The sequence below is a fragment of the Trematomus bernacchii genome, unplaced genomic scaffold (assembly GCF_902827165.1).
Source record: "Trematomus bernacchii unplaced genomic scaffold, fTreBer1.1, whole genome shotgun sequence".
In the NCBI taxonomy this organism is placed as follows: Eukaryota; Metazoa; Chordata; class Actinopteri; order Perciformes; family Nototheniidae; genus Trematomus; species Trematomus bernacchii.
Genome location: NW_022987409.1, coordinates 2,317,480 through 2,425,183, shown reverse-complemented (window position 1 = coordinate 2,425,183; position 107,704 = coordinate 2,317,480). Strand labels below are relative to the sequence as shown.

Sequence of the window (107,704 nt, the reverse complement as noted above, 5' to 3'; positions counted from 1 at the left end):
GTGGAGCCTTCTCAGTGGCGTGGGCACATCTTAACCAAATGTTACCCTGTAGACTTGGCTGCACCAACACTACTTCATATTGTCATTTTCCTTAGTGAATTAGGTCAGGGAACCAGACAAACAGTGTTGGTAAATGCATTCATAGCTGCCTATGAAGCCAGTGGGCCATGATACATATGGAGAGTGAAGCATGCCGTGTAGATATAATGCTGGATCACACTGTGTCTGCTGTTTGATTGGGAAAAATATGATTTAAAGGCAGTTCAAAAGTGCATTGTCAGATAGCCTACTGTCTCTGCATGAGGTTATTTTGAGTGTCTTCATGGCCATTTTGCGTCTCTTTATTGTTATTTTAAGTGTTGTTGTGGTTGTTTTGGGTCCCTTAGCGGTCATTTTGAATGTCTTTGTTGTCTTTTTGCGTCCTTCTAGGGTCATTTTGAATGTCTTTATGGTTGTTTTAAACATCATTGTGGCCAGTTTGCGTCTCTTTATGCCCCCCTGACCCATTTTACGCCTAGGCAGTGACCCCTTCTATTACAGTGTAATCCAGTGTTGGGTACGTTTTCTTTCTATCCAGCAGGAAATGTGAGGGGATCACTACTCACCCTTAATATGAACACACACACGCACACACACACCTCTACACACCCCACCCCCCTACCCTACTGCCCTCTGTATCACCCTCACCAAGCCCTGTCATGTTTGTTTTTCATCACCACAAGATGCCAAGTTATGCAAGGAACGGTCTGTGCTGCTACAGCATATTTCAGAGCTGGGACACTATTTACACGCTGTAGTCGCTGTATGGAGATATTCTCTGTATACAGTTCCTGTTTTACTGACCCACCCACTGACACTCCTGTATCATCCATGACTCTTTAACAGATGTGGATCACATACAGGTCCAGTGTTTTGGATTTAGTGGCATCAAAGAGGTCGCAATTTGCAACCAACTGAATACCTCACCGCTCCCTTTCTATGTGTGTCAGCGGTGTCCTTCAGGTAACATAAATAAAGAGCCTTTCTAGAAGCAGAATTTGCTTTTCTTTTCTGAGCCACTATAGAAATATATTAATGAATTACCTTTTTTATCCACTTGCTCAATAGAAGATGGAAAAGTGACTGATACATCTTTCTTTTATAGCATGTTAGAATAATCTAAATGTCCCAGATTGCTCATGGTTACATTGTCAAGAAGATTCCTCCTCGCCCCCCAAATGGCATTGTAATAATGTTCACTGGGACACAGAGGAAAAGGTATATCGTTTTATTTGGGTTCAAATCTTAGACAAAAACAAACACGATCAGCATTGTGACAAACCTACAGAAGGCAGTGATGGAGAGCTGGAACATATAGGAATGAACAGTGGAGGGTGAAGGAGGATCTGAGGTCTGATCTGAGTGGTTACTGAATCACGTCTGTCAACAGGAAACAGGGCTGACGAGAATAAAGTGACAAACGGAGCAAAACCAAAGATAAGCATGTAAACGGGTGAAAACAGAATCATCTAGTGACGCTGGGCGTGAATCACTCCAGCTGAAGGCAGGCGGAAAATATGTCACACAGAGTAGTTAACACCCTGAACAGATGTGAAGAACATAAAATCCCTTTTCAAACTTGTCACCACAGAGTGATGCTGTCAGATAGTGTTAAATAAAAAAAGACAGAAAACATAACATCATAAGACACAAGGGGACAGGTTTGACTGAGTGAATTACTTTAAGGCTGCAGGATATTACTGCTACATCGTAGTTGTATGCTGTTGTCAATGAATATGGGAATTGTGTGGCTCTCTTTGAAAGTACAAAAAGCGAAAGAGTGTAACATCACAGTGACTGGTTGAACTGCGTCGACCACTTTTGTTTTACAGCTTCATTTTCCTTTTATTGCATCTGTGTTTCTCTCCATCTCTCTCTCTCTCTCTCCATCTTACTCTGTGTCCCTCCACTCGTCTTCTTCTTCTTTAAAAGGTGTACGGCCCGACGTAGATGGAGAGTCTGAGGGCGGAGCTGGTCTGGTAGTTGCCCTGGTAACTGTTCAGGGGGTTAACGGACACCATCTCCAGGTCCAACGTGTACTCTCTGGGCCCCGACACAGCGCGGGCCAGCACCAGCATGGCACTGATATTATTGATTTGCTGGAGAAGAGAACAAATATATATAAGTGAGCACATTTCTACATTAACGGGGGTTAACACAACAAACCAGTTTAGTTTTCTTTACACAACATCAACTCTGTGCTCATTTAAAATCAGCCGGTGAATCAAAATGGATTTTTTTTCACTGTTCCTGTCAATCAAAATTGATCAAACCTCAAATGATGAAGCATTAAAATGCCATTTGTAAGCGAGTACATTTCTACATTATTTCTACTTAAAAGAGTACTTTTTGTAAATGTGTTTTTTGCTTTGGTGCACAAAGAAGTTTGGAGTTGGATGAGAAGATTGATATCACTCTCATTTGTGAATATTGAAGTGGGGTTATAAAACATCCTTAGTTGGAAAGGGAGAGACTCCCTTTGGAGGCAACATTGGGATTGTAACTCCTGCAGACGACTTGCATGCATTCTGCGTCATATTCAGAGTCCACCACTATCTGGCAAATGGTTCATAGAAAGTCCATGCTGTTCACTAAAGAGCTTTTTCCTCACAGTCGTTGCTTCTAAACTCAAAAGTCTTCACTCTGATCACAGGTTCATCAGCAGTTGCATAATTAACTTAATAACCATTAACAAATAACCATCAGTCATCCTCTCTCTTTCTCCAGCCCTGTAGCAGTTCTCACCCTGATGTAGAAGTCTCCGTTTTCGTCTCCGGATCGGATGCGGAAGGTGTTGTAGGCCCCCGGGGAGACGCTGGTGGCCTGAATCTGGAAGACGTCTGAGGGGACGGAGCGCTCCGAGGTGATGCTCATGTAGCGATGAACAATGGAGAAGGGCAGATCTCGACAGGCCGGCTTACTGACAGGACACACACAGCGGCTGGAAACACACAAGAGAGTCAGTAAGTTCACTTTGAGATCAACATCTGTAATAATTGGTGTTAAAAAATATTATACATATATCAGCCAGCAGAGGGAGTGATATGACTGAAAGAAAAAGGTCTCCTTAAATCAAAACAAACATTGAACAGTAGCCATTTTTCCCCTCATGTTTTTCTAAAGTACTTTTTATACTTTCAAATAATCTGGGATATGTTAATATGACCCACACCTGTTAGCAATCCAACAGTGTAACAGTGTAATGGTTTTCTTATTGCACTGGACCATGTTCAGAAGAAAAGGTTGAAAGTTGGACTCATATGTGGAAAATGTAATTGTGCTAATCTTGCAGTGTGAGCTACACTCAATAAAGGGTCTGATTATATTATGAGCTGATGGCCAGCACATAGTTTAATAATTGGGAAAAGGTGTGTGAACGTGTGTTTGTGTTTGTTTAAGCTTTCACGAGGTGTCACTCACTTCTCAGACACCTGCACGTAAGGCTCTTGGCAGCGGTTTTCCTCCACACACTGGTACCGTCCGTGGATGTTTACACAGGTCTGTGCTTCGGTACACTGATGTTCACCTGTTTCACACTCATTTATATCTGCAGGAGAAACACAGCTGATGAGATTTAACTTCAACTAAAATAAGTATTCAAATCCTTTACTGAAGTTAAAGTATTAATACAGCGATGTCAAACCCGTGTGTATGTGTTACAAGTAAAAGTTCTGCATGAAAAAGCTAACTTAAGTAAAAGAGCATAAGTATTGGAAGAAAATCTACTTTATGTTTCGGTGTCTGACTGATTTTAAATGTCATAATTAGATCAAGTTGTCAGACTTTTACTAAATCTTTGATGTTGTTTTTGGATATAGTATCATTATTGATATTAAATCATTTGAGAAGTTTAGAGGGAAAACCTATATTTGGTTGAGCTTAACCTCTCTCTGAAAGCACTGCTTTTTGTAAGACAACAGAGGCCTAGAAAGGTTGAAAAACACTGGTTTTGTATTTAACAATGTGTTGTATCTTAAAAGCTTGTTATATTGTCCACTAAGGTAACTAAAACTGTTGAATAAATGTAGTGGAGTAGAAGGTACAATATTTCCCTCGGAGATGTAGAGGGCTGGAAATAATAAAGTACAATTACCTAAAAATTGTACTAAGTATTTAGTAACTTTCCCCACTGGACGAGAATAGAGCTGCTGTTAGAGAATGAATAAGAGGTGACATTTGTGAGTGAAAGCACAGAGGAAGGTGTGAGGAGGCGAGGCTCACCCTGGCAGAGTCTGGTGCCCTGCAGCTGGTACCCCTCAGGACAAACACAGGAGAACTTCCCGGGCTCGTTGACACACTGAAACTGGCACAGGAAGCTGGAGAAGCCGCACTCATTGATGTCTGTCGAAATCAAAAAATCAGGTTTTATTAATGGTTCACAATTAAACAGAATACCGAGCAGGTTAGGATCACTGAAACTAGGAAGTCTGTATTCTAACTTATATTAATCCTTACTACAGTAAACTGACCCTTTACTTACCCAATACTCAAATGAAAAAAGTACGTGTTGAACATGTCACTTAAGTTAAAGTATATAAAGTATAATAAGTTGAACCAGGAAGATGTAGTAGTATTCGGGGCAGAAAAATGTCCCCCGTCATTGTTATTACTTAAGTATTATCACTAGATTTGTATTGCTTGATTCAATATATAACTAAAAGTAAGGTTTTATTGTTGTACTTGGTTGGGATGGAGCTAAATAAATCCACAAATCTTCTCGTTTGAGAAGTTATAATAAAAATGTAATTAAACAATTGTCCTAAACATGCTCCTGTAGTCAAACTCTACGTTTCCTGTTTAAAAAGAATCATGTTTTTTTTTTTCAAACTAAAGCTGAAATGTAGTGGAGTAGAAGAAGTAGTGAGAGGCATGAAAATAAAACGCTCATTAAAACCTTCAAAATGTTCAGTACAGTACTTCAGTAAATGTTTTAGTGACATTCTGCTTGTGTGTCTCTTACCTTTACAAGTCAGGGCCGTCGGCGTCCAGCTCGTAGCCCTGGTCGCAGCGACACAGGAAGGTGCCGTACGTGTTGTAACACCTCTGAGAGCAGGGCGCTCCCATCTCACATTCATTCACATCTGAAGGGAGGGAACATAGATGTGATTGATACACTTAAAAGTCAAATAGTACAACCACACACGCTTTAAATCTTTTACAGGTGCTGGATCCAAAACCAGAACACTCCAGATAAAATAATTGAGCTGAAAACATATATTCTCAGCTGTTTACTGTGAGTAACGGGGTCCAAAATAAACACAACAAACCTGTTTAGTTTTCTTTACACAACATTAACTCTGTGCTCATGTATAATGAGACGGGCTCCGGTGAATACAAATAACAGTTTAGGATATGTTCACTGTTCATGTAAATCAGAATTAATCAAACCTCAAACGATGAAGCAGATTTACTGATTTTTAAGAGTTAAACCCTTAATAATGTTTTCTTTTATCTTAACCTAAAATGGAGTCATGGACATGTAATGTTACAGATAAATGCTTTAAAGTGTACTCAATTGATTCAGCATTAAACTACTGCAACATTATCAGACTTTTTTGTAAAGAAACTAAGTAGAGGGAGAAGATCCAGACACATCCTCTTTATCTATCCCACACATTCTTCGTTCTTAGCGCCAACATTACCCATAATACAACTCGACCACAGACAGAAATGTGGTTGTATTTTGCTAGTAGTGGCTAATGTAGCAGGAGAGGGCAACAGAGGTCTCACTCTCTAACTCCACACAACTCCATGAGTTTGTTTTCTCAGCCTTGTCGTCCATCTGACACTGACTCATTTGAGTTATCAGATTTCACACAGCTCCCTCTGTAGCCACTACATGCAAGTATTTTCACATTTTCACAGTATCACTCCCTAAGACCTGTAAACAGACTTCGATATGTACAAATCTGTGAAGTTGCTCTTTAAGATTTAATAATTTATTTTCCAAGGCTACATTTTTGTGTTATAAGTAGGATCATCTTACTAAGGTCATAATAGATGGGGGCTATCAGGACACCGTAGAGTCATTGTGCCTGACTTCAGAGACATTAGCTGTGTGATCACTCACCGATGCAGGAGCGGTTGTTTCCTGCCAGCTGGAAGCCCGGTTCACACTGACAGGAGAAGGATCCGGGGACATTAACACAGCGATGTTGGCAGTACCTGTACCTGCACTCATCGATGTCTGAGAGAGAAACAGAGACAGAAGAGATCATTCAGATAAAGTAGGTTATTAATGTCACTCTTTTAGATGTAACTAACTTCCCCCAGGCCAAATGTAAACATGCATGGGCTACACTATTTTAAATGTAAATGTAATAAAAAATGTTGATTATCTCACCAATGCACTCTATTCCAACCTTGCGGTAGCCATCGGGGCACTGACAGGTGAAGGCGCCCAGTGTGTTGATACACTGCTGGCTGGGCTGGCAGTCATGTTCGTCTCGCTCACACTCATTGATATCTGAAACAGGGACACACAGAGCTGTGACTTTAGCGATTGGTCGGTCAACAGAAAAATAATTGGCAACCATTTTGATAATCGATTAATCGTTTGAGTAATGTTTCATGCAAAAATGGCAGAACCGCTAATTCAGCCACTTGAATATGGAGTTGTCCTGCTTTACTTTGTATAAAAACAACTGTAAATGAGTATCTTTAGGTTTTGAATGGAAAAAACAAAGACCTTGGACAGTTTTAATTTGCTGATATTTCATCGACCAAACACTTCATCAATTAATCTAGAAGATGGATTCATCTGTAGACAAAATAACCTAATTTGCAGCCTTGGACACACATGTAGAAATAGATGTGTTATTATGAGCAAACACAGCATCATTGATCATGACTGAGAGACACTGTCACTGTAGGAAGGCCGAACATGGCGACTCTGTTCTCCTCATTTGCACCCGACAGCTGAGAATATCACATCATGCTGAATCATGTTTGCGGTCCCAGCTGAACAGCTCGCCGTCCTCCAGCCTGAGTAGCTGTCTCACTGCCAGTCCGGTTCTTAAAACACAGCAGCTGTCCTCGTGTGAAATCCTCCAAATTCCTACAGTCTGTCTGCCTGCCCCCCTGTGGACTCACACTCACACACACCCACACAGTTTGCACCTACATGCAGCCCCCCGTCCCAACACCTGCTCAGCCACCTGTCCCTCGCAGTCTGTGACCACTGACAATAAACGTACACAATCACACACACAAACATGCTTAATGGTCATCCTGTGGCCACCTGTCCACCTCCAACCCCCCCCCCCCACCTCACAGCGGACACCCACCCACACAGCTGTCATCCTGCGCCTCGTAACCCAGGGGGCAGGGGTTGCTCTCGGTGGGCGTGATGGCGGGCTCCGGGGCCGGGATGACGGAGGCAGAGCGGGGGAGGCACAGGTAGCCCCCGTAGTGGTTGAAGCACTTCATCCCCCCTTTGCAGGCATCTGGGATGGTGTCACACTCATTTATGTCTGATGGGAGACACAGAGACAAAAGTTTAGGCTCTAACCAAAGTTGATAGGAACAAATCAAAGATAGGAGAGGGCAGGAAGAGCAACAGGATGATCACATCTGGTGCTGTACATAAGAATTAGGTGATATATGAAATGGAATAAATAATGTTCTTTGTTCTAATCCAAGTTTTAAAGCGATTCTCAAAAACAACAAAGCAATATAAATAGAAACAGACAAGTCATGCATCATCGTGTTTAAAAGAAATACAGTATAGTTTACACCAAAAAAAAGAAGTATAGTGAAATGCCATTTTAAAGGAAATCAAAAACACTTAAAATGGAAATTAGACTAAAATAAAATCAGAAAATGTACTCCAATTAATAATATATAAAAAAAACGTTATATTAAGAAAGAATTTTGACATTTTAAAGGGAAGTTAAATTCAGGAAAATTCAATACAATCTATAACAAAAAACCATGTTTTCAAAAAAGAATAAATAATGAATGCAGGTTAAAAAGTGCTTTACCTTTGCAGTGCTCCGTCTGAAGGTCCCAGTGATACCCATCTGTGCACTCCTGAAAGAGAGCACCAGAGAAAAGAGAGTATGAGAAAATGATGGAAAGAAATATGTGAACAGAGCCAAGTACTTCCATAGTATATTTATAATACATAATTAATCCCCAGTAGTGGGACTTAACAGAAAAAAACAACAGAAGAAGGAAAAACTTGTTTCCTGTGTATTTGTGTAGCTGGGCCAAAAACACACGGAGGCTGCCACAGTTTAAGGATTTTTGACATTTAAAACTACTTTAATAAAGCCAAACGTCACCTCAAAAACAAAGATCTTAAGGCCAATGTTTGGAAAAAGGGTCATTATCATTCTGGAAAAAATATGTTGCAGTGAGCTGCATGAAAGGAAACAGTGAGGCCTGAAGAACACATGGAATTAAAGCTAAATTTACCCCCAGCTAAGACTACTATAAAATGTTGGAAAACTGCTGTGGAATATTAAACAAGAAGAAGATGGGGGAATCAGAAATTGAGCTCAGAGAGAATAAAGAGGACTTGAGGCCAACATTTCCACATAAAATAACATGTGATGTATCATATAAAGCAAGGAATATGAGATGAAAAGAGAAGCATGAGAAAGATGTATCCATCCTTACTGTGTAGGTGTCACTTTCTGTAGGTGGCTGTGAAATAGCACTGTGGAGGAGCACTGACACACATATGCACACGCACAAGATTGACACACAAGCACCCTGCATACTAATGCACTAATTTGGGGGGGAGACGGGATGGGAACACACGTAACACATGCACACAAACACACACACACACACACACACACTGCTATCCCACAGGCAGCGCTGCTTCAGAGATGAGAGCGGCAGCCCAGAGGTTGTTCCTGTATTTCAGAGGGAGACAGAAGGAAAGACAAACAAAATATACATTAGAAACTCAGAAATCACACAAATGTTTCAGTCTCAAAACTCACTGGTGCTTTGAGTTGCTCCCACAGCTGAAATGACTAAATCAACTCGAAGCAAAAAGCAAACTGCAGCCAGATTTTAAGAAATCAGTCAAAGCAAATAGTAGGCGTCTTGGGTCACTGCGTTCCGACCAAACAGTTCCCCCTTGATCGCAGCAGGAATAAATGGCGTGAATCACTCTGCCAGTTTAAAACATAAACATTGTGACGTACCCCATGCTTCTGCTGAAAATAACAAAATCAACATTACAAAAATACTTTAATTTTAGCTGCTCACAGAAGACACTGTGTCTGCAGACTGAGACGCTGGAATGATCGTCTCGCCGAGCGCTGCCTCCAGGGCTCAGATCACTGTGTGTCAGCAAATAAATCCTGCATATTAGTCGCATATTTTATAACAGCATCTCCTGCCCAGCTGCTTCCGTCTGCTGAACTGAACGTTTATTTATTTTTGTGTCCGTGACAAAGAATCTCCTCTGTTAATAATACTGGGTTTTGTCTCTGCAATGTGAGAGGGCCTCTGTCTGGAAAGTATGGACAAATGATGATGCCTTGGGGCCCTGGTAGTCATAGACAAGTAAAGGGACTTTTGGCATTTTAAAGTTTTTGCATCTTTATTTTGGCTTTTTAGTTGGCTTTATTTAATTTTGGGGGCAATTTAGAGTCTCTTATTGGACTATTTGCATCTCTTGGAGGCAGTGAGCGTCTCTTGGTAGTCTTTTTGTGTCTCTTTTGAGGTTTTATCTTCTCAGATTATTTTGTCTCTTTTTGGCCCTTTTGTATCTCCGTGGTAGTTTTTTTGTTTTTTTTGTAGCGACCGCAAAGGTTGTTTGTTTCTTTTTTAAGTAGTTCTCAGTCACTTTTGAAAATGTTGTGCCTCAACAAGAGATCTTAGCAGTAACTTTAAACAGAAGCACTCAACCAGGGGCCTCCTGACCTGTTGAGCCCCTGGGCCGGTGCACAGTAGGCCAGCTCAGTAATCAGTCCATAGTGAAAAGTATACTTACTACATTATTTTAGTCACGTTATTTACGTCTACTCCACTACATTTCAGAGAGTTAACAACAGAAAGAGAGGATGACATGCAGTATAGGGCCCTGAGCATCACCAATAAGAATAATAGGGTATTTTGTCCTGCAACTAACTGACATAAGAGCCCATGAAGTTTAGTATTTTTGATCTTGTTTTACAAGATTATAACTTTACTTATAACATAATATCATCATGTGTGTGTAATTTTTAAGGACCCCACAATAAAAATGTCTGTTACACATAATGTGTACTCTGACCTTGCTGGTAGAAATGTACCTTTACTCAATTCGAATTTTTAATACAGACCTTATTGAAATAGAGTTTTGTTACTTTTACTTAGGTGTAAGATCGGAGTATTTTACTACAGGTTATGTACAGTGCTGTGTATTTTCGAGGTTGATTTATAGTGTATTATCTTTGCTGAGTATTCCAAGTATTCAGATGGACTGGGCTTTCCTCCCAGCAGAGACACAAACACCCTTCAGTTTGAGTTCCTGGACAGAGGTTATACGTGTTTTAACAGACTTTAAACATAAACAAATCACCTATTCCAGCTCCCGCAGACCAAAAAGAAGTTTGAGAAAAACAGGATTTTTGAAGGATTGAAAAAAAGATTCTGAGAAAGTGCCAGTGAGCTCCAGCAGGTTATAATCACTGGCTGTCTATGTGCACAGACGCACGCTCTTGTGTAAACTCACATTTACAGGCATAGCTTATTGTCTCATTTCATGTTGAGACAAACAAAAGGCCGCAGGGTGAGGATGACATCACAGGCCATGTGACCTTTGCGTGGTGAAAATAACCACCGGGCAATCACACGCCCGCAGGACGTGACCTCTCTGAATTGGCCAGGCGGACACCTACAACCAGCAAGAATGTGACCCAAAACCAGCCAAAAACAAACTGACCATCAGTCTGGGGTCCAGTCACCCACTGGCTACTGAGAGTGGGCAGCAGGGATGCATGGGAGTGGCCCTGGTGGCGCTGGAGATCAAGTGGCGGTGGACCTCTGGAATGCCAGTGGCGAGGATGTGGGCTCCTGGTCCCAGCTGGGATGCCCTGCCTCAGCCGGGCTTCCCAGAGTATCGGGTTCTGGGAAACCCCCCATGGCTCACATAGAGGATAGCTGCTGCCAAACCTCCGGCCACTGCTTCCCTAACCGCTCATCTCTCCTCTGTGTAGGAGGATGGCAGAATGTGAAAAGTGCAGCAATTTATCGTCTAGGATTTGACTGACGTAGAGAGAAACAGGTTGACTGTGATACCATGTAATCACTACAGACTGTATACGGTCATCAGTAGGAAAATAATCAGCATCTATTTTGTTTCTGTCATTTTGCAAAAGATAAACGTTTGTTTGTTCCAGTTAGGACTAACACTATCAATTGTTTTCATTATCGATTATCACCAATGATTCTTTCTGGATAAATTAATTAATCGTTGAGACAACACATTTCGAGGAAATAGGTTCAAATGTCCATCCTCGTTTCTCAAAGTCCAAGCTTATGTTTTTTAATGTCTTGTTTTGTCACTCCGAAACCCAAGATATTCAGTTATATGATATCAAACAGTGAATTGGGTGATCTCAATACTTGAGAGGCTGGTAACAGCATTTTCTGCCATGTTTGCATGGAAAATATCTCACAATTTATCCATTGGCAAATTAATTTGTGAATATTTTTCTGAACATGAATTAATCAATCAGTTGACTCACGGGCGGCTCTGGATCCAGCTTCACATATACTGTAGGAGCATTTTCTGTTCTTTCTTGTTCTATATATCAAATGATATGTCTTTGTGTTTTGGATTGCTGGCCATGCAAAACAAGACTTTTAAAGACATTGCCTAGACTTTAAGAAACTGGACATTTGTAAATATTTGTTGACATTTTAAAGACCAAACTATTGATCCATTACTCTCAAAACTAACTATCAAAGTAATGGATACAAATTAAATTAAGTATTTGTTGTAGCCCTAGAAGACACTTTAAAACATTACTGCTCTAACACCTGTTGTGTATACTTTTAACAACACGTCTATTATAACTACCATTTGGGGCTCAAACAGCAGGATGAACCATTTCGAAATTCACACAGTCAGCACAATTTAACAGGCAAGATGTCCGGAGGCCTATAAAGTGACCACATGGGGACAAGAAAAAATACACACACACATCATGTGTTGTAGTGTATACATGGCTAGCTTTGTGTTGTTCTGCTCGGTTGTGCGTGGAGCTGCTGGAAACACGGTGGCCAACACGCTCCGTTGCCACTGTGGCAGTGAACCTGCAAATCCACACCCAGGGGGTTAATCACACACACACACACACACACACACACACACACACACACACACACACACACACACACACACACACACACACACACACACACACACACACACACACACACACACACACACACACACACACACACACACACACACACACACACACACACACACACACACACACACACACACACACACACACACACACACACACACACACACACACACACACACACACACACACACACACACACACACACACACACACACACACACTTTCAGAAAGACACTTTTCTGCTACCGCTACAGGTATTTGACAACATTAGTTACTTTGGAGATTCAGATTATTAAAACAAAATATAAATCAACAAATGATGATGTATTATTATTGATTAACCTATCCAGCAGTATACAAAGTATTTAAAATAAACTCCACTTGTCCCAGCTGCAACAATAAAGTCTTCAACAAATGAATGCTTCAGTAATCATAATCCGATCATTTAAAATACATCCTTATGAAATGAGTCATTCTTCATAATGGACACTTTTAGTTTTGGCACTTTAAGTATACCTTGATGCTAATAATGTTTTACATTTACTTGTGTAAGATTTTGAATTCAGGACTTATTTGTAACAGGAGTGTAACACTTTAGTATTGCTGCTTTTACTCAAGTGAAAGATCTGAGTATTTCACCTTTACACACACACACACACACACACACACACACACACACACACACACACACACACACACACACACACACACACACACACACACACACACACACACACACACACACACACACACACACACACACACACACACACACACACACACACACACACACACACACACACACACACACACACACACACACACACACACACACACACACACACACACACACACACACACACACACACACACACACAGAAACACAGTCTAACTCTTATTCTGGGAAAGTCGACTGTCAGTGATGGATAGTGGCCTGTAGGAGAGGCTCACACACTGTAGCTGTAATGAATCCCTCTGGGCCGGTCCTGTTCTCCCACTGGTGATTCTGCTCTGTCTGCCTGTGTAAAGAGCTTTAAACGTCTGTGATGTATTTGTGTGTGCATACAGTGTGGCACGAGATGATGGCCGCTCTCAGGGGAACTCTGCTCTCTTTCCTGTTGCCTCTATAATCCAACCTGAGTCATTACAATGACAGTAGAGCTGTCACATGTTAGCTATTAGGAGTGGACAGATGTTAAATACACTGTGCAACATTAGTGAGGCAGCATCCCACACTGTCTTAGATTTCTGAGTTGTTATGTCTTGTGTTTTCTTTGTATCTCGTTCCTGTAGCTGCCACCTGTTTCTTCTTCTTCTTGTTCATTAGAAGCTTCTCTCATTCACTCAAATAGTGTGCTGTACTTTCCCCCCCTGAGTCATTAAGAGGAGATTGTGACACCGGCTTGTATATGAGGGATGAGGTGAAATCACTTTTGCAACATAATGTCCAACAACACATGCCCTGTGAGTCATTACCTCTCTTCCTGTCTACCCCCCTATTACAGTCTGAAACCCAGAGCCAAGAGGCAGACTGCGAGCCACATTATCTTGGCTGAGTGTAGCTGTGAGAGCAGAGCAGCGGTGCAGCTGTGACGTGTTTGGCCTCTACCAGAAAAGTGGAGTTACATGTCACCTCCGATACTTCTCCTTAAAACTCTCGCAAAATATGGTCCACCGGCTCTCTTTAGACACAAATGTCTTCTAGTCGGACGTTAAAGAAACACAGGGAAACTCACAGATGATAGTTTTCCGATGGGTCGTCTGCCTCTGCCCTCTGGTGATTGTCCTGCTGCTGGCTGCGGTCGTCCCGATGAGTTGCCGTGGAGAAGTGGTCCCTTAAACTCCTGCCTGCATGACCCTGAGAGAGTGAGTGGGGAGACCGACAGCTGGAGCAGCTGAACACATGCAGAGGGAGGGAGAGAGAGAGAAAGAGGGAGGAGAGAGGGACAGCCCAGTCCAACCCCCCCCCCCCTCTCCCTCCCTCTGGCCCCCTGCACAGCCACCCTCCACTCTCCAAACCCCCTCTCTCTGACCCCCCAGGATGCAAATTCCTGGTCTGCGGCCCAAATACCAAATGCCAAAATCCGTCGAAATCGCAGGCGGAACAACAACTCACAGATTCACACACTTGCCCCCCCATCTTCTTACCCAATGCCCCCTCTGACTGGTCCCACAACACACCTGGTTTCATTTAAACTGAACCCCCGCAAAAGCCCCAAGCTCTCCCAACCTTTTTGCCTTTTACCCCCCCATCTATCTATACTTACCTCCCCCATGTTTCACTTTTCTTTTCTTTTTTCCATAAAGCAACTAAAGCCCTCTCTCTCGTCCAATCTGACATGCAGGATATTTATAGCCGGGGAGAGAGAAGTTAATGGAATGTGGACAAAAAATTAGAGAGTGGAAGAGTAAGAGAGGGGAGACTTATTCGGAAAATGTGTCAGCTTATTTCTCAGAATAAACTGGAGCCGCTTTCTGGGATAACATGCAGAAAATAGAATATGATGATTATTTGCGACCAACTCTTCTGCTCTGTTTGTAGATGACTTGTGCATTACTGAACCGTTTCGAGCAGTATTTTCTTTGGCAGAACAGAACAGTCTGTTACGGTGCAAACTGGTTAAACTGCGGCTTAATCCACTTGAGTTTTTATGAGTTTCAGTCTGACTCAACTTAAAGTCAGACTTTAAGGTCACACTCGGATTTCCCCAGGAGCTTTCCTAAAGCCTATTGAAATTAAAATGAGCAGCAGTCATATTACTCTAATTGCAGTTCTAGGAAACATTGAGATGAATATGACACGGATTACAAATTGACAGCATGCACTTAAGCTCACAACTATATATCTTCACTCTTTGTATATTTAGAGTGCACAGTCATGCTATTTTTAACATTATAGTAGTCATTTTTTATGTTTCTCCTGTTTTAAAAGTAAATATTTAGTTAAAAACCATTACTGACATCTGATTGTTTATCTGTCCTGTATTTCTGGGTGGTGGCACTGATGGCAGCTGTCATTACAGGGGGATGTTGACAAAGTCACGCTGAAGACCCCCTAGCTGGACCAACTGTGCCCCCCTGGTTAGTCCCTTACCTCCATGACCACACACAGACACGGGAAGAGGTCTCAATCCATGACACGTGTACTCTACTAGTCGTATTTAAAAAATAAAACATTAATACAGCTTAGACTAAAAAGGCAGGGCTTTACAAATCTGCCATCTTTACTTTAACGATATGATTTCCCGTTCTCTGTTAGTCTCTAATCTCCATCCAACACTCACAAGATCAGATCATGTTGTCCCTGGAACATTCAATTATAACAAATCAGTATGACATTTTGATGTATATATGTTATGTTTATTTACAAACCAAATGTACAGACACTCTTTGGGGATAATGGGGCATGAGAAGTAGGATTCATCACCGCTGACAAACGACGGCTTTGTCGAGGGGGAAGAGCAGGGAGAAGTGGCGTGGCGAGCCGCTAAGAAAACGCTTCAGTCGTGATACATTTTGAAGATACAGCTTTTGATGACGCCCATGTATCTGTCCCACACAACCTGGTGTCTAAGGGCAGAAAAGAGAGAGGCACAAATAGAGCAAACTGTAAGTAAATGGAGCAAATAGCTACTGTAAGTCTCATGGCAAACTGTAATTGTGAAATCTGGGTGAAGTAAATGAAGCAATCTTTGTCCACTCCAGTGTAATAGTGTTGGGCGGGGGGTCTATGTCTCTTTTTATGAATATCTCTTTGTTAAGCTTGTAGTGGTGCAGGGCTGTGTAAACCCTTAACTACATTCCAGAGTGTTTGCAGGAGAAACAAGGTAACTACAGTTTGAGAAGTCAGGGGCGAGATAGGGTGACACCCACTGGTAGAACAGAGACGAACAAGCTTTAAGCTTTAAGCTTGGTCGGCTTTAAAGACTGCCTGAGTGTGTATAATATGCAGTTACTGGGGAGGTTTCTCCAAGAGGTTTTAAAAAAACGCTGACTGTATTTATAGCATGGGTCGCCCCTATGGGAATTAGAACCTCGGCAGAGTTGGAGCTCTACTTGATAAGAGCAACAGAATCAAAACACATGAACTCACTTGAATGTGTCGAGTATGTGTGCAGAGTTGTTGTAGTGAGTGAGGTAGAGTCTGACGTCCGCAGCTGTCCATCGGTCTGAGCGACACGGCTCAATAAACTGTGGGGGGGGGGGGAAGGGGTGGAGGCGTTACATCACACCGTCTCAAAGGCAGACTGGCCTCAGAAATATGGGTTGAATGATCACACAGAAAAAATAAAGAAACTACATGTTTTAGAAGTACACACCTTCTCCACAAGATCAAGAAAGAAATCTCTGACATCCTTTGTGTTTGTTAACTTGGCGGCGATGTTGACAAGTCCCCTGGAAATATTCTATAAAAGAAGAAAATAGTGACTTTCAAAAACCTACTTTTATCGTAGGAGTTACTGACTGATTACATTTCAGATGTTTCTCACCTTGAAATTAGCCTCCATCTCAGTAAAAGCTTTAGTCTTCCCTCTGAGAGCTGTACACACCAAACTGACCAGAGAGGAGGGAAAGCAAAAAGAGAAATCGTCAATTGGAGTGTGGACATTTTTTTAATTAAAAGCCAGTAAGAAAATGTAGTGCTCAGTTTTTGCTGTTACCTTTTGTGTTGATCCAGCAGATCTTTGTCAGTGATTAAAACCTTCAGTTCTTTCAGATCTTGTAAGAACTCTTTATCCAGATCCACGTCCATGTCTTCCACCATGTTATCTACAGAGGAAACTCGAGTCAAACACTGCAAAATCAGTTCAAAGGATGCCTATTCTTACAACTTTTATCGCTTCTTTTTCTCACAATTATTATCAGACTGTGCCCCACACAATTAAAATGTTTTATTGTACTAATTGGTAACTACAAAATGTAAATGCCTCTTCATCCTAACGAGGATCTCTAAAACCTGAAGGACCTCTGGTGGTCAGTGCGTCTCATTGGAGGAAGTTCTGCTCTAAATGTCTCATATTCATAACAACAACATAAACAGTATACCTCTTATTCATATGCAATTTATATACATTTCTTATACAAACTGTTTTAAATGTTGGCTCAATTTACAGTTGTTATTTTTCCTTGCATTAACCACTTATATTAATCCTCTTAATGTGTCACAGTTTGAGGCTTACACATCAGTAAATATATGTTACATAACTGATTTTAATGTTATACACGTCCCTTACATTCCAGATAAAAATGACAGCAAACGGCCAAAGGAAACAAGACAAAGGGCTCACCAACTGCCCCAACGGTCCAGTTGCTGATAAGCTGCCCAGCACAGAAAGCTAAGTCCTGGAACGTGAGATAATGCAGTTTTCTTTTCCCCGTCTCAAAGCGATTGTTAGCGAAGAAAACGATGGCAGCATAATCCCTGAAATAGATGACGAAAGCGTTAAAAGAGCTAACAAATAAAACAAGACTATCAGTCAGAACCTTGTTTAACTAAACCATAATGCATTTTCAGGTGCTTTTTTGTAAGAGTTAGCCTAAATACTCATACAGTAATTTATTATAAACACTACAACAGAATGATTTTGAAGCAATACTTTGAAGAATAAATCTGAGGCAGGGAGATTTGTGCTCCGTTCTTAGTCATTTTTTACCTTGCAAGCTTGTCAGAAAGAAGAAAGTGCTGACGTATGTTCTCCACCAGGGGTCCCTTCAGCTCTTCCACAACTTTGAAAACACGTTTGAAGTTGTCAAACTAAAATGAAACACATGACACAGGAGATTTTATAAAATCAGAACCTGACTTGTATAAAGCACAGTAAAAAAAAGAATAGTACAGTAGAAAGTGCAAAGAACTGGGAACAACACTCATTATTCCAAATGTTTCCAACAATTTTCAATCCTAGTAATTTGAATCAAGGTGATCAAGGTCTGTTACATTTGGTTTGGTTTTATGCCAACTTTTAACAACCGTGGTTTTTGGTATTTATTTTAACCAGATGGATCCTTAGAAAGAAGCCAGATCTGCAAATGTTCCCAGCAGCCAAATAACATCTGAGAAACAGTTTATTTGAACGTAAATCACAGTTCATCTGTTTTAATATCCAGGTATTTTAGTTTTGGAGGACAGGAGACCTCTTTTTCAGTCAATAAACATGTTTGTAATCAATTTTACCAAAAGCTTCAGAAAATGACATATGGTGCTTTTAAAGTGCTGAAAATCTGAAAAAGTGGGCACTCGTATGATACAGATGAACAGATGAACAGTCATTGTGATGTTGTGATGCTCTTACCTGTCGTCTGCAGCTCTTCAGTGTCACACTTGTCTTGGCACTGATATCATCCAAGTCTTTCTTGGTTCCTTTGGAGAGTTTCTTTCCCAGGACCTCACGGACAAATGCATCATCGAAGGTATAGTATCTATTCAAGGAAACCAGAGTCATAAGAGGAAACTTCAAAAATGACATTTTCATTTATTATGTTAAGAAGAAGGGATAAATGAGTTGTGTTTAATAACAAATACACATATGCCTTGAGAAGTTAAAATACCTGGCTAAAAGAAGGGATAGAAAAAGACACTGAACACATTTGATGATTGAAGAAGAAATGAATGAGAAATTATTACTGCACCTCTCGATGAGCATGGCTTGTCGATGGGGGGGGATCTGAAACAGCAGCTGGTTGCCTAGTTTAGATGGACTGTGCAGCAGACGCTCACACATCTGGAAAGTTCTGTACTGGTCCATGGTGTCACTCAGCAGAACATCTGCACTCGCCTCACACTCCTCCATCACTCCTCCGTCTATTCGTACCTTCACCGCATCGAACACTGTTGGATAGATCAGACAGCTCTCATGATCCCACTGAAGCTGTAGTCATGTACAATAACCTCTGCTAACAACGCTACTGGTGGTTTGAATATACAGCAACACATGGAATTGTTTTTCCATCATTATGGTTAACATTGGCTACTAGTAAATAGCACAAGATGATGATCTCAATTACAAAATACATCACAATCATTATAGGTTTAATTCTCTTAATGTTTCCCCATTTTTCAGCTAACTCTACAAAGGAACACGATGTCTATTAACAGATATTGTGAAACATATTGAGATATCTGAGAGTATCCAAATAGCAGAAAAAGAATATTGATGCAAAAATGACTATTCCCACCAAGAGTGCGAGTCATATTCCAATTTCAATATCATAACATAATTTGAGTAGCAGTTATATGTTGTATTCTTTATTACCAATATTTGTTATAATCTTATGACCCCTCAGATGTATCTTGTGACCTTTGGGTGGTCCTGGCCCCTGATTTGGAAATAACTGCATTTGAATTATGTGCTTAACTGCAGAAAAAAATACATTGTGTGCCTCTTTGTAAGATAACACCCCAACAAACCTGGACCCTGTTTAAGTACAGCTACTCAACAGTGTGTGTCACAGTCTACTGAAGAACACTGTGACCCATAGTCTGTGTTATCACTCATACCTGTGTATCCATCCAACCAGAGCTGGTAAACCTCTTCATCCATGATAGTGGTGTTACCCACGAAGACATCCAGCTCCATAGTCATCTGTGTGGAGGCAAAATAGAGAAAGCAAGTAGATCAGGAGATGACCATTATTCTTTTTTAGATTAAGTAGCCATCAACAACCAGATTAGCTCATAATAACACACACTTTACCTTGTTTGAGTGTTGTTCCGACCAGTTCGCGGCGCAAAAGCAACAATAAAAGCCGACAGGCGAAGTATACCGTTGAATGTTATTGGATGAACTTAAATGTTGTTTCCATGGCGTCTTAATGAGCTAACTTCCTGCCTTAAAGGTTAGCCACTGATGCTAGCTATGACGCTAAGCTACAAGTGTTAGCGCTGACTAAACTGACAACCAGACAACGAAAGGGTAAATTAAGACCAACTTAACTTGACGATTTAAACAGTTAATTAGCGTAGGGGGTCTAAAACACGAACATCAACCAAATGATATAGCTATGGGTGCTCAGTGTCAACAACAGCAGGCAGGCTAAACAGACTTCCGGTTTTGTTACGTCACAGGAAAGGCTCTACATTTCTCAAACGTTTATTAATACTCTGTTTTCAATTATGGTTGTTGTTGTTTCCTTCAAACACTTTAAAATGACAATTGTATGCGCAAACACACACACAATTGTCCAATTGAAAAAACTGAAAAAGTAGAAGTACCTGAGTATGAATATGTTAGAAGTAAAAGTACTGCAATCAAAATGTTACTCAAGTAAAAGTATTAGCATCAACATGTAATTAAAGTACCAAAAGTAAAAGTACTTATTATGCAGATTGGCCCAATCGAGAATATATATTATATGTTTTGATTTCTGATTTTGTATGCATTCATTCGTTTATCACAGCTTGTAAAGGTGCAGCTAGTTTGAATTACTTTGTATGCTGCAGGGTTGTCTTTGAATGTTACTTCAGGTGTAACTAAAGTCTTATTTAAGTGTTTTTTATATTTCACATGATTAATCCAAATCTGCAAAGTAACTAAAGGTACATTTAGTTTAGTAAACATACACGATTTACCTCTGAATTGTAGTGGAGTAGAAGTACAAAGTAGCATAAAATGGAAAAACTCAAGTAAAGTACAAGTATCTCAAAATTGTACTTAGGTACTGTAGTTCCCACCTCTGCGTAAAGTACACGTCCCCCAAAAGTGTACTTAAGTACAGCACTTGAGTAATGTACTTAGCTACCACTTCCCTTTGTTGAATCAGTAATATTCTTTTTTTTTGTATCAAGTCACCTTTCTGTAAAAAGGGTATGCTTTTATTCTGAAACGATCATGTTGGTACAGTTGTTGCTCTAGCAGCATCCGGTTATAGCCGAACCTCCCCTGTCAGAGCATGTGTCAGAGCCGTTAGCTGAAATTGGCTTCAACGTTCTAATGTATCTGCGTTTCCCGCTTTTTGTCGCTTCTTACTCGTTACCATGACACAATGAACTATTAATTGCTAATGTTCTATTATAGCAACAGTGTAGCAACGGTTCTGTACGTTCCAGTGCTTTACAGAGCCAACGCAGACCTCTGTAATTATGAATAGGTAAAATGTGGCTCAATCCACTAATAACTCCTAAACTATGCGTAGTAATAATAATTGTTATTAAAAAAAAAATCCAATAATATTAGGCAATTTCTTTTTTTTGTCTTTGTCGTTTTGGTTTAAACCATGAGTAAAATATTTAACCGTATAAATTCAGGTGAAGGCGTCTTTTCTGACCAATGAACATTGCACAGGCGCAGACCAAATAGCAGCAGGGAAAATTGAGGATTAATCATCAATAAAAACAGTTATAAACAGGGCTGTAGTGTGTATGCTTCGATTAAATTAAATCGATTTTGGGAAGAGGGCAGTGCATGGAAAAATACGCCACATGAATTTGTCTGAACACCAATAGGATGAAAGCATGATCTTTTTATATTTGTATTCATTTTTATATATATTTTTTTTTTGTTTTGTTACATGCAGGCTATGATGAATGCATATAGGGATAATAAACGATATAGGCTAGTGGCTCAATGATTGGGACCTATCACTTTACAGCACCCAAGAACCTCACTCAACACAAAAATGCTATTGATTTAAAAAAAAGAAAAAGGAAAGCCATCAATGGCTTGAAGAAACAATGGACGATTGAAGACTCATATATTACCATGTCTGTCCTTTCTATTTGTGCTCTTGTTTTAAATGTGTCAGGTCAGAGAAAGGACTCTGTGTGACCATCTCTGTGGTTTGCTTGCTACGTGTACACAATCTGCTCTCTTTTCCTCCGGCGATTAATCTAAATAAATCCTTGCAAATCCCTATCCTCACCCTCCCTGTCTGTGTTTCTGCATGTGTCCTTCAAAAATCACAACAGAAGGGAAAACGACTCACTCAACATGTCTTTTTGTCGGATCCCTCGCTGCACATCAACACTCTCATTTCTAACCTCACATGACACCCTGATTCCATCCCCAGCTCCCCCTTGCACGGCTAACACCCTACATTGTTATGGCCTCAGTGAAACAATGGAGGTGGGACAGAGGGCGGAAGGATGTGGCTGAATGCCTCAGCATAAACCCATGGAAAAAAGCCTGAAGTCACACTTTCCGCATGTGTTCTTTGAAAAGAAACGAGCCTACAGCCAGAGTCACCCTTGATACAACTGCACTGTACAGTACATCTTCCATTGTAGTGAACTTCAAAGGGGTGTAGGGCATATTTATGTATAGGCCTTTATCATGTGCATAGGTTTTGGGATAGTAAGTTACAATAGTCAGATGTCTAAGGTGTTTTTAAGGAGGAGTCTATTCAAATAAACAGAAAACAGATGTGGAATTACAAATTCCTTTATACTTATTTTCTTTGTGATGTGCTAATCCGTCTTGTTTTGGTTTCATTGAATAAACAAGGGGAAAGTATGTTTTTAAATCCAAATGGGGGCGCACAAGTTCCTCACTGAGAGAGCACATGGAGCACATCTTCCCCTTCATATATTGAGGTTTTCTATAATGTTGCTGAGAGGGTCAGATTCAGTTCATCTAAATCACTGAGACGATCAATTCTACACGTTGCCATTTACTACCATGTCAAAAAGGAAGGTATGCGAATAGCCACTGCAAACCTCAGAGGAAACCACAAATAGGTCTGATACTGTCTAAACTACGTGTCAAAGCAGCAGTCGTCATGAAACGTTAAGCTTCCGGCAAAATCACTCTAAATAAATTAATGTTACTGAGGAACCTTATTCCATAGGACTCCAAGTAAGACACCATCAACAAAAAATGACAACAAACAATACAACTCAATTGCAGTTTATTCAAAAAAAATTCACTTAGGCTACTTCATTACCATTTAAAATGCGCGTGCTTTTATTTTGAAGGCGCTAAAGACGGACTTCCGGTAATGTTTGAGCTTGACACGCTGCTTAGCGGAATCAGAGCTGTGAAAGTGGCGGAGGCGGACATTGTTGTGGTAACAGTCCAGCCCCAGAGGATGAGCAGCGATGATGCACATACGGTGATCGGATAAACGATGAGATTGGATTTTGGTTTATTTTGTTTTCGCTTGTTTTTTTTATCTAAAGAATGAATTGTTTTTGAAAAAGCTGCTGCACCGACACCACCACCTGGGAACGGAGTTCATTCAGCCGTGGTGAACAGAGCCCAGCCTGCTGAGACGATGCCAGCGACGTAAAATCACAACATCTGCAGCAGGGTGTGCATCCGAGGCTGCTGGATTAAGCCTCCGTGGATCAACCGGGCCTTTTTTACATTCAGCAGGCCCACACAAGAGCCCATCGGACGGCTATTGCCTTCAAAGTAGCCTACTGCGAAAGGAGGTAAAATCGGGACAGTTGTGTTCCTGGAGGCCTTTGGAGCACACAGCTTGCTGTTGCGAGGATGACAGATTGACATTAATGGGGGTTTCATCCACGACCTCATTAAGACATCATCCACGAAAAACAGCCACCGGGTTCAGCACACACGAGTCACAGCGCCTTGAAGGAATCCATCTAAGTAAAGAAATCACATGTTTGTGCCATGATTTGGCCTCCGGTGCTCTAGTAATTGCATAGCCTACATATATATCTTGAAAATATGCAGAGGAGGAGGATGTGATGGCTCTGTGTTGAGCATTGAAGCATCCAGCTACATCTCTCTTTCTACAGATTCTCAGGTAGCCTACAATTTAGGTGTAGATTTTTTTAATAGAAAATGGGTAGCGAAGGGGAGATAATAAACAGAGAACTGTCAAAGATGTCTGACGACGATTTGCTGGCGTGCTCCAAAGAGGAGCTGGTGAGCCGGCTGCGTAAAGAGGAGACGGAGAAAATATCAGCCCTCATTCAGCGTGGACGGCTGATAAAAGAGGTAAATAAACAGCTGCAGGGACACCTCATTGAAATCAGGGAACTGAAAGTCATCAATCAGCGCCTGCAGGAGGAAAACGTGGAGCTGCGGGACCTGTGCTGCTTCCTGGACGACGACCGGCTCAAAGTGAAGAAGCTGTCCAGGGAATGGCAGCTGTTCGGGCATCACGCAGCCAAAGTGATGCGGGAGGATCTGGGCGGTTACTTGAAAAAGCTCGCCGACCTGGAGCGTATGCAGGACGGGCTGGTGAAGGAGAATTTGGACCTGAAGGAGCTGTGCCTGGTTCTGGAGGAGGAGTGTGTCAGCAGGAGTGACTCCAGCCCCGGGGGGTCCAGTGAGCTCAACCTGCCCTGCATGGTGGTCCGGGACCTGGGGGACGGGTCCTCCAGCACCGGCAGCGTGGGGAGCCCGGACCAGCTGCACCTGGTGTGCTCTCCTGATGACTGACGCCAGGTTCATGTCAAATAAGGAAATCGTAGGGGTGTTGTGATTAATGGAGACACAGACGCTTTGTCAGACAATACAAATCAATTTGGTGCAAATCAAGCATTAGGGCTTTCTGAATGCTGCAACGATGTGTGTGCCACTAGGTTTTCACTTGACAAAGAATCTACCACTATGAACAATTTCAGGACTTTACAAAGACAATGACTAGATGTTTTCCAGATGATAGTGTATCTACATTTTACAGTATTTTTTTTCTAATGACTCCTCTGTTTTGGGGAAATTCTCCTTTTTCAGTGGTCTGTTGTCTAAAAAAAGAAAAAAAGAAATGGGACCAAAAAAGTGGGTCACATAAAATTATCTCATGCACTGGAATAGCCTACACTGGTAGAAGCCTTTTTTCTATTGCACTGGACAGCGTTACAATGGATCTTTAAATCACTGATCTAAAGAGACATTTCAATCCAGTTTTGAGCCATATTTAGTCCACTGAATTCCAATAGCACTGAAAAAGATGAGTTGTGATAAAAGAAAAAAAAAGAAACTATTTGATATTTGCTTTTGCTAGATGCCCAATAATGTGTAATATTTGATGCACTCTCTTCCTCAGGACAGGATTGGAGTGCCATATGTGCATGATGATTGTCACAATGTGTACAGGCCTGTTAACCAGTCTGATGTGAAGGCCCTTCAGGTTTCATGTGGGTGGGGCTGCTGTGCATAAGGATCGAGAGCCTGGGCAGAGCCAGCACACGGGTCATAACGTTTAGGATCAGACATGATAGATGTCCTTGGACCTCACTCAGAGCTGAAGCGAACAAGTTCTGTCACTTTTTTAAAAATCCAACTGGAAACTCTTTGTATCAAACTGGAAGGTCTACGACTTTTAAGGATTTGTATTCTATTCAAGCTGTTTAAATCCACTTGTATTACATTTTTTATTACATTTTTTTCGATGTTCAATTAGCATATCACAGAGTTTGTTTAAGTTGGCGACAGTCAGCTTTGTCTTCTGTATCTCATGCTTTGTATTTACCCTGTAACATTAGGGATAGTCTTAACTTTGACCCTTCTTTATCTTGATTTATCTGTATTAACTTGCATAACTAACCGATTTCAGTTAAATCATAGATAATGCTCATGGATTAGAAAAGATTTATTTTGTCGTTAGCTGTTTTATTGGTGGGCTATGCTCGTAGTGCATTGAAGAGCTTTAAATACAGTGGGTATGATGACACTTCGGCTGTTCTGACCTTTCTTTGTGTGTTTGACTTTGCAGAAACAAGCATTTATACATTTACACATGACACAGAAACAAAGGATTGATTTCTGCACTTGTTTTGACCTTCATGTCTAAATGACTGCGCGTGATTGATGTTCCAGCCATGTCACACATACTGACTTTATGGATGTTCATCAGTTTTATTTTTGGATCCCTATTTGCACAGTCTGGAGGGCTGAAGAGGGCAGTAATGCTTTCTGCCACTTAGTGATGCACGAAAGTCCTTTGACGGCAGCGCACATGCTGATTTCTTCATGCTTTATAGTGCTCTCACTCTGACTCTCGTTCCATCCCGGTTTTCTCTCTAACCCCATTTTAGTAGAGCAATCCAATGCCCTCTGAGCCATGTATGTATTAGCATGAGATTCACTTCATTTTGGGAAACAGAACACAGTGTTCACATTTTCAGTGTAATTTGCAGCCATCAAATGCTTTTATCAAGTGTCAGTAAAAGAGTTGTGATTGTTTTCATTATATATTATTTCCCTCATTAGCATTTTCATATGTAAAATGTAAAACACAGTCAAAAAAAGAGAAAGAAAAATTGCAATTATAATTGTTATTCTGACAAGCAGTCCTTAACCCAAGACAGCTGCAAAACCTCACGTTTGAAAAGCTTCAACCAACGAACATTACTAATTCATTTCAAATTAAATGCAGAAGGATCTTCTTTCAATTGACTATAAAGGAATGAAATACTCATAAGTCCAAAAGTGTTGATGTTCCTGTTTAGGTTGAACTGTGTCTTGGTGTTCACTATACAAAGTGTACAAATGTTCTTTACACTTTAAATGTTTCATTCTTAATTTAATTTGATGAATTGGTTGTTTTTAAAATCTCAGGATATTCACATTCTTCGTTTGGTTGTAAATAATAACACCATCACAAATTGTACACATGCTAGCTCTTTATTGTCTGTGCAGTATTACTACTTTGACAAAAATAAAAGTAAGGCACTGCCAAACCAAACAGATCAGAGACAACAAAAACATTACAAAATATATATATTACACTCTGGAAATATAAATATGTGATTATAAAATCTATATTAACTCCTACGGCCCAGCCTTAGTGGTCAATCGTTTGCATAGACAATATTAGGATTTATTAGAGGACTCGTACAAAAATAACGAACTTTGTTTATAAGTAGTCTATTTCCCTAGCTGAGGACGTTTATAAAGTGTTACAAAACATGATGTAACAATGTAAAAAAGGCATTAAATTCAACATTTACTGTAATATCACAATTATTAAATTACTAGTTTGAGTTATAGTTATTTCTCTAGAAAAGCTTGTATTATAAATTCTGCATGCTAATAAACTTCAAACATGTTCATTCTACATAATAGCTTTTAAAATGAAAGGTAAAAGACTCTATATTTGTATCAATACAAAAAAATAGTAACATTTGTATCAAAATCGGGCCTCTAATTGGCATATCATCCAAGTAAAGATCTACTTTCTGAAATAAGACATGAAGCTCATTTTGAAATGCTGAACACAATCATCGTTTTCATTTCACACCCCCAGAGATCCCTCCTCTCACACATTAGTGTTTTGTCAGGGTGATGCGGGCTTTGATCACAGCGTGAGGATGGTCGGGGAGTGCAGGGAGTGATCCGATTGGTCTCCACTGCTGCTGCTGCGGCGGTGGGCTATCCCGCAGGGCTGTGGGACCTGAGAGTGGTGGATGTTTCCGTGATGGGAGGAAGCATGGGACGTGGTGGAGGCGCTGGTGTCCAAAGAGGCAGAGGGGTAGGTGAAAATCATACCAGCTGTGAAGGGCGTGAGGGAGGGAGTGGATGTGAGAACTGGAGTGTGGAGAGACTCTGATTCAGAGGCAGCAGACGAGGCAGCCGCTGTTTCACGTTTGGTTGGGATGGTTATCTTCGGTTTAGGCTTCTCCACTTTTGTTGGCTGTCTGGTTGAGGGTCCGGGTCTGCTGAAGTCATGTGGCTCCAGTTTGATGCCTCCCAAAGAGGAAATAGATGGATTTGGGTCCGAATCTGAATCCGATCCCTCTATCTTACAAATGGGACGGTGAGCTTCCAGGACCAGCTCAAGCTTGTCCTTCTCCTTTTCTAATTCTGCTATTTCCTTCTGTAACTTTGACTTTTCATCTTCCAGTATGTCAGTCTCCTACACCAGGGGGAAAGCAGAAAAAGAGAAACACATAAGTAATTTCTCTCATGTGTCTTTGAGACAATACATTATATTTAAAGCATTAATGTCATAACATTTTTACAATGTGCACTCACATTTTGCAGTGTGTCTGTTAGCTCCCGACGGCGATTGCGACATTTTGCTGCTGCCATCTTATTCCGCTCCCTTCTTATTGTACGTCTCTCCATCTCTTCTTGGGATAGCTTTAATGAGAAAGACAACAATAAAGTTTAAGACAAGATACCCCAGACAAAAACATTGTTTTAATGCACAACTCAGTGGCTAAAGTTATTTTGCTTCCATAACTAGTCTATGTTCAGACTAGTTTAGACACTACTTGGGACACGTTCTCTATCTGCATCTGTAGATGTATTTTAAATTCACCAAAACTAAACATTAGATAAGGTCTCATTTGCATTGCAGAAACGTTGTAATACAAAACAATTGTGTTGATGTAGGTTATGAAATTGGGAATATTTATGGTGAAATCCATGAGTTCAAATGTTTCACCATTTGCAAAAGGGGTGTCTTTCCTAAAAATACAGAAAATAAGTTAACCTAACGCAGTAGCGATATTTTCTAAATCCCTTTAATGTCTAACATTTGATTGTGAAACCTTCTTGCTGTGGGCAACATACACAACATTTGAAGTGTAAAGCCAGACATGTTAAAGTACATGACACAGGAGAAATACTACCACCATGTGCGTGCTCTGAGTCATCACAGCTATGGCAGCTAAATGATTTTGAAATGTCTGAGCTTTTGTGCCTTTTGTAACACCCAAACTCTGACTACATCCAGCGCCCTCATGAATAATTGCTGTTGATCCAATATTTCCCGGGCTTTCATTGGTGATGAGTCATGCTCAGTCTCGAGCGGTGACTCAGGTGTGAGTCACTGAACATGACTTGCCCCTGTGAGTCACATGACAAGTCTACTTCCTGTACCATATCATTACAACTCCAGGAAAAAAACTGTGATGTGTGCCAACATGTGCCTGAGGAAACTACAGAAACTACACTTTGCGGAACAGGATGATGGCTCTAAAGGTTAAAACTGGGTCACTTTAACATCTATGGTATCTTGTTTTTTTATATACTTGACATTGCTCTCCTGCCAAAAAACAAATCTTTGCAAACAGTGTGTCACAGGTGATCATTTTACTGAATCAACATTGAGTCAAAGTAAACACCATCAAAGAACATAAACAGTGTGTTTTCCTCCTGGGAGCAAATTATCATTTTTTTTTATATATTAAGTAACCTCTCTACATAATCTTGTCCTTACTCTATTGCTAAATGTATTTATTGGATGTGTAAGTCAAAAGGAAATGACACATAGAGGGTATTACACACTAGTTACACAAATGATTCTGCTCCTCCACACCCCTTACGAACTTAGGGAAAATATGACTCCCAAGAGATCAGGTTAATACCTCTCAGGATGACAAATATCACTATTTCTCAACAGCAGAAACACACACAATCCACACTAACCAGTGTCTGTATCAGTGTTTGTATGTTCATAAAGTTTCAGATTCATTAAGAACTACTTTCTTACATGCTGGTCATTCCTGTGCCTTGTCGAAGCAGTAATGTGTGCAGCAGCTCTTATGACCCCTGGTCGGAGAAAATGGGGTGGTGGAGCCAAAGGCCGTGCCCCGGAGAGGGTTGGGTAGGGAGGAACTGGAGATCTTGAAGGGCCCGGCGGATGCAGGATTGAGGGCTGGACCAACCACTGGAGGTCCTGGTTGGTTGTGATGGCATTGAGGCTTGGTACAAATTGACTGCTGCCGGCCATTGTATACTTCTGGGTAAAATAGGTTGAAAAGACAAACACAAAATAGGTTGAAAAGACAAACATTAATAAAGTTAATTTAAGATGGGATCAATTACAAAACACAGAGTTTCTGAAGTCTTAACGCAAAACAATTAAAGTAAACCATTATTGTTGAAAATAATTAAGATCCTTAATATTGAGTTTGACTAATTCCAATAAGCGGTGGAAGAAGTTTTCACATCCTTTACCTACTTTAAAGTAGAAATATCTCACAAATAACATTTCTGAATTTAAATGATTACATAAGTAAAAATCTTCTAAAAAGTAACAACAAAAAAATCCTATGGTAGCCTATCAAAAGTAAATGGTGTTATCCAAAGTGTTATTGTACTAATGGCTATTATTCAGTTTTAATCACATTGAATGAGTATATATTTAAAGTATCTATCTATCTATCTATTTTTAACTTGTAGATTGTCAATGTCGAGTCAACTTAGTTTGTATACTGGGTTAGTAGTGTAGTACTGAATCATATCATTTGTTATCATATGTCCAAAGTACAACATTTCCCCTCTGAGATACAGTGGAATAGATGTAAACTACAATAAAGAATACAATTTAAATGCTCAAGCAAAATAAAAATGAAAAATCAGGAGTGTTACATTCCTATTCCTACTGGGTATAATGCCTGTATTCTACTGCACAAAACATATATATATATATATATATATATATATATATATATATATATATATATAGGGTAGTTTGGTATTTACAATTTAAACAACTTTTTGTTACTTTTACAAGAAAGTTAATATTGTGTTTTACCGATTTGACCCCTGACTCTCTGTGATAACCTATGGTCTAGTTAATTGAAAGTTCACCAACCTGCTCCTGCTGTGTGTTGCTGGTGCTTCCCTGGGAGTGAGACCCAGAGGAGCTGCCAGTGTACGCCGGGTTGCCTCTCCCTTGATTCCCAAAGTTTTGATACATCCTTTCTGTTTAACTGAAAAGAAACTAGCACCCGGCTGTGGATATAAAGCCTTTACCTCTCACGAAAAGTAGTTTCGGGATGATTCTCGTGTGTCAATTCAAACTCTGGGCAAGCCCACCTTATTGCGGTAAATCGGTAGAGTCCAAACAGGCACGTCTTCAAGGGGGGAACAAGGAAGAAAATATCGCCTTGCTTTTTTTCAAATCGCCTTAAAACCTCTGAAAACGACTTTCAGTACGTCCTCCCGGGGTTAGTCATATATTTTTAACCAAAAGTCTGGGAATGATTGTGAGGTTGTAAACTCTTAAAGCGGCACTGTATGTTCACCACGCCCCTCCGTAGTTACGGGAAATAGTGCTGTCTGGAACCTCGCACGAATCAAACCACGTGCCGTGACGTAATTGACCATATATGGTGAGAGTTTCCTCCACGCGGGATTCCTCACAGAAACCACTTCTGATGCATTGGTTGAAATACTACTGCAATTTCCTACAGCAGTGGAAGTAGTGTCGATTACGTAATAATTAATTTACTCTAACGTTAAATATTTGAATAAAAGGTGATACAAAAAAGTATTGTTATATAGAAAATTGAACACTGTCACTTTATTATTACATCTATACATTTAAGTACAGATCTGCCAGAAATTGTACATTTAGGAATATTATTATGTTCCAGAGAGAGGTGTATATTTACCTTTATGATTGTTACTGAGGTTGCAGTAAGTGTTCTGAATTATACTGAAATAACATTCTTCCCTCCATCATGTCATTCTGAAAATATTGTCGTCTATCACATTACCAATAAAAACTACAACCTCAATAATTAAAATATAATAAACTGTATTGCTTTCCGGCCATGTCAACCCAAACGTATCACTAGTATCTGTGTAAAGGCAGTGACTGACTAAGTTTTCATTTTCAAATAGTTTTCAGAAATTATAAATATCTTGATTATGATGGGCTACAATACATGAATTAAATAACCAATTAGTTAATAGCAGACTTTACCAATTACTTATGTAAGCATGAAATTGTGGACTTTAATATGTTATACCAGTACAAACACTTTTACATAACAAAGAGCTAATTCCACTATTTGTCGACTGTATAACTGTCAGGTCTGATAATAGTTAAAACTCTTATTATGAGACAGCAGAAAGAAAAAAAAATTCTAACATTTTATCTTAAATATGAACTTTAAGATGACATATCTGCTCCAGGATCAGTTATGAAGCAGATCATAAAGTAGGGATAAAGCTAGAAGCATGAGCCTAATGGCGGTGAGGTCTTAGGTCTTTGGTAGTCACTTTCACTACAAAAACCACATCAACACACAAGCATGCCTGTGGAGATGAGTCAGTGCATCGCCACAGTGCTTCTTAATTATTTCACCATCCGTTTCAACAACTGATTTTTTACTAACAAGCACAAAATAGACCAGATTCAAAAGCTGCATGCTGTATATTCAGTAAGCTTAGGCTGTCACAGCAGCTGCTGACCTTGCAGTCCCTAAGGACAGCGTTCCCGGAAAAGGCTGATTTCTCCTCACTGCTGACACACCAGTGTCTCACATTACTCCTAATTCTACTCATATACTGTAGGAATAAGAAGTGTGGAATATTAATGTTTTTTTTAAAGAGTCACTAAAGATAATTGCAAAGACGGTTTGTGATAAATGTTTTAGGTGGGAAAAGGAGAAAAATGTTGTATATTACTAATCCTCATCTACAGAGAAGTTAAGACGTTGCATCGTGGCCTTCTGTCTCTTCATAACTTATGAATGAGGATAGATACAATGGAGTTAAACTGAAACTGCCGCAAGCATGACATTGAATAAAGCATGCCTGTTGCTCATTGGTCCATTTCACTGCCAAGTTTTAAATTTCACATATCAACAATATTTCACCCTGTGATAATGAGGACAAATAGACAGGATGTTTTATTGTCAATGTGGTTGATGGTATCATCAGAAGAGATATGGGGTAAAGGTGAGAGTCTGATGACTAAAGCTTCAGGAATGCTATGAGGCCAAACAGGCTGTGTCTCTAATTGTGACAAGTCCCAACATGTCGGTCAACTTTTTTCTCCTGATTGCAGCGTCATTCATCCACCAGCTGTTCCTTTATCTCTTTTTTATTAGATAATGTCTGCGCATCAGACATGCCCACTTTAGTGAGTAAAGTACTGAATTGAATATTTTGAATTTTGTATATTACATGTTGGCATATGAGTGTTTTATTTTGGTTTCACTCCATGTTTTCCCTACAAAAGTTAACCATTTTCTGGAGGGGAAAAATAAAGTTTAGATTCCAATACCATTTACTCATCCTAAAAAACTCCCCCACACCTACCCACACATCCCACACACAAACATGCCTCACAAAGCATTAAACATCCTCATGCCACACACTTCATTTATTTGGTTTAGTCGTGGGTGTTAAATTCACACCTTAATTGTTTTGCTGTGACTGTACAGTGCAGATTGTTACATGCCTAAACAAAGTATGTAAAGTTTACTGGTAGTAAAATAAATGTCGATTCAAATCTATAAAAGTGGTAATTGTATTTAAATAATGTAATTAAAATACTGTAAAAGGGTATGGGAAATGTTATAACATATTATATATTGTCAGCTTGGCATTGAAATAGTATTGTATAGAAAAAAAGTATAGATGCACAGTAAAATGTACTAAGGTTATGTTAGTAAAATACTTTTGAAGTAATAGCAACAACTTGTTCTTAAGTGGCCAACATGAAAGTAGTGGAATTGTGGCTGGTCCAGATGGAGTTAATTTAACTGCATTATTTGACTACTGTTTAGTATTTTTACGTTTAATTAACTTGTTTTAAATGTTCATATAATGAAGCATAGGTACTGTATAAAGGTGCTAAAAATGAAAATAATCAAACTACAAGTATCTCAAAATTGGACATACGGACATTATTTTAGTAAATGTACTTTTAAACCTTTCAACAGTTACTTTTTTAAATCTATCTTTACTTGATGCATAAACCTGCGATGAGTATAACAATGTTGTAGATTACAACAATCTGTTTTTATTGTAACCAAATGAGTATGTCTTAATGCTGACCTTTACATCATGCCTGTTGTGATGGTCTTGCTCAGGGGTGTACAGTAGGGTCTATCAGTGGATTAAACATACTTGTACAGTCTCACAGCTAGAAATACTTTGTTACAATTCAAAATGTTACCTAAGTAAGAGTATTACAATCAAAAGATCTCTGCATTTGACCCATCCTAGTGTTAGGAGCAGTGAGCAGCCATTAGGTCGGCGCTCGGGGAGCAGTGTAGGGACAGCACCTCGCTCAGGGGCACCTCGGTAGTTACTTGGTCGTTCCGAGATTCGAACCGGTAACCTTCCGATTCCCAGGCCGAGTCCCTACGGACTGAGCCACCACCGCCCTACGACAGATGGTAAGATGTAAGTTGCATATTCAACTCAGAATTATAGTGTACTGAAAGTATACATTTGCAGGAATACTGACTCAATGCCACCTTAAATAGTACTTAAGTAGCCTACAGTTAATTAAGAACAAGTTATTTGCCACTACTGAGAATGTAATAAATGAGTTGCCCTCTAAAGTTCTAAATGCAACCAACAAACAGATGATAATGGGAAAGAAAATAGTAAGATAAAAAATGATTTACACAAGGAAGTCTTAGCAGTACCTGCTGTGTGTATTTGAACAGCTGTGTACTTGTATACTTACATGGTTGTCTGCCACGCAGGCACACTGAATTCAACCAACCGCAGTGGATGGGTGGGATCAGTCCGGTTGTAGCCACGTAGCTAGCTAACAACGTTAGCTGTGCAGGTAAGCTGGGCTCTTCTGCTCCTTATTTACTTAATAATCGTAAACATTATCCATCAGTCACGCAGTGTGTACCTTTAAAATACTGATGTTATATGTGTATTCCAACTGGGCGGCTTCATCGAGTGTTGGTTGAAAATATGATGTTGTTAACTTAGCTTGCCTGGCTATGTAGCTAGCAGTAACTGTTAGCATTAACTGTTAGCTACCGTTGAATAAGTTTACACGTACTGTTAGGTTAGCTGTTGGTATTAGCGTGAGCAAAGCTAACATCTTACTTGTATCATGTATTGAATTAAATGTGTTTAATGTAAGCTGTGGTATAACATCACAGTGCTTCTCTAAGATGGCAAAAATGACTTAAATTAGCTGAGATGTAGCTAATGTGTGAATGTTTTTATTTTAAGCTAACGTCAGCAAACGTCAACATGGACTTGCCACAACAGGGGTACCGAGCAAGTAAGTGGAACCTTCATGAATCACCGTATTACTAAGAGTTAACGTTTTTGTGAAAAATTTGACAAATATCCGTCCATGGTTTCTACTTCCTATTTTCTTACCAACTACAGCTAGACACACTGAGCTTAAGTTAATCTCTTCCTGCTTTAGGTGTATTATAGTCCACCTTAATTGATCTACGTGGTTTGGAAAATATATTAGAAAGACCAGTCCAATGCATTACAATTCAAGTATCACAATGACAGCCTCTAAAACTGTACATTTAGTTGAATGACCAATAGGATAAAACAATAGGTACACAAACCACAACTTTTTGAATAGGATTTGTTGCAGGAGCTTCTCTCATTATCTTGCTCATCACTCATATTCATCTATTGATATATATGACAAATTAAATGATTTAAGTTCAGGTTATAGTTGATATTGTGGATAATAAGCTGGTAAATACATGAATATCACCAAGGTTTGATGCTTATTAAATACCCTCTTTGTAATCCGTTGTGTTTTTCCTTTCCACAGCTAAACCGAGAGCTCGTGCAGCCCCCCCCACAGCAGACTCTGTGCTGTTTGATGACACCAGCTCTGCAGCACCAGCAATGAACAGTCAAGGATACTACACTCCTGGGTACAATATGGCAGGACCCCAAAATGACATGCAAGGGGGCGCTGGGCCGAACAACATGTTTGCTGACCCAATGGCCAACGCTGCAATGATGTACGGCTCCTCTTTAGCAAACACAGGAAAAGATATGGTGAACAAGGAGGTGAGGAAAACAAGGATATTCATTTCTACTTTTATGGGGGTTTTAACCCAGTAACCTATAAATAAGGTAAAGTCCTAGATTTGATAAATAATAGACTTCGACCACAAAAATATATCTTGGGTGATTCAATCTCAAGTTGACAGTTTTAATACAGGTGTAGATGAACCACAAATACACAATGTGATAAAATAATAGGTCTAAACGGGTGCAAAGTCAACGTTTTCCTCCATAAAGGTGTTCTTGTGCCATTTTATTTAATTTATGTCCAAAAAGGTAACAAGTTGGTCAATTAAAGTTATTCAACATAGAATCACATTGATGTGTACTTTCATTTACACGGTTGAACCGCTCGAATCAATTGTCCAAAAATGACAACACTATTAATATAAGTGCAGCCTCGTCTTTATTTGCAGCTGTGCAGAAATACTGGGTTTAAACATAATTACTAAGGGGAGTCATTGTAAGTGGACAGGTCTTTCAATAAAGCAGACACATTTCTGGTTTGCCTTTTAATAAAGAGAAACCGTCTGTGAATTAACTCACCGAAGAAAAAGGGTAGGTCCTCACAAAGTAAATGTATTGCATGTGGAAAGCAGTTTCATTAAACTGATGTGGATCTGCCGGATTAGTAACTCTACATAGACTGGGTGTTGCACAGTGCTAAGGGCGGTCAAAGGCTCCTTTTTAAAGAATACCATGACTCAACTGTATTTATTAACTTTGGCAGACTTTCACTCTTCATCTGCTAAGTTAATGTTTGCCCTTCCTTTGCCTTTCAGATCAGCAAGTTCATGTCTGTGAACAAGCTGAAATACTTCTTTGCCGTTGACACCAGATATGTGTTGAAGAAACTTATGATCCTCATGTTCCCCTACACACATCAGGTAATCACAGCCATTCAGACTTTGTCCTACAGCATTCAGGACAACACAAAACATTTAATATTGTACATAACTGCTTGATAATTTTGCCTGGTATCATATTTACACCCACATATCTCATTGAAACCATGCAAACAAGATAATCAGCCACTTAATCACCACTCCAGCTTCATTTATACATCATGATGGCGTGATTGTCAGGGTGGGAAAGTGCACGAAGCTCAGTTAGTTCCCACACACTTGAACTTATTGAGATTGTTAATCAAGTCCCAGGCCCAAACAATCTGTGCCCTGATAATGACCGAACTACACAGACCTCGTAAGGCAAGGGTGACAAAAGGCCATACATATACGTACACATATGTACAGACAAGAATAATTACCATAATCATTTAAAATATAACAGACAAAGATGGCTCAAGTCAAATTATATCTAAAAATGGCCATAACACATACTTGTGTATCATGTGAACTGTTAATATAAAATAAAAAATGTGACATATCTATTTCCAGTTTCCCTTCTTATCTTCTTCTTCATTATTTGGTTTTAGATGTCTATTCTTTTTAAGATGCCATATTTTCTTTCAAGAGCATATTTTAAGTGCTATGTAATAGTCTGTATTAACTTAATGTGTGCTTTTATCGATCTTCTAGGACTGCTGTTAGCCCTAATTTATCATTGAGCTTTAATCTTGTTTGAATTAACTTCCATAAAGTTATTCTCTAGTTTCCATTTGATTGTTTAATACAAACAAAGTTTTTCCATCTTGTAGACCCTTCAGATTAAAGAGCTTTACTGACGACAGCCTCTTCTGTATTTGTGTTCTTGTTAGGATTGGGAAGTGCGTTACCATCGGGACACGCCACTGCCTCCACGACAGGATGTGAACGCACCAGATCTCTACATACCAAGTACGTTTTCTATAAATACAAAAAATATCAGTGACAGAGGATTTTCTGATGCCTGTATAGTGCATTAACTGTACTTTTTGTCTTTTAGCGATGGCTTTCATTACCTACATTTTACTTGCTGGAATGGCCCTCGGCATTCAAAAACGGTAAGTTATTTTTCCATATTTCATTTTCTTTATGACTTGCAGTAAATATGTATTTAAAGTTTAATAAGGATTGTCTCTGTGTGAAGGTTCAGTCCCGAGGTTCTTGGTCTGTGTGCCAGCACCGCCCTCGTGTGGGTCATCATCGAGGTGTTGGTGATGCTGTTGAGTTTGTACCTGCTGACGGTGCACAGCGACCTGTCAACATTTGATCTCATCGCCTACAGTGGATACAAATATGTCGGGTAAATATTGTGTTATATTTAAGATGCTTATGATTATATTTTACAAAGCAAGTAAGTGTAAGGGTTAGATTTTTACCAAAGCTCCAACTTATTGTGTAATAAAACCAAACTGCTTAACTGCTACATTAAAGATGAGTTTATTCAAAGTCAGCTCAGTTGTTAAAAATGTACCTTTGTAAATAACGCATTCAAAATGCTTCATGAATTCATATTAAATAACTTTTGTTATGCTTCTCCTCTAGGATGATCTTCACAGTGTTGTGTGGCTTACTGTTTGGCAGCGATGGTTACTATGTGGCCCTTGCCTGGTCCTCTTGTGCCCTTATGTTCTTCCTTGTAAGTATTAACTATATTTACAAATCTTAAATGAAGAAGGTTTTTTTCCTAATCAGAAAACAAAATACATTTGAATACTTTCAGCTTATTACTTTAAACTGAACATGCATGTTAAAGCGTTTACCAAATCCTGTGTATCTGGTTTTGATGATCAAAATATTAAATATACTAATGTGTTAAAGATACACTGTGATGACTCATTGTTTAGCATTTTTATAAAATCATAATCTTTTTGATGCCTAACAGTGTAAGTTAGCTTGTTACAGCAGCTCAGGAATAAAAAAAACAAAGGGAAAAAAGTTTAAAATAACAATAAAACAAGATAAGAAACAAGACAAAAATACGAATACAATATATAAAACATTAACACAGCTTTATACATATTCAAACTGTAAACAACTTTAAACCTTTACAGATATGACATATACCTGTTTACAGTAGACCTGGTCCATGGTTAATAATGGATGATACCTGAAGTGTAGCCTTAAATATTTTTCTGTCTTCGCAGGTTCGATCTCTGAAAATGAAGATCATTCCCTCCACGGACTCCATGGGAACCGGATCAAGTGCCAAACCTCAATTCCGTCTTTACATCACTGTAGTGATTGCAGTGTTTCAGCCCATCATTATATATTGGTTAACCTCTCACTTGGTCAGGTGACCGTGAAGCATTTCTTCACCTGAAATCCAAGTGTATTGGACCCAAAACATTTGGTTGTTGAGTGTTTGTACTCCTGCCTTTATACACTCTTTTGTTGGTAAACTCAAAACAAATGTAGATGGTGTTGAACTGCAGTGTGTGTTGAGCTTGTCAGATAAACATGTTGATTAATGAAAAGGCTTCATTGATTTAACCACAAAGTGTGACACAGAAAATGTCTCAGTGAAAGTTGTTTTTCTCCATGAGTGTACAGTAACTCTGACAAATGCTTATTTTTGGCCATCTAACTTTGAAAACAAGGGCTTTCATTGTGAGATGTGTTTAATCTCAACTCAAATTCAGTTCTAATTCCCTTTTATAAAATGTCCCATGACATGATTTACAGTATTTTCATGCAACAATAAACTCACCCCACAGACATAAAACTCACATTGCACACATGAGTCAAGTACCATTTTCTGGTATGGTAATGTTGCTGCTTTATCTCTCTTGTAAGTCCTGAATTTTATTTAAATACATTTGAAAAAGCATGACAATGTTTGGATTTTTGTAGAAAAAAATAAATATATTAAGCTTTGTGTATTCGATTTGAAAAGTTTCTAAAGCTAGTTCTGTATTTGTTGCATCTGTTGTATTCATGTTCAAATGAATGTCTTTGGGTTTTGTGCTGACAAAACAAAGACATCTAAAAACATCCCATTGGACTTTGAGGAACTGGAATGAACAGATTAGGGCAACATGTGAATTATTTCTGTTGTGAGAAGAACTTCGGACTTCATCTACAAATGTACATTTTCACTGTTTTCTGACATTGTATAGACCAAACCGTTTATGTAAAAAACAATAATCGGAAGAATGTAAACGATCAATAGGTGTTGCTCCTGCTGCATTATGACCACTTGATGGTGGTGGACGTGAGTTGCGGGAGCGCGCACGGCAACGCGCACAGTGCAAAGCGTCCTTTCGGTTTCCATGGAGACCCCAGACGGCAACAGAACAAGGAGGGAGAGTGTCCGACTCCGAGTCCAGTTTTAAACACCACGACTTCACCTTTAACTCTTCAAAGGCTTTCTTTTTTTAAACATTCAAGGAGAAGTGTTCTGCCAGGGTCATCGTTATTGAAAATTGGTGAGTAACTAGTTAATAATATGCATTTTGAACCAGGTAACATCACCTGAGGGGGAAAAGGCGGCTTTCTTGTCTATATGAAACTTTATATTGTTCCGCCATTTGCCTCCTGAACTGCATTGTAGAGCCATGTGGCTGGCATCACATACAACCCTTCAGAGCATTATAATTTAGATTGTACATGCCAACAATGGTATAATTATTGTGTTAAACACACTAAATCAACGTTAGCGTACTTTGAATTAGAGTAACAATTACTTTCTAATAGACTTGCACCTGTTCACCGGACAGGTTTTGTGCCTATAAGACAAAGGTACCTGACCGTGAGAGTGTTAGAAGATTATGCACTAAGTGGACTTTGCACGTTTAGAGGATGCTCATCAGAGGGGAACCGATAGCTAACATTTAACTGAAACATTTTTCCAGCATTTTTCCATCAGTTTTGTTGGACCTTGCTGAATTATTGTTTTTGTTTTGAAAGGTCATTTTTTGGGTTTGGTGAAAGTCAAATGCTTTGTAAAGCCTTAATGATTTGTAATGTTGGCTTTATTAATAAATTGGGCTGGAGTTGACGTGAATCCTTAATGCAAAGTTGCTTACTTTTAGATAAATAATGAATGGATTTAAGTACATATCAGAGTACAACTAGTAGGACTAATAGTAGTCCTAGTAGTAGTAGTAGTCGTGGTCATAGGAAGCAAATATTCATTTAGTTTGGTCCTTATTGACTATTTAACAGTTTGTACAAACTGTGAAGTCCACTGAGACAAATGTAACATTTGTGATATTGGGCTATATAAATAAACATTGATTGATTGATTGATTACCCGAAAGGCAAAAGGCAAGAGATGTTTATAGAAAAAACATTAGGGATACTGAATAAGATACAAGTGCAGCTATTAGAGCCAACTTTTCATGAAAACAATTTTCCAGCAGTAACTGGGATTCATTTCTCTCGTTTCTTCCAGCAGCTGAATGATTCTGGATGTTTTCTCCTGGGAGAGAGATGGAGAATAGCTCTCACTTGCTGTCGCCCTCGTCACCATGTACTTCTACTTTTGGAGGGTCCCTGCTTTTCTCGTCCTCACCGCAGCAGACCGGCTGCTCTAATGGTCGTCTTTCCCTCCCACTTTCACCGATTTCTTTCCCCCCGTCCCCTTCCTCACTTTCTCCAGCAACAGCAGAGTCTTTCCACTCTTTCTCGCCTCTTTCACACTGCACAGCGTCTCAGGGCCTTGAAGGACAAAACATACAGTGCTTCAGCACAGCGACTGTCCCTGACCAGGACGACCTGACCTGCCTCAACTGGCTGCATCAGAGGGGCAACCTGCTCCCACTGCAGCCCCTTCCCAAAATCACAACGCTGCCTCAGCTTGAGTCCTTCACACCTACCCAACCTCTTTCTCCTGCCATGTCCAAACCACCATACTCCTTCAGTAGTCTGATTTTCATGGCGATAGAAGACTCACTTGACAAGAGGCTTCCAGTTAAGGACATTTACGATTGGATAGTGAACAATTTCCCCTACTACAGGACGGCCACCGGAGGCTGGAGGAACTCTGTCAGACACAACCTGTCGCTGAGCAAGAGCTTCCGTCGCATTCAGAGGGACAAGAGCCAGGTGGGGATATGAAGCAGGATACTATGCAATATATACAGTGAGGGCAAACAAAAGTAATTCAAACTAAGTTCAACTTACCACACAAAAACAAGGGGGCGTATACAATACTAGAGAAAAATTATGACAGATAACATTACATTTCATTTAGTGTGTCAGTGATGTACAATAAGTGCAATCAACAATGAGGATACAAAACAGCAAAAATCCTGGAAGTACATTAGCTTAAAATAAGCCAAACCGTTTTAGTAAAACAGTACAAGGATCCAAACAATAAAGACATGTAAATACAATGGATGCAAAGAACAAAAGCATGTCTACAGGTTTTAAGAATGAATTCAATAGTGATTACTGGTTCTGCGAGCCTAATCTCTTTAGGCAGGGGACCTGATCAAAAAAGCAGGTCACCATTAGATTCAGGTCAGAGGATCTAAGACTGAAAACGGGTTCATATGAGGTCAACATTTACAGTATGTAGCCATTGGGTTAGATCAGTAAATTCTTACAATTCCCAAACCATCAGGGAGTCAATATTGAGAAGCCAGGATTGGCATGCTGAGCTGCTGCATCCTGAACCAGCTGGAGGCATAAGAGTGACTTTTGTTTAAGGCCAGAAAGGAGGGAGTTACAGTAGTCAAGTCTTGAGAGGATAACATCATGAATGACTTTATTCAGATATGTCTTATGAGGTCTTGTGTTTACAGCATTAGGAGCAACCAAAATGTCCTTGAACAACACTTTGAAGCCAGATGTGCTGATCTGTAGTCGAGTCAGCAACTAAACTGCCCTTTTCTATCATTTCTATGATGTTCTCCACATGTGTTGAGGTTGTTTTGGTCAGCGTCTTTGCATGGGCTGCAGCAGTTTGAATGTTTCAAATGTGTTTTTCTATGTTTGATTCAGTCAGTGGGGAAGGGGTCGCTGTGGTGTGTGTGTCCAGAGTACCGGCCGGCGCTCCTCGAGGTGCTGAGGAAGACCCACAGTTATCACAGCACCAACATCAATCTGTTAAACAAGCCTGCATTGTGAGTACATAATCACAGAGTTTGTACAACAATCATTATTTTTCATTCTGAGTTTTAAAAAAAACATCTTTAGTTCCACAAATTCAAAGCTAATAAAACTCTATTAAAGGTGGGGTAGGTAAGTTTGAGAAACCGGCTCCAGATACACTTTTTGTTATATTCCATGGAATGCTCTTAACATCCCGATAGCAATGAATATCTTAAGTGCTTTGACAAAAAATACATAAAAAAATGTCATCTGTGGAAGCCGTAATACTGTAAAAAGCACGACCAATCATTTTAGCCGGCCCGGCTAAAATAACTGGATGGCCTACCTGCCTGTCAGCCTTCCATCTGTGCACAAACTTATCTCGTGCCCTCATTGGTCATGTGCGCGTTCGTGTGTGTTGGAGGAGGGAGGAAGTGGCAGATTTTTTCCGGCTGTGTATTTTCAAATTCTAGCGATCTCGAGCTGGTTTCTCCAAAATTACCTACCCCACCTTTAAGTATAGTATATAGTATTCAATACATCAAATGCAACCAGCTTCATGCACCTGTGGTACATTTAGGTAAGCGTCGTAACTTTACTAAGTATTGGATTTGTTCAGTTTTTTGTTTTTTTTAAATTATTTGATGAAAAAATATATTCTTCGATTTCGCAAATCTACGAATTGTTCTGTTCTCACATTTATTAATTTTTTTATAGAATATCTTGAGATTTTTTGGGCTATACAATTGACGAAAAATTGAATTTCGAGACTTAAAAGTTGCAATCTTTCACTCTTTTTTGTTTTAAAGATATTTTGTTAGATTTAACAATTGGAGGGAAAATCATAAGATAAGAACCCCAAAACATTACTTCAGTGATATTGTTTTTAATGACATGACTCGAGATGTTTCATCTTAATTTCACATTTGAATGACTCTTTACTGCAAACAAACAAAAACAAACACATGTAGTTGTCTAACTTTCTCTCCGTGTTGTGTGCAGGCTGGAGGGAGCAGAGTTTGGGGTTCCTGCAGTGTGCGACTCTATGGAAATGTCAGGTCAGTGGAGAGGACACTCACAGCAGGCTCATGTCTCTTAATTAGCCCTAAACTTACATATTTAACCTTCTATGAATTTGTATTCTTCTGCAATGTTTCTTGAATGCAGGAACATCTCTCTGAGACACTTTTATTACATGCAGCTTTTCTCCCTCTCTGAAGAATTCACAGCATGCAACATTGTTCCTGTGTTTGTGTTACGTTGTCATGGCAACAACCTTTTATTACCTTAGCAACCCATCAATAGCTTAGTTTCCTTTATGTGCCCCCCGTTTTTATTTCCTAGCCTATGTGCTATATGGGCCAACGTACCCACTGAAGAGTCTGACTAGTGTTTGTTTGACCAGGAAAAGGATTTTTCTAATGAATGGACAGTTCACCAAAAATTTGAAATACATATTTTTCCTCTTAACTACAGCATAGCCGTCCTAAAAGTAAAGATAGTTTTTATAGCGTTAGTTGATTTTAGCTTCACATTTTGACACAGTTTGACTAGCGGTAATGTTCTGAGTTGCCAGATCTCACAAGAGTGTGTTACTGAGGCAGACTAACAGACAAGTATGTCTCGAACAAATGTAATTTCTTCTGATTTGTTCATCTGAAAATGTAATTTTATTGGGTTCAAAATTTACTTTGATTTTGTGGCGAAAAGGTTGTTTATAATCTGTTAAATATTTTCCATTGGAGGTAATGGACTCCACCAGATCAGTCTCCTAAAGGGTGTGCGGCCGATACAAAAAGTGACACAGAAACAGGAAATGTATTCTCTGTGTGGCTTCTGTTTTCTATAACGTCTGGCTGTAGTGCTTCTTTCTGACTCATATTCTGCTTCATGCATTGTTTTTCATTCATGCAGATCCTCTCTCTCACGCCCTTCTCCTCTCCTCGCCATCAACCCAAATCATGGCCGCTGATAACACACCTTTCTCTGAAAACCCACCGTGCCCTTTGACCCCGGATCACGAGGAGCTCGTCACCATGGAGTCGGTTGAATACCATCAGCAGGGCGATGTCAGCGAGGACATGGAGAAGGACCCCCTGTCAGACAGCGGTTACATCGAGTTACATTACTACGAGTCTCACCAGTACCAGTACCTGGTGCTGCCCGGCGACACAGAGCTGGACCTGGAGACCGTGGAGATCCTCCAGCTGGACGCAGAGGCCCAGGAGGCTGCTGGGTCGCTGCTGGACCTGGCAGGCGGGGTTTATTAATCAAAAATCCCTTTTAACAGTCAGAGCTGATGCTTAAATCCATCGTAAACTCCAACAAAGCAACATAAATTGAGATTAATGTTTTAGAATCTTAATCGATAATGGATGGAGTGATGATGTTAGGAATATCACTTCTTCTTCCTGAGACGTTGACACTGCCCTTATTCTTGATTTTTAGTTAGATACAAAATATAGATCCACCTTTTGTTGGACTAACAAGACTAATGAATCACATGACTTTAGTTCAGGCACTTATGATGCAAAAGCTAAATTGACCACCATACAATGAAAACCTGGACAAATACTTGAGAGTGTAATCCTCAATGGAAAAGGCCGGACAAAGATATACTCAGAGGTTTTAAAACTGAGGGGCAAGTATTAATAGAGTTGGATCTTCGTTACAAAAAGATTTTAGCTTTTCAGCTGTGTTTCCACATTATGTTCATTCTCAGGGGTGTAATGGAAAAACTGTTTCTGGATTAAGATGTTTTCCATGTTAGGGTACAATTTTTATAGCCTTAAAACCTGAAGAAGAAAATACTAAAATAGCTATTGACTCACATCCACACTGTTGCCTTTTCAATATGAATAAGTCTTTCCAACCAGTTTTTCTCCAAATCATTCAAATAGTGGCCATCTTTTCTTTATTATGTCTTTATAGAGGTTACTTTTTGAGGGAAAAACATTTAGACAAATGTATTTGAAATATCTTTTACTTTAACTCTGTTACTGTATTGTATTCTGAAAATACTGCCTTTTACTAGTTGAGTGAAACACTTAATTTATAATGTAGCTGCAATTGTAGATTGAGCTCCAAAAATGGGAAAGCACTACTCAATTACAATTATAAGTACTTCCAATTTTCTTTCTATGTATTTCTTTACACCTATTGTCATTTTTCATATCATTTGTGCTTGAGTTTTATTTACATTATGTAATGTTACAGAATGACTTTTAATTTTCTGTGAATTTTAAAAACTAGATATGATCTTGTATGTTAAGCAAAATGTTCTTCAATCAGGAATTCTTTGATTGGAAATTTGAGTTATGAATGCAAAACGAACCCACTGCCATTTAAAATGCTTTACATTTCAGTGTACACGGAAATTCTGTTTGTTAATGTTCAAAAGTTTCAGATTTTGTAATCTAACAAATACAATCTATCCTGCTGTTAAGTGAATCAAAACGGCCTATTTTTCTGTTCATTTAGGTGCCTTTACAGTGTGTAACCATCAGTGCTGTAATGTAACTGTACATTTACTCAACACTCTACTTAAGTAAAACGGTAGGTACTTGTTCTTTAATTGAGTATTTTCACATCATGTCACTTTATGCTTTTACTCCACTACATTTTGTGGACAAATGTAATTTTTAGTCCACTACATTTGTTTTACATATTTAGTTACTAGTTACTTTGCAAATGTAATATATGATATACATTATAATATAGTATTATAGGTTAAGCTAGTGCATCAAGTATTTCAAATAAACTCCACCAAGTGCAAAATGTAAGTGATGAACACATAAATGCACCAATAATTGTAATAAAATGATTAAAAAATATATGTTGCCTAAATGGCCATTTTGCATAACGAGGAATTTTGCGTTTGGACTTTAAAGCATGTGTTAATGCTTATACTGTTTAACACTGTAGTAGTGCTACTTTTAAATAATCTGAGTACTTACAGTAGTTGATAGACGTGTGGGTGCTGCATCTTAGTGGTGTTATTGTCTATTGTCGTGTTCTTTTATTCCAGGAAAGACAAACAACTTCTAAATTCAACTATTTATTAAAAGAGAGCAAAATATATATCACTTGGCCAAGGACTCATCTCATAAGCACAATAAGCAAATAATGTAATAATAAGAATCAGTCTTGAAATGTTATATAAAAATAGACTCCACACTATAAAAATTAAACCATTAGAGGGCGTAACAATCCCACACACTGGACACAGTTTGCTAAACATGAACATGTTATGCCCATCCCTCAAACAAAATCATGTTGCTAAGCTACAATGTCAATATTTTAGATATGATTTGTATACACGCAAAACACTCGTGGGCAACGACGCTGAAGTTGGCTTCCGATTCAGAGCTTCCGATTCGGCAGTTAAGGGGAAAGTTAAGGGACATTTCTTAACGGAAAAATCTCCCTTTTTTGTATTTTCACAAATAGAATAAAGGTTTCACAAATCTCAAACTGTGTTATAAAGAATCTTTAGACCCTCTGGGATAATCCAGTCCAGATTTGATGAGTCTAGGTATAGTGGTTTTAGATCAGGACCTGGTCTAATGTGGTCTAGATGCGAAAGAAGCACTGAAATCTCCCTTTTTTTAATTTTCACAAATATAATTAAGGTTTCACAAATCTAAAACTGTGTTATAAAGAATGTTTAGACTCTCTGGGATAATCCAGTCCAAATAAATCGGCTATGCAGCGATTTAAGAGGTTCAAACACGGAGGATTGTTCGCTCAGCGCTGTAAATTATATTTCCCTTAACTTTCCCCTTAACTGCCGAATCGGAAGCCAACTTCAGCGTCGTGGTAGTTACGTATTCCGCATCTAACAGTAGGGCCGGGCACATTGGGTAACGTAGTTCTTAGACAAACGTAAGCAGAAGCAGGAAATCCCATAAAGACTTCATTTCCCAGACGACGTTGCGCAGGCTGAACGCGGAAGTGTGTGAGTTCACGGTGGAAAAAAGTTATCATAGTTGTTTTCATGCCATACAGTTTTAAAAGTCACGCTTCTGCCGTTCCTCGACTCTTGATATTGTGTTGAAGCCGTTTGAAGACACCAAAGGTAACATTACAACATAAACCTGCAGCTAAAGCGAGTAGATACGTTTTATATAAACTAACTTACACCTTTAAAATGTGCTACAACGCTTGTTTTTGGAACACTCGTTTCTTCCAACAGCTTACAACGGATACGCATTAGCATTTTAATGTTTTTATCTGAGTACACACTGACACACAGACTATTAGCCACAGCCGATAAGTAGGGAAAAGATTGTCTACAGGCATGTGCTTCAACTAGTTAGCTAGTTGTTGAGCTATAATAAATTCATAAACGGTTAATAGTTGTTAATAGCCTAGCCACATTGACAATTGAAGTCCTGCCAGGTTAGTTAGCCAACATCGATGTAACCCTTAAGTAGCAGTTGCTAAGATTATGCACGGGTAATTATAGACAGTACTGTACAGTTAAGCTTGTTTAATGTGGTGTTTGCTCACAAGACAGAGCAGGCAAGAGGTATTATCTGTCCATGACCAAGAGTAGAAATCTTTCAAAAGTAAGCTGTTCACACAAAAACGAATGTGGAAAAAAACAATACATTAATCAATGATGGCAGCATCCATTACTAAAAGGCATTAAGGGCCTATTCCTTATAGGTCCCTTTCCTGACACTGTCCAACTTCACTTAAATATGCAATTTGGATGAAAACCCCACCCAAAGGTGTTTACTCATAAATAAGGTTTACCTGTGCCTTTTGAAAAATCTGACTTGCACTATTCCTCCCATCAGACACAATATACAAAATATTACAAAATATGGTTTGGTGTTATTAAGGCTGCAGACTTTTCTTTCTGCATTGCAACACAATCCCCACTGAGAAATTCCTGGCATGCTGCTGCCGACTGCCACACCTTTTTGGGGCGTTTAGTGAAGAGAGGAGAGAACTCAAAGATATTGTGTATTTTTATTGTAACCGCAGAGAACTCCTATAAAAGCACCTCCCTTTCTTAGTCATCATGGGAGAGAGGACGTCCTCTTCACAGAGCAACAACAATGCAGTCCATTGAAGCAGATAACATGAGCAGTCAGTGTGCTGTGCAGCATGGTGAATCCACTGGCTGGAGGCAAAGCAGCATGACACCCATAAGAGCATCCCACAGTCGCCTTCACACAGAGCTAAATATTGTGTCTGCTGGAAGGATTAGTGCATGTCTGATTTTTCAAAAGGCACAGGCAAATGTTATTTATGAGTAAACAGCTTTGGGTGGGGTTAGGGTTGCAAAATTCCGGGAATTTTCAAAGATGGAAACTTTCCACGGGAATAAACGGGAATTTATGGGAATAAACTGGGAATTTTCTAAATTGAAGGTTGGCTCTTCATAGGGAACTGAAATATAGTTGGGGAAAGTATATTTTAGCATAATCTTGACTAAAACAAACAGATGCCATTCAAGTACACATGAATATCAATGCCATAGCACACTGCTTACTGCATGGCTATTGAGACCACACCCCCTACAGGCACTGTGCATTCCTCCATCACATGCACAGATGATTTCGAGAAGACTGGATCACACTTTTGAGCCCAAAGCACAAGACAAATGAAGCCACATCTTTCATTTAACATTTTGAATGGGACTTTGTGGGGATTTTTGGATGGGTGGTGCATTTTTGTTCATTTTTTAATGAGTGGGGTTAGGGGGGATGAGTCATATTTAACTCAACATTCCTGTTTTCGTTCTTCAATTAAACAAATAATTGTTCAATAAAATAATTAAAACTTGTTCTGTTCTACTTAAAATTGAAGCTCATATTTGAGTGATGCTGGAAAGACAGTCAGCAAAGTGACCTTAAAGCAATGCATGTTGTCAGTGTTTTCTTTATCTATCCCAATTAATATCATGATCACGATATTCAACTATGTTATTGTTTATTGCATTCTTTCTTCATAAGCTTGCAAAATATAAATAACTAAGGCCCCATTTACACGGGAACGCAAACGAAACGCAAACGAACCGAATTCGATATCAAAAAAGTCTTCCGTTCACATGGATACGGCTCAATAAACGTGTCCCTTCACATGAGACCGCTCGACCCGCTCGCTGGTGACGCTGTAGTACATATGCCGGGCCAGTAAGTGGCGCTGTACTTCCGCCACAAAATACACCAAAAGCAGCGAAGAAGACCCCCGAGCATGGTTGCCATGGTTGCCTGGTTGCCCTTCTGTTTATTCTCCGCGGTGGATTTAGCAACATGTAGTTCATGTAGTTCTCCATGTCCACTTGTTGCTGATGGTTGTGGTAGAGGAGCTGTAGATGTTGCACTAACATCTGTAGCATGGTCAGTAGCAGTAGCTACTGACCATGCTACAGCAGTGAGCAGCAGAGGTGGGGCTATGGCTTCATCGCTATCAGGAAAATGATCGTATAGGACGTACACACGGAGCCGGTTGGCACCCCAGAGCGTTCCCTCCGCAGATCTACCCACCTTGGGACCCGTTATCGTTTTAGGGGTCCGTTTCCGCGGTTCCGTTACGGCCTCGTGTGAACGAACGGGCTATACGAAAGAGAAAAGTAGCAGATACAACCCGTTTCGTTCCCGTGTAAACAGCACATCAGTCAACTGGCAGAAAATGTATCAGCAACTTCTTTTATTTTTTCATTTATCAAAATATGGCAACATTTGCTGTCCTCTCGAACCGAGTGTGAGGATTAGCTTTTGTATGCTTTATGTCATTGTACATTTAAATACTTTTGCTTTTTAAGACAAGATGATCACAATTCATAAAAAACAGACATTTAAATCAATAATAAAAATAGTCTTTAATTGCAGCCCTGAATTCTGTACTAATATCAACCTGCTGTTTCTGTGTGTGATATTCACAGGAACCAGTACCTCTGAAAGATGGGAACTAAAGCAGGCCCAGTTCAGGTCGTCACCGTGTGTAAGGAGGAGCACTCCTTCGCTCTGGACACCGAGGCTTTGGCTCGGATTCTGCTGGCTCCGGAGGTCCGAGACAAGAATGTGGTGGTGCTGTCTGTGGCCGGAGCCTTCAGGAAGGGAAAGAGCTTCCTGCTGGACTTCATGCTCCGCTATATGTACAGAAGTGTGAGTTACACTGTAAAATTATTGTCTCACTTCTCCAGATTTAATATCTTACTACTCATTCTGCTGGCAGTACTCAGAAATCATAATCAATTCCTAATCCCATTTGTGCCAGCAACTCAAACGTGTTTCCATTAGAGGTGTTCTCTGTGCCCAAGCACACATTTGCAGAAATGTTCAAACTGTTCAGCTCAGTTTTCCTATCATACTTTAGTCATTGGGCACACGTGACTACTGATTGTTTCTACATATATTTTTAGAAACTTACACCTTATGAAAAACATTTAATAAATACAAACATAGCACTTGACTTACTTTGAATGTTTTTAAAAGTAGAATTTTTCAACTGATCTTTACATTTTCAAATGTGTATCTTGCCTATGGCTTTTACAGAATTCCTGACTTAATACCAATAACACCAAATGTGTAATTTCTACTTCATATAGTCTTATGTGAACTAATGAGCGCTGATGATACTGACAGGTTCGTCCTCTTGTGTTGAGGGTGTGATACCATAAGGTTGGATTGTCATATTTAAAGCCCAGCCCTGCTGTAACATGTGAACTAACTAGTTTACTGAGCAGGATCTTTGGAGAATTTACTCATCACCAGGAGTGGAGTCTGTGTGAATGCCTTCAGCTTTCTTTTGGTACATTTTTAATAAACGTACCCAATGCCTGACGTTACAAAATGATGTGCTCATAGATTATGTAACTTTATTACCGTTGCTGTGGTGCCCCCATCAGGCCAACGTTATGATCTGTACCCAGCGCAAATTCAAAAGAAAGCCTAACTGGGGAGATGACTATCATTTGTTAAATATGAGCAGAGTAAGGTCTAGTACTTTTTAATGTTCTAAATTTATGCAGAACATCGGACATTTCTATTAACAGTTCAGGGTAAAATGCCTGTAGCAGCAGCTGCTGCATTCCTCAGGAAAATTGCTACTTCATTACTAATATATATTACAGGCTGGTTTAATAAATGGTTTCATATATTTTGAATAAGCCCGAAAGTTTATGCACAGACAGAGAAGCACAAGTTCCCCCCTGCCTGATCTTAAAAGTGTAAACTCCAAGATGTCAACCTGTCTTTATGACAAAATATCTTGCTGCAAAAAACACCAGATTTGCCGGGAATTCTAATATTGTGGTCTCCTGCCCAAGGACTAATTCATTGAAAAAACTTTTATTTACAGAACCATAACAAAAAGGGATCATTACATCGTTAATATCTGACTAAGTAAAAAATCAGAGGCAATTATTGGCTGGCAAGTGACAGGCTGCATGGTAGCAGGTATCATTCTTGATAGTTTTTAATATCCATGATTTGCTTGATATAAGTTGTATTATGTTCATTCTTTTTAAACATCACCTTCATATAGATCTTGCATAGTATTTAAGGTCTTTATTTGTGCAGTGTTGATCGGCTTTCAATTGCAGAATAATTTATTTCGATGGATGAAAAAAGCAATAAATAAATGGGTGTGTAAATCAGCGGTGGACGCTAGGAGAATTAGTTGATTGCTGAGCTTCAGGTGATCAGGAAATGTGTCATTTGTATTTCTGCAGGCTGAGGCAAACTGGCTGGGAGATGATGATGAGACGCTGACTGGATTTTCTTGGAGAGGAGGTTCAGAGCCAGAGACAACAGGCATCCAGATGTGGAGCGAGGTTTTCCCCATCACAAAGAGCGATGGAACAGAGGTACCTTTCACTTTTTAAATATATAAACCCTACGTGTTTTGGGATGGGATACATGGAACTGTAAGCTACAGTCAAATCAAGAAATTTAGTTTTGACAATTTAGGTAATTTCTATAAAAGGTCTTCTACTTTCATTATTACATTTTTCTTTTTAAGTTTCCTCAACATTCATCCAATATTATTCTTTTTTTCACCCTTTCATCCCTTATTTCTTTAACCACCCTTTCTGAATTGTTAGTCTGACTTGCATGTTTGTTAAGCAGAAAAAAAAAGATATCTGAACTACAGAAAATAAGTTAACAACGAAAAACAAAAACATATTATTTGCTATTTCCCCCTCCGGGTTTGTGATTTTTGAATAATAAAAATAATAGTTATATTAAACTGCTTATTTTTTAATTTGTTTTTAATATAAAGAAAATAATACACTTAACAACATTTCAAAGGCTAGATTTCAAACAGTTTCTTCAGTATTTTTTATATTTAAGTGTAGGGTGTTTAAACTCCATCTCAGTGTTAATGCTGCGTTGTGTCTCCTGTAGGTGGCGGTAGTGCTGATGGACACTCAAGGAGCCTTCGATAACCAGTCCACTGTGAAGGACTGTGCCACCATCTTTGCCCTCAGCACCATGACCAGCTCCGTACAGGTGGTGGATTCAATCGGATTAACTCTGATTTTATATTTTCTCATTGCTCCTGTGGTGTCTGCTCACACAGTCTCTCTTTGCAGATCTACAACCTGTCCCAGAACATACAGGAGGACGATCTGCAGCAGCTACAGGTCCGTTTATATGGGAGCTGGAAATCGTTGAAAACATTTGGTTGTGCTTGAAATTGTAATTGTTACCGTTGTGTGTCTGTCATAACTTTAGTTAGGGTTGTATAAAACATCAAATGTAATGTGATAATAATCAGTATACCGTATATACAGAATGTACATTATATACAAATGTAGTGAACCTCCTTGCTTGCTTGAAAGTGTTTTGAAAAAAATAGTAAAATTAAGGAATTAAATACAACATACCTGCTTTGATGTGGATTGTTAACTTTTAACACACAGGCTAGGAATATATCAGTATTAACTCTGCTTAATTCATGCCCCCCCCCCCCCCCCCATCACAGCTGTTCACAGAGTATGGTCGTCTGGCCATGGATGAGTCCTTCCTGAAGCCCTTCCAGGTACAGAACCACAGGATGTGTGGATTTTGTTGCTCATGTAACCACTTCAAATGTTTTTTTCTTAAATGGAACTGCTTTGGTTTTATTCCTACAGTCTTTGATGTTCCTAATCAGGGACTGGAGCTTTCCATATGAATATATCTACGGGTTCAAAGGAGGCAAGCAGTTCCTGGATAAACGGTTACAGGTACCAATACTGTCCTGTGGATTCGTTAATAACAGTATACCAAAGACAATGTCTGATCTTAAATACTGATTTTGGGATTTCACCTTTCTTTTGATTTCTACAGGTGAATGAGACCCAGCACGAGGAGCTGCAGACAGTGAGGGATCACATCCATTCGTGCTTCACCAACATCTCCTGCTTCTTGTTACCCCACCCTGGACTGAAGGTGGCCACCAGCCCTGTTTTCGAAGGACAACTTAACGGTAAGAGCTGTCGTTGTTCACGCTAATCTACCTTTGGGGTTCATACGAAATCATTTCAGTTTGAAAATGTGTCATCTTAGCTGTTGTGTCCTTGAGGAATGCTTAATTCTTTATCATAATCTGGTGTTGTGTTCTCCTTGTGTTCACTCATCATTCACAGCTAGATAAATGCCTTTTTCTAGACATTAGCAAGAATTCAATAATCATGATTGTTTAATATGGACAGCTAGCAAAATCAACAAAGTGCCATTATACATTGAGGGTTTTATAAGTGTATTGTAAATGCCCTGAGAGTCTGGAAATCTTTAGTGAGGGTACTTTTAAAAGGGCTTGAAATGTACTCTTGAAAAGCGGTATGAAACATCTACTTGTTTAGGTTTTTAGCAGAATGCCCAATATACTGAATGCTGTCCTGAATTTTGGTTCATTTTATTTTTCAGCTGTGGCCCCGGAGTTCAAAGACGAGCTGAGGAGTTTGATCCCTAAACTGCTGCATCCTGACCGCCTGGCTGAGAAGGAAATAAATGGAAACAAAGTCACCTGCCGGGGCCTGCTGGAGTACTTTAAGGTAACATTTCCTCCATCTGAGTTTTCCTGCTAAACACAAATATGTTTTTTCATTTTAAAATGTTGTGTTTTCTGTCTTACCAGGCGTATATCAAGATTTACCAGGGAGAAGACCTACCACAGCCAAAGACTATGCTCATGGTATGTTGCAGGATTAACATACGTTTTAACATGTGCATGCTTTGTTTTAAGCTCAAATACATTTAACATGTGTCTGTTTGTCTCACCAGGCTACAGCAGAGGCTAATAACCTGGCTGCCGTGGCAACAGCCAAAGCTCAGTATACCAAGAGCATGGAGAGGGTAACGGTTTTTCTTTTATAATTACTTTTCAGTTTTAGTTTAGTTTCGGTTAGTTTTCTGAATGTGTTTGCTAGATTTAGCTTAGTTTCAGTTTTCCGGTCATAATGTGTCAGAAGTTTAAACTGTAAAATAAACACGGTAGGAAAGCTGTGTCTGAACGGCTTCGAAGTTTAAATCTCTTGATTTGGGATTCAACTTTCACTAGCACACTGAAGACTTGTCTGCTGCAGTTTCATCCCAACGAAAGCTGCCTAAAGAGGACCTGAGCCCAATGACTTGGTTAAATGGCATTTAATGAACTACAATATTTAAATCATGTTTTTGTTATTCAATTATTGAAGACTATTCTGCATGCTAAAAACAACAGGGCAAATCAATTGCGGCATCGCCTTCTCCTGGAAATATCGTTTCAGTTTTCTTAAAGTATATTGTAGCATTGAGTTTATTACAATATTTTCCTAACATACCAATATAGAAATATTTTCTTTTCTAATATTTTTTAACCCCAAGTTACTTGCATGTAAAAGACACTGAAATAACAATGCCTCTTCACTGTTTGTTTATCATTGTTTGTACTGCGTGTCCTAGATCAGTGTTTCTTAAATGGGGGTACGTTGGAGTACTGCAGGGGGTACGTGAGATTTATTTTATGTTAATGAAAAAAACAACATAAGTAATGCATTTAAACAAACTACTAATAGTATATTAACTACTTCATTCAAAGGTTTACAGTAATTCTGGATAATAAAATGGGAAAAATAAACGGGGTGCTCTCTTTTCCTCTCCCTCTCCTGACAGCCCGTCAGTCTCGTGCAGCTCGCTGAACCTGTAATAAGTGACCTGACAGCAAAGAATACATATATTCATAACTAGTTTAGCTAGTTCCAGAGTAGATAAACTAGCTAAGTGTGTTAGGTCTAACTCTTAGTGTATTTAATTTGGCTCCACTCAACGGTCCGTCACAGCGGCGGAGCTGTGATCATGCAGAGCTGCGTGTTCTCCGTCAGCAGCAGCTGATCTGATCTCTGATCTCTCTCTCGTGTCCGGTTAGACTTCACTCGCGTTTATGTCCAAATCTATCAGATCTAGCTAGTTCTAGCTAATGATATGACTGCCTGCTTATCAAAGGACACCTAAACAATAAGCGTTGCTTGGCAACGGCGTGTGGCCGAGAAAGTATAGCGCAGCATTATGCATATGTTTATATGAGGGGTCAAAATCCCATGCTCATAAAATGCTCATATTTTTTTTTCTCTTCATTCCCCACGCCCCAAAATAAATAAATATACCAATTTTAGGAAAAGTAAGGAAGTTTGAGCAGTGTGGGTTTTATATTAAGAGTTACACATATTTCAAAACGTGAAGTGTAATAACTGCAGTTTGCCTCCCTGTCAGAATGACAAAGATCCTCAGTGAAGCACAAGCCCATGTTTCTCACTAAATTGTAAGTACAACTTATTAAAAAGATCAGTTCAATGCAACTAATGTCGTCTTAGCGTTATTGCCATAGACTGTATATATAAAGGTTATTGCGTGATGTTAAAATTGGTTTGCCATGAATTTAGTGATGGATTGTAAACATTTAAAATGTAGCATTTAAGTGTTTCTCAGTTACAATGTTGTTTTAATAAATCAGACACTGATGGTGCAGCACTGTACTGTACCTCTTTATATAGGCATTTTTTCCTTAGCAAATAGTTTTTGCGCTGATCAGGGGGTACTTGGCTGAATTTTTTTTTCAAAGGGGGTACATTATTGAAAAGAGTTTGAGAACCACTGTCCTAGATCACCAGCAGAGCGGTATTTAACCCTGACTACAAACTCCTTTCTTAAGTCTCGGCTCTTTATGTTTTCCTCTCTAAGGTGTGTGGGGGGGACCTGGCCTACGTGGCTCCTGATTCTCTGAAGGAAAAGCACACCTTTAACCTGGCAGAAGCTATCCACAGCTTCTCCTCCACCAAGAAGATGGGCGGACAAGAGTTTTGTGACCGTTACCAGGAGCAGCTGGAAACGGAGCTGGAGGAAATGTGGCAGTCCCTCAGCAAGCACAACACGGTAAGAGACTATTCCAACAACATGAGATAACATTTGCATTTGTGCCTTTTGGTTATGAAAACAAACCTCTCAATCTTACACAACAGCACTAATGTTCTTCAATTATAAATAATAATAATCACTCATAACACCTTATTTTAAGAAACCAATAGTTCAATTATGCAAAAATAAGTACACATACTTTATTCCTTGTCACAACCATTCCTCATTGTAACCCATTTGACATTTATACATATTTTCTATGTGTGTCTCATTACCCTTGTTTTTTTTAAACATACTTACACCCCTAAATTCATTTGGGCTATTTGTATCTTTTCCAACAACACCTGAATACAGTCAGTAAGCAAATGTGCAGTTTTAAGATCAACTAGATCCAAACATTTTAAAGCAGTCAAGTTAATAAAAGTGGGATAGTTCTTTTGTAATGATAAAACAAGATTTTCACACCTAAAATGATTCTGATTGAAGTATCTTATTGTTGCCTGCATTGTTGTGTATGGCAGTGATAATATTTCTTAATCTTTGATTTTTCTCTTTGCCCTAAAGTCTAAGAACCTGTTCAGCGCCTTCCGGACGCCTGCAGTGCTCTTTGTGCTGGTGTGCCTCCTCTACGTGCTGTCGGGCATTCTGCTCTTCGTCGGCCTGGAGACCTTTGCACTGGTCTGTGACATCATTCTGGGCGTGGTCATGATGTCCATGCTGACGTGGGCCTTCATCCGCTACTCTGGTCGATACCACCAGGTGGGGGGGGCCATCGACCAGGCTGCAGGAGTCGTCCTGGAGCAGGTGAGAGTAACGGCACTGGTGTCCTTCAGACGGTTTAATATCAAAGTCCCTCTCTTCTGTCTCGTTTTCATCTGAGCCACGACACACACATTGATCGATACAATCACACTGTATGGTCTGATTTTAGTCTCTCTAGTAACTAAGCCCCACCCACATATTCTGTTGCAAATGGAAATGTATTTGACTGTGACAATTACATACATTTGTTATATTTCCTGTACAAAACTATTCATTTGTAGATGTATTTAATTAGATAACCGACACAATTTAAAAAGCATATGCTGGATCCACCACCAACTGAACACAAACAGAAAATGAAAGTACACAAGAGCCTCGGAGGCTGTTTAGGGTTCATACCCTCTTACGTACATGAAACCAGAAGTGGTTTGAGTTGATCGACTCTCTGACGGATGAGGCTTAGAGGTTTCAGTGAATTACCCACAACTAACAACAAAACAGAAGTCAGCGACTGATGGGAGAAACACACAGCATGACTTCCAGCGTGGGCAGGACTACTTTTAAAACCCCATTGAAAAGATTATAAATAATGTAACTTTTATAAAATTACTACATCAAATGAATGTTTCTGTTTAAATTAGTAACACATGTTTTAAACCAGGCAATAAGCTGTCAAGTCCTCAAAATATATATTTGTATGTGACTGATGGTGATTATTTGTTAACTGATCATAATTACATTTATTTAGCAATTTAGTAATAAAACAGTTACTCCTCAACACTGATGCCACACATGTAACTGTCCTCATTTGTTTCCCTTCTCTGTCTGCAGGCCACTGAGGTGTTGAACAAGTCGCGAGGTGCAGGTGCCACTGCACAGAAGAAATCCAGTTAGAGGACCTCTGGACCCTCGTAATCTGATGCAATGCTACGGGCACACAACACAAGCACACATTCAGCACTAAAGCCTTATCATGCCTCCCATTGGAACGAACATGCAGCTCAACCACACCGGCACCAACATGATGCCGATCCACCGGCATCTTTATTCAGACAAAGTCCAGGCTGATATAAAGGTGACTGGAGGCGGGGAGTTAAACCATCCCAACCCCCTCTTATTGACTCTACATGTCTTCAAATTGACACTGCCATCATTTTACAAGTTAACAATTGGTCTTAATAGACAAGTCTATGTTTACCTTATAAAACACTCACTTGGTTGTATATTGTTCAAACAGGGGTAGTCAGGGTGATTTTCAAACAAAGCTTCTGCAGTATATCTTAATACCGTTAAAACAAAAATGCTGGCTTTAAAGCTTATACATTTATACATATTTTCTTCGTGGCTATATTTTTTTACTTTGTGGCCTTAAACACATTCCATTCTGTTTGTAGATTTGCTTTATATTTGATATTAATGAGCATTTCTAGAAGAGTGAACTGTCACTACTTTGAAAGGAGAAGAGGATACGCACTTTATGCATAGTTTACTAGATTTTGAAAGCTGCATGTAATGGGATGTCAGCTGAATCTCAAGTGCTTTGCTGCTTATTTCTTGATGGGCATGTTACATTTTGTACATTTTGATACTCTATATTAGACTCTTCTAGCAAAATTATATATAGGAAATTCTATGCTGCAATATTTTCCAACTCCAAAGAAAATACATTATTGGAATAATAATAAAAGGTGGTGATTGCACAACTATGTAAAACTAGCCAAAGAGTAAATTATACTATATACTGTAGCACTACAATGAACTGTCACTCAAATATGGACAGTGTTAAACAAACTGGAACAAATAAAAAGAAGGATGTTTAAACAGACAGAAAGTAATCAGAAAGCACAGACCTCCACCAAGGCCAGATGTACTATCAATGTTCACAAAAGTAAAACATAATGCATGTCTCTGCCCCATTATTTAGACCGGCTCCAGAATTTAACAGATTATTCCTCGTCCCATACCACACCATTCCACCAGTTTTTGTGATCTTGCTAAAACAAACAAGAAAGGAAAACATAACCTCCTAATCAGCACTTAGACAGATGATGTCTGCTCATATCTGAAGTTTACAAAAATCCTTAACATGTAGCCATGCGTGTACCTCGGGAGATATTTCCTGATGTTACTTCTTTAATGTAGCCTCAGCTCCACAACACGCTCTGTGATCACTGTGATGCATTCTGCCAGTTGGTGATCTGGCTGCAGCTAAAAGGGACATTACAACTATTTCACAGCTACTCATCCTCTGAATAGTCTCTGGTAAACTCTCAAGTCAATCTTTGTCAATGATTTTATTGTTAAATGAATCATTGACAAATAATAAAACCACATCTCTTAAAAGTAAAATAATAGTTGTGTATATGTTTTTAGAGTCCTTTGTTTACCTGCAGTCATTTAACCAGCAGTTTCCGAAGAGCAGTCATACATCATGAAAGAGGTCGACAGTGGAATAATTAGCTTTTAGTGTTCCTTTGAAAGGCCAAGCAGGCAAATTCAGACAGATTCAACTATGCCCTACATCGTTGAATATAAGAGTCAGATTCTTTCAGCAACATTGGATTGGAAAAGTGGAATTAGAAGGATTAAATATTGTAAAATAGGTCTCTCTTAAATGCCTGAGAGCAAAAGAAGGATAATTTCATCTAAAATAAAAAGCATATTTCTCTTGCTCAAACACAAAATGTAAAAGATGATCATTACAAATGCTCTAATCTCAGTGATTACATACTGTAGCTCTTATGATCACTTGGCAAAAAAAGAAATGTGGAAATTGGAAGGATGATGATCTTTGACCATCATTTTGCACATTCCATTTCTGTCCCTCTCGACAACAGGAGGACACATGTTTCACAAGCACTTTCTATTTCACTTCCCTCCTCTTTGGTTATGTTTGCAGAACAGCTCATTCAAAAGGGGATAATGCATGCACTGTTACGGCTAATGTAATCATCTTGTGTGGGGTATGGTGGCCTTGACTTGAGAAATGCTGTTTTCTAAAGAATAAACAAAGCTTCAAACTGTTAATGCACCTTTTCAATCTGTTCCCTTCACTGTTTTTATTTTTGAAAAGTGGTCGTAAAATCTGTACATATTTTACCTTTTGGGCAGTTTCAGACGAGAAGCACTTTTTTATTGCAACAACACAGAATATTATTTCTGATTCCACATATATTTTACAAAACTTGACTTCTATTGATTTAATGTAAATCAGATTTTTCAGATTGCATTTTAATATCAGTCTTAGAAAATATTAAATCAGATTAGATTACAGTTTATAATAATTGATGATATATATGTGTTACAGTTGAATGAATGTAATATCTCATAAACCATCAACTACTTCATAGTATGAAATGTAATACTGCCTACTGTAACTGCTGCACATACTCTAGTCTATATCTTAGCATAATTATATATAACCCTTTTTGTTTATTTTCTAAATATTATGTTTTTATATATTAGGCTACTCTGCACTTAACTGCTTCTTGCACCTCTAATAAGATGCTAACAATGAGTTTAATGTCTGGGTGCTGTGTTATCTAATATGTACTGTAGGATGTGCGAAATTAGTGCAAAAATAAGATTTTGAACACTTGAACAGTTCATATTCTGTCAGCTAAAATGTAAACTATGTTGTGAATGTAGATAATACTGAATGACTTAGCATTCAAACTTGTTAGCGCAGTTCAAAGTGCTTAACAGACTATGCTAATGCAGATAGAAAATGGATTCAAAAGCTACAATAACAGTAATTGTACTAAAACAGAGTAAACAATTGTTTAAAATATACACTCCCTTGCCACTCTATTAGGTAGATCTATACATGTTGGTGCAATCAAATACTACATAACTGCCCCAAATTCTCCATTCAGAAATATTATATTGTTTGCAGGAGGTGTTATTTTTTACAATGTTTACTCATGTCACAGTTAGTGGTGGTGTTGAACTAGTCTGCTCTGTATTATAATGTTTCTAATATACACCCCCCCCCCCCCCCCCACCCTCTCTTCTTCTTCTTCTTCTTCTCAATATATTGAATATATTGTTGTCCAGTAGGCCTACATCAAAGCTGAAAGCTACATCCTTAATAATAATCATTAAATAATAAATAGTGTCAAAACTGATCATTATTAAATGTTTAATGACAATGGCTGAACTGTTATATTGAATTGCATTAGATTTTACCTTTCTTTATAGTCTATGGATTTTATAATTTACCTAAGAAAGTGGCCACTGAGTGTATTTCAATTCATTTGTTTTATTTATTTATTTAGTGCTTTTTTGGTCCGTAACGAATGTGGGTCATATTTAGCCGGCTTTGTGTTTACTACCATATCGCCACACACGCAAACAAGAAAACAACAGCTCTGTCTCAGAAGGATTGACCTCAGCTGTGACGTCATAGCGTATATATATCATTTTATTCTCCGGAGAAAAGTAAATGGACCGCATTTAAAAATGTGTGTATTCAGCTCCCTGCTTGATGTGCCATCATCACTGTCCCTGTCATCCTCACACTGGCCCTCTGTCTCTCTTTCTCTCCCCGCTTCAACGCGATGCCGTGTATAAAAATCTGCTACAGCGGATTTCGTGTCCCTTGTTTCCTTATATGGTGATCAGCGTCGCGGGCCGACCCTCCTCGCGCTGTGAGCGAGGCGCGTGCACTGGCCGTTCACCGTTCACTTCCTTATTTGGAAGTGAGTCCAACAAAAACCGCAGGGAGGGGAGGGAAGAGAGAGGAGGGAGGGGGGAGAGAGGGGGATGGATGGCGGAGAATTTCCTCCCATCCTGAAAACCGCTTTGCGCCTGGCTGGCTGCTGAATGTTGGTTAAAACAGCAGCAGCACAATGGCTTTACTTATTAATCGCTCCTCACGCCATTGGTGTCATAATTAATAGGATTCATGTCCTTGAAACCATAAATTACAGCGTAAATCACAATAATGTCTACATTTAAACGTTGAGTGAAAAGTCATGGTTTATGTAGCTATTAATGTATGCTACGATACAAAACAAAACAATAAGAGTATAGCTGCTTTCAAAAGGTGTGGTCCGATTAACGGCATCATAATCCTTATCGCAATTTTATAAATCCAACACTAATTTAGCACACTTACATCATTTTATAATTTTATACATCAGCTGTTATAAGGGAGTTGTTGGTTTATTCATAAACTACACATACAAACACATATTCCCATCATTCTCTTCGCTAACCATTTGGTGCGTTTGATTTGCTCACCTTTGCTGGCCGCTACCGCCAAAACAAATACATATAATAAAGGAAATAGCAAAGGAATTATGATAAATGAAATGAGAAGAAAACAGGATAAAAAAATTATTTATCTCATACGATTTTCAGTTGTGTAATGTTCAATACAAGTGACAAAGAAAATATAAAAATGTAGCCTATCTGAGAATATTTCTTGGAGGGATTGTTGATGATTAGCTATATTTCCTGTTTATTAGTGTATGTCATATACTGAACTGAAGTGAATAAATAATAATAATAAATAATTAAGCCCTCCTTGTGTTATCACATGTAGCAAAATATCAATTCATCAGTAAACACGTAGCAGCAAAAAACCCCGCCGGATAACCAGGGGTGACAGACATGCGCTCCTGCTCCTGCTCGTGCACTTTGCTCGGGCTTATAAGCGCGTTCACATTGGGTATCCAGTGTGTGAGCGAGACCGACGATTCATCATCACAGTCCATTCAGTTTCCAGAGTGACGCTGACCTACTCAGAGCTTCACCATGGTAGGTTCAACTGCGACTTCATCTCTCTTTATGTACTATAGGAGCTTATACTGATCAATAGAGATGTATTCTCTAGATATGACGATGGTTGTGGTTATGTTTCTTATTTAATTTGTAGATGATGGTTTTGGGTTTAGCATCAGACGTAGCAAGCCGGTTCTGTGCCGCAGGAACTGCTGCTAGCGCCGGGGCTAGGCAGGAACAAGAGGCGGTGCGAGAGGCTTGACCGCCAACAAAGCTTTCATACAGCCGGGAAGAGCTGCATTTTAACACTCTGTTGATTTTAATCTGCATTAGTTTATTGATGAGCGTGTTAAAACACCGGAAATATGAAAAAATGTCCAAAACAACTGGCGCCATTTCATCTCTCCGTGTTCCCCGGACACAAAGCGGCCGGGGCCTGCTCTGTGTTAACGGCTCATCGTTGTCATGACGCTGGTCTCGGTGTCTCCTGCATCATGTTTCCGTAACTTCACCTCCTCGAGGCTTCCGAGCCGAGCTGGCAGGTGCATCTGCGCCCCGGGGCTAACCTAGCTAACGGTATTGTTAGCTGAACTAGCTGCGTTAGCAGAGGCAGAGAATGACACCCATTATGGCTGGCGGTGTCTGAGATTTTCTTGTTCTTTGTCTGTACACGGCTCTCTAGTCAACATATTTTTTTTTAGACGCTGCTTGTCTGCTTGCTCCACATTAGCTCAGCATTCGCCCACAATGACACTACATTGGTCATTTGTAGGTGTATGGCTGAGATGCTGTGTGACAGTTAATGTGTGAATTGACAAACGTTTGAGCAGAGCTTTTGCCTTATATAGCAAGCTAGCGCACACGTGCGTGTGCTGCATTCATGGCCCCACCCTGAATTTGGTGCAAAGACCATTTTGTTCGCTGATGTGTTTTTAAGGGATCTGCCATAACTTTTAACTTCCTGCTGTATCCATATAAGATTTTGTCCATGTATCTATAAGGATGTAGTACATATTTGACGGAATTGTGCCCATTATTTAAGGGCAGTTGGGCAGTGTTGGATCCACTAGCTGAAGCTAACGGGCCGCTGTCTGTGGATCTTCATGGTCGGTATTGCGCATCTTATTTTAGTTGCGCATCTAATTTGTACAGTAGTTTATACACACTGTACGCCTGTCACTTCAATAAACTGCTTACCAAGAAGGAAACACAAACTGATGCAAATATTCTTTCAAACAAAACCATTAAACGTTCATTTATTTTATTTTTTTACAACAAAAATATAAGAAATGTATTGTAACGAACCTGTATTAAGTTAATGTATTTTCATTTATTGTTAACAATCAGCTATCGCTATTTCCTTTTTAATTACTTTCATTATGCATTATAATAACCTGAACACTTTCCCTGTCAGTGCTATATATTTCTACTTTCATTTGTTCGCACTTGTATACATGTGAAAGAAAGTTAATGAATGTATAACATTGTACAAGAGAGGTTCAAATGCAAAAATGCGTGCCCTTATTTCATATCAATAGTCATACTTGGAAAAAGAGAGGATATATATAGAAATAAATCATCATTCATCTAAGTGTGTATGTTTTGGAATAACTGTTATGTAGAGAAGGATGTACGTTGTTCCAAAGAATGTCTCCTGTACAATACAGTTTAAAAATAAACCAATCGGGCCTTTTGTTTTCTGGTTAAAATGGCTCCTATGAGGCCTATAATCCTGTGTCTAAAGGAATTCTAGACTTGGATTGCGACTGTTTTATATTCACTTGAACCTTGACTTGTAAAGAAAAGTATTGGTAGTTAAGATTAGATAAGGCTGGATCTTAGTGATCGTGACTATGGGGAAATGATCTCGCTGCTACATCAACAGAAATAAACACAAGCTAACCAATTGTGGGAAATTATGCCAAAGCTAGGCTGTAGGAAGTAGAAAAGCTTAAGTATTTTGAATCTACAGATGGTTGTGTACAGGAAAAAGAGGGCTGCAAATCATATGATCATAATGATTCCTCAGCATCCCCCCCGCCCCCGAGGAGGAGTGCTGCGTGTCATGTGCTGTCTCGAATGCAGACCGTATAGACATTTGTAAACCTCAGCACATATTTTAGAGACAGACTTGGATATTTCTCATATCTTGGTTGCTGTTATTGCAAAGTACAACCTGTTTTATTGATAGAGTGCGATTAAGGAAGTGTGTAAGGTTGTTTGCTAGTTAATTATTATTCTGAAATGCCCTGTTATCTCATCCTTTTACGCCCTGAGCAAACACAGTGTCAGCCTGTGCTGCTCTGCAGTTGTGTTCCTTTTCCGTCTTTCCTGTCTCATTATTTCCTTTTCATTGTCTTTTATTTTCCATTGACACGTTGCTGGTAGATAGCAGTTTTCTTCTCCTGAGACTGCATTTTTCTCTGTGATGAAGTGAGTTAAACAAAGTCAGAAGACCTGATTGAGTGAGTTACGGAGCAGCTGTGACTCTGCGATGTGACTTGTATTTTATATTTCTACAGAAGAGCCTTTGTTTGAAACCAGCCCTGCTGCTTAAACGCTTAATTCCTGACCTCACCCACATGGTCATCTTTCTGGTGGCGATGCAAGACTGTTCCCTCTGAAAGAACTTGCGTAATGTTTTTATACTTACCGGTCACAGTTACAGACACTTGGACACACCTGTGAGCTGGACTTGCTTAGTATTCATATTCACAAATGGACTTTGGCCTTGCAGTTCACGACACAATCTTTGTATCAGTCCAGTATTCCTTCAGGCTGACCTTAAATAAGGATGTACAGGCTATAATGACAGAGTCGGACAATACAATAATTTTCAGATGACATCACGTCTTGACTCTTCCACCACCATAGCTATCACCTTGTTATGGCCACACCTTCTTTTTTTAATCAATCGTATTTATCAGTTGACCTCGTAAGGAGTTTTCCTGCCGTGTGTGAGAGTCACATGACGCCCTCTCAGGCCTTTCTTCAGCCTGATGTCTGTATTTACTGTAATGAAGTCGTCACTTGTATGTTAAACACAATGGCAACTGTTTCCTCCTTCAGGCAAAAACAATCTCTGAAAGTCGGGCTGGAATTCACTAACAAATACTTTCATTAACAATTGGTCTCAATTTAAACAAAATTGGACCTATTTTATTATCACAGGACTAAGAACCAGCCAACATTTGAAAAGCTGTGTCATTGTTTGATGATATGGAACTTAAAAGTGTAATGTCCATTTAAATGTAAAACATTTTATATTTAGATAATATTTGAATATGTTTTAATGTGCTATTGTAGATGTGGTTATTCGCCTTGGTCCTGTGTAAAACGTGATTTCATATTCTTTCATTCAACCTTATTTTCAAATCAAAAATACATTAAGAGGTCGAGAATGAAGCATTGAAACTGGTGCTTACAAAAGGTAAAAAGACAAAATAGTAAAAACCTAAAGAAAAAAATGCAGCAATAAAACCTTTAAGTAAATTAAATGACAAAACCAGAACAGTTGTAAGACTGAAATTTGACATTTAAAGGAAAACTTATGATTCTTGCTGTGTAGTCTGTAAACACTTTGTGTAGTTTGCTATTTTTATAAAAACATCCACCTGAAATCACCTGTAGCTCTTACCTCAGTGTCACAAATGGCCGCTGCCATGTTGAAATGTAAATGCATTAACTTGAGGTAACTGATTGTTCTTCTCTCCGCAGGCCTCCGGTGTGAAAGTCACAGATGAAGTTATCGCCATCTTCAACGACATGAAGGTCCGTAAGGCTCAGGCGAACGAGGAAGAGAAGAGGAAGAGGAAGAAGGCCATTCTGTTCTGCATGAGCAAGGACCTGAAGAACATTGTCCTGGATGAAGGCAAAGAGATCCTGCTGGGAGACTTGGGCACCACCGTCACCGACCCCTACCAGCACTTTGTGAAGATGCTGCCCCCCGACGACTGCCGCTACGCCCTGTACGACGCCACCTACGAGACCAAAGAAACCAAGAAGGAGGATCTGGTCTTCATCTTCTGGTGAGGGCTGCCTTTATCAGATATTACAGTATGTATGTCCATCATTTAAACATTTGGCTTTAATAATGTTTCTCCATCCAACGCAGGGCTCCAGAGAGTGCCCCTCTCAAGAGCAAGATGATCTATGCCAGCTCAAAAGACGCTATCAAGAGAAAGTTTGAAGGTGAACAACTGTGTACTGTATAGTTTGAGGATGAGACAATGTCTCTTATTGACAATCTATACCACATAAACCATGATGAAGATTTATTACTCACCTGCTCCTATCAAACAACAGTTGGGACTGTTTATTATTATTTTAGCTTATTTAATTAATCTCTATTGTAGGGCACCAACAATTAGCCGACTAATTCGTAAACCGAAGCAGTCGCCAAATTTCATAAATGTTCCATTTTCAGCCTCAAATGTGGAGATTTCCTGCTTCATTTACATTCAATTTGTTTTGGACTGACAATACATGGACTTTGAGGAATTGGGATGGACACTGTTTTCTGATTTCATTATAGACCAAACTAATGAAATGTGCATAAAACAATTTATTATTAAAGAATAATGAATACATTTGAAGTGTCAATTACAGCCTAAGAATAAAGTTGTTGTTTTTGGGGCGGGTTTAGAAAATTCCCCAGATTATGACGATCTGTATTTAATTTGCATGATGGAACATTTATTTGTTCTTTATGCCTTATCCCATTTAACATTTTTCCATTTTATGATTTAGCTTACTTTATCATCTATTGACGCAAACCTTGTTTAATAAAAGTGAAAATGCAGATAGTTTTAATCATTTGTCAGAACACTCTGAAACATTGTCATTCTGACACTTCTTCTTTTATTTCAGGTATTAAGCACGAGTGGCAGGTGAACGGTTTGGAAGATCTGAAGGACCGGCAAGCTCTGGCAGAGAAGCTCGGAGGCTCGTCAGTAATCAGCCTAGAAGGAGCCCCTATTTAAATATCGCCCACCCCCCCTCTCTCCTCTCTTGCTTCGATTGAGGCCTTTCAGACACATCTGTTGGGTTTAGCAGTTCATTCCAGTGTGGTATGGTGAAGGGCAGAAACGGCACTATTTGCGGGACTCTCGGGTGGGATATTGTGGGCGGGCTTTGGGTCATGTGACAGTAAACTAAAAAGAGAGAAATTCCACAAATGACTGTCATTCCAGTTCATGCAACATAAAGAATATGAACAAAACACACAAAAGGAACAAAATTAAGATCCAACAGAGGAAGGAGGATGATGTTAAAACTTAAATACACATATTGTTCATGTTCAGGGTTCTGTTATTATTTTCTGGGTTCCATTTGAATGATTGCAGAGAAAGGGTCAGACAATAACCTTTTTAGTTTTCCAACCATTCAGTCCTGACAAATAATCGTTCCAACTACATTCTTTTTGCCAAACTTCTAGTTAAGTTTTGTAAGTGTGTGTGTAGTTGAGACTAGTTGTAGTATGAACTAATCACAAGTTGTATCAAAAACCTTCTCTGGGGGGAAACCCGGTTAAATATATATATTTTTGCGTTTTGTTATTCCATTTTGTTTGTTTTTGAACATGCAAATTCAAAAATTTGAGTGATTCGTTTTTATTTCCAGTTCAGGTTCAATATCATGGCATTTGATGTAGTTAACAGACAACATTCCTTGTACTTGTTGAAGCGGGGATCTCCTTGAATTAAAATTGTTGGTGTTATGAAGGCCTGATGGGGAGCGATGTGTAAATGGAAGACCAGCGGTCTAAGTTTAGACTGAAAAGTGAATGGTGGGTGTTTTGTATCGTCTCCTTATCTCTAATAAAAAGCACTAAACTACTGACTTGTTTTGCTCTTTTCAACTTGTTGTAGCTTTTTGTGTTTTGCATGTTTTATGTCAGTGTTTTTAGTCACATTTCTGTTTCTTATCTTTACTGGCATCATGATTGTGGTGGAGGGCTTTCAATGAAAAGTCTTACATTTAAATTATCATCAGACATTACAGCACAAATTATTAAAGAGGCCCTATTATGCTTTTTGGGGTTTTCCTTTCCTGTATTATATGGTCTGTAAAGCATATCATTTCCCCCCCCCCACACACACACTTCCTGTCGGAAACACCTCCATTGAACTCCTTTGTTTACTTCCGGAACATAATCACATAATGTAAAACTCGCGCATCTATTGGCCAGCGCTCCAACACATTGTATGTGATGGGCTAAGGGGCAGGACATCTCTAAGCGGTTGACCAATCACATCAGAGCCGGCCAGCTAACCAGATCAGACTGGACTCTGGTTTCAGACAGAGGGGGAAAAGAGGTGCTTAAATACAGACACTGGGTGTTTCTCAATCGCGAGTACGCTTGCTTGGTAGCACATGTCTGCCGAGCATCTTGCTTCAGAAGCGAGTCAAGAATACTTCCTGACATTTGGAAAACAAAGAGTGGAACAGGCTAGCAAGTGTGCAGGTGTGCGTCATGAGAGGCCCCGCCTTACATCTTCCGCCACAGATTTGGGGAAATTGGTCCGTGCGCAAAGCATTGTGGGGATTTTAAGGCCGCGAAGTCTACTCATGTGCACACTCGATATTTCTCCAAACGGAGTACGCCGGGCTCGGTAGATTTCCAAGTATACTGGAGATTGGAACAGTACTTCGGCGGCACTCGATGACGTATGCTTGAAATAGTGGCTCGGAAGCAGCTTTACTCGCGATTGAGAAACACCCAGTGGCCGTTTCTCAATGTCGAGTAAAGCTGCTGCAAAGCTGCTGCAGAGCCACTAATTCAAGTATACTACGTCATCGAGTGGCGCTGAAGGACTGTTTAAATGCCCAGCATTTGGCGCCACTCGATGACGTAGTATACTTGAAATAGTGGGTGTTTCTCAATCTTGAGTAAGCTTGGTAGCACATGTCTTCCGAGCGTCTTGCTTCAGAAGCGAGGCAAGAATACTTCCTGGCATTCGGAAAACAAGAGTGGAACAGGCTAGCAAGTTTGCAGGTGTGCGTCATGATATGAGAGGCCCCGCCTTACATTTTCCGCCACAGATTTGGGGAAATTGGTCCGTGCGCAAAGCATTGTGGGGATTTTAAGACTGCGGAGTCTACTCATGTGCAGCCTCGAAATTTCTCCAAACGAAGTACGCCGGGCTCGGTAGAATTCAAAGTATGCTGGAGATTGGAACAGTCCTTCGGCGGCACTCGATGACGTAGTATGCTTGAAATAGTGGCTCTGGAGCAGCTTTACTCAAATGAGAAACGGCCGCTAGTATGAGGAAAATAAATACCGTTTTGAACCTTAAAGCAGGTAAACATGTCACAGTAGAGGCACAAATATGAACCTGAAAATGTGCATATCCTCTTTAAGTAATATAATCTGCTCATCCAAATTAGTGCTGCAAGGTTTTTCATTATAAACCTTCATCTACTATTTTATATCCTAAATGTAGAATTGAACAATTTGCTTTGTAAAGCCCTAAAATAATAAATGATTAAATATTTAAAAATGCCTGGGGAAACTGGACCCATTCCATTTTTGTATTATTTTTCCAAAAATAATGTGACTACCTCCCTGCTGTTCAGCTCCTTTGATGCTGCAGTACTTGTTCTGACCACAGGAAGGCGCCACAACATCACGCCTGAAACCTCAAAGTCAAGACTCCTGACACAAACATTGTTATAAATCTCTTTTTATTAAAATATATCAAACATTTTTCAAAAAAATAAAATGAACACTGTCTCTCAGAAGAGCGTACTGTCTGCTGAAAGGACAGGAAGCATCACTGAAGTTTTGACTTTTATTCTATGTGTATAATGTTAAGTGTGTATGTACTATGCAGACCAAAGGGATAAACCAAATTATCCTTAAAGAGCTTTTAACATGCTAATACAATTTCCCCAAAGTCAAAACAGAGAGCAGGAAAGATTTAAAGTCAAATGTCAGTAGATTAGATCATCCACAGTAGGAGAGTAATCCTGTGCTACTGACACACCGCCATGCCAGGAAAAGTGTTTTTTTTTCCTCTTATAAAAAGTGGCTTGTGTTAATACTGTGGAAACCCTGACTGTTATTAATCTGAGTGTGGGTGAAGACATATGAAAAGATGCCGTAGTGGTGATCTCAAAGGCAGATTAGTTTAATAGACCCGGAGGTTACACGGGGCAAATTAAATAGAGGAGGGAAATAACTGGATGGAGGCGATCCAAACGTAAAGTCTGTATGGATTTAATGGTGTGATACATAAGATCTCCACATTCAAATCTCTTTATATGACTAAACCTGTGTTACATGTTTTGTTGAGTTGTGTTCTTATATTTCCAACACTTTTCAAACCTAGAGAAATCTGTCATTTGAATCAAGGTAACGGTTTCATACCACCTGTGTGCATGCGTCAGCTTCTAGTGGTTTGCCAGAATAAATAAATAAATCCTAAATTCACTTTTCATCGAGTTTTAAACCACATATAACAACTTTACACCTTTAACTTATCTGTCATTTTCAACAATATATTTTGACTAGATGAAGGTTTTTAGTCTTCGGACCTTAGGAGGACATAAAATGATATGATAAACAAGCTGATCAAACGTTAGTAGCAGCCAAGCAGCGTTTGAGAAACAATGATTTTTAGATTTATTAAGTACTTTTACTGGTTTTAATGACCAAGCCTGTTAGTTTTGGAGAGATGGAGACCACTGTGGGTTATTCTGCTCCTGGTAAAAAACTACTCAACCATGAAAAATGAAGGAATCCTCACTGGAAGAAGCTAACGCAAAGACGGCAATGCTGTTTAAGATATCAACTCCCATCCCACACTACTTCACGATGACACCAAACTCTGTCTTATGCTATTGTTTTTAATTGAGAGACCCTCTAGCGGCAGAAATGTACACATTGTCCTATTTCACTCTTTTTTTCTTCAGGCAAAATAAACCCTTTCACCCTGTATATGTTGTGCTTTTCGGAGTTTTTCATGCTATTCTGTCAAAACGTTCTTTAGTCCTGGGCACAGTCTAATCTGTTACCGTGCACCCAGTAACAGATCTGAGCAAACTTCAGAGGAGTGATGCGCACGGCCACATTGTAATCCCGGCTCTCCCCATCTATCTCCAGCCACTGGTGTCCGGAGAAGATGCCGATGACCTTCCTCTCCCACCGCTCTAAACTGTTGTCCCACACTCTCCCATAAACTCCCGACCCGCTGGCCCCCGGTCGGGCGTCACAGTGCTGGTATATCAGGTCGCTGGACTCCTGTTCCACGGGACAGAATCTGTACACCAGCTGCCCAGATCTGTCACTGTCGAAGCCAGAGAAGTGGATGCGGTGCCCTGCCAGGTCGTCAGAGTCGGGGGCCACCGAGAGGCGCATGAAGGGCCGTCGGTGAGGCCAACGCAGCTCCAGCAGAGCATAGTCAAAGTCCATGCTGACCTCCTGAGGACCTTGGATCCAGCCCTTTGGCACACGGGTGCGCTTCACCCTCACCCAGCGCACCAGAGGCCTCTTGGAGGACGTGACTTTGCTGCCATTGATGTTTGGAGGTAACAGGAATCCCACCCTGAGCTTTCGCGCCCCCTTGACATAATCCTTCCCATCATGCACACAGTGTGCAGCAGTGAGGACGTGCTGCTGAGACACGAGGACGCCGGTGCAGCCGGTGGAGATCCGCACGGCTGTGGAGAAAGGGTAATCCAACAGGAAGTTGTCCCCTTGGATGTTGAAACGTCCGTCGGCTCCGTAGATCTGCCGCCTCACACGTTTGTGCCTGGGCTTCACTCTTGCTCTTGTTCTTGGAGTTTGAGTGAAGGGATTACCCTCAAACTCCTCATCATCACCCTCCACATCCACAGTGGTGAGGGTGCGGGAGCCGTCTGCGTACAGCGTCTCAAAGGCCAGTTTCTCAGAGAGCTGCTCCTTCTGGCCCTCCTGCTCTCCTCTGTGGAAGCAGCTGGAGTTGCAGTGAGTGATGAAGTCCAGCTGAGTGTGAGCGCTGAAGTGAGAGCGGAGGAGAGGCGTCGGTACGTGAGGGACGAGCGTGGGGATGTGGACGGGCGGGGGGTGCAGGAGGCAGAGGGTGAGGGGGAGGAAGAGCAGGTGAGTCAGCAGGAGGGAGATCTGGCTCATCATGGTGAAAACACTGCAACGACAGAAAATAATCACAGGTGAGAAAACACAGTGTCTGGGATTTGGCGACCTCTAGCTCTACACTTGCAGATCGCAACCAACTGAATAACCCCTCCCTTTACAACAGTGCGATAACGAGCATTGGGCCCTCTTAACGGTCAAACTACTTTAGGAGCAACACATTTCAGGAGGCTGCTGGCAAGACCAAGATTCATGGCAAGGAATAGTCCATCAGATGGCAGTAATGCAATACCTGCCGACCGTCATAAAACTAAATATAAGATAAAACCACTTATTTTGTCCTTCAGTGTTCTTGTATAGTAATAATTATTATTTATGAATTCATTGTTAGTTGTCAAATCAGTCGCAAGTATTGGCGTCAAGGCTTAATGCTAAAACATGAACAAGACATTTTTGGCAGATAGAAATATCCCTACATGTATTCTTACTGCTTTCATTCGCACTAACACAGGATTTTCCCTGGCAAACTACAAAGTCTTGAGTGCTACAAGTGTATTGATCCCTGCTCCCATTCACACATGACCCCATGCGTTGTTCATTCAGTGCTCCTGAACATTTCAGGTATGCACTACATGTGTGAAAGGCACTTTTGATTGCATGAATTCCTACATGTATGTCGAGATAACAACTGTGGAAAACATTCTCAAACAAGACGTCTTGCAAACACTTATCCCTCATAAATCTGGACTCTCTCACAGTTGATTGTTGATTGTAAATCACAGCAGTGATTTGTGAGGTCAGCTTGCAAAATCTAATGTTGCAATGCACGCCTGAGTTTGGTGTGGCGAGGCAACAATGAACCACTTGTTCCTACAATATAGATTAACAGGAAGACAGGATTTCAGCCTCATGGAAACAAACAAGCTTTTTAGTGAAAAAGTTACTGACAAATTCCAAAGCAGGAAAAGGAAAAAGTTAAATACCAGAGACAGTAAAGTGGTCACAGACATAGCTGAGAAGTAAACGCTCTGAAAGGGAAAATAACTGCAGCGTGTCATTACTTAATCAAAAAGAAAACATGAGGATGTGTTTTCCTTGCTTATCTGCATTATTGACTGCATAAATAATAGTTTCAGACTGAGCAAGAGGTCGGGGGGTTACATTAAAAACCCTCCAATCTTGTATGTGTCAAAGCTCAGAGGTGGGATGTGGTTCGCCATCAAACATTAACTACTTCACAGTGTGCACGGGGCTTTCAGAGCAGATTAGCAGCAGCAAGGAGATACTTGATCCCCTCTAAAGGCAGTGGACCCGGAGGCACTCATGGCATGAAGAGAGCAGGTGTGTGAAAAGTGAAAATAAACAAGTCGAGGCACGGCGGTAAAACAGAGGATTATTCCTAACAAAGAGCAGGGTGGGGCCGGTACACACACCTATGTGCTGCTTCTTAAATCCCTACAAAGGAGAGAAGTTACTTCTGTAAGCAGGGAAACTACAAACTGACTTCAATGTTGACGTGTCAGATGCTTGACAGTCGTGGCAGACAGAGGATCTTAAGTGGTAAATTGGCTAGTAAAGAAGTGGTAAACTGGGATAAAAGCCTGTAGTGCAATTTAAAGTAATGTATATGTATCACTGTCAAACAGGCTGTTATAAAACATATGCAAAGCCTTGGAATTACTGTGTTTTGAGAACCTGTTTCAGTGTTTAAACCCTTTATATATAGTCTATGGTTTAAACACATTGTTTAGACAACATTTCCAAGCTCTTCTTGAGGTTTTAGAGGCTCATTCTCCTGGAAACAAAAGGGAAATCATCCAGACGACAACCCTGTGCAAAAGTGACAACACCTAAATAGAATGTTATTTTTCACCGCTGTAACCTGTAGAAATGTACTTTAAAGTATTGCATATTCATCCTTTCACAGTCATTATATTGCAAATAGAAATAGAAGGTGAAAATACAAAAGACATGTACTTTGTCAGGTATCCAGAAACACTCCAGTTTGAGGGTCTGAAGCCTATGGACTCCCTGTTCAGCACCTAAATGTGATCTAATCCTGTCTGACATAATGTATGCAGAAGAGTCAAATGAAGTTCAGCGCCCTCTCACATCTGTCATGCAACAAAGGAGCACAAGATCTCTGTCAGATTGAACTGGGAGGATGATTATAGGAATGTTTTGGACCATGAAACAGTATGGAAACACCTGACACCACATACAGATATTCCTCATTTAATAATGATATATATAAAGGTTTTGGTAGAGCAACACATGAAGATCAAAGTGCTGTACAGTAAGGAAATTGCATTAAATCACATGAAAATAGACATAGTATGAAAATATAAACTAGGATATTATCTACTTTATATTTAATCTTTGACAATCATTACACCCTCACTTTAGGATTTAAATGAACCTTTCATCTGGCAGCACAATGCTTTAAAATTCCTTACTTTAATTTATGGAAAACCCTGTAAATATAACACAGGTGGTCTGTCCCATATTTTAGGCACCTAAGTGAAGACAGGACAGGAGAAAAGGGACCCTCTGACTTACTGTATGTCAAATAAAATACTAAATGTAATCCATTACCTCCTGACTAGAGATCGATAATCCGTGTTTACATCCCTCTCAGGTTGTCCTCCCCATCAGACGGGTCCCTCAGGATCAGTCCCAAGGTTTTCCCTCATCCTCTCCGGTGACAGGCAGGTATTTTCTCCGGGTTAGTCCTCCAGAAATTCTTTCTCGTTGATAAGTGAAGCGCCAGGTTGCTTCTGAGTCGCTCTGGATGTCCGGCAGCGACAGCCCTTCTTCTGAAAGCTGCCAGCTCAAACACAGAGACACAAATAAAAGTGTCCCATCTGAAAAGAAGTGTTTACCCTCTCTCTGCCTCACGGTCCTGACGCCCCGCCTCCCCGCTGCTGAGGGGGAAGGAGAGGGCGAGATACAGTATTGACATAAACCTTCAAACACAGCTTTTTCCACACTTTAATTTAGTTTTTTTAAACATAAAACACGTAACAAGTACAGAAAGAGAGATATAGCAATCATGTTTGTGCTACATGAGCTAGCTAGGCTAAACTGGTTTGGTTTTATCTACACTATGACTTTGATATGACTATTAACATTTGTATGACTTTTAGTGGAGGTGTAAGAAGTACTCAGATGTTATACTTAAGTAAAAGTAGAAGTACCAGAGTGTATGAATACTCTGTTAAAAGTCCTGCATTCAAAATGTTACTCAAGTAAAAGTACAAAAGTATGAGCATCAATATATAGGCCTACTTAAAGTACCAAAAGTAAAAGTACTCATTATCCAGATTGGTCCATTTCAGAATAATATATATTATATATTTGGATTATAATTATTGATGCATTAAAGTGTTTATTAAAGCTGGCTTAAATGTGCAGCTAGTTTTAATTACTTTGTTTACTGCAGGGTAGCTTGTGAATTTACTCCAGGTGTAACTAAAGTCTTATTCAAGTGTTGATTATTTTTCACATCATAAAGTAAATTACTTAGTTACTTCCAACCTCTGCAATAGAGTAAGGAAGTGGTTAGGTTTTTCTCAACACTATGACTTTGTTATGACTATTAACTCTTTTATGACTTTTTAGGCATACTATACTTATCTTATACTTATCTAACTGACTTATATTAGTGAAGATTATGCTAAAAGTATTAATATTATATACAAAATATTTTGATTGAGGACCACTTTAGTTTTTTTCAAAAGCATCCATGTCATGTGACCACATTCATACCAGATATTATAACTTCACTGGACAAGTATAGTTTTAGATTTTGGTGCTTCTTTCTATTTTCTTTGAATATTTTTATGAACAAATCAGCAGTTTTTTTTGTTCAAAACTGTTGTTCCTTTTTGTCAGTAGCTTCCATATCATATGATGTAATGACTCATAATCCTTACAGTATTGCCACACTTGGCAAGTAGGACACACATTTTTTAGAAGCCATTGAAGTAATTAGACTTGTGTCCTACTTTTCCAGTGTAGCAATACAATGCTACATTGATTAGAAGTTATTGGGTCATATGACATAAGCTATTAAAGAAAAAACTGCAGAGTTTTCATTAAAATGTTCATATGAAATAGAAAAAGCACTAAAGTCCTTAAAAAAAATAGAAGTGTAATACATTTCTAAATTGATTTGAAGTAAGTGTTTCACATGACATTGAAGCTATTATTATTGACATTATCAATAAAACCATTTGCATAAGAATATTCATATAAAATAAAAGAGGTACTCAACCCTGATTAAAATGAGTGTGTCCTACTTGTCCAGTGTAGTGGTACGATGTTGCAAAGATCTGAACTCATAGGGCAACATGACGTAGAAGCTAGTGACAAAATCTACACATTTTTCAGGAAAGAAACTCCTGAATTTAATTAATTTAGAATTCATTGAGAGAACCTCCATCCCATTCTCCTAAACGCTATCTAGGAAATGCATTGATGGAATTTCTTCAAATGTGGCCCAAACGTCCACGTGGAATGAAGAAAAAACGAATTACAAATGGGTGATCAAAGGTCCTTGATCAAGAATTCACGCACTAAAGATAACAATTTCACAGAAATGTCTAAGGTGATAAAATACAAATGTTTTAGACAGACAACTACAAGGCAGTATTTCTAGTTTACGACATACTATACTGTGACATTTCTTTTGGCATACGAACAATGACATTTTTTCACAACACACCATAACATATTATTGTTACGACACACTATACTAATACATTTGCTTTAAAGACTTTGCCATATAAAAACATCTTTCTGTCTAACTGAAAATATTCAACAGAAAGGTATAAAATGTAATAATGTTGCACTTTTAAGGCATTATACCGTCAACATTGTCAGTTTAGCTGGTTTATGGCATTACAGTAAGATTGAAAAACAAATGCAGTCAATCATCATGACTGCTGACTGTCATTCTTTCCTAACTCACAAGGGTTTATATTTAAGCGTTTGATACTTTCATTTGTAGCCCACAGCTACACCCAAGCAAGATAAGACTTGTAGCTCACATTACAGTATTGTAATCATTATCTGTGCCAACAGCGGTGATAGATAGCGGTGCGGACGCTCAGAGATGGTAGCTGGCAGGCAGAGCACTGTTGAGGCTTGTAGGCAGCAGTGCTCACCTCGCCCTCTTCTGCCTGACCTTGATCTCCAAGAGGTCTTTCCTGTCTCTTTCACTGTCTCTGGGAACATGTGGAATTTGGGAAGCCGTGCAGCGACGCTCCCACAGGGGTTTGGTGCAGCTTCAGGGGTGCTGAAACAGAGCTCCCAGTCACAAAGACAGTGCTTTCAGGAATGCTGAGGAATCTCCCAACAAGGACACAAGTCAGGCTGTCGGCACAATGCTGCCGCTGTTTGTCCTCGGAGCAAATGTCACCCCAGAGGATTCACCTACCAAACCTGCTCCTCGTCCTCTGTAATAAGATCTTTAGCTGTAAATGTTCCTGTAGCGTGACCAGTGCAGTGCTGACAGATTAGGTGTAAGGTATATTCCCACAGAAATATGGAGGGAAATCATCTGTAGCAGGCCAGTGAGGTGTGAATGTGTGACTCTGTAAGCATGCTACGTGTGATGATGGTATCACTGCCTCCAGGAGCGAGCGAGCACAAGAGCTTTCCTTTGTGTTCCCGATGAGGTGTGTGTGTGTGTGTGTGTGTGTGTGTGTGTGTGTGTGTGTGTGTGTGTGTGTGTGTGTGTGTGTGTGTGTGTGTGTGTGTGTGTGTGTGTGTGTGTGTGTGTGTGTGTGTGTGTGTGTGTGTGTGTGTGTGTGTGTGTGTGTGGCAATGCGGAAACCTTGGAAACTTGGCTACTGTTTCTCTCTGGATTCCTCTCTTTCCGTTCGCTCTTCCTCTCCAGACTGGTATATTTTCCAGCACTGTCACATTAAACAGGACAGATGATACTTATTAAAGGATAGTTTGAGATTTGGGGAAATATTTTTTCGTTTTTTGCCAAGAGGGAGTTGAGAAGATTGATACCACTCTCCTGTTTGTACGGTAGATATGAAACCACAGCCAGCAGCCCGTTATAAGCTTTAAGACTGGAAAAAAGGGGCAACAACTAGCCAGATCTGTTGAAACAAGATAACTAAATCTGTCCAAAAGCACTGCTAACACTCACTAGTAAGCATATTATACAGGGTGTTCTCATTTCGTACAATATCTATGAAAACTATTGCCTATAAAGTTATCTTGAGCCATGACGTACCAGGCTGCCTCTAGGATGTCGGGTGAAGTAGCATGTCCCATGTACAACAAACATTTCAAAATTGAGTTGTTTGAGGGGGAGGTGCTGCAGCAATTTCATATTGCCAGCTTCATATTTAGCACACAGTCATGCAAATTATATTTATCCAATTATATTACTCTCAGCAAGAAACAAGAAGCGGATTTTCCCCCAAAAATACAATGACTCTTATTAAAAAAGTGTAAATTATTCTTAAATGATTAATGCATACAACTAATTGAACTTCTACATCCTTTCTTCAATTTATGAAACCACTTCTTGAAACCATTGCTGTTTTGGAAAACTGTGTCAAATCTTCTGACATACGATGGAAACTTCCAAGTACATTTCTCACAATTTGTCAACCTTTGTAAATTGATGTGTAAGCTACTAAGTCTTGTCAAGATTCCTTCTGAAGCCTTTCAGGATCCAGTGTCCCACCTGTCTCCTGTCCGTTGTACGGTAGATTAGCAGCTCCTTGTATAACATGTGCGTAAAGGTTTGTTCATGGTTCATTTTTCAGACAAGGCATCTACACCACATTTTACAGCTTAAAGGAAAAACCTGCCTTTGAAGCAGCTGTTGGTCGTATATCTCTCATTGCCAAAGCCGTCCTGTCTGACATAATGATTCAATTGTTTAGGCTTTACCTGCTTCTGTCACGGGCCAAACTAAGCTAGAGCCTCAAACCTCCCAGCATGCTTTGATTGGTGGACAAGTGTAAATAAACACTCTGGACAGGTCACATTTTAAACTATAAATTCAGCTGATTCTCATGTCTTTTAGAAGGACACAGAATGAGCGCTGGGCGAACATGTCGTCTCCAGATGAAAGGACATTCCTGCACTGAGAATCGACCCGGTGACACAGACACACTGCTGCTCTGTCTTGTAGAGTCATATTTTCACACAGACCATGAGCTCCACGTCAGACACTGTTCTCTTTTATACGTGGACACCAGGTGGGATCGACACAGCTTTTGTCAGGTACGGTATTGGCTGTAAGGAGAAGGCCTTCCTGTCAGTGAGCACAACAGAAGTAAACACAAAAGACTTGCATAGTTGTTATTTATTGAGTAAAGTTGTAGAGGCACACAATACAAAATAAGCATAATACGTCCTCTTTAAGATTGAGGCCCTGAATTTCATGTCAAGTTAACACTTTTAGAAATCAACTGTAGTTGAATGAAGTGTTGTTCAAATCAACGGCATTATATATTAATTTATATATCATAGTACAAACATTTTAAAACAGCTGGGAGCAGCCCAGTGGTTTAATAAAGAGGGAACATTTGATGAAAAGCAGAAGGCTATTTGGATGGATAGGCTTTGGAGCTACTACCACAAAGGCGTGTTCTCCTTTAACCACCAGCCTTGACTTTAGAGTAATTGTTCGATTGTTCTGAGGATCCAACAGACCCATAGAGTCGGAGTAAGAGCAGAGATGTTCTGAATGTACAGGGTCAGTAAACTTCCTCCTCAACCCCGACCCTCAACACCTTAAGGCACTTCTTCAGACCTGTACTCTCACACTTTCCAAGATGACTCATTTAAGAAAACAGAAAAGGGCCTCAGAGACTTTTTCCCCCTCTGGAGAAACGACTGTCATGTTCATTAACATCTTAACACTTTTCCAGGAAGTGGCTTATTAGTCTGTCACTGGAGGAAAATTGGACATAAAATGAAGCCACCAGGTTACCAGATGCATGTATCTCTTTCAATTCATTCAGTGTCTGCTTTAACAAGAGCAGAACTCCTATAGCAAGATATCTGTTTACAAACTCCCCCATGACTTGTGCAGCATAATCTAATTTATCCACTGCTTTCCAAACATATGTATTTTCACTTAAACCCATGTACATCAATCCATCACAACTTTTCTCCAACTTCGTTCACCTCGGAGACATGCTGGAAAAACCAAGTATTCCTGTAAGAAATGAAGGTAGCACATGGTGAGTAAATGATATACAAATGGTCATTTTGTGGAGTTCCCTTTTAGGTGGTAAACAAAGAGGAAGACCATGGTGGGCCCAGGGGATCAAGACTCCTGTAAACGTTGAGCTGACAGGCTGTGAGGCCCCGCCACAGTTTCTGTGAGCAAATGGGGATTTACTAACGGGATCACAGGTTTTCTCTGCACTCTTTAATCTGATCATTGGATTCACATTCAAACAAGCCATCTGAGCCTTAAAACAGCGGAGAGGAGTTTTTATAACAATCCTGCAGTTCTTGTAAAAAACTTCTCGTCACTTCGAGACCACAGAAACTGGAGGATTTCTTTGGGAGCGGTGCTTTAGGGGAGGAACACAAAGAATGTCCCCTTTCTCCAGCCTCAGTGTTTTATGTCCCCTTTTCCCCCATGTGGATATTATTGCTTTCACCCCGTCCCTTTTATCATCCCATCCGTCTGTCCTCTCCTCATCATCAGCTCAAGATATGAGCTTGTGAGGACAGTTTCCACGTCTTTCAGTCCACATGTTGTTGCAGCATTTGACAAAGAGCGTCATCTTTTCCAGGAATGACCTTTTCAGACGTTATATTTTCCTCCCTGATAAATACCTCATCCTGCTGATGAGCTGATACCTCTCTCTCCGTTGCTCCCTTGTTATCCTGCAGGGCTTCGTGGGTACGCACTCAGCACCACTTCCCCTTCGACATGATGTAATTTCAGTTTGGCTGCATGAGCTGTAAGAGGAAAAGAAAAAAAGGGAAAAACACAGTTAGCAAAAACAGAGCTATGGAATGCAAACTGCGATGAAACCCATCAGGAGAGACGTGCAGCGAGTGTCTCTCAATATCTTTTGCCAGCATGGGCAGAGAGAAGTGTGTAGGAGAGTCTTAAAGATGTTCATTAGCACCAACCTTTGGGTTGCCATAACAACCTTAAACATCCCTCTTGCCTGGATACATGGAGAAGGGCCACTGTTTGTGTAATGAAGTGATACAACAGGAATTATGGTCCAAACGGCAAAATACATCTCTGTAAATCCACATTAAAAAAGCCAGTTCCCTGTAAAAAAAAGTTGGCCACACATTTTTTATATCAATAAGATAACAATTGTAAATATTATTTCTCTGTCAAGTGATATTTAAGCAAAACAGCACAGAAATGAGTCTAAATTGGCATGTAATATCTTCTTATTCAAACCAAACTACGATCTCTGACTTTGTTTGCTTTTAGTCTCATTTCCTTTTACAAATATTATTCTTGTGATGTTATTAATGACCCAGAACAAGTCTTGACCCTGAATACAATCATGTCCAAAAGCAAAGACAATTGATGTCTCCAATGAAGAAATACTTCCCACACAACCTCCCAGTATGATGAGACGATCAGCGCCAAAATATTTGATAGGAACTCATCAACGACAGCCGCTACCCAAGTGTGGGTATTTAGTTTAACTGACACCAGAGGGAGAGAGATGACTCAGGGAGATGACTCAGGGAAAAATATCAGAGATAATTCAGAAGTATCTATTCATCCGCGATGAACAGTGACACTTAAAGTGAAAGAGTTTGGATTGGAAATGGCGGCGCAGCTGTTGCAAATTGTGGAAAATGCAAACGTGTGAGCTTCAATAAGTCAAAGCACAGCCTTCATCACACCAGTATGGTTTGAATTTCAATAACTCATCAAACAAAGCTTTGATGAAAACACAGCGTGAGCAACTGCAAAACATCTGACCACATCAAATGGATGAGACTTCCTGAAACTGTTTCCGTGGAGCAGACAAAAAGCATTCAGGTCCTGTGAGTGGAGAAAGAAATCTGCTGTAAAGGACTCTGCAAACAGACCCAAATATTTACAGCCTCAGAGCGAACATTCCCGCTGACACTCTGTGAGTCTCTGCTTCCTGCACAGAGACAATTGAGTTTCACTGATGAGATTGCTGCTGAAAACATACTATCACCTCCAACCTGTGTCCCTGTTTGACTCTGAAAGTATGAGAGGATGATCCTCTGTCAGCAACCAGTGAACCTGCAGGGAAATGTTGACTTAAACTTCTGTCACAACTGGAAACTCGAGTCATATTGACTCGATTCTTTTTCATGCTTTGCTATGCTTGCTTTTTTTTTTTTGCCGATATCAAATATCCCCAAACACTGTTACTTGTCACCACATTGCATCTTTAATCAAACCCAGATAGTTCCAGGTGCAACATTAGCATCCATTAGCTTGTTGTTTTAGCCCTCTCAGGAATTAAAGTCCATTATTTACTCTACTATTAGCTCTGTTTTCAGTCTCCACTTTTCCTGAGATCAAATCATGATTTCTTTAGCTTGCTAGCTGCTGTTTACTTTGTTCACTAGCTAGTCACTGCATTTCCAATGCATGGTACAACACAGCTATACTTAACTTGACTCTCTGTTAGTGGTGTTCCACTGGCAAAGGTTGTGGATAGTACCTGGTACTATTGTTCACCCGTCGGGGTTTCAAACTAACTGAGAGATAGTGGAAGATGGAGTTAAAACACTGCAGACCAATGCTTGGTCGGAGAGAATGATCACTTGTGCAACACTGGACATAGCCAAGCTATTGCCAATAGCGACAGCATTTACTTTATTCACTCAAACCATTGTACTAAAACGTACAATTGACAAAGTGCAGAGTTTGTCGATGAAAGGATTCATTTCACACAGGTTGCTATGGTGAACAGCTAAGAGTCCACAATGGAAAAGTAAAAAGGAGAAAAGGACCAAAACTGAGTCGAGTTGAGTTGAGCCATGATGTGGTCATGAGGCATATCTGTGTCCATCTGCCTTTTCGTGCTAGGCAGGTAGCAATCATTATTAAAGAGTATAACGTTTTTACATTTGACCAATCTGACAAAAAAAGAATCCCACCCTACTTAATCAATGTAAGACAGTGTAACTTGATAATGATGGTTGGTATCAGTAAACTGTCCATCAGGCTGAGGGGACACCTGAGTCCTGAGTGGAAATTCCTGAATGTTCCGGAATGTTATCGCCACAGTTCTTTGCTCTAGAGAACTCACAAAAGATCCGCCCACGGGAACAACTCTGTTGCTAGGTAACGAAGAAGTCTTGATAACGGCCAGTGTAACAGTCTGTGTTTGCTGGTGTGTGTGCGTGTGCGTGTGCGTGTGTGTGTGCGTGTGTGTGTGTGTGTGTGTGTGTGTGTGTGTGTGTGTGTGTGTGTTTTTTATTTATTTAGGTGTTACATTTCTCATTTGATTGTGTCATTTTCTTTCTTTCTTATCCTTGTAATGTGTGGCTCTTGTGGTTTTCATGCAGCATGAAGCAACAACAGATCCAGATGCAGCTCTCCAACAAACAGCTGTGAGGCTGCCAGAAATCTTCACTCGGCTGTTATCTGCAGCTGCTAATCCTCGCACTTACATGCTATATTAATTTAGTGACACCGCTCTACAACTAAACACAACAGCAGTTTCCATAATCACTGTCAGGCTTGCTAAGGGGACATATCCTCGGCAATACATCAAACAACTTGTATGAATACAGAGAGACAGGGATGCCTTTTTTAACAAGGCACACTCACCAACAAACAAACCAAATTAGCAGTGCATGTGTTGAGCTGTAGCTGCCTTCCCTTGGTGAAATCAAATATCTTTTCTACTATTCACCTTTTCCCCCATTTATCTAGAGGCCTTTTTTATGGTATTTTAACTGTGCCAGAACTGTGCAAGTGAATGAGGAGCTGAGCAAGCCAAAAAGCTGCACTGGGAGTTTTTCATGGTTAAGTCTTCAAGGAGGAAGAGAACGTGGCTCCTCTTGCTGCATTCTTTCCTTCATCAGGAATTCACTGAGGTCTGGCCATGCACTTTTTACTGGAGCCTTTTTCCTGTCAGACTTGGAGCAACAAGGCCGTCCTTATTTTTGTGTCCCTGTGTGCTTTGAACAGAGGAGCCGCAGAATGTTTGAGAGCTGTCTGCTCAGGGCAACTCCACACCCACAGTTTAATCCTGTAAACGCTGCACATCACACAGAAACAAAGCCCACTCCCAGTGTCCGAAACAGACCCCTGAAAGCCGTGGAGCTTATTTCCCTGAGAATAAGAGCTCTGTATGCAGATCAGCCACAAGCTCGGGTTCAGGGTTTTGTCCCCCCTGGATGGCTCTCCTTTCAGCTGCTGACAGATTGATGAAGCAATGACGCTAATAATTAGATTCCAGAATAGCACATCTCTGCTCTGTGCTCAGCTGGAGCTTAGAGTTTCTGACCAGCATTTAATCCACAACTGATTGGGGTCTATAAATTCAACTGACAGGAGATGGCACAGAGATTTACAGCTCCAAAAAGACTTCAGGGCTATGACAAAACATTCCCGGGACAACTGTTTAATTGTTATCTAAAGATTATTGGCAGCCAAATGAACAAAAAGCCCAGAGGACATGAGTGCCTGAGAATCTTGGATCATCACAAAAGCTTTGCATACACATGTCTGTTTATAATAAGCGGCAGAATCCAAAACACCCTGTGCAAAGCCAGAAAGAACTTGGAGAAAAACCTCAACTGTGTCTGACTCCAGGGATCCAGTTGGAGGACACTTTGAAAGGGACGTCCTGTACCAGGAAAAACTTTTTTTTAAAAGTCATAAAGTTCTGGATGTACTAAATATTGAATAAAACTTGTTTTTAACACATTCTGCTTTAAAGGTCCCATGTCATGACCATTTCTACTGATCATAATTCCATTGTTGAGGTATTCTAAAATACATTTATATTGTGCAATTTTCCAAACTCACTTTGGTTTCTCATACAGCATCTCTGTATAGTATGTGTATTCACTCTCTGTCCTAAACGGCTTGTTGGAGCTCCTGCCCCCCCCCCCCCCCCCTCCCTGTGAGCCCAGTGGCCGTCTGCGAGACAGCGAGACACAGCGAAACCCAGCGCGACACACACACACACCCGCAGCCTGGCTAGGAGTTTGTGTGTGTGCCCAGGCTGAGTTCCGCGGTGTCTCGCTGTCTCGCGGACCCCACACCAGTGAGCCAGCTCACACTGTCCCGCTCCTCGCAGCAGCGAGCCTCGCAACGTCCCGCCGAGTGTGTGTGTGTGTGAGGAAGTCCGCGGATTGGTCCAAACGTAACGGCTCTGCAGATTGGTCCATATACCCAAGAAGTAAACAATGGAAAAAGAGAAATCCCCAACGAGGCGTTCTGGGGCAGCATAGACAGGTCTTTTCTGTGTTAGAGTTTTACTCGCTACAGGGTGTACTTTGAGGGTTTGTGACTCTGCAGACCGTTTACATGCATACAAAGCTACATAACACACAAGGGGACGGGTAATAACCAGAAAAGCATGACATGGGACCTTTAACTGTCCTCTCCTGTCATTTTTTGGCTCATCGGGGAAACAGTGATTGTGTAACCCTGATTAAAAGTAGTTTTTCAACCCAAAAATAATAATTTGTAAATGAAATGATTTGCTTGTTACCTTGAATTTGTGCAGAAAACTGTGTTATACTCGCATAACTCCACGTAGGACAAAGAATTGAAGTACATGGTGGCTGCGTTTAACATCAGAAGAAATGCATAAAACATCTGTTTACAAACTCTTACACAACACAGTATCAAGTCTCATATATCCAACTTACTACTATTAAACATGCATTTTTCCTAAAAACATACTGTTCAAACACAAACAGAACTCACACTGGCAATATCGTGCCTGCACCAGCATGCACTGTTTAGGTGGAAGTGTATTAAATAGCATTGTTTAAGTAAAAATGCTTTATTTGGGGAAAAAGTGAGCATACGACTCTTAGATTATACTGAACGAGTTGTTTTAGAGTTTGTAACCAGATGTTTATGGATGTTGCTGTTGTTTTCAGATTCTCTGTTCACTGTTTGTGAATGTTAAATAAAGTATTGTGCAAAAAGTAACTGGGTGAATAACTGATATACAAGTTCTCATATTTTGAGTCAAGTAATCCTTTAAGACACACTGATCCAATCACAGTGTTTGTTCTCTATGTTCCCCGAAATGTCTTATGGTGCAGGCGTTGGGACCGGTGACAACAGTCTGAGAGAGAGAGGCTCTGCGATGTCCAGAGTCTGATCTCAGAGCAGCGAGGCTGGGCTGCAGCTGTGTGTCCTCACATTCAACTCCATCCAGATCCAGATTAGTAACACCATTACTCAAACACGGCCTGCTCCCACCGACACTCAGACATACACTGGGATAGCTTCTTATCTTCTAATGCATCTGAAGTATCTATATATTCACAGTTCATTCAAATAAATTAATGATACCAAGAAAAATCATGATTAAAAAGTAACTTCATTAGGTAACGAATATGTTAAGAGTTATGTATAATGTTATCCATAATCATGAACATACTTTTTTTACAAACTCATTTCTTTTGTCCTCTTTCCATAAAATGTTTTTTTGAAGCTAAAAAAGTGGACTTTGACAGTTCATTTAGTAAAAATGAGCTTTATTTCATTACATGCTTTGGCTTGCTTTAATATATGATTTTATATGTTGTACGTGATATGCATTTATATCCACAATTATTTATATTATTATCTTCATTTTGACTTTAACCGTATTCCCTAAACTTGTGGAAACAAAACTTATTTTTAATTAAAAAAGAAAAATGTTTTGTAAATGTTTTTTCAGGAAGGAAACTCATGCGACTTGTCCACGATGAACAGAAAACTAGCTAAAATCCCTGATGTTAAAAAGCTCAACTGGTGTACCTTCCCACCTGGCAGCAGTGATGTAGTGTTGTAGTGTGACATGACTGCAGGGTGTGGTCACTCACAGGAGCCACCGGCAGACATCTATGCCGGGTATCTTTAGTTTGGTCTATGTATATTTTCACTTTCATGTTTCCCATCATGTCAAAGCCGTTTAACGTCTCTCCATGCATACAGTATGTGTTGCTGTAACTCTCTCCTCTCATGTTTGCAGGAGGTGTTGGTGAATTATGAGCCTGCGACTTGGCAGGGTGTTGAATGACTGTCAGCTTAAAGAGGGCCGGTTCACCAACTCCACCGCAGAACCAAAGCAACTCCACTCAAGTCCCAGATGCCCTCTGCTCACCCACAACAAACACCCCGAGGACACATGAAGGCCTCAGAGGTTTTAACCTGTCATTAGGTCCCCTAATATGTTGATGATTTATTTCACTTTGCACAAAAATGTGCACAACAATTACAGAGTTTTGCACAAAATCACTCTGTAAAAACTTAAACAAGTGTGTGTTCTTCTTCAGCTGCCTGTTAGCTCCCGAGTGAGTTTGAGTTTATGTCACAACTTCCCAGTTACTATGATCGTACAAAGCAGCAAAATACCTGGTTTTCTATCTTCTAAGTAGAGGTGAAAACATTAGTTGTTTATTGTTAGTAGATCGACAGAAAATGTACTAACTATTGTGAAAATGAAATAAGAGAACAAAAATGTTTCTGTTTGCTTTATTTTATTGCAAATTAAAAATATTTGTAATAAACATCTTGTGAAGGTCCAATTGCATGGTTTGAATGTGGTCTCAAAATATGTAAAAGAATATATTAAGGGTCTTTTTCAGAATATTCCAGAGCTGCAAAGTTTGTGCAAAGGTAAAACTTTCATTTGAGCCTTGGATTGTAAGTCACACAAAACACAATGTTGTGATTTCAGGAACTATAACGTTCCGATATATTTCTGCTCAAATGTATTCTGCAGTGTCCTCAGATTACATTTGCACTATAGGAACAGAAGCAAAAGAAGTGCAGAGTGTTCAAGGCACAGCCTGTGGGCTCTTAAATCATATCTTTGTCTTCCTGTATATAAAACCAAAATATGGAAAAGTGAGTTAAAGCACCAGAAACAGTGTGAACCTGCTGCTCATAAATCAGACTCCTGGCAGCTCTATAACAATGGACTCCACCTGACCTTCTCTTGTTGCTGCTCTCAGCACCAGAGCTGCTGCCGGGCCGAAGAAAAGATCACCGCTGTGTTCAAACACAAAACAAGAGGAGAAACAAATAGAGAGCGGCAGGGAAGACGTTTTAATGTAGGCAGACCTGAAGGTTGGCATCACCCTGGTTCCCTCCACAGAAAGACTGTGGGAACGTTCTATTGGATTTTGGTTTATTGCACGAAAGTAAAAGGGAAAAAGGCAACAAAGGTTCTTGATACTTTCCGTTAAGCAACATCATCTTCACAATTCAAAACTTCTTTATGATTTTTAAAGAGGTCCTACGGTGCTTTTTGGAGTTTCCCTTTCCTGTAGTGTATTCAATTTGCATGTAAATGGTCTGGAAAGGAAGAAATCCCTGTGTTCCCTCCAGAGGGAGTGTCTCTTTGTTTACTTCCGTAACATAGTGACATCACTATGTAACACATGTGCTCGTATTGGCTAGTGCTTAAACACGTTGTACTTGTTAGGCTAAGGGGCAGGACATCTCTAAACGATCACCAACAAGGCCAGTCAGCTAACCAATCAGAGCAGACTGGGCTCTGGTTTCAGACAGAGGGTGAAAAGGCAGGCAGTATGAGGGAAATAAAGACCGTTTTGAACATTGAAGCATGGAGACACGTCACAGAGGCACAACATACTAATATGAACCTGAACATGAAAATGAGCATAATATTGTGAAATGCAATCACCAGAAGTTCAAAGCCAACACAGTAAACAAACTACACCCCCCTCTAATCACATGACTTCACCGTCATCAACACTTACTAATTGTAATTAGATTTTTTTTGCTAAATCGAACAAAACTAAAACTGGAAAATAAATACTATAAACTGTTAATTAACAAGTTAGAAAAAGTGAGATAAATAGGTATTGCAATAAGGCTTTAAAAGCTGACTAGTGATGATGTTTGATATCTTCAACAACCTCTAGTCTCGTTCAGCCATGTGTTAGCAGCCACCTTTTTTTAAGGGACTTAAAGCTCTGCCGTGTTAAAATGGGGTATTAAAAAAAGTGGAAAACCACAGACCTTACTTGCATCAGGTATCTTAACAAAAACGTGTTTAATTCACCCTTGTGTCTTAGAGACAAGGGAACCAGAAGTGCAAACATGCTGACTAATTTGCAGGTTTGAGCAAAGAAATATATAAATGTTTTATTTGTTCCCTTGTTTTAGGGCTCATATCCTGTAACACTATAACAATCAATTATAGGATTCTAAGTACGCGTCAAAGGATTGTTTATTGCATCTGGCAGTTTAAGTTGTCGTTATCCCAGAGAGGATCAAAAGCCTGATGAAGAACATGGAAATAAACAAGTCACAAACACGTTGGAGGCGCATGAGAGCAGCAGCAGAGGTGGTGCTGGTGGAGTTGATTTCATGTGGTAACTGAGCTGAGTTTCTTTTAAAGAGCCGCCATGTGACGGACAGATGGATCGTTAAGTCGTGACGCACACAGACACTTGCTTCTTCACTGAGGGACAGAGCAAAATGAAGGATTGAAAGACAGACGAGAGAAGACCCTTGGCTGTCTTTATAATATCCTGATAGAAAAAAGACTGATTTCCTCAGCAAGCAACCTTTTCTACGTTTGTCTTCACTCCTCTCTTTGTGAGGTCTCCACAAAGAGACTTATTTCACCCTAAGCTCTTTAATAATCCTCCAAGCTGAAGTTTTTCTCACTCCCTCCTCTTTCTTTTAACTTTGGCTGTAACGCCGGGAAACTCCTGAACATATCCAGCAATGTTATTCAAGTCGAGCAGAGCAGAAAAACGTAAAAGCTTTGTCTCAGAGGCCCGGGCGTCCCTTTAGCTCTCCATTACCCGATACTCTCTCGTTGGGTTGCAAACGGTGTCAGATTCAACTGGGTCGAGGCGTGGAGAGGCTGACATACTGAGAGGCAGATACAAAGACAGATCCCTGACAACCTGAGTGCAGACTTACTTTGTTAAGCTCCTGATACCAGAGGGGCTAACGTGAGTCACATATTTGATTATTTTAGGCTCTATTTGACAACCTGAATTTAATACCAATTACTCATTGCGACTTCACTTGGATTTCAGCCTATTGACTTGAACATACTTGATACACTCCCTCAAACTTTAAGATTAAATATAATGTAATTTGAAAACTGTGCCACTAAATAATTGATTTCCTAAACCCACTAATGTTGACTTTATTCATTTGCAGGCAGTTGCCGCTTAATTCCCCTGATCAAATTCGTTTAACACAGCCAACAACGAGTGATTACTGACTTTCACGTTTGTTTTAGTGTTTTTATGGTATCTTGTAAATAAATATGCTTTCTGTTACACGTCAAGTTGTCTTGTTTGACTTTGTTGCAGCCTATGAGCCAGATTGTAACAATAAATTCCACTTAGTAAAACGGGGTCAAAATGGCATTGCACTTATTGAACAGCGCATAATGACATGTTTTGGTCTCCAGACTCGAAGCTTAGGACTTGGGATTTGACTTTGGACTCAGTTCAGAGACATGAGACTTATTATTTGTGACTTGCACAACAATGACATTGCTGAAATGCTGATTCCTGAGGTTTCTTTGAGTGTCCAGTGCTGTAAATGTTTCAGCAGCAGCATGTGCAACATATTTGCTGCGCCCCACATGCTAAATGGCACGTGGAAGCGAGGCCAGGTATCTTAATCCCCATCACCCTTGGGATTCTCCACCAGGAGATCCCATTAGTGAGGATAAAAGCTGTAATGTAGTCCAGAGAGGCTCGGTGCTTCCCCCACAGGCCGGCGCTGACCTCCATCTGATCCCTCACTAACTGGAATCACAGCTCAGGCTCCAGCAGGCAGTGTAAAAGAGCAATGAACTGTAAAGCATGTTGGTGTTTAAATGAACAACATACACACAGCAACAAGTCCAATAAAGGGCACCTATACATTCAGAAGCAGCAGCATTAGCAGAAGCACATTTAAAGGCTCACAGTGTGAAGGAGGGAAGGTATTGTAACACCGAGAACAATAACGCCAGTATTTAGGAATGAAGCAGCGTGACGCCATAATGCTATTAAGGGCTAAAAATAGGAGCTTTGTTAGACCAAATGTGTTTTAAGCGAAGAAAACGTAGTCTTGCATGTTGAATGTGAGGAATCTGGAGGCTGCATTCTTCTGGGACGTACAGTGCAGCACAGGGTCAGCACCTGGTGTCACTGAGCAATAATCACACACAATGTGAACATGTGAAGTAATTCAACGAGTGGATCCGGAGATCAGCAAAATGATTCACTTTAATGATGTCTGGAGAGTGAAATGGAGAAATTAGAGTCACCTGAACATAAAGCGCATATGTTCATCCTGGAAACAAACAGGGATGAAAAGAAAAGAGTGATCACGTGTAATAAAAGAAAATGGAGTCAGTTAATGATCATATCTATGAGGGCCAAAATAGAGCGCCAAAGTAATCAAGATCAGAGGGAAACAACCCGGGGCCGAGCAGCAGGAAAACACTGATCAAAATACAATGATGACTATAATGAGCAGAACTCAGATCAGGTCCAAGTTGTTGCATCATCGCAGGTACACAACACTAAGGGCTGTGATCATTTGTTTGTAATGAGTGAGACAGACGTTTTCTGGACTGCATTTGTTTCAAGTTCTGGCCTCAGTCCTTTGTGTAATAACTTTAGCATGTGTTTCCTTCATAGCTTATTTTGTGCTTTTGATTTGAAGTGAAACTCGAGGAAGAGAGTTTGGTGAGAAGCCAGTGCCCGTCTCAAACAAACAATGAGGACACAGTTTACTGAGCCAAGAAATCACAGAGAAATGATGTAATGTTACTGTAAATGAAAATATACTGTTTTTGCACCCTCTCTGAGATGTGTGCCTAAACAAGGATACTTTAATAATGTGTGTTTTACCATCACATGGTCATCTGTTGTCACCTATCAATGTGTTTATCATGACTCAATACTTCATGTCAGGGACTTTAACCGTTGACCTTTTAGGGTCACGCTGACATGTACATGGATAGTTATACAGTAACACTTTGGAGTATAGCCTGTGTTATTATTTGTAAAAAGAGACTTACAGGGAATCTATACTGGGACAAATGTGAAGATACAGGGAGAAATAAGATGTGAATAACAACTATGTGCTTAAGAGGGAGTTCAATGACGTAAATCACTTTTATTCTTTACTTGTCTTCACTTAGTATCAATTGAACTGGTTATAAAGTGCATTAATATTGCGAGTGTATTAGACATTTTAATATTAGTTGTGTTATACTGTGATAGAAATGTCCATTTAGTTTAGTTTTGCTCATTCAAGTGTCTTACATACATGAGAGTACTGAGTCCTTCTTTCCCACATAACATTTACAACTAACTGTGTAGCTTCGTATTACCGGCTGATAGTGAGTTGTTTTTGCACTTGGTGGGCAGTCTCAAGGACGCAGGTGTTTCAACAGCTTCAAGTTAACCAGATAAAACACAAGCAATCTTGATTCAGACTTTGCAGACTCTTGGCTTTGAACATGTGACTCTGTAAAGTTTGGTTCTATTCTGCGCAGAAAAGCTTATTAAATATGAAAAGAAAATCCCTCTTTCCACCACAATAACAAGGCAGGAAGTAGGGCAACAGTGGCTATGCTTCTAGGACATTGATTGTGTTATGATTCATTTAAAAAAATGATGTTACACTTTTTGGACATACATTTAAATATCTGCTTAACATGAGTTATTAAAAAAGTCCTTTCAAAATGTATTCACTATTCTGACCTTGTACCTTTCAATAAGATACCCAGAAAGTATATATTGATTTGTTTTAATTATTTATTTATTAATAATAATTACCTATTGTGCAAAATCCACTTTTCCATGTCTTTTATACATAAACACGTGTCCCTTCTGTGTAAAGAGATTCTGAAAGTTTCAGGAAAAAAGATTCACTCACTTTTTGTCCTGATCCATTTATATAAAAACCTGTCTGAAAATGAGCTGATCAGATTTTGGCCACTTAATGATGTCATGACGATGTTTTGGCTTGGTAACCATTAGCCAATCACCAACCAAGGTAACCCCCCTCTACAGTGTATTAAGGGGCTGCTATTGCTAATCCAATTATAATGCAGATTTAGAATAACCCACAGTTTACGGTTGTGATGTGAAGTGTAACTAAACACCAGCTGTAACAGCAACCCTGGTATTGTTTTCACCTCGTGAGTCTGTGCGTGTTAATGTCCTCCTGTAGAAATACACTGTCACAGGAACTAGTGATGAGGACAACAAAGATTATTCACCATGACGCCTTAAGGTTTTGTCATTTCTATATCCCAGAGGATTGTGATAGCAGTGTGTTGTTGACCTTACATTTTCCATCCCCTGCTGCTCAGTAATGCTGAGAAATATTTGTGTATGACATTTTTCTCCCTCTCTGGTGCACAGGGCGGATATTGTTGTCAAAGCTGCGGCTTTTTACAGTGGCATGTTACAAGGAACGGAGGGGCCATCTGGTAAAGAAACAGTCCAATAAAAAGAAGTTGACTGACCGCGCCGTCTGTCCTTCTGTTACAGATTTGGACAATCTAGTCTAAAGCTACAACACCTCTTCCTCCTCCTCTGCACACACCTGGTACACACCTTCATCTGGACACAAAGAGCCACATAAACAAATGTTTTCACAGCCATGAGCAGAAGGAGGTCCTGAGATGAAGAGAGATAGTGGCAGCTTCTGGAGTCAGCATGAAAGCTGCTCATTTGCTAACAGCCCGCTGGGTTAATTCAACCCCTGCATGAGTGTGTATGTTTTCACACTGGCCTACTGAACTCTTTCATTTCGTGCCATCGGAGGACCTCTGCTGTGGACAAATACACTCAAAGGAATGCACACATGATAACACGCATGCAGACTCATGACCGCACATTCACACTTAATCATGAACAGTGAGGAATACGCTCCTTTTGTAATTACTTTGATCTGTTTTTAGTTTTTGTGTCAGATTTCCTGTCACTCTGCATGGTATCAGAAGCCAGTGTGCTGCAGAGTGTGTGCGGGGCTCTATGTGTGTGTGTGTGTGTGTGTGTGTGTGTGTGTGTGTGTGTGTGTGTGTTCACAGCTGGTTTTAATATAGGAGGAACAGATATGAAAACAGTAAGAAGCAGTGGAGGGAATAGATTTACAGCTGAAAGTCAGAGCAGAAAATAACACATATATCACAACCTCATGTAGACTCAGGCATTTTTTACTTTATCTGTCTATCCTTAAGCCTGAATATTCAGAGAGCAGAGGAGCTGTGAAGATGTATAATATGATGCCAAGGTTTAGCTCCTTAAAGATACAATATGAAACTCTCCTGCATCGAAATATGTAAAAACAACTACACTACAGTATGTTGAGCATTACACCAATTGTTTCCAAGGATTTTCAAGCCTCAACAAATCTGTATATCAAATCAAGCTTTCAGTCTGTTTAATTTGGGCTCCTGTAATGGCAACTAAACTCCTTTGTGCCTGTTTCAGTGTTTTTCAAGAATCAGTCATTTTTTCAGATACTTTATTTTTACAAAATGTGAAATTAAAAAGTTGTAATTGAAAATGGGGAATTAAAGTTGAATCAACTCTAATTGTCACAAAAGAAAGTGAAATCCAAACATTTAACCCATACTAGTATGAGCTAATGGTTTCAAAAAGGATTTGACCTTTTCCTTCAGTAATAACTTGATAAGTGACCTCTACTCAATCGTTTTCAATCCTATATAGCAGAGGACACTGGGGACAGTTTCAACACCTTTTGCATTTATCTTAGTTACTCAAAGATGATCTTAACCAACCACATTTTAATATATGAAACTTATATATGTCTGCTAATTACCTATACCACTTAAAGCTGAATACTTAAAGCATATTGTTCTCAATGATTACTTGAAAGGAAGAAGTCAGATGTTGCAACTGACCCCAGACCTCGGAACAGTTGCAACAAGTTTAAAGTCCCATAAAATTCACTAATTCACTTCCAGTTTTGGACTGAAGGAGCATAGTATGCTTAAAATATGTATTGTTTTACTTCTACTTGAGCATGACTCTTACACTTAACTGCAGGCTGTGCCGCTGCCAGGGAGTGAAGCCCTCCATATCTGGACTTGAGGAGCAGCTGTGAGAGCCGCCGGCCTCCAGGGACAGACTGAGTTGGTTGGACCGCAGCACACACAGAACTGTCTGCACGCGTGCTCTGAGTCATGTCCACCGCAGAGAGCCATTCATCCTGCAGCAGCTCCCAATGTGGGGCACTTAAGTAGAAAATACTTCTCACTCCCTGCACTCATTTAATCACTGCTGATCACTCCTGTGTGGACTTTACACTCAACTCTGCGGGCAGTTCAGATAAGAGCAAGTGGAAAAAGTGAAGAATGACCAGTTGTTTAACACAATAGCTTGTTTTAGAGGTGCAGTACAGGGAAAGAAGTGGGTTGATCGCTCTTTTCCTAAACTGCGCTGCCAGTGTCAACTGGAAACCTGGAGTTCTTGCTGCTACACGTCTGGAGCAGATTCCTGAGGCAGACGGAGCAAAGCTGTGGAAATTAACTCAACAGAAAGTCAGGACCCAATTAGAGCACAAGTCCACGGACTTCACATATGTCTGACCAAAATGTCTACAGGTATATTTTGTTTCCTTTAAGCTTTTAAGCAATTTAAAGTGTTACCGTCAGTTGCTTTATAAATATCAACTGGTCTATTTTTAACAGAATCTAACCCATTTAGTTACTAATACTACTTTAACTTGTATCAGAGCATTTTGTACAGACAAAATAAAATATATAAACTTCAATCCATCAGCCCATGATGAGCCACTCATAAGGCTAACAGAGAGACACCGCCACCTAGAGGTAGGCAAATAAAACGTCACAATTGAAACATTTATGTTGAGACAGTTCAACAAAATAAATTATAAAGGACAACTTGGTAATTGCTACAGATTTATTTTGGATTCTTGACCAGTGACAAGTATGATGTTCTCCTTCCTGTCGACATATGGCTACGTGCTGAAATGTGACTGAAAGTCCAGCCTCAGTCTTTAAATGGATAATTATCCAGTCAGTGAATAACCTGCAGTGGATGACAGCTGGCACGCTTCCAGTTCAGTGAAGCAGAAAGTATGTTCTGTCGGGGAGTAAAGCAAGTTATAGCTGGATATGGGAGCTGAAGCTATTCTAGCAACCTAAAAAAAATCCAGACAAATCAAAAATCAATATCAGTTTGAGGGTTATCTATACCAAAAATGTATTACCACTTTCCCTTGCTGCCCTTCTGACAGGGAAATGAAGTCATGTTGCAAAACCCACCGAAGTCCAGTGACAAAAACAATAATTTTACCACTCAGAACACGGGGGGGTTTTCTGGTCTATGGCTGCCTCAATCTGTTGGTTTGTGTTGGTGAATCAAAAGTAAAAAGCAGTCACACAAACTAACTGATCAAGGCAACCTGTGTCTGCAAGGTGAAAGGATTGTTTTGTCAATGGGGTCTGGTATTACACTGACTGCATAAGATCTTCATAAAACCTGCTTTAAGAGCAAATTATCCTTTTAAAAGTAAAACTTATTTGGTCTCTATGACACTCCAAGACATTATTGACAGCTGAAGATTTTACCCGTGGCTTCCATCAGTTTCCTACCAGACTGAAATATCTTTTAGTTGCAATTAGAAAAGATATTGAAATAAACCAAGAGAAGTTGCCTTATTTAAAGATTTATTAATTTATAATACAAGCTTTTATGTAGACCACATTGCATTTTTTGTTTTTACATTTATTCATACTGAGCTAAACTTTGTAGCAGTGACATTGATTGACAAAAACACAAACCAAAGGACACTCAATGGAAGGAATCAAAAGGTTTCCGACTGTTTCTGAAGAAACCGCAGCCCATGAACACTCCCAGTGCACCACCTTAATTTTTTTAAGACCACATGCCCTCACTAGTCATCATACAGTATGCCACGTGCATCACACACCCTCAGACACACTCACATACAGACTCACCCACACTAAAATTTAACAAATACCTATACACAAGATAAAAATTGATATATTTAAATTTCAATATTAATGATATTACTGATTTCCACGATAAAAGGCAAACATGAAGCAAAGACAGCATCCAAATGAAAAGGAGGTGGAACACCACCAACAATGTTTCCTTTTAACTCTTCCTCCAGGTGGGAGAAGCTCTCTTTCCCCCCCCCCCTGCCTCGCTCTCAGTGTCCAGTAGAGGGGGGGGGGGGGGGGGGGGGGGAACACCAACAACACTCCTCCATCACATCTTCTGTCTGCGATTCACTGGCCCGCCGCGTCCGCCCCCGCTGCGAGGAAACATCGACGGCCTAGTCCTTAAAGTCAAAGCCTCACGAGCTACGCGCCGACTCCATCATGTTCCCGTTTGATCCTGAACGCCCCCTCAGGTGGTTCCTCTTCCTTATAAAGTCCTGTCTCCATTGGTCCATTATTCCCAGGATAAACAGGTGTAAGGTAATGGCACAAACGCCACTGGTGCTGATACAGACCGCCAGACTCAGTTAGTGAGGAACAAGAAGAGGACGATGATGGCACATTTTCTACCACGTGGGGAGTTAGGGTCTGTTCCTCTGACTAAATAAAACAAGCCATTGAGGGGGGGGGAAATGATGGCGATGAAACACGATAAACATTTTCTGAATTAACAAACTGGTTAAGTGCAATGACAGGGTTAACAGCATTCAGTAGGGAAACATCCATGTGACTAGTAGGGAAGGGTAATAGCCCAAAAATCTATTTACAGCAACTCTGTGTCCATTTCCACCACGTGTGACGGCTCTTTAAAACTTGTTGAGGTCCGCGAGGGAGCAGGGTATTGTTTAATGTCATGATCTTCAAATTAAAAGGAATACCAACAGCAAATTCTGCTGACACAGTAAAAGTTTTTGGGGGAGAAGTGAATATATTGGCACAAATAAAAGCCTCAGATTGGACAAGCGTTCAACCGAAAGCGGATGAGAGCCCCAACCGGACTTCCTGTGATTTATTCCAAATCCACAGATGACAGGATGACAGGCAGGAGAGAACATGGTGTGTGCATGTTAATAGATGTGTCTCATGTGTGTGTGTTATATGTGTGTGTGTGTGTGTGTGTGTGGAAAAGGTTTGTTTCAGTTACTTTACAAGAGGAGGCAGCAGTTGCTCTCTGTGGTTTTTTCTCTGTTCCTTTGACCTACAAAGAGAAGACAGCAGAGACATGAGGTGAGATTCTTTTTAAAAGCACCCAGCTGAAACTGGAAGAAACATGGCTCTGCAGACTGAGAGGGAGCAGCCGTAACAACACCTACTGCATGATGTATGTGAAAGGTCAAACAAAGTGGAGCCTGAGAAATTATCAACTTCCGTGCTCTGCTGCTGTAGACACACAGCGCTTAAAGAGATCCTACGCTCATAATAAATCCTAAGAGAAACCTCTAACATTTACCTAAAAATGCATCAGTATATTGAAGGAGCAACAGAAACATAGGTGTAGCCCTGCAGTTTGTTTTGTCAGCCCAGATATCTTGTGAAAAATCTACGGTTCACCCAAATCAAAAAACGTACTGAAATGAATTTGGTATAAAGAAAATAATTCTACATAAAAAAGGTCTGGATTATCTTTTGTCTAATAATAAATGCTATTGTTTTAATATCTTATCATACACCATAGTTTTGTGTATTTTATCATTTGTTTAAATATTTATATTGTTGTAATTTAGTTGTTTATTGCTGTTGTGAAGCACTTTGTACAAATTCAATATATTATTTTATTATTAATCTCTCTATAGCTGATATCTCCAATAGACCCCAAAGCAATCTAAATGGAGAAAAGGCATAAAAGTTTGGCAGAAAAACATATATTTTATTATTTTATGACTTTTATTTCCCGCCTGCCTTCACCAGGCTTTTCAGAAATGTAGCCGTTAAGTTTAACTCAGTAACTTCAGTTCAGCTTCAGTAACGTATTATTGTCCAGAGTGAACTATTTTAGCTTTTTTTAGGCCGAGCAGCAAGGCGACGCTCTTCCATATTCTCCCTTTTGGGAGTTTGCAAGCATGAAGCTACTTAAATCTAACAATATACCTTGTTCTGCAACTATATTCTGCAACAGAAAAGACAAGAAAAGACCCTCACCATGAGAGTTGGGCTCTGGGAGAGTCTCTCTGGCGACCAGGTGCATGACGGTGGTTCGGCCTGGTGGCAGCTTCAGAGCTTTAAACAAAGAAAGACACCTCATTATTTATTTATCCTTCAGCTACATTAAACAGTAAGATCCTGTAGAGGCAAACCCTAATTATATGAAGAAGGATTCATGTTTATGATACAGTTTGAAGATCCATCATCATGGTGCTTTTGAAAGGACAACACAACCATCTTAAAGACTGAGGTGACTTCACAAGCTCCTGTCACTATGGCAACAGATGTGTTAATCACGTCACATCCTGAATCTGTGAAACTGAAATAAACCACAATGCTGTTTTAAGTCAGAGCACCAGTGCATGTATTCATCAACTGTGAAATAACTTAAGATTACAGTTATGGCAATTTATTGGAGATACTATTTTATACATGTTTCCAGTTTTACCTGTGGATTTTCATCTCTATTGTTAAACTTTAATATAATGAACCTAACAGGACCAATACAATATGTTGCTTGTAAGCCTAATAAACCTGCACATACGCTGTGGATTAACAACCTACAGAGCTGGTTGAATATCGACAAAATCTCCCTTTAAAAACATTTGGAACAACTGTGATTTATATAAAGACATGTTGCACCCGTTGTCTTCTGGGAAACATTTCAGTTAAAGTGGAATATAATGCGGTTTATTTACCTCCCAGGGTAACGTTGCCATGAAGGAAGCGTCCCTGGAAGATGAGGCGCAGGATGCTGGGGCTGCTCACCGTCTCCTCCTCCCATCCTGCAGAGAAACAAGAGCATCACTTACTGTAGCCACAACTATACTGGAGATCTGAGGACAACATGTTGAAAAGGATCTGATAAAAGTACATCAGCCACTTTTTATATAAACACATTCATCTAAAAACACACATCACTAAGATTTGTAGGATTCTCAAATTGTGAAAAGATATCCAATGGGCAAATATTTTACATTAAAAAACACAAAATATTTTAAACTTGTAAATACATTATATCCATGATACCGTTTCTAAATGATCCTAAAACTAGCCAATGTATGGATTTATCTGCAATAAGGTAATATCAGTGGATTTATTTATCTATACAACTCAAATGTTTACTTGAACTTTTCTACACACGTTTACTATTCCGATGACCCGTGTGCTCCCTTTTGACTTATTTAAGGAGTGGGAAAGTGAGCCTTTTAATATTAGCGTTATAAACAAGCATGTACTTGCTAGTGGTAGTCCACAAAGAAAACAGACAAAGAAAAAAATCAATAATATTATATTAATATCCTAAACTCTAATATAATATGGAATGATTGACAGAAACTGAGTCAGAAAAGATTATGACTGAATCAGAAGAGCTGCATTGCAATAACATCTGTGAAATATATCAAATGAACACAAAAAAAACCCCCGCTATCTGAATCCTATAAGAACGTACCTGCGGGCCAGTTGTCAAACACATGCTTGGCGATGTCTGTGGCCGAGTCATTTGGGGAGAAAGTGAAGTCTTGCGTTTTCCCGCTGACCAGGATTAGGCGGAGGTGCACCTAAAACAAAAAAAAAAAAAACAGCTCAATCGCAGTCCATAGAAAAGTCGTACGAGCGCCATCACAGAACACCAAACTCCCATTAGAGTCGATCTTAATTAGTGTCGGAGGAATCCCTCCACTTCCTCTGACCTCTGCAGACATGCGGTGACCTCCACGCGGCTGGGAAGAGACGGGCATTCCAGTCTAATTAGATTTATCCACACCAGATCTCCACCCTTCGAACTGGGCGACTTCCTTCACCGAGGGCTTACACTGAAGTGAGCCCCTGTTGCCAGAGAGGACAACAGATCAGGGTGGGGCTGCGGGGGAACACTGGCCCTTTAGTTCCTCTCCGGGCTGTCGGCCTAATGCGATAACCCCAGGTGTCCCAGACAGCTCTGGGCCACGTTATTACATTTAGATGGCCAGTGCGTAGCCCCGAGGGGGTTGTGCATATGTGTGGGAGGGTCTTTAACAGTGGGGGCTCCCTCAACGTTTTATCCTCTGAGCAACCACAAAAACCAATCTGTTAATAAATGAATAAATAAAAAGGAGTTGCTTTTACTTGCCTTGAAGGCGTAAATATACACAGGACACCCATGTGGGACACTGCGCACTCGGACTACATCAACACTTTAAAAAAAACTAAGAGCTGTCACAACTCATTGATGAAATGATCAACATAATATATTGTTTTGGTATTAAACTCCTTCATTTTTCAAGTTAAAACTTATTGATTTCCCTCTTTTCTTTGTCTTTTGTGAACCATCTTATTTGGATGTGATGCAAAGTATTTGTTTAGCTCCTTTGTATTAAATGAGGTTAGGGACAGTGCAGACGTTCAGCGTGTGTGTGTGTGTGTGTGTGTGTGTGTTCGCATTCATGTTCAACAGTGTTGAGATTTCACACATGGTCCCCAAGCGGATGTCTTCCTCAACAAAATCAATCAGCTGCCATCAGGCAAAGAGTGCTTAAGGTCAGCTGCAAGATGTATTTCCGCTGAAATATGATGAAGAGATACGATGGTCGAACATCACCATGTATTACACCAACTTTAACCTAAATAAGTTACTCTAAATGCAGTCCTGATATGTATTTATTTGAACGCGAAAAAATCAATATTGTTTTGTCACCTCCTTTTTGTCATATATTCATAAGATTAGATTTAGTGTTTTTTGTAAACAATAAGTAAGTGTTTAAGACATTGGATGAGGCTAGTAATTGTACTGCTTAGTAATGGAAAAAAAGGTCAACCATATATAGTTATGATTAACAGAACTTACACTTTACCCATCCAATGTGTACAGGGTTAAACATCATCAATGTTAGTGTGTATTTTAAACATATGACGTAAATGACTGAGTATAATGTCTCTCAGTACACATTTTATTTGAGATTACTAGATGTTGTCGATTTAAAAATAAACTTTTGTCTGGAGTCCTTCCAGCTCCTTCTCACAGATTTCAGGCAGTAAGAAATAAAGGGATTGTACTCATGTTTTTATATTCATTTGTGTGCTTATTAAATACTGTTTGTATAGTCAGCTCATGGCCAGGATTAAAACATCACTTTGACCTGAATTATTTATCCATTTTGGACCTTAGGCGTATAATTTATGCTGCACCGAGTCCTGTTCCTTATTAATCCATCATCTCTTATCAATCATGCCGCTACTCCAAAATATAACTTTGAGGGAAAAAAGCATGCAGTCAATTAAATCTTCTCCTGAGACATCTCTGCTGAGGGGTCAGGATTGACAGAGGGGTTTCATTCCCCCCCCAACATCTGCCCTTCTTCTGAAGGTGTGACATGAACTTTCTTCGGGTTCACAGAGGAGAGAACAAAGAGACTTAACACGAGGTGTGACGTCAGGAGGGACGACCCCACTCTCTGATCTGTTTACAAATACAATCCTCCCTCAGTGGCACTTCCCCTCCCCCCTTTGAACTGAATAACCTCGATGTGGGGTTACATACCCATGTCATCATTAACAAGCTTTGTCCCCTTCCGCTTTCAGCCCCAACAAAATCAAAACAAAGTCAGATCTGCCCGGTTACACATGGCAACATCCCGCATCACAAATGTTCTCCAATCCAAAGAAAGACATGAAATCCTTGAAACAGTGCCGTGAATTACTTTCTGAACGTTAACAGGACTACCAAATACGTATCCATTCGTGATGTCGTCAAGTTTTCTAAAAACCTTCACAAGCTCACGGCCATGGCTTCTCTGGACATGACACAAAACCTGAGCTGACATTACCTGATGTAGGAGTTCTGGATAAAAAGTCATTGGATTAACTGAATAATGCTTTATTATAAATCACTTTATATTCAGTTCAGCTTCACACATACAAAAATCCTTTATTTGTAAAATATGAATATAAAGCTTATATTTGTAGGTAATGGTATGGCAGCAACTAACAGTTATTTTAAATATCGATTATGCTGATTATTTTAGTGATTAATCATTTGGACTATAAAATGTATATACAAATATTAAATAGTGAAAAAAAACATCTCAGTTTGTCAAAGTCCAAGGTTGATGTCTACAGAGGTCTTGCTTCGTCCATCCAAAACCCAAAGATATTCAGTTTAATATGATATTAAACAGTTAATAGATTCACAAATAATTGCCGTCAATTTATTTTATCTATCGACTAATTGATCAGTCGACTACTTGTTGCAGTTGTGAAAGCAAGCACTCATGGGTTTCATAATAAAACACAAACAATTATAATTAAATATTTTTTTATCCTTCTCTAAATGGGTGTTGTGTGTCCATTCCAATAGTGGGGGACTGTTGCCAGGATTTAGTAAGAGGGTACAATCTATTGGCGTCTAAACCTTGAAAGGAAAGTAGGGCAACGTTTTAACTGAGATTAGACAGATGGTGTTCACAGGAGCAGCAGTCACTGTCCCAGCTAAGTGTTAGTGGAGGTTAGTAATCCCTGACCCCTCCCCTTTTCCCTACCATGGCCCCAAAACCCCAAATTATTTTAATTTAGGGGAACGTTTATGTCATGTCATCCCCATATTAATCAAGTGTACAATCTCTGAATATCATGTAGCAGCTGTAGGTGTGACAGACTGCAGAGACACATACACATCAGCCAACAGAAGATCACCTTGGTGTTGGTGTTTGGAAAATAACTAGAGAAAAGGTGTCAGACCCTCACTCACCATATCAAGATCCCTCTGGGTGGTCATGGCTCGGTGCGGATGAAGGCCGTGGACGAGGATCAGAGAGGACAGGGCTGGTGTGCTTCAGCTGCTGGAGACGGGGCCAGAGCCCTGACACAAACAACACAAACACTGTGAGCTGCACCGCCTGGCACCATCACTGCATATATAATCCATTAGCACCCGAGCTAACATGTCGCAGCCAACATCATAACACTGTCAATCAAACGAGTAACATGCACAAGATTCAACAGCTACCTAAAGTAGGGAGCAAACTGGCTCACTTGCCCGTGATTTAAGCTAATTAAAACAACAAACTGAGCTCGGCAGGCTACAGCAGAGACGAGCTTATCCTCCTCACACTTAACGTTAAGCTAGTGGAGCTGGCGGGCTAATGTTTATTATATTAGCCTGATTTACCTAATGATGCAAATAAGCTGGTGTCAAGTAACAAATCAAATGTTGTTGAACATCTTTAAAAACGCATTTAGCCTGAATACACTTACTAGCACCGAGTTGTGTGCTGCTGACTGATGTCGAAACTGGTCGCTGTGAATAGGAAACCTTATGCTAACATTAGCATTAGCTCCTGTTTTAGCTTATGGCAATCCTGCTATCTCTGGTTAGCTGCGGGCTAACTGGCTAACTAAATGTGCAACGGAGATTTGTGTCCCGTTAAGCTCACCTGCATCTGATGACTGTGATGAAATGTTGCATTCAGTTGAGTTGCCGAATCAGCGGGGAGCGCTTTTCGTGGGGAAAATATCGAGTGTAAATGGATATCGTTGACTGAGGTATATCGGTGGCTAATGGACGGGAAGACGCCGGATGTCAGCTGGTTGTAAACACAGTGAACCACCGCTAATACTTCTGGGAGTTGAAGTCCAGAACAGAGATTATCGCCGCAATTAAAGACCTATTAACAGTCAGGGGAAGAGGAAGTACTCAGATCTTGTACTTCAGTAAAAGTAGAACTACCAGTGTAGGAATACTCTGTTACAAGTAAAAGTCCTGCAATCAAAGTGCTACTCAAGTAAAGGTAGAGAAGTATTGGCATCAAAATATATTTAAAGTAGGCCTACCAAAAGTAAAAGTACTCATTATGCAGATTGGTCTATTTCAGAATAATATATATTATATTTATTGATTATAAATATTGATGCATCAATGATTTTATCAAAGCTGGTAAAGGTGCAGCTAGTTTTAATGACTTTGTATACTGCAGGGTATAGCTTGTGAATCTGTAACTAAAGTCTTATTGTTATCTGTTGATAATATTTTACATCATTATTCCAAATATGCAAAGTTACTAAAGGTATACAATAAATGTAGTGGAGTAAAGTAAACTTTTTACCTCTGAATTCTAGTGGGATGGAAGTACAAAGTAGGAAAAAAATGAAATACTAAAGTAACCAGTCTGTCAGAATTGTACTTAAGTAAAGTAATGTATTTAGTTACTTTACACCACTGTAAACAGTCTATGTTAAGAACGTTACAGCAACCCCTCTTCTGCTTGATATAGTGCATAAACTGTGAAACGTGATTATGAATTTGGTGCATTCCTTTTTTGTTAGCTACAATTATCTACAGTCTACTCAGTGCATCTTCAAGGTGAATCTTATTCACAATGATGCAGATTTTAGATGATGTGTTTAACTGTTCAGGTCCTCTAAACTAAAAGAGATTAGACTAACATATTAACTGAAGATTGCAATATTTTCAGGGTCATGAGGAACTTGGTGGACACTAACTCTTTGAATCGCTCAGTACCAAAACGTTTAGCCACAATAAAAATTCCTTCCCATCAACGACTGGCCTCCTCAACAAGGCCTGGCCCTCACAGACTCGTAACCCCTCCCATGTACAGTAT

The 107,704-nt window shown here is 39.8% G+C and overlaps 10 protein-coding genes across 13 annotated transcripts; 5 read left to right on the top strand and 5 right to left on the bottom strand.

The window, feature by feature from the left end:
- Positions 1–1,251: 1,251 nt before the first annotated feature.
- efemp2a (EGF containing fibulin extracellular matrix protein 2a) lies at positions 1,252–14,241 on the bottom strand. The gene is given in 12 exon segments (XM_034135809.1): positions 1,252–2,138; positions 2,785–2,980; positions 3,460–3,586; positions 4,261–4,380; positions 5,000–5,012; positions 5,014–5,120; positions 6,110–6,226; positions 6,383–6,505; positions 7,326–7,511; positions 8,022–8,070; positions 8,662–8,903; positions 14,099–14,241. Coding segments are annotated over 11 exon segments (1,314 nt in total). The 5' UTR covers positions 8,764–8,903; positions 14,099–14,241; the 3' UTR covers positions 1,252–1,964.
- Positions 14,242–15,700: 1,459 nt separating this feature from the next.
- Positions 15,701–20,409, bottom strand: fibpa (fibroblast growth factor (acidic) intracellular binding protein a). Of its 2 annotated transcripts, none has more exons than XM_034135927.1 (11): positions 20,057–20,409; positions 19,861–19,945; positions 18,993–19,191; positions 18,656–18,782; positions 18,017–18,117; positions 17,651–17,784; positions 17,024–17,144; positions 16,853–16,916; positions 16,682–16,768; positions 16,456–16,553; positions 15,701–15,932 (listed from the first exon to the last, which is right to left on the bottom strand). In XM_034135927.1, exons 2-11 carry the CDS (start codon positions 19,943–19,945, stop codon positions 15,863–15,865), a joined length of 1,086 nt encoding a protein of 361 aa, XP_033991818.1. In that variant the 5' UTR covers positions 20,057–20,409; the 3' UTR covers positions 15,701–15,862. The 2 variants fall into 2 exon arrangements, with proteins under 2 accessions (XP_033991818.1, XP_033991826.1); XM_034135935.1 differs by having other exon boundaries at positions 17,024–17,132.
- Positions 20,410–23,349: 2,940 nt separating this feature from the next.
- On the top strand, positions 23,350–25,943 carry ccdc85b (coiled-coil domain containing 85B). The gene has a single exon (XM_034137221.1). It carries the CDS (start codon positions 24,107–24,109, stop codon positions 24,707–24,709), a length of 603 nt encoding a protein of 200 aa, XP_033993112.1. The 5' UTR covers positions 23,350–24,106; the 3' UTR covers positions 24,710–25,943.
- A 935-nt stretch (positions 25,944–26,878) lies between these two features.
- On the bottom strand, positions 26,879–31,211 carry fosl1a (FOS like 1, AP-1 transcription factor subunit a). 2 transcript variants are annotated; one of them, XM_034137210.1, is made up of 4 exons: positions 30,819–31,211; positions 29,712–29,957; positions 28,247–28,354; positions 26,879–28,127 (listed from the first exon to the last, which is right to left on the bottom strand). In XM_034137210.1, the coding sequence occupies exons 1-4, from the start codon at positions 30,921–30,923 to the stop codon at positions 27,570–27,572; spliced, it is 1,017 nt and encodes a 338-aa protein (XP_033993101.1). In that variant the 5' UTR covers positions 30,924–31,211; the 3' UTR covers positions 26,879–27,569. The 2 variants fall into 2 exon arrangements, with proteins under 2 accessions (XP_033993101.1, XP_033993092.1); XM_034137201.1 differs by having other exon boundaries at positions 26,881–28,127; positions 29,712–29,960.
- Positions 31,212–34,677: 3,466 nt separating this feature from the next.
- Positions 34,678–39,739, top strand: yif1a (Yip1 interacting factor homolog A (S. cerevisiae)). Its single transcript, XM_034137187.1, has 9 exons — positions 34,678–34,763; positions 35,168–35,219; positions 35,739–35,983; positions 36,763–36,867; positions 37,698–37,776; positions 37,865–37,922; positions 38,009–38,164; positions 38,407–38,500; positions 39,009–39,739. The coding sequence occupies exons 2-9, from the start codon at positions 35,189–35,191 to the stop codon at positions 39,159–39,161; spliced, it is 921 nt and encodes a 306-aa protein (XP_033993078.1). The 5' UTR covers positions 34,678–34,763; positions 35,168–35,188; the 3' UTR covers positions 39,162–39,739.
- A 435-nt stretch (positions 39,740–40,174) lies between these two features.
- On the top strand, positions 40,175–45,170 carry si:ch211-145o7.3 (forkhead box protein N2). Of its 2 annotated transcripts, none has more exons than XM_034137345.1 (5): positions 40,175–40,289; positions 41,258–41,910; positions 42,811–42,932; positions 43,903–43,958; positions 44,815–45,170. In XM_034137345.1, the coding sequence occupies exons 2-5, from the start codon at positions 41,275–41,277 to the stop codon at positions 45,168–45,170; spliced, it is 1,170 nt and encodes a 389-aa protein (XP_033993236.1). In that variant the 5' UTR covers positions 40,175–40,289; positions 41,258–41,274. The 2 variants fall into 2 exon arrangements, with proteins under 2 accessions (XP_033993236.1, XP_033993245.1); XM_034137354.1 differs by having other exon boundaries at positions 40,180–40,289; positions 41,261–41,910.
- Positions 45,171–47,850: 2,680 nt separating this feature from the next.
- atl3 (atlastin 3) lies at positions 47,851–61,041 on the top strand. The gene is made up of 14 exons (XM_034137334.1): positions 47,851–47,977; positions 50,801–51,023; positions 52,592–52,726; positions 53,268–53,372; positions 53,456–53,506; positions 53,848–53,904; positions 53,999–54,091; positions 54,195–54,333; positions 54,774–54,901; positions 54,985–55,041; positions 55,131–55,202; positions 57,066–57,257; positions 57,804–58,043; positions 58,833–61,041. The coding sequence occupies exons 2-14, from the start codon at positions 50,820–50,822 to the stop codon at positions 58,893–58,895; spliced, it is 1,536 nt and encodes a 511-aa protein (XP_033993225.1). The 5' UTR covers positions 47,851–47,977; positions 50,801–50,819; the 3' UTR covers positions 58,896–61,041.
- A 2,591-nt stretch (positions 61,042–63,632) lies between these two features.
- cfl1 (cofilin 1) lies at positions 63,633–69,569 on the top strand. The gene is made up of 4 exons (XM_034137064.1): positions 63,633–63,764; positions 67,446–67,756; positions 67,843–67,919; positions 68,598–69,569. Exons 1-4 carry the CDS (start codon positions 63,762–63,764, stop codon positions 68,708–68,710), a joined length of 504 nt encoding a protein of 167 aa, XP_033992955.1. The 5' UTR covers positions 63,633–63,761; the 3' UTR covers positions 68,711–69,569.
- Positions 69,570–71,396: 1,827 nt separating this feature from the next.
- On the bottom strand, positions 71,397–76,677 carry LOC117489017 (serine protease 23). The gene is made up of 2 exons (XM_034138247.1): positions 76,399–76,677; positions 71,397–73,855 (listed from the first exon to the last, which is right to left on the bottom strand). Exon 2 carries the CDS (start codon positions 73,843–73,845, stop codon positions 72,718–72,720), a length of 1,128 nt encoding a protein of 375 aa, XP_033994138.1. The 5' UTR covers positions 73,846–73,855; positions 76,399–76,677; the 3' UTR covers positions 71,397–72,717.
- Positions 76,678–98,652: 21,975 nt separating this feature from the next.
- ubl3b (ubiquitin-like 3b) lies at positions 98,653–106,690 on the bottom strand. The gene is made up of 6 exons (XM_034137882.1): positions 106,520–106,690; positions 105,835–105,945; positions 102,562–102,670; positions 101,807–101,893; positions 101,106–101,183; positions 98,653–100,164 (listed from the first exon to the last, which is right to left on the bottom strand). Exons 2-6 carry the CDS (start codon positions 105,859–105,861, stop codon positions 100,112–100,114), a joined length of 354 nt encoding a protein of 117 aa, XP_033993773.1. The 5' UTR covers positions 105,862–105,945; positions 106,520–106,690; the 3' UTR covers positions 98,653–100,111.
- Positions 106,691–107,704: the final 1,014 nt, after the last annotated feature.

Coding starts and splice junctions, on each gene's coding strand:
- fibpa (XM_034135927.1), bottom strand. CDS start 19,945: ATGACTATGGAGCTGGATGTCTTCGTGGGTAACACCACTATCATGGAT. Junction 17,785..18,016: donor CTTTCTGACAAGCTTGCAAG/GTAAAAAATGAC, acceptor CATCTATTTCAG/GGATTATGCTGCCATCGTTT. Junction 16,769..16,852: donor AGATGGAGGCTAATTTCAAG/GTGAGAAACATC, acceptor CTTCTTTTATAG/AATATTTCCAGGGGACTTGT.
- ccdc85b (XM_034137221.1), top strand. CDS start 24,107: ATGGGTAGCGAAGGGGAGATAATAAACAGAGAACTGTCAAAGATGTCT.
- fosl1a (XM_034137201.1), bottom strand. CDS start 30,923: ATGTATCAAAACTTTGGGAATCAAGGGAGAGGCAACCCGGCGTACACT. Junction 29,961..30,818: donor GCAACACACAGCAGGAGCAG/GTTGGTGAACTT, acceptor TATTTTACCCAG/AAGTATACAATGGCCGGCAG. Junction 28,128..28,246: donor TAACAGACACACTGCAAAAT/GTGAGTGCACAT, acceptor CCCCTGGTGTAG/GAGACTGACATACTGGAAGA.
- yif1a (XM_034137187.1), top strand. CDS start 35,189: ATGGACTTGCCACAACAGGGGTACCGAGCAA. Junction 36,868..37,697: donor TGTTCCCCTACACACATCAG/GTAATCACAGCC, acceptor TGTTCTTGTTAG/GATTGGGAAGTGCGTTACCA. Junction 38,501..39,008: donor GTGCCCTTATGTTCTTCCTT/GTAAGTATTAAC, acceptor CTGTCTTCGCAG/GTTCGATCTCTGAAAATGAA.
- si:ch211-145o7.3 (XM_034137345.1), top strand. CDS start 41,275: ATGTTTTCTCCTGGGAGAGAGATGGAGAATAGCTCTCACTTGCTGTCG. Junction 41,911..42,810: donor TTCAGAGGGACAAGAGCCAG/GTGGGGATATGA, acceptor TGTTTGATTCAG/TCAGTGGGGAAGGGGTCGCT. Junction 42,933..43,902: donor CTGTTAAACAAGCCTGCATT/GTGAGTACATAA, acceptor TGTTGTGTGCAG/GCTGGAGGGAGCAGAGTTTG.
- atl3 (XM_034137334.1), top strand. CDS start 50,820: ATGGGAACTAAAGCAGGCCCAGTTCAGGTCGTCACCGTGTGTAAGGAG. Junction 51,024..52,591: donor TCCGCTATATGTACAGAAGT/GTGAGTTACACT, acceptor GTATTTCTGCAG/GCTGAGGCAAACTGGCTGGG. Junction 52,727..53,267: donor CAAAGAGCGATGGAACAGAG/GTACCTTTCACT, acceptor TGTCTCCTGTAG/GTGGCGGTAGTGCTGATGGA.
- cfl1 (XM_034137064.1), top strand. Junction 67,757..67,842: donor GATCTGGTCTTCATCTTCTG/GTGAGGGCTGCC, acceptor CATCCAACGCAG/GGCTCCAGAGAGTGCCCCTC. Junction 67,920..68,597: donor TATCAAGAGAAAGTTTGAAG/GTGAACAACTGT, acceptor CTTTTATTTCAG/GTATTAAGCACGAGTGGCAG.
- LOC117489017 (XM_034138247.1), bottom strand. CDS start 73,845: ATGATGAGCCAGATCTCCCTCCTGCTGACTCACCTGCTCTTCCTCCCC.
- ubl3b (XM_034137882.1), bottom strand. CDS start 105,861: ATGACCACCCAGAGGGATCTTGATATG. Junction 101,894..102,561: donor GTTTGACAACTGGCCCGCAG/GTACGTTCTTAT, acceptor GTTTCTCTGCAG/GATGGGAGGAGGAGACGGTG. Junction 101,184..101,806: donor TGGCAACGTTACCCTGGGAG/GTAAATAAACCG, acceptor CTTTGTTTAAAG/CTCTGAAGCTGCCACCAGGC.